We start from the raw sequence: 144,179 nt of genomic DNA, 5'->3' as shown, positions 1-144,179 counted from the left end.
TTTCAATGGGGAATGGATTTTTCTTTAATAAAGTCAATTTTCAAGATTTTTCATCCCAGTTTTCACAGTTTTGGGCTCCAATCACGGCACACAATACCCGGTATACGGGCTGGCTAGATCCTGTTCGTGACGCCAATTGTGACGCCCAGGAGACCGGGATACCCAGCACCGGACCAATGGAGTCTGTCTCTTGAGGGGGATGTCACGGGTGGCTTGACCCGGTGCTGTGGCCTCAGGCAATGCACAGTGTAAGGGGTATCATGAGGGGACAAGCACTTACTTGATCAGCAGCAGGTTCTCCCAGCGGTGACGATCCTGATCCTGGATAGATGGCTATTGTCCAAATGAAAGACTGAGGCACTGAAACTTTTAACCAGTTTACTTTAACATAAAAGGATTTACAACCAGTCCTGTCACCGGAGTCTGTATGGAAACTCTGAGTTACTTTGACCCTGCCGGGGTCTTCGCCTCTTATTGTGCGCAATTTCTGTGTGGCCCTGCTGCTGTATGTGAACTGGCTGCCGGCCCAATCTGTCCCCTCCGGGTCCTGGTTCGACGGGCAACCCGAGTCCTTTTATCGGTTTACCCCCTCTGGGAGTACCGCTGAACTCTGTGTCTGTTGCTGCATCCGACCCTAGTGAAGCTGATATCACCTCACGTTTTTCCGGTTGCTGTATTATATATAATGAATACAGCCACGGATCCGGTATCCGTCTTTGCGCCTGTTCTGGGTAGTGATTAATGCTACCCGGTTCTCACAATGTCCTTTTTCTCTATCCCTCTTCTCCTCAGGCCGGTGATTTAGGCCTGGTAACAGTCACAGGGCTGTTAGAGATTCAACTGTATGACCTCTCACCATCAGCTCCTTGGCCCAACTGCCATTTCTTCTCTCAGACCAGAATGGATCAAGGGGAGTCTCTGGAGCTCCCCCTTCTGGCCAGAGGTGGTAGTGCAGTCTTGCTATTTTAGTATTTGTACTTACTGTCAGTAACTATTTTTGTGGCAAATACCCCTAGGGGTGCCACATATGCGTATATGTAATGTGCTCACTCCGCATGTGGGGCTCTACGGAGAGTCGGGATACCATTCAGTTGTTTGCTATCCACCTCTGTATGTATTTACATTATTGATTAGATGCTTCTGGATACATCTGTGACCCGTTTTACTTGTTATGGTTACTCTTAACATGGCATGTATGGTTGCCCAGTGCCCCTTGTGTCTATTGTCTGGTGGCTATCCACTGCTGCCACTACTTCTGTGCCTTCCACAATAAAGCATTTTTTACTTTAAGACTTAAGGTTATTGATTGGAATTCCCCCTACCCCCTTTCTGGTGATGTGAACCTAGCCTTAATGCTTTGATACATGTTACACCCGCCAACAGTGCGGCCACTGTTTGTGCTGTCCCGATTGGTCAGTTCCCCAGGATGAGGCGGATCTGTTTATCTGAGGAAAGATTTGAGATGCAAACTAGGAAATTGAGGTTTAGGTTTGAGGATAGGGGTTACAGTTAGAGGTGCATTAAGTTTGGTTATAGGAGAGCGAAACATACATCACATAATTCACTTCTGTATTCATCAATTCATCATCTAAGCCTATGAATCAGGATAGGATGGTGTGATTTATTTCAACCTATTACCATGAGTGGCAGAACATTATAGCAATTTTGAGCAAACACTATTCAATTTTCAAAACTGAACCGTCATTACAATCTTGTTTAGCTGTTGCTCTTCTCATGATTTCTAGACAACCTAGAAAGTTAAAAGACATTATAGTTAAAAGACACTATACACCCCGAATGGTAAGCCCCTTCTGAAGTAGGGTTCCCAATCACATGCGGCTGCTGTCTTGCCTGCACTTGTGTCCTTCGCAGCACCATTTTCAATTCTGCAGACAGACTATGACATTTCTCCATGAAACAATACATAACCTACAGAAGTACCAATGTGGTACACTATACAACATATGGTTGTCCAAAAATGTATGTGGGGCTCACGTCAAGAGCATTGAGAATTCAAATGCGTTTCTCTGGGTACTCTGACCAATCTCTGATTTAAAATAAACATTTTTTCATATTTTTTGCAGTTAATAACTGCCACCACCTTCATGTGTTTTTTTTTCAATGTTATTTTTATTCTTTCTTATTTTGTGTATACATATTTTTTGACACTGATACTTTGTTCACCTGCAGTTCTGCACTGGACCTGGTTGATCTGTTATGGATTTTGTTCTGATTAATTACCGTCATTCACAAAAACTTGGGAGAAGCCTGAGACAATTTATGACAGCTGTGGCTCATACTACATATCCAGGGGAATCTATGACCGATTGGCAATGCATATTTACTGTTTACTGGCTATAAACGCTGCATATGCTTAATATGTTGTTTGGCTCCTATCCCCCAGGATTTCATCTGGGTTCCATAGATGGAGGATGATTATTACTTACTCTTGCTTTGCACTTGTTGCCTTCTCCGCTCTGTGCTCCCTTCTATACCCCAGCATCATCAAAAAGTTAATTTATTTCTGTGCTTCAATACAAAAACTGAAACATATATTATATAGTTATTGCAAACAGAGTGATCTACTTCAAGTGTTTATTTCTGTTAATGTTGATGATTATGGCTTACAGCCAATGAAACCCCAAAAGTAATTATCTCAGTAAATTAGAATAGTTAACAAAAAAGCTGCAAAGGCTTCCTAAGCGTTTAAAAAGGTCCCTTAGTCTGTTTCAGTAGGCTCCAAAATCATGAGGAAAACTGCTGACTTGACAATGTCCAGAAGGCAGTCATTGACCCACTCCAAAAGGAGTATAAGCCACAAATGGTCATTGCTAAAGAAGTGGGATGTTCACAGAGTGCTGTATCCAAGCAAATTAATGGAAATTTGAGTGGAAGGAAAAAGTGTGGTAGAAAAAGGTGCACAAGCAACCGGGATAACCATAGGCTTGAAAGTGTAATGCTGATGTCCCGGTCCGCAACTGTGTCCTTGGGGCCACCGCATCAGCGCGGTGCCTGGTGGGGACACCGGACGCCTGAGGCTTTCGTTCCACGTCCCACGCTGCCTGCTCCTGCTTCCTGAACACTACGGGCGTCCTGCAGGTCTCATGGTACGCCACTAAGGGTGCGCATGCACGCAATCTGGGTCTCGGAAAGAGACAGTGTGCCATTTGCAAAATAGGTCTTAGCCAATGGCTGAGTGTCTCGTACTATTTCAGGCACCTCTGCCCTTAGGGAGGTGATTGAGCAACAAGTGTTTCCTGTTGCTAGTTCTCAGGTTCAGGCTCTTGTGTGTAATGCTCAGCTTGCCCCTCGCTAATTTTGATTTGTCTCCTCAGTGTACCCTCCGTGCTTCCCTCGCCTTCAGGGGCTACGCCTGCACCACCTGCTTCTCTTCGTGCCAGCTGTTGCCCACTACCTGTTTGAGCTGCCTGTCTCCTGTCTGGTTCTCCACTACTTGCAGTACCTGCCTGCCCACCAGTACGGCCGAGTCAGCTTCCACGCACCCGGGGTCTAACTGGAGGTAGCACCTTGCATCTCCCAAACTTTCCACCCTGGACCTGTTTGAGGGATCTTACTACAGGAGTCCATGGCTCGTTTAGTCACGCCCCCTCCAGAGCCCCCCGGGTAGTGGTCCCGTGGTTTCACAATATGTTCAATAAATGAATGTGCACTTCACCACCTGTGCATCTGTTTCCATTTGTTACAGCTTGCTCAGGCCATGGAACCTGCTGGCTCCCAATCACCTTTGGCTGCAGAGCTATATCAGGAAGTCATCCGCCTGAGAGACCAGTAGATCACGACATATCTACGGAACTTGTCAGCTCGCATGGACTCTGCAAAATCTTCGGTCTCATCCGCCTCTGCCCAGGCTGTGACCGTCTCAGCTGTTGGCCTCCAGACATCTGGCTTCATCTCTGGTAAAGGACTTTGTCTGGTGGCTCCCACCCAGTTCGATGAAGATCCCACGCAGTGTCAGGTATTCATTAATCAGTGCATGCTGCACTTTGAACTGATGGGCCATCTGTTTGTTTCTGATCGGGCTAAGGTAGCCTTCATGATATTTCACCTTGCAGGCTGAACCCTTTGTGGGAGAGAGGTGATTCGCTAGTTAACGATCTCCAGTCCTTCATCAGGGCCTTTCACAGGCCCTTCGATGAACCAGACCATACTACTTCTACAGCTTCTTCTCCTCTCTGCCTTCGCCAGGAGGATCTCACAGTGGCTCAGTACGCAGTCCGGTTCCGCACCCTCTCCTTCGAGCTGTCCTGGAATGACGAGGCATTGGTGGCCACCTTCTGGGAGGGTCTGTCTGGTAGAATCAAGGATGAACTGGCAGGCTGGGACGTTCCTATCTCCTTGGATGACCTGATATCCTTGGCGACTTGGATTGATCTCCAATCATTTCAAGAATGCTCCAAGAAGACTAAGTGGGAAAAGAGACTTTTTTGCTTGGCTCCTAGTTCCCTGAAGTCGGTGGTTTCTCAGTTCTCTGCTACTTCCTCTGAGCTTATGTAGGTAGAGAGGGTGAGCTTGGGGGAAAAACCCAAAAGAGGACCCTCTGGGTCGTGGCTCCAGAGCCCCCAAGGATGAGTGGACCAGATGGATCCACCCCCTATACAGGGAGTGTTTGGAGCAAGCCCAAGGGGGATGAAACCACAACTGCCGGAGCCAAAAGGGCGACTAAGGTCAGGTCAAGGAAGAGAAGAAACCGCGGTATAGACGGTATGGATAGGAAATGGAGAACAACCGGAAACAGAGGAATATGGGAGGCAGGTGGAACCAGGAGGACCAGAGACTGACAGTGACGCGATGCTGCAAAAAAGGGAAAATGAAAATAGTAATGACTGGCAGGTATGGGCGGAACTGACAAACAAGACTAGACACTGGGCAGGCACAGCTGGGACACAGGGCAAGCACGGCTAAGACACCGGACAAGCAAGGCTGAGACACAGGACAAGCAAGGCTGAGACACAGGACAAGCAAGGTTGAGACACAGGATAGGAATGACTGAGACACAGAAAAGGTACGGCTGAGACTAAGCAGAGAAAAGCGTGACAGGGAGCCTGAGAACGAGGGAGAGCACCAGCAAGGATGCTAACGTAACCGCAATAGATACACAGGCATCTTACCAGAGTAGACGCCAGACAGAAATACCAGATGGGCGCCACCATGTTGGGGCGGAGCCACCGGGTCACGACCTCCCAGAAACCCTAGCGGCAGAAGAAGCGCCGTGAGCCCGAGAATCCAGGTGGAAAACAGCGAGGGACATTGTCGGGAGTGCCGGCTAGACAGGTAAGTATTTGAAGACGTGACATACTGCGGCAGTCCAGAGCATTAGATCTGCTCTTGTCTGGAGAGGCCGGAAAACTCCAGAGCCTAGAATCTGTAGGAGAGGCTTTCCTAGCTGAGGATCGTTCCTCTCTTTCTCTGCTGATGACCGTGTCGTTGTCCTTCGGCACTGTCACTTTTTCCATGTCATGTTACCTTGATTCTGGGTCCGCTGAGAATTTCATTCAACAAGCCATGGTGGATCATTACCGGATTCCTGTCTGATACCTCTAGAACCCTGTATGGGTTACCTCCATGGATGGCAAAGTCCTGACTGAGCTCGTTCGTTTCCAGACTGTACCAGTTAAACTTCGGGTAGGTTTGACACACTCTGGGAGAACCTGTTTTCATGTCTTGCCTGGTTTGTCTCACCCTTGCTCCTAGGTTTATCCTGGCTTCAAGCACACAAACCCATGTTGAAATGGAAGACCGGCGAGATTTTGTGTTGGGGATATTCCTGTTTCAACACATGTCTAGCTCCTGTTTATTCAGTCTGCCGTTCTGTGGCACCATCTGCCCTGCGGGGTTTACCATCTTCCTACTGGTCCTTCTCGACGTCTTTGATAAAAAGCAGAGATGTTGCCAACCCATAGGCAATATGACTGCCCCATTCACCTGCTCCCTGGGACGTCCCCTCCTCAGGGTCGAATCTATCCTTTATCCCAGGCAGGGACCAAAGCCATGTTGGAATACATCAAGGAGAACCTGGCTAGAGGTTTCATCCAGAAGTCTACTTCTCCAGCGGGCGCGGGTTTCTTTTTCGTCAGGAAGAAGGACGGATCTTTTCGGCCCTGTATTGACTATAGAGGTTTAAACCAGATCACGGTAAAAAAAAGATACCCACTGACACTTATTTCGGAGTCGTTGACCATCTCAGGGGGGACAAGATCTTCACCAAATTGGATCTCAGAGGCGACTTACAACCTGATTCGCATACGCCAGAGAGACGAGTGGAAGACGGCTTTCAACACCCGAGATGGGCACTATGAGTAGCGGGTTATGTCATTCGTGCTCAGTAACGCTCCTGATGTTTTTTAAGAGTTTGTGAATGATAATTTTAGGGATCTTCTGTATTCTTGTGTTGCTGCCTACCTGGATGACATCTTGATTTACTCTCAGATTTGGTCACACGGTTGGAGAGATGTCTTGCAGGTTCTGCAGATACTCCAGGAGTACAGGCTGTATGTCAAGATTGAGAAGAGTGTCTTCGAGCAACCCTCTCTACCTTTCTTTGGTTACATTGTCTCGTCCAGTGGTTTGAGGATGGATTCCGAAAAAGTTGGCCTCTATTATCAAATGGCCCTGCCCGATTGGGCTTAAAGCGATACAATGGTTCCTGAGGTTCGCTAACTATTATCGTCAATTAATTCCACATTTCTCATCTCGGGTGGCCTCCATCTCAGCTGACCCAAAAAGGCGCCAATTCCAAGAATTGGTCTCCCGAAGCAGAGGAGGCGTTTACCTGTCTAAAAAAAAAGGCTTCTCTTCTGCGCCCGTGCTCCATCATCCAATTGCAGATAAACAGTTCTACCTTGAGGTGGATGCCTCCTCCGTAGGCGCAGAAGATCCAGAAGTCTTCCTCCAGGCGAATAGTCACTTGTGGCTTTTTCTCAAAGGTTTTTTCCACTTCTGAAAGAAATTATTTAATCAGAGATCGGGAGTTACTGGACATCAAACTGACTCTGCAAGAGTGGCGTCATCTTCTAGAGGGAGCAGTACACCAGGTCATTATTTTCACCGACCATAAGAATCTCGCCTATCTCCAGTTTGCCCAGAGGCTGAACTCTCATCAGGCCAGGTGGTCTTTGTTTTTTGCTCGATTTAATTTTGTTCTTCATTTTCATCCTGCTAGCAAGAACATCAAGGCCGACGCTCTCTGTAGATCCTTTCTGCCTTCCGACGTGGAGGAGGAACCGCAACACATCATTGAGCCGTCCCATATTGTGACAGTGGCCTCTGTCAATCTGTCTCAGATTCCTTCGGGTTAAACTTGGGTAGGTAGTTCGGACAGGAGACGAGTTCTTCAGTGGGGTCACTCTTCTAAATTGTCTGGTCACACAGGACAAAGGAAGACTTTGCAACTCATTTCCCATTATTACTGGTGGGCCACCTTGGAATATGTCTTAGCTTGCTCCTCCTGTGCCCGAAATAAAACTGCGAAGTGTCTTCCATATGGACGTGTTCTGCCACTTCCCATTCCTTCAGTTCCCTGGCAGCACATTGCTGTAGACTTTATTAAGGATCTTCCTGTCTTGTCCGGTTGCTCCGTTATATGGGTTGTGGTGGATGGTTTTTTGAAGATGGCTCACTTTACTCCTCTGTCAGGTCTTCCGTCTGCTTCTGAACTCACCAACCACTTCATTCAGCATATTTTCAGTCTCCATGGGATTCCTTTCCACATTGTGTCTGACAGAAGTGTCCAATTCACTTCGAAGTTCTGGAGGTCTGTAAACTAATGAACGTGGAGCTGGATTTTTCTTCAGCGTATCATCCTCAATCCAACGGTCAGGTGGAGAGGGTCAATCAGATCGTGTCTGGGCACCTGCATCACTTCATCAACATGCACCACAACGACTGGGTCAAGTTACTACCGTGGGCAGAGTTCTCCTACAATAATCACAAGAGTCCTCTGCTAAGTCTCCCATCCAGATTGTGTTTGGAATCCAACCTGGAATCCCTCTTCCTGTCTCTGGGTCTTCGGGCATTCCAACTGCTGACACTCTTGTTGAAGATTTCTACAAAGTGTGGGGAGACACCAAGACCGCTTTAGAGGGAGCGTCACAGCGTATGAAGAAGCATGCCGATAAGAGGCCCCTGGATGCTCCGACCTTTCAGCCTGGGGATAAAGTGTGGCTCTCCACTAAGTACATCCATCTAAAAATGCCTTCCTACAAATTGGGACCTCACTTTATCGGTCTGTTTGAGGTCTTGAAAAAATTAATGCTGTCTCTTATAAGTTAAAATTGCCTGCTTCTTTACATATGCGTAACGCTTTTCATGCTTCCCTCCTCAAACCAGTTATCTTGAGCTCGTTTTTTAAGAACCTGGGTACCACTCTTGATCCCGTCAGTGAGGAGGATGTCTATGAGGTAGTGAATATTTTGGCAACGAGAAGGGTAAGGGGAAAGACCTTTTTTCTAATAAATTGGAAGAGCTTCGGTCTTGAGGAGAGGTCATGGGAGCCCAAGGAGAATACCCACTGAAAATTTTTTTGCAGGCTTGAAAAAGAGGGGACGTAAAGGGGGGTACTGTAGCACTGCTGTCCCGGTCCGCCCCCTCCAGGAGCTTCCGTTCAACGTCCCACGCTGCCTGCTCCTGCTTCTTGGACACTGTGCACGTCCCGCCGGTCTCCTGGCACATGACTAAGGGTGAGCGCGTGCACTCCCGGTCTCTTAAAGAGACAGCACGCTAATTGCAAAATCGGTCTCAGCCGATGGCTGAGTGTCTCGTACTATTTCAGGCACCTCTGCCCTTGGGGATGTGCCTGAGCAACAAGTGTTTCCTGTTGCTAGTTCTCAGGTTCAGGCTCTTGTGTGCAATGCTCAGCTTGTGCCTCACTAATTCTGGATGGTCTCCTCAGTATACCCTCCATGCTTCCCTCGCCTTCTGGGGCTATGCCTGCACCACCTGCTTCTCTCCGTGCCAGCTGTTGCCCGCTACTTGTTTGAGCTGCCTGGTTCTCTGCTACTTGCAGTAGTCATGCCCCCTTCGGAGCCCCCTGGGTAGTGGTCCCGTGGTTCCACAATAAGTTCAATAAACGAATGTGCACTTCACCACCTGTGCCTCTGTTTCCATTCGTTACAGAAAGGATTGTTAAGAAAAGGCCATTCAAAAATTTTGTGGGAGACTCACAAGGAGTGGACTGCTGCTGGAGTCATTGCTTCAAGAGTCACCACACACAGATGTATCCAGGACATGGGCTACAAGTGTTGCATTCCTTGTGTCAAGCGACTCATGACCAATAGACAACACCAGAAGCGTCTTACCTGGGCCAAGGAGAAAAAGAACTGGACTGTTGCTCAGTGGTCCAAAGTGTTGTTTTCAGATTCAAGTAGATTTTGCATTTCATTTGGAAATCATGTCTCAGAGTCTGGAGGAAGAGTGGAGAGGCAAACAATCCAAGCTGCTTGAGGTCTAGTGTGACGTTTCCACAATCAGTGATGGATTGGGAGCCATGTCATCTGCTGGTGTAGGTCCACTGTGTTTTATCAAGACCAAAGTCAGCGCAGCCATCTACCAGCAAGTCGACATGCTTTTTGGAAATGGAAATTTCATTCTCCAGCAAGACTTGGCGCCAAAAGTACCAATACCTGGTTTAAAAACAACAGTATCAGTGTGCTTGATCTATGGAGAGAATCTATGGGGTATTGTCAAGAGGAAGATGAGAGACACCAGATCCAACAATGCAGATGAACTGAAGGCTGCTATCAAAGCAACTTGGAATTCCATAACACCTCAGCAGAGCCACAGGCTGATCGCCTCCATGCCACACAAATATTGAGTGCATTTACTGAACATACATTTTGGATTTTAAAATCATTTTCAAGCTGGTGTTCTAAAGCACTCTATTTTACTGAGATAACAACGTTTGTGTTTTCATTGGCTGTGAGCCATAATCATCAACAATAACAGAAAGTTACACGTGAAATAGATCACTCTGTTTTCAATAACTCTACATAATATATGAGTTTCACTTTTTGTATTGAAGAACTAAATAAATTAACTTTTTGATGATATTCTAATTTTGTGAGATGCACATGTATTTACAATATCTATAAAGTGAGGCGTACTACATTGCATACTTGTCAGATCTACAAGTGATTTATGCTAAGGACGTGGAACTTTATATTGCTTGGGTTGCACTTAACAGTTGCTTTCATTACTTCCTATGAGGCAGTCTGAGAGAGGAATTTAGAGAATTACTAAAAGATGTGACTGTTTCTTTAGGCCATTTAAAGTACAACTGATCTGCAATCCAAAGGAATTCATCAAGTGGTTTGCAATCTTGTGGTCTGCAGCTGTCAAAATATATTAGCAGTGCTACTGAAACTCCCTGTGTAACTGAGGCCTTGTGGCATGTACACGCATTATACTGCATATCTTAAAGGGAACATGTCACCCCAAAAATCAAAGATGAGCTGCGGCCAACGGCATCAGGGGCTTATCTACAGCATTCTGTAATGCTGTAGATAAGCCCCCGATGTATCCTGAAAGATGAGAAAAATAGGTTATATTATACTCACCCAGGGGCGGTTCCGTAGCGGTCTGGGTCTGATGGGCGTCACGGTCCGGTCCCTCCTATCTTCTTATGATGACGTCCTCTTCTTGTCTTCACACCACAGCTTCGGCGCAGACGTACTTTGTCTGCCCTGTTGAGGGCAGAGCAAAGTACTGCAGTGCGCAGGCGCTGGGCCTCACTGACCTTTCCCGGAGCCTGCGCACTGCAGTACTTTGCTCTGCCCTCAATAGGGCAGACAAAGTACGCCTGCGCTGGAGCTGCAGCATGAAGACAAGAAGAGGACGTCATCGTAAGAACATAGGAGGCCCTGGACCGGACCGCAACGCCCATCGGACCTGGACCGCAGCGGGACCGCCCCTGGGTAAGTATAATATAACCTCTTTTTCTCATCTTACAGGATACATCAGGGGCTTATCTACAGCATTACAGAATGCTGTAGATAAGTGTTATAATACGGTGGTCTAGGAGCAACATGGAACGAGCTCTGAAGGAAGTGCCACTTACAACCACCGGAGGGAGCCCAAGAGCGGAATTCACAACAGTACCCCCCCCCTTGAGGAGGGGTCACCGAACCCTCACCAGAGCCCCCAGGCCGATCAGGACGAGCCAAGTGAAAAGCACGAACCAAATCGGCGGCATGGACATCGGAGGCAACAACCCAAGAATTATCCTCCTGGCCATAACCCTTCCACTTGACAAGATACTGAAGCCTCCGCCTCGAAAAACGAGAATCCAAAATCTTCTCAACCTCATATTCCAACTTTCCCTCAACCAACACCGGGGCAGGAGGGTCAACCGAGGGAACAACGGGCACCACATATCTCCGCAACAAAGATCTATGGAAAACATTATGAATGGCAAAAGAGGCAGGAAGAGCCAAACGAAAAGACACCGGATTAATAATTTCAGAAATTTTATAAGGACCAATAAACCGAGGCTTAAACTTAGGAGAAGAAACCTTCATAGGAACATGACGAGAAGACAACCAAACCAAATCCCCCACACGAAGCCGGGGACCAACACACCGACGGCGGTTGACAAAACGTTGAGCCCTTTCCTGAGACAACGTCAAATTGTCCACCACATGAGTCCAAATCTGCTGCAGCCTATCCACCACAGAATCAACACCAGGACAATCAGAAGGCTCAACCTGCCCAGAAGAAAAACGAGGATGAAAACCAAAATTACAAAAGAAAGGTGAAACCAAAGTAGCCGAACTAGCCCAATTATTAAGGGCAAACTCGGCCAACGGCAAGAAAGACACCCAATCATCCTGATCAGCAGACACAAAGCATCTCAAATAGGTCTCCAAGGTCTGATTAGTTCGCTCAGTTTGGCCATTAGTCTGAGGATGAAACGCCGAAGAAAAAGACAAATCAATGCCCATCCTAGCACAAAAGGCCCGCCAAAATCTATAGACAAACTGAGAACCTCTGTCAGACACAATATTCTCCGGAATGCCATGCAAACGAACCACATGCTGAAAAAATAATGGAACCAGATCTGAGGAGGAAGGCAACTTAGGCAAAGGTACCAGATGGACCATTTTAGAGAACCGGTCACAAACAACCCAGATAACAGACATCTTATGGGAAACAGGAAGATCCGAAATAAAATCCATGGAAATATGCGTCCAGGGCCTCTCAGGGACCGGCAAAGGCAAAAGCAACCCACTAGCGCGGGAACAGCAAGGCTTGGCCCGGGCGCAAGTCCCACAGGACTGCACAAAAGCACGCACATCGCGCGACAAGGAAGGCCACCAAAAGGACCTAGCAATCAAATCTCTGGTACCAAAAATCCCAGGATACCCAGCCAACACTGAACAATAAACCTCAGAAATTACCTTACTTGTCCATCTATCAGGAACAAACAACTTCCTCACTGGACAGCGGTCAGGCCTATCAGCCTGAAATTCCTGAAGCACCCGCCACAAATCAGGGGAGATAGCAGAAAGAATCACCCCCTCCTTAAGAATGCCAACCGGCTCAAGGACTCCAGGAGAATCAGGCGAAAAACTCCTAGAGAGGGCATCAGCCTTAACATTCTTAGATCCCGGAAGATACGAGACCACAAAATCAAAACGGGAGAAAAACAGGGACCATCGAGCCTGTCTAGGATTCAGCCGCTTGGCCGACTCGAGGTAAATCAGATTCTTATGATCGGTCAGGACCACAACACAGTGTTTAGCTCCCTCAAGCCAATGTTGCCACTCCTCAAACGCCCACTTCATAGCCAACAACTCCCGATTGCCGACATCATAATTGCGTTCCGCAGGCGAAAACGTTCTGGAAAAAAAAGCACACGGTTTCATCAAAGAACCATCAGACTCCCTCTGAGACAAAACGGCCCCTGCCCCAATCTCAGAAGCGTCGACCTCAACCTGAAAAGGAAGAGAAACATCCGGTTGATGCAACACAGGGGCAGAAGTAAATCGGCGTTTAAGCTCCTGAAAGGCCTCAACAGCCTCAGAGGACCAATTTGTCACATCAGCGCCTTTCTTCGTCAAATCAGTAAGGGGCTTAACCACACTGGAAAAGTTGGCAATGAAACGGCGATAGAAATTAGCAAAACCCAAAAATTTTTGAAGACCCTTCACAGATGTGGGTTGGATCCAGTCATGAATAGCTTGGACCTTAACACGATCCATTTCTATAGACGAGGGAGAAAAAATAAAACCCAAAAAAGAGACCTTCTGAACTCCGAATAGGCACTTAGACCCCTTCACAAATAAAGCATTATCACGAAGGATCTAGAACACCATCCTGACCTGCTTCACATGAGACTCCCAATCATCGGAAAAAATCAAAATATCATCCAAATATACGACCATGAATTTATCAAGGTAATTGCGGAAAATATCATGCATGAAAGACTGGAACACAGATGGAGCATTAGAGAGCCCAAATGGCATCACAAGGTATTCAAAATGGCCTTCGGGCGTATTAAATGCAGTTTTCCATTCGTCACCCTGTTTAATACGAACAAGATTATATGCCCCTCGGAGGTCAATCTTAGTAAACCAACTAGCCCCCTTAATCTGAGCAAACAAATCAGTAAGCAAAGGCAAGGGGTATTGGAATTTGACCGTGATCTTATTAAGAAGACGATAATCAATACAGGGTCTCAAGGAGCCATCCTTCTTAGCAACAAAAAAGAAACCCGCTCCCAATGGTGACGAAGAGGGCCGAATATGCCCTTTCTCCAAAGATTCCTTAACATAGCTCCGCATGGCGGCATGCTCTGGCACAGACAGATTGAAAAGTCGGCCCTTAGGGAACTTACAACCAGGAATCAAGTTAATAGCACAATCACAGTCCCTGTGCGGAGGAAGGGAACTGGACTTGGGCTCATCAAATACATCCTGGAAATCCGACAAAAACTCAGGGACCTCAGAAGAGGGGGAAGAGGAAATTAACATCAAAGGAACGTCACTATGTACTTCTCGACAACCCCAACTAGTCACCGACATAGTTTTCCAATCCAGCACCGGATTATGTTCCTGTAACAATGGAAATCCCAGTACAACAACATCATGCAGGTTATGCAACACCAGAAAACGGCAATTTTCCTGATGTGCAGGAGCCATGTACATAGTCATCTGTGTCCAGTACTGAGGTTTCTCCTTGGCCAAGGGTGTAGCATCAATGCCCCTCAAAGGAATAGGGCTCTGCAAAGGCTGCAAGGAAAAACCACAGCGCCTGGCGAATTCTAAGTTCATTAAGTTCAGGGCAGCGCCTGAATCCACAAATGCCATGACAGAAAAGGACGACAATGAGCAAATCAGGGTCACAGATAAGAGAAATTTAGGCTGTATAGTACTAATGGTAACAGACCTAGCGACTCTCTTAGTACGCTTAGGGCAATCAGAGATGACATGAGCCGAATCACCACAGTAAAAACACAGTCTGAATTCCTGCCGTTCTATTCTAGTCAAAATCCTATCACATTGCATAGGTTCAGGACTTTGCTCAGAGGAAACTGCCATATGGTGCACAGCTTTGCGCTCGCGCAGACGTCGATCAATCTGAATAGCTAGAGACATAGATTCGCTCAAACCGGCAGGCGTAGGAAAGCCCACCATAACATCTTTAAGGGTTTCGGAATGACCTTTTCTGAAAATAGCAGCCAGAGCCTCTTCATTCCATTTAGTGAGCACAGACCATTTTTTAAATTTCTGGCAGTATAACTCTGCCGCTTCCTGACCTTGACACAAGGCCAACAGGGTTTTTTCCGCATGATCCACAGAATTAGGTTCGTCATACAATAATCCGAGCGCTTGAAAAAATGCATCTACATTCAATAATGCCGGATCCCCTGTTTCAAGAGAAAAAGCCCAGTCTTGAGGGTCACCACGCAGCAAGGATATGATGATTTTTACTTGCTGATTGGGATCACCAGAAGAACGGGGTTTTAAAGCAAAAAACAATTTGCAGTTATTTTTAAAGTTCAAAAACTTGGATCTGTCCCCAAAAAACAAATCAGGAGTAGGAATTCTGGGCTCTAAAGCCGGAGTCTGGACAACATAGTCCTGGATACTCTGTACTCTTGCAGCAAGTTGATCCACACGAGAAAACAAACCCTGAACATCCATGCCAAAGCATATATCCTGAACCACCCAGATATCAAGAGGAAAAGAAAAAAAAAATGACAAACTAGAGCACAGAAAAAAAAATGGTTCAGAACTTTCTTTTCCTTCTTTTGAGATGCATTTAATTCATTTTTGGGCACTTGTACTGTTATGATACGGTGGTCTAGGAGCAACATGGAACGAGCTCTGAAGGAAGTGGTAACTGTACTGACCGCAGTCCCTAAGCTCAACACAACACTAGAAGTAGCCGTGGAATGCTTCTAACTCTCCCTAGCCTAAGAGCTAACTACCCCTAAAGATAGAAGCAGGAAAGCTATCTTGCCTCAGAGAAAATCCCCAAAGGATAGATTAGCCCCCCACAAATAATGACTGTGAGTGGAGAGGGAAAAGACATACACAGAATGAAACCAGGATGAGCACAGGAGGCCAGTCTAACTAAATAGATAGGACAGGATGGAATACTGTGCGGTCAGTATAACACACTACAAAAATCCACGCAGAGTTTACAAAAAATCTCCACACCTGACTAAAGGTGTGGAGGGCAAATCTGCCTCCCAGAGCTTCCAGCAAGACAGAATTAATTCACACTGATAAGCTGGACAAACATAGAAAGCACAGAATGGATAAGTCCACAATCTATGGACAGAAAAGGCAAGCAAAAACTTAGCTTAGCTGAACTGGTCAGGATAACAGGGAACTCCAAAGAGATGTGAATCCAACCAGGAGCCATTTACAAGTGGCACTGGCTGAAGATAGAGCCAGACTTAAATAGCCGAGCAGAAGAGACGATAAGTGGAGGCAGCTGATGACAGCTAACTCCAAGGAGCAGCCATACCACTAGAAACCACAAGAGAGAGCCCAAGAGCAGAACTCACAAACGTGCCACTTACAACCACCGGAGGGAGCCCAAGAGCGGAATTCACAACAGATAAGCCCCTTATGCCGGTGGCCGCAGTTCATCTTCGATTTTTGGGGTGACAGGTTCCCTTTAACAACACAGTGATTCTCTGTGGCTCAGTGGCAGCAGCAAATTTATAATGCCTCCCATGCCATGCAATGGTTATTACCATCATATTACCAGTCTATTATCAAGCAAATTCTTACATGTTTAAAAAAACATCTTACAATACCTCCAAAAAATGTAGTGCTGTTACAACCTCTATCCCTAACCCTATAGAATTCCTGTAGAGATTATATTGGTTTTGATACATAGCACTGTCAGCTATAGGCCGAGGGTGTCACGACTCAGCTGTCGGGTGACCCCAGACCAGCGAATCCTTTCCTGTCTCTACCACTAGGGGGCACCCTAGCTTGCCCTATTCCCAGGGATACTTCTGATGTGTGAAGATGCCAGGGCCACCACACTTGCCTTATCTCCTGAATCAGCCCTCCGTTTGTTCTCTTCCCCCACCCAGGGAAGAGGGGTGCTACTGTGCACAGCAGTACACCAACCCAACGAACAAGGCAACACAAACAAGGATAAACTGCAATACCAAGCATACAAATATTCACTCACCTATAACAGAGAAATACACTGGGGACTGGAGGACAGGGTAATAAACAAAATAAGAGGAGGGAAGGGAATTATCACACATACAAACCACTCAATACCGATATATTCAGAAACCGGCAACCAACTCTTTCTAAGGCTATGTGCACACGTAGAATTGGCTACTGCGGATTTTTCCGCAGCAGATTTGCTAAATCCGCATTGGAAAACCTCTGCGGTTTTTAATGCGGATTCCACTTCGGTTTTCCATCTGCAGTTTTCTATTGGAGCAGATGGAAAACTGCTGCGGATTCCGCACAAAGAATTGATATGCTGCAGAAAATAATCCGCTGCGTTTCCGCGCGGCTTTTTCCGCAGCATGGGCACAGCATTTTTGGTTTCCCATAAGTTTACATTGTGCTGTAAACTCATGGGAAACTGCTGCGGAAACGCTGCGGATCTGCAGCAAAATCCGCATCGTGTGCACATAGCCTGAATGGCCAAATGCTGCCATGCAGGTTCTACCATTAGAGGAATTCCCATAGGACAATTTCTCTGGACAAAGAGAATCTGTTCAGATGTGAGCACTTTTGAACAACAAACAGCCGATCTTGCCAGAACAAGATACAGCGGTAGAGCTATCAGACGGGGCTATTCAAGGGCTAAAAAAGTCACCCGGGATCAACTCCTCTATGGTCAGTCCGGCAAAAGAGAACAACAGGATCCCAACCAGGTACGATTCATCTCGACCTTTAACTGTCAGTGGTGAGAACTCACAGATATCATTCGGAAACATTGGGGGAGCCTCATGGTGGACCCTATTCTTAAACAGATACTCCCTCCTTCTCCATCCTTTGTAGCCAAATTGTTTCATTACAGCTGATTGGAAAATTCAAAAAAGTTCATTTTTTTCTCACTAATGTACACTCTGAACTCCATCTTGACTGAAAAAAACAGAAATGTAGAAATTTTTGCACATCGGGGACAGCGGTGCTAATGTGTGCAAACTGTAAAGTGCTGTGGAATATGTTAGTGCTATATAAAAATAAAGATTATTATTGTTATTATTACAGAGGCATGCAACCTATTTTTAGATTTAATAAGTGTCCTTCAGTCCAGCATAACAGATAAGGGGAAGAATAGTGATGAGATCAAGTAGCATTACTTGGTTATTTAATCCATTTGCATAGTTTTTCCCTTTCTGCTTTCAAAGTCAACAAACTGACTCCATAACACAATGCATACAGTCATGGCCAAAAGAATTAACACCCCTGCAATTCTGTCAGATAATACTCAGTTTCTTCCTGAAAATGATTGCAATCACAAATTCTTTGGTATTATTATCTTCATTTAATTTGTCTTAATTGAAAAAGCACAAAAGAGAATGAAGCAAAAAGCAAAACATTGATCATTTCACACAAAACTCCAAAAATGGGCTAGACAAAAGTATTGGCACCCTCAGCCTAATACTTGGTTGCACAACCTTTAGCCAAAATAACTGTGACCAACCGCTTCCGGTAACCATCAATGAGTTTCTTACAATGCTCTGCTGGAATTTTAGACCATTCTTCTTTGGCAAACTGCTCCAGGTCCCTGTTATTTGAAGGCTGCCTTCTCCAAACTGCCATTTTTAGATCTCTCCACAGGTGATCTATGGGATTCAGGTCTGGACTCATTGCTGGCCACCTTAGAAGTCTCCAGTGCTTTCTCTCAAACCATTTTCTAGTGCTTTTTGAAGTGTGTTTTGGGTCATGCTGGAAGACCCATGACCTCTGAGGGAGACCCAGCTTTCTCACACTGGGCCCTACACTATGCTGCAAAATTTGTTGGTAGTCTTCAGACTTCATAATGCCATGCACACGGTCAAGCAGTCCAGTGCCAGAGGCAGCAAAGCAACCCCAAAACATCAGGGAACCTCTGCCATGTTTGACTGTAGGGACCGTGTTCTTTTCTTTGAATGCCTCTTTTTTTTCTCCTGTAAACTCTATGTTCATGCCTTTGCCCAAAAAGCTCTACTTTTGTCTCATCTGACCAGAGAACATTCTTCCAAAATGTTTTAGGCTTTTTCAGGTAAGTTTTGGCAAACTCCAGCCTGGCTTTTTTATGTCTCGGGGTAAGAAGTGGGGTCTTCCTGGGTCTCCTACCATACAGTCCCTTTTCATTCAGATGCCGACGGATAGTACGGGTTGACACTGTTGTACCCTCGGACTGCAGGGCGGCTTGAACTTGCTTGGATGTTAGTCGAGGTTCTTTATCCAACATCCGCACAAACTTGCATTGAAATCTCTTGTCAATTTTTCTTTTCCGTCCACATCTAGGGAGGTTAGCCACAGTGACATGGGCTGTAAACTTCTTGATGACACTGCGCACGGTAGACACAGGAACATTCAGGTCATTGGAGATGGACCTGTAGCCTTGAGGTTGCTCATGCTTCCTCACAATTTGGTTTATCAAGTCCTCAGACAGTTCTTTGGTCTTCTTTCTTTTCTCCATGCTCAATGTGGTACACACAAGGACACAGGACAGAGGTTGAGTCAACTTTAATCCATGTCAACTGGCTGCAAGTGTGATTTAGTTATTGCCAACACCTGTTAGGTGCCACAGGTAAATTACAGGTGCTGTTAATTACACAAATTAGAGAAGCATCACATGATTTTTCAAAGGGTGCCAATACCTTTGTCCACCCCATTTTTTATGTTTGGTGTGAAATTATATCCAATTTGGCCTTAGGACAATTCTTTTTGTGTTTTTTTCATTTAAGACAAATTAAATGAAGATAATAATACCAAATAATTTGCATTTGCAATCATTTTCAGGAAGAAACTGAGTATTATCTGACAGAATTGCAGGGGTGTGAATACTTTTGGCCATGACCGTAATTAGCATATCAGCAAACATCACTAATGATCAAGGATAGGCTCACAATACAATTTAATATTACCGGCTAAAGGTACCGTCACACTAGACGATATCGCTAGCGATCCGTGACGTTGCAGCGTCCTGGCTAGCGATATCGTCCAGTGTGACAGGCAGCAGCGATCAGGCCCCTGCTGTGCGGTCGCTGGTCGGGGAAGAAAGTCCAGAACTTTATTTCGTCGCTGGACTCCCCGCAGACATCGCTGAATCGGCGTGTGTGACACCGATTCAGCGATGTTTTCGCTGGTAACCAGGGTAAACATCGGGTTACTAAGCGCAGGGCCGCGCTTAGTAACCCGATGTTTAACCTGGTTACCATCGTTAAAGTAAAAAAACAAACACTACATACTTACCTACCGCTGTCTGTCCTCGGCGCTCTGCTTCTCTGCTCTGGCTGTGAGCGCCGGGCAGCCGGAAAGCAGAGCGGTGACGTCACCGCTCTGCTTTCCGGCCGCTGTGCTCACAGCCAGACCAGAGAAGCAGAGCGCCGAGGACAGACAGCGGTAGGTAAGTATGTAGTGTTTGTTTTTTTACTTTAACGATGGTAACCAGGGTAAACATCGGGTTACTAAGCGCGGCCCTGCGCTTAGTAACCCGATGTTTACCCTGGTTACCCGGGGACTTCGGCATCGTTGGTCGCTGGAGAGCTGTCTGTGTGACAGCTCTCCAGCGACCAAACAGCAACGCTGCAGCGATCCGGATCGTTGTCGGTATCGCTGCAGCATCGCTTAGTGTGACGGTACCTTTAGGCTGGCTTCACATTTGCATTTCTGACGCATACATCTGCATGCGTCTTGATTTCCTATCTTTAGCATTGTAGACGCAGGTGCATGCGGTTGCTTACGCATGTGTCTTTTCGCGATGGGCGGCGTGGCTCGGCTAATGCACCATGTTGCAATTTTAGAGGCAGCACATTTCTGTCAAATATGTGCAGGCATGCATATGCGGAAGAGTGGGTTAAAAAATGCATTACTGTCTATGGGAACGCATGCGTACGCATGTGTTTGATGCGCTTGTGTACTTCAGACTACGCATGTCCAGGAACTGATTTAGACACGCCCATTGAGATACACCCTCCTGGAAATATTGAACGCATGCGGATGAAATGCAAATGCATGCAAAAACGCATGCAAACGTACCGTTTTTTGCCGTCATGCGTAAGCTGATGCGGATAAAAAATGCTATATTTGCATGCGTTTTTGCATGTGTATGTGGTTGCGGACGATATGCTGCGGACTCAACTGCAAATGTGAACCTAGCCTAACACAACAAAACGTCTGTTTTCTTGACTAACCAGAAATCAACACTTAAATTCGAAAGCCAACATACATCATACAAAACATTTTATTATTCTTGGTTTGCTAAAAACAGTCCTTAGGTTAATTAAGATACAACATCGTGTCTGCACAAATTTTCCTCACTTTTCTGCAGAGAAGATGATATTCAATTTGTCCCACTAAGGGTCTAGCTCTGCTCCATCTAGAACGCAGGCTGCATGGTTGCATGATGTGACTATAAAGCCTAATATACAAAAAGAACCTAGCACTCAACTTGATGCTCAAAGTGAAAGATTTATTGTAGTACCAAATAAACGTTTCGGTCCATCATACGGACCTTCATCAGTAACGTACTGAACTTAAGTAGGGTCAAAGAGACCAAGGTGTCTGGGCAAACGTGTAAAGCAGCGTCTTATACCAGAGCTCCGTAGGGGAATCTATGTAGGACCAACTACTGTTCTGGGTGAATAGAGCTGTGCCAGAAGCTAGACGCGGTATCCACCGCTGGAGACCTCTGGTTGTTATGGCAATGCACTGCTGACCCCCGATCATGTGACGGGCTGGTCAGCAGTGCGAGCACCTCCGGCCGCGCGGCCGGGAGCGCTAGTTAAATGCCGCTGTCAGCGATTGACGGCGGAATTTAACTAGTTAATGGGCGCGGGCGGATCGCGATTCCGCTCGCGCTCATTGCGCGCACATGTCAGCTGTACAAAACAGATGACATGTTGCGGCTTTGAGGTGGGCTCACCGCCGGAGCCCACCTCAAAGCAGGGGATCTGCCAGCTGACGTACTATTCCGTCAGCTGGCAGAAAGGGGTTAAAGTCTGGAGACTGCCTAGGCCACTCTACTCTATGCCCTTAATGTGCTTCTTTTTGAATCACTCCTTTGTTGCCTTGGCAGTATGTTTTGGGTCATTGTCTTGCTGGAAGACCCAGCCAAAACCCATTTTTAATATCCTGGAGGAGGGAAGGAGGTTGCCACTCAGGATTTTACAGTACATGGCTCCATCCATTCTTCCATTTATGAGGTGAAGTAGTCCTTTGCCTTATCAGAAAAACACCCCCAAAACATGTTACCACCTCCATGCTTGACAGTGGGGAAGGTGTTCTTTGGGTCATATGCAGCATTTTTCTTCCTCCAAACACAGAGAGTTGATTTAATGCCAAAGACCTTAATTTTTGTCACATCTGACCACATCTTCTCCCAATCACTCACTGAATCATCCAGGTATTCATTGGCAAACTTCAGACTTGCCTGCACATGTGCCTTCTTGAGCAAGGGGACCTTGCGGGCAATGCAGGATTTTAAACCTTTACAGCGTAATGTGTTAGCAATGGTTTTCTTGGTGACTGTGGTCCCAGATGCCTTGAGATCATTAACAAGTTCCCCCTGTGTAGTTTTAGGCTGATCTCTCACCTTCCTCATGATCAAGGATACTCAACGAGGTGAGATTTTGCATGGTGTCCCAAATCGATGTCGATTGACAGTCATTTTGTATTTCTTCCATTTTTTTTTACTATTGCACCAAAAGTTGTCACATTCTCACCCAGCATCTTACTTATGGTTTTGAAACCTATTCCAGCTTTGTGTACATCTATAATCTTGTCCCTGACATCCTTATAAAGCTCTTTGGTCTTGGCAATGTTGTGGAGGTTAGAGTCTCACTGATTCATTGAGTCTATGGACAGGAGACTTTTACAAAAGTGACTATGTAAGACAGCTGTCTTTACTGCAGGCAACGAGTTGATTAGGAGCATCTAACTGGTCTGTAGGGGCCAGAACTCTTAATAGTTGGTAGGGGATCAAATACTTATTTCTCACTCAAGTGTGCCCCTAAACAGTAATAATGCACCTATTGCAGAGGAGTTCAGAGGTCAGACTTAATATTATTAATTTTATTTCTGTGGCGCCAGCATATTCCGCAGCACTTTAGAAATCAGACTTGCATCCTTCAGGTTTTCTGAGACAAGCTCTTTAAGGGTATGTGCGCACAATGTTTTTTTAGGTATCTTCACTCCGAAACACACCTGAAAAAAACACCCAAACGATCAAAAGAAAGAGCATATGCATTTCTATGTAAAATTGAATTGCTGTTCATATGTTAAGGTTTTTGATCATCAGTGGCAAACACAAACTGAAGAGGGCCCCTATGTAAGACCAGCATATCAGCCTCTTTATGTGTCTATGACAGAAGCCGCTTGCTGCTTTTTAGGTGTATGGGGCATTTCTTTATCTCTTGGGCCCCTATTGTATGTCCAGCCCTGATCTTCAGGTTTCAAAACTTGCCAGTCAGCTAAAAAAAGTGACCTAATCATTCTCCCGCTGAGAAAACATTCTACGTTTGCAATACAAGTCAATGAGAAGGCTAAAAGATGCCCGCATGTCTGTTTGAGAGTTTTGTCAGCATTGTAGCTTCAGAAACCATTAGCAGTTTCTTCACTATTGTATGGAGAAAAATAAATGAAAGGAAAATTCCATCATAAAAGACGCCTCAAAACCATTGTGGAAATCATCAGCAAGTCAAAGACATCAATCAAGCACTTAGGAAACGACCAAAGAGATGTAAAGAAAGACACTTCAGGACAAAAAACGGCGAGGTGCTGAACTGCCTTCCTCTCGGAAAACCTGGAGTATCCGCTTTTGTGCAAAAGATGTTGTGTGAACATACTGTGATGCCAACTTGCTTGTTCATTAAATACCGATGCCCACAGGTTAGACATTACTGTCTCTCGGACAGGTCTATCTGTGTAATATTGTCTGCACACAACAGAGCCCCATTTTGTCATCATAAACTTACATGTTCTTCATTTCCTCTCATGTCTTACTACATCATACCCTACTTCTCCTCCACCACTATTATCTCATGTGAGTACAAAATAGGGGAATACAAATCTCCTCAGTGCTGGGCTGCCATGTACAAGAGTGGCACAGAGAAATGTATAGCTAAAAGGGTACAGCTGCTGTCATGGGAGAAGCTGACAAATGGCAACAAATGGCTCCTTGAAGTATTAATAGACATTCCAAGGAAGTGCCGGCCAAGCAGACTCCGCTCGATTCCTAAATATGGAAGCACAAGATGAAGTTAGGAAGAGAACGAAAACAGAGACCTGAAAACTAGAATGAGTGATCCGCTGCGCCCCTAAAATACACCTCATTAGTGACGTCCGACCCTAAATGTAGATCCATTATGCCCCTCACACATCTAGAGCTGGCCAATAATTTAGTTCTCCTGATCAGTAGTGAACTCCGGAACAAGAATCAATAGTGATTTAGTGATAAGTCCTAGATAAAGGGGTTGTTCAATGTCCAATGGGATTGTTCAATAGTCCCCCTAGAGAATGAATGATGCGGCCATCGAACATGCACACTTCGGCTCCATCCTAACAGTGATACAAGTGCCCCATTCTGGATATCGGTGGCCGTCACAGTGGTTGGAGCCCCTCTAATACGTTGTGGATAGGTGATGACCTGTGAATAGGTAATAACATCTTTTCACTTTAAATTGATATGAATACATTGATTCTGGTTCTGGGAGCACACCATTAATCAGGATGACTAAATTATTGGTCAGGCTCTAGACCTGTGAGGGCTACAATAGATCGAAATATAGTGTGGACGTCACTTATGAGGTGGCTGATGTGTAAATTAGGGGCGCAGCAGATCACTTATTCTAGTTTTTAGGACTCTGCACTGGACATTTATCAGACTTACCTGGGGTTCAGGCGGCCGTATTTTCAGCAGACAGTACACCGATCCATTAATAACTGGTTTGTCTCTGCACACCAGCAATTTCACACACAGACTGATGTAAAAAACAAAACACAGCATGCTCTAGTCTCCTCCATTTTATGGAACAAAATAGTGCATGTAAAAGCAAGAAGCTCCTGCACCCATGTGCTATGTGGACAGGTAAATGGAGGCACAAGGAGACAGCTATGTCCACAATGTGCGATGCTGACGAGCCTGTATATTTCTCCTTGCAGTAGTCTAAACTCGGCCTTAGGCTGGTTTCACACATTCGACTTTCACAGTCTGAGTAGAGACTGCAATGTTCGGACAGGCAGCGGGCCTACAAGCTCAGGAGAACCACCGCCGGTCCAGACACCCAGGTCCTTACTTGCCTGTGAAAGTCGGGAGTGACGGCTTTAGGCCGGGGTCACACTTGTGTGTACAAGCGAGAAACTCGCACTAGTCTCTCGCATCAATACCCGGCACTGCCGCCGGCACTCGGGACTGGAGGGTGAGGGTGCCTTTATTTCTAAGCAGCTGAACGCTCCGGTCCGAACCACTGGTGGCAGTGCCAGGTATTGATGCGTGAGTTTCTCGCACTGCCCTCGCAAGTGTGACCCCGGCCTTAGTTCAATATTTGCAATAAAAGTGGCTGCCTCACCATAGACTGTGCTGGCATGCTACTGTGATCTGCGCTTACCACTTGTGGCACAGGGAATCTCTTACCAGGCTTATTTCTATTTCTGTATCTGGCCCATTCTCTTTTTGTTTGCCTGAGATGCGAACAAGTGACAAATAAGGTGAACACTTTGTACACTTGTCGAGCACCCATAGACCTTGTACCAGTGGCATAACATGAAGCTCGCGGGCTCCCTACCATAACGGGTCTTTATTAGTAATGGTCTTGTCATATAGGGCACAGGGAATGTTGAATCTGGTGAAACTGCAAACCCCGCACCCCCTTTAGTTACTCCCCTGCCTTGCATGCCACACACTACATAGTCTCCATAAGAATCTCTGGGATCTGTCATGTCATCATTACTTCTGGAGCAGAACGAAAATAGACTAGTAGACCTCATTATTTGCCAGTATTGTATGGTGGTATTATTTTGGGTATAGTACGGTGGTATCATTTGGGTATTATATGGTGGTATTATTTTGGTATTGTATAGTGGTACTATTTAGGTATTGAATGGTGGTATTATTTGTGTATTGTATGGTAGTACTATTTAGGTATTGTATGCTGGTATTATTTAGGTATTGTATGGTGGTATTATTTGGGTATTGTATGGTGCTATTATTTAGGTATTGTATGGTGGTACTATTTAGGTATTGTATTGTGGTATTATTTAGGTATTGTATGGTGGTATTATTTAGGTATTGCATGGTGGTACTATTTAGGTATTGTATTGTGGTATTATTTCGGTATTGTATGGTGGTATTATTCAGGTGTTGTATGGTGGTATTATTTGGGTATTGTATGGTGGTACTATTTAGGTACTGTATAGTGGTATTATTTGGGTACTGTATAGTAGTACTATTTAGGTATTGTATGCTGGCATTATTTAGGTATTGTATGGTGGTATTATTTGGGTATTGTATGATGGTATTATTTAGGTATTGCATGGTGGTACTATTTAGGTATTGTATTGTGGTATTATTTGGGTATTGTATGGTGGTATTATTTGGGTATTGTATGGTGGTACCATTTAGGTATTGTATTGTGGTATTATTTCTGTATTGTATGGTGGTATTATTTAGGTGTTGTATGGTGGTATTATTTGGGTATTGTATGGTGGTACTATTTAGGTACTGTATGGTGGTATTATTTGGGTATTGTATAGTAGTACTATTTAGGTATTGTATGCTGGCATTATTTAGGTATTGTATGGTGGTATTATTTGGGTATTGTATGGTGGTATTATTTAGGTATTGTATTGTGGTACTATTTAGGTATTGTATTGTGGTATTATTTGGGTTTTGTATGGTGGTATTATTTAGGTGTTGTATGGTGGTATTATTTGGGTATTGTATGGTGGTACTATTTAGGTACTGTATGGTGGTATTATTTAGGTATTGTATGGTGGTATTATTTAGGTATTGTAGGGTGGTAGTATTTAGGTATTGTATTGTGGTATTATTTGGGTATTATATGGTGGTACTATTTAGGTACTATATGGTGGTATTATTTAGGTATTGTATGGTGGTACTATTTAGGTATTGTATTGTGGTATTACTTGGGAATTGTATGTTTGTATTATTTGGGTATTGTATGGTGGTACTATTTAGGCACTGTATGGTGGTATTATTTAGGTATTGCATGGTGGTACTATTTAGGTATTGTATTGTGGTATTATTTGGGTTTTGTATGGTGGTACTATTTAGGTACTATATGGTGGTATTATTTAGGTATTGTATGGTGGTACTATTTAGGTATTGTATTGTGGTATTACTTGGGAATTGTATGTTTGTATTATTTGGGTATTGTATGGTGGTACTATTTAGGCACTGTATGGTGGTATTATTTAGGTATTGCATGGTGGTACTATTTAGGTATTGTATTGTGGTATTATTTGGGTTTTGTATGGTGGTACTATTTAGGTACTGTATGGTGGTATTATTTGGGTATTGTATAGTAGTACTATTTAGGTATTGTATGCTGGTATTGTTTAAGTATTGTATGGTGGTATTATTTGGGTATTGTATGGTGGTATTATTTAGGTATTGTATTGTGGTACTATTTAGGTATTGTATTGTGGTATTATTTGGGTATTGTATGGTGGTATTATTTAGGTATTGCATGGTGGTACTATTTAGGTATTGTATTGTGGTATTGTTTGGGTATTGTATGGTGGTATTATTTGGGTATTGTATGGTGGTATTATTTAGGTATTGTATGGTGGTACTATTTAGGTATTGTATTGTGGTATTATTTGGGTAGTATATGGTGGCACTATTTAGGTACTATATGGTGGTATTTCAGTATTTAGGTATTGTATGGTGGTACTATTTAGGTACTGTATGGTGGTATTATTTAGGTATTGTATGGTGGTAGTATTTAGGTATTGTATTGTGGTATTATTTGGGTATTATATGGTGGTACTATTTAGGTACTATATGGTGGTATTATTTAGGTATTGTATGGTGGTACTATTTAGGTATTGTATTGTGGTATTACTTGGGAATTGTATGTTTGTATTATTTGGGTATTGTATGGTGGTACTATTTAGGCACTGTATGGTGCTATTATTTAGGCATTGTATGGTGGTACTATTAGGTACTGTATGGGGCTATTATTTAGGTATCGTATGGTGGTACTATTTAGGTATTGTATTATTTGGGTATTGTATGGTGGTACTATTAGGTACTGTATGGTGCTATTATTTAGGTATTGCATGGTGGTACTATTTAGGTATTGTATTGTGGTATTATTTGGGTATTGTATGGTGGTATTATTTAGGTGTTGTATGGTGGTATTATTTGGGTATTGTATGGTGGTACTATTTAGGTATTGTATTGTGGTATTATTTCTGTATTGTATGGTGGTATTATTTAGGTATTGTATGGTGGTATTATTTGGGTATTGTATGGTGGTTCTATTTAGGTATTGTATGGTGGTACTACTTAGGTACTGTATGGTGGTATTATTTGGGTATTGTATAGTAGTACTATTTAGGTATTGTATGCTGGTATTATTTAGGTATTGTATGGTGGTATTATTTGGGTATTGTATGGTGGTATTATTTAGGTATTGTATTGTGGTACTATTTAGGTATTGTATTGTGGTATTATTTGGGTATTGTATGGTGGTATTATTTAGGTATTGCATGGTGGTACTATTTAGGTATTGTATTGTGGTATTATTTGGGTATTGTATGGTGGTATTATTTAGGTGTTGTATGGTGGTATTATTTGGGTATTGTATGGTGGTACCATTTAGGTATTGTATTGTGGTATTATTTCTGTATTGTATGGTGGTATTATTTAGGTGTTGTATGGTGGTATTATTTGGGTATTGTATGGTGGTACTATTTAGGTACTGTATGGTGGTATTATTTGGGTATTGTATAGTAGTACTATTTAGGTATTGTATGCTGGCATTATTTAGGTATTGTATGGTGGTATTATTTGGGTATTGTATAGTGGTATTATTTAGGTATTGTATTGTGGTACTATTTAGGTATTGTATTGTGGTATTATTTGGGTTTTGTATGGTGGTATTATTTAGGTGTTGTATGGTGGTATTATTTGGGTATTGTATGGTGGTACTATTTAGGTACTGTATGGTGGTATTATTTAGGTATTGTATGGTGGTATTATTTAGGTATTGTATGGTGGTAGTATTTAGGTATTGTATTGTGGTATTATTTGGGTATTATATGGTGGTACTATTTAGGTACTATATGGTGGTATTATTTAGGTATTGTATGGTGGTACTATTTAGGTATTGTATTGTGGTATTTCTTGGGAATTGTATGTTATGTATTATTTGGGTATTGTATGGTGGTACTATTTAGGCACTGTATGGTGGTATTATTTAGGTATTGCATGGTGGTACTATTTAGGTATTGTATTGTGGTATTATTTGGGTTTTGTATGGTGGTATTATTTAGGTGTTGTATGGTGGTATTATTTGGGTATTGTATGGTGGTACTATTTAGGTACTGTATGGTGGTATTATTTGGGTATTGTATAGTAATACTATTTAGGTATTGTATGCTGGTATTGTTTAAGTATTGTATGGTGGTATTATTTGGGTATTGTATGGTGGTTGTTATGTTTGCTAATGACAGGTTTATGAAGGCAATCCAGAAACACAGTGTGCTTAGCGATCAGAGCGCACACAGTGATCTGACAAATACCCAAAAATACAAGAACGAGCTCTGAGACGTGGAAACTCTGTAGACTGCACACCTGATCCTATCCTAAACACAACTAAAAGCGGCTGTGGATTGCGCCTAACAACTACCTAGGCAACTCGGCACAGCCTAAGAAACTAGCTAGCCTGAAGATAGAAAAATAGGCCTGACTTGCCCCAGAGAAATTCCCCAAAGGAAAAGGCAGCCCCCCACATATAATGACTGTGAGTAAGATGAAAAGACAAAACGTAGGGATGAAATAGATTCAGCAAAGTGGGGCCCGATATTCTAGGACAGAGCGAGGACAGTAAAGCGAACTTTGCAGTCTACAAAAAACCCTAAAGCAAAACCACGCAAAGGGGGCAAAAAAAAAACCCACCGTGCCGAACTAACGGCACGGCGGTACACCCTTTGCGTCTCAGAGCTTCCAGCAAAACAAAAGACAAGCTGGACAGAAAAAAAGCAACAAAAAAGCAAAAAGCACTTAGCTATACAGAGCAGCAGGTCACAGGAACAATCAGGAGAAGCTCAGATCCAACACTGAAACATTGACAAGGAGCAAGGATAGCAGCATCAGGCGGAGTTAAGTAATGAAGCAGTTAACGAGCTCACCAGAACACCTGAGGGAGGAAGCTCAGAAGCTGCAGTACCACTTGTGACCACAGGAGTGAATTCAGCCACAGAATTCACAACAGGTGGTATTATTTAGGTATTGTATTGTGGTACTATTTAGGTATTGTATTGTGGTATTATTTGGGTATTGTATGGTGGTATTATTTAGGTATTGCATGGTGGTACTATTTAGGTATTGTATTGTGGTATTATTTGGGTATTGTATGGTGGTATTATTTGGGTATTGTATGGTGGTATTATTTAGGTATTGTATGGTGGTACTATTTAGGTATTGTATTGTGGTATTATTTGGGTAGTATATGGTGGCACTATTTAGGTACTGTATGGTGGTATTTCAGTATTTAGGTATTGTATAGTGGTACTATTTAGGTACTGTATGGTGGTATTATTTAGGTATTGTATGGTGGTAGTATTTAGGTATTGTATTGTGGTATTATTTGGGTATTATATGGTGGTACTATTTAGGTACTATATGGTGGTATTATTTAGGTATTGTATGGTGGTACTATTTAGGTATTGTATTGTGGTATTACTTGGGAATTGTATGTTTGTATTATTTGGGTATTGTATGGTGGTACTATTTAGTCACTGTATGGTGCTATTATTTAGGCATTGTATGGTGGTACTATTAGGTACTGTATGGGGCTATTATTTAGGTATCGTATGGTGGTACTATTTAGGTATTGTATTATTTGGGTATTGTATGGTGGTACTATTAGGTACTGTATGGTGCTATTATTTAGGTATTGCATGGTGGTACTATTTAGGTATTGTATTGTGGTATTATTTGGGTATTGTATGGTGGTATTATTTAGGTGTTGTATGGTGGTATTATTTGGGTATTGTATGGTGGTACTATTTAGGTATTGTATTGTGGTATTATTTCTGTATTGTATGGTGGTATTATTTAGGTATTGTATGGTGGTATTATTTGGGTATTGTATGGTGGTACTATTTAGGTATTGTATGGTGGTACTATTTAGGTACTGTATGGTGGTATTATTTGGGTATTGTATAGTAGTACTATTTAGGTATTGTATGCTGGCATTATTTAGGTATTGTATGGTGGTATTATTTGGGTATTGTATGGTGGTATTATTTAGGTATTGTATTGTATTGTGGTACTGTTTAGGTATTGTATTGTGGTATTATTTGGGTATTGTATGGTGGTATTATTTAGGTATTGCATGGTGGTACTATTTAGGTATTGTATTATGGTATTATTTGGGTTTTGTATGGTGGTATTATTTAGGTGTTGTATGGTGGTATTATTTGGGTATTGTATGGTGGTACTATTGAGGTACTGTATGGTGGTATTATTTGGGTATTGTATAGTAGTACTATTTAGGTATTGTATGCTGGTATTATTTAGGTATTGTATGGTGGTATTATTTGGGTATTGTATGGTGGTATTATTTAGGTATTGTATTGTGGTACTATTTAGGTATTGTATTGTGGTATTATTTGGGTATTGTATGGTGGTATTATTTAGGTATTGCATGGTGGTACTATTTAGGTATTGTATTGTGGTATTATTTGGGTATTGTATGGTGGTATTATTTGGATATTGTATGGTGGTATTATTTAGGTATTGTATGGTGGTACTATTTAGGTATTGCATTGTGGTATTATTTGGGTAGTATATGGTGGTACTATTTAGGTACTGTATGGTGGTATTTCAGTATTTAGGTATTGTATGGTGGTACTATTTAGGCACTGTATGGTGGTATTATTTAGGTATTGTATGGTGGTAGTATTTAGGTATTGTATTGTGGTATTATTTGGGTATTATATGGTGGTACTATTTAGGTACTATATGGTGGTATTATTTAGGTATTGTATGGTGGTACTATTTAGGTATTGTATTGTGGTATTACTTGGGAATTGTATGTTTGTATTATTTGGGTATTGTATGGTGCTACTATTTAGGCACTGTATGGTGCTATTATTTAGGCATTGTATGGTGGTACTATTAGGTACTGTATGGTGCTATTATTTAGGTATCGTATGGTGGTACTATTTAGGTATTGTATTATTTGGGTATTGTATGGTGGTATTATTTAGGCATTGTATGGTGGTACTACTTAAATACTGTATGGTGCTATTATTAGGTATTGTATTGTGGTATTATTTGGGTATTGTATAGTGGTACTATTTAGGTACTGTATGGTGCTTTTATTTAGGTATTGTATGGTGGTACTATTTATTTATTGTATTATGGTATTATTTGGGTATTGTATGGTGGTATCATTTGGGCATTGTATGCTGGTATTAGGTACTGTATGGTGCTATTATTTAGGTATTGTATGGTGGTACTATTTAGGTATTGTATTGTGGTATTATTTGGGTATTGTATGGTGGTATTATTTAGGTATTGTATGGTGGTACTATTTAGATATTATATTGTGGTATTATTTGGGTATTGTATGGTGGTATTAGTTAGGTAATGTATGGTGCTATTATTTAGGCATTGTATGGTGGTACTACTTAAATACTGTATGGTGCTATTATTTAGGTATTGTATTGTGGTATTATTTGGGTATTGTATAGTGGTACTCTTTAGGTACTGTATGGTGCTTTTACAGTTATATGAAAAAGTTTGGGCACCCCTATTAATCTTAAGCTTAATGTTTTATAAAAATTGTTTTTTGCAACAGCTATTTCAGTTTCATATATCTAGTAACTGTTGGACACAGTAATGTTTCTGCCTTGAAGTGAGGTTTATTGTACTAACAGAAAACGTGCAATCTGCATTCAAACAAAATTTGACATGTGCATAAGTATGGGCACCCTTATCATTTTCTTGTTTTAAATACTCTTACCTAGTTTTTACTGACTTACTAAAGCACTTTTTTTGGTTTTCTAACCTCATTGAGCTTTGAACTTCATAGCCAGGTGTATGCAATAATGAGAAAAGCTACTTAAAGTGGCCACTTGCAAGTTGTTCTCCTGTTTGAATCTCCTCTGAAGAGTGGCATCATGGCCTCCTCAAAACAACTGTCTAATGATCTGAAAACAAAGATTATTCAACATAGTTGTTCAGGGGAAGGATACAAAAAGCTGTCTCAGAGATTTAACCTGTCAATTTCCACTGTGAGGAACATAGTAAGGAAATGGAAGAACACAGGTATAGTTCTTGTTAAGGCCAGAAGTGGCAGGCCAAGAAAAACATCAGAAAGGCAGAGAAGAAGAATGGTGAGATCAGTCAAGGACAATCCTCAGACCACCTCCAGAGAGCTGCAGCATCAACTTGCTGCAGATGGTGTCACTGTGCATCGGTCAACTATACAACGCACTTTGCACAAGGAGAAGCTGAATGGGAGAGTGATGCGAAAGAAGCTGTTTCTGCAAGCACGCCACAAACAAGAGTCGGCTGAGGTATGCAAAAGCACATTAGAGGAAGCCAATTTTTTTTTGGAAGAAGGTCCTGTGGACTGATGAAACCAAGATTGAGTTGTTTGGTCATACAAAAAGGCGTTATGCATGGCGGCCAAAAAAACACAGCATTCCAAGAAAAACACTTGCTACCCACAGTAAAATTTGGTGGAGGTTCCATCATGCTTTGGGGCTGTGTGGCCAATGCCGGCACTGGGAATCTTGTTAAAGTTGAGGGACGCATGGATTCCTCTCAGCATCAGCAGATTCTTGACAATAATGTTCATGAATCAGTGACAAAGTTGAAGTTACGCAGGGGATGGATATTTTAGCAAGACAATGATCCAAAACACAGCTCCAAATCTACTCAGGCATTCATGCAGAGAAACAATTACACTGTTCTGGAATGGCCATCCCAGTCCCCAGACCTGAATATCATTGAACATCTGTGGGATCATTTGAAGAGGGCTGTCCATGCTCGGCGACCATCAAACTTAACTGAACTGGAATTGTTTTGTAAAGAGGAATGGTCAAAAATACCTTCATCCAGGATCCAGGAGCTCATTAAAAGCTACAGGAAGCGACTAGAGGCTGTTATTTTTGCAAAAGGAGGATCTACTAAATATTAATGGTGGGGTGCCCATACTTATGCACCTGTCAAATTTTGTTTGAATGCAGATTGCACATTTTCTGTTAGTACAATAAACCTCATTTCAAGGCAGAAACATTACTGTGTCCAACAGTTATTAGATATATGAAACTGAAATAGCTGTTGCAAAAAAACAATTTTTATAAAACATTAAGCTTAAGATTAATAGGGGTGCCCAAACTTTTTCATATAACTGTATTTAGGTATTGTATGGTGGTACTATTTAGGTACTGTATTATTTGGGTATTGTATGGTGGTATCATTTGGGCATTGTATGCTGGTACTATTTAGGCATTGTATGGTGGTGGTATTGTATGGTTATATTATTTAGATATTGTATGGTGGCATTATTTAAGCAATATATACTGTATGTTTTTGGTATTCTATGATAGTGATATTCATACATTGTGTGGCGGTATTATTTATGCATTATACGGTGGATTATTTTTGCACTCATAAAAACATTTATGCTTTTTTGGTGGTATTATTTAGGCACTCTATGGTGGATTATTTTGGTACTTAATGATGTCAATACTCGTGCCTTATATGGTGGTCAATATTTTGGTGCTCTGTGATAGTGAAATTCATACATTGTATGGCAGTATTATTTAGGCATTGTATTGTGGATATTTTGGTTTTCTAAGATAGTGATATACATTATATGGCGGTATTATTTAGGCATTTTATGGGGCACAGTTTGGTACTGTATGCTAGTTATACTCACTCATTATTTGGCTATATTTAGGCATGCTGTGGATTATTTTGGTCCTCACAGTAATTGTACATTATATGGTGGTATTCTATAGGTGGCTATTTTGGTACTGTATGACAGTATTATTTACGCATCATATTTAAGCACCATACCACTGAGCTATGGTAATATCCATTGTTGGCCACCATGTCACTTTGCTTCAGGGTAACCCTTTAGCCTGCATTTTTTGGCATGATGGCTGTTACTGCTAACCCTGCATGCAGCATCATGTGAGGACAGGTATGAGCTGCTGACCACACGGAGCAGCAGAACTGGTCCTTCTGGTCAGGCTGAGCTCTGGGGTAAGCACTAATTACTCACTCGGAATTATTGCATAAGTGATACTGCAGTAATTACGGTAATTGTGGATGTCTCCTGACAGCACATTGCACAATGCCTTATGGAGCGTTCCATCACACCGAGGAGGAGGGGTGCACACTGCGCTCAGACACCGCACCCCCGCCTGCCCGACAGTCTCGCCTTCCAGACCTCAATGCAGTCCGAGGTTATATATTTAGGAAACTGCAGAGCGAGTGGTCACCGGAAACGGAAGTGCTGGAGAGACTCCCATTAGTCCCAGGAGAACGGAAGTGTTAGGACGGTGTATACTTTGCTCCCAGTCGGTAAAGGACTAAAAGGAGGGCGGCAGGTAGGTGGCGCTGTGCTGCGGTGATTAGTAGGTTGCTGAGGGCTCAGGGGCAGCATCTTCTTAAAGGGACACGTTCTCTTTTCTGCCTCCAGAGTCTGCGGCTGTGATTGGAATGTAAGTTGGCAGGATGATGGGTGTCGCGTTGTCATGGGTTGTGTTTGTGTGGCCTGGGCATTAGTGCTGTGCAGTGCCAGGAGTGTGGGGCAGAGGCTGCTCTCGGCGACTCCATCCCTCTCTCCTCAGAGTAAGTTCTTCTTCTGTGTGTCCACAGGTGGTGGCCACTGGGGAAAGTCCACTGTGTGAGACCTAAAGAGCCGCCGGTCCGACCCGTGTGCCCGTACGTTTCGGAGTACATGATTTGTGGTTTTCCTTTCCATCGGTGCACTCTTTATTTCACCATTCAAAGGCGCCGTATTGGGGGACTTAATTTTTTATTAACTCCTCCTGAGGGGAAAAGGGAAAACCCTTGCGCGCTCGGCCGTTTCCACCTTGCATCTTTCGCCGTTTCCGCCTTGCATCTTCCGCCGTTTCCGCCTTGCATCTTCCACCTTGCATCTTTCGCCGTTTCCGCCTTGCATCTTCCGCCTTGCATCTTCCGCCTTGCATCTTCCGCCTTGCATCTTCCGCCTTGCATCTTCCGCCTTGCATCTTCCGCCTTGCATCTTCCGCCGTTTCCGCCTTGCGCGCTCCACCGTTTCCGCCTTGCGCGCTCCACCATTTCCGCTTTGCATCTTCCGCCTTGCATCTTTCGTCGTTTCCGCCTTGCATCTTTCGCCGTTTCCGCCTTGCATCTTTCGCCGTTTCCGCCTTGCATCTTTCGCTTTTTCCGCCTTGCATCTTTCGCCGTTTCCGCCTTGCATCTTTCACCGTTTCCACCTTGCATCTTCCGCCTTGCATCTTTCGCCGTTTCCGCCTTGCATCTTTCGCCTTGCATCTTCCGCCGTTTCCGCCTTGCATCTTCCGCCTTGCATCTTCCGCCTTGCATCTTCCGCCTTGCATCTTTCGCCGTTTCCGCCTTGCATCTTCCGCCTTGCATCTTCCGCCTTGCATCTTTCGCCGTTTCCGCCTTGCATCTTTCGCCTTGCATCTTCCGCCGTTTCCGCCTTGCATCTTCCGCCGTTTCCACCTTGCATCTTCCGCCTTGCATCTTTCGCCGTTTCCGCCTTGCATCTTTCGCCTTGCATCTTCTGCCGTTTCCGCCTTGCATCTTCCGCCTTGCATCTTCCGCCTTGCATCTTCCGCCTTGCATCTTCCGCCTTGCATCTTCCGCCTTGCATCTTCCGCCTTGCATCTTTCGCCGTTTCCGCCTTGCATCTTCCGCCTTGCATCTTCCGCCTTGCATCTTTCGCCGTTTCCGCCTTGCATCTTTCGCCTTGCATCTTCCGCCGTTTCCGCCTTGCATCTTCCGCCGTTTCCGCCTTGCATCTTCCGCCGTTTCCGCCTTGCATCTTCCGCCGTTTCCGCCTTGCATCTTCCGCCGTTTCCGCCTTGCATCTTCCGCCGTTTCCGCCTTGCATCTTCCGCCGTTTCCGCCTTGCATCTTCCGCCGTTTCCGCCTTGCATCTTCCGCCGTTTCCGCCTTGCATCTTTCGCCTTGCATCTTTCGCCTTGCATCTTTCGCCTTGCATCTTTCGCCTTGCATCTTTCGCCGTTTCCGCCTTGCGTGCTCCGCCGTTTCCGCCTTCCCTCTCATGTGGCTGTGGGCTGTTGCCATTTCAGGGATACCCTAACGCAGTGTTTTTCAACCTTTTTTGAGCCGCGGCACACTTTTTATACTTAAAAAATCCCGAGGCACACCACCAACCAAAATGGCATAAAATCGTGCGTCCAGGTTTGAGATGAAAGTCTGCAGTCATTCTATGTGACTGCAGGCTTCTGAATTCTCACAGCGCAAGCACTGCACACTTTCAGGATTCTCCCTTGCCGGTGGCCAGAGTGGACGGTCATGACAGCACAAGTATGTGATTTGGATACTTCTGGCCACATTCTAACTAGACATGTCCGGCCTCAGTCAATTCATTTTCATTGAATGAGGCCACACATGTCTAGTCAGCACGTGACCGCATGTATGTAAATCACCAACATCAGAGAATTATGATAGCAGTGTGCACTGTGAGAATTCAGAAGTCTGCAGTCACATAGTATGACTGCAGACTCATCACAACCTTGGACATCCCCTTTAATGTTCCTAACAAATAAAAATGAGAATTAGTATCACAAAAAAAACACATTTACATCCAGGTACCTGATAGATGACGTTGTTTGTGGAGTCGCCTCTTTCTTTTCATCTTCACCTTGTCCAGATGCCATGATGACTCTTCTCATCCACCGGCAGAGCTCGTTTCTGCAGACTTCCATCTTCTCCTGTCTTCTGCAGCACATCCCGACACAACACCCTTAAAGATAGCAGTGTTATTATAATGCTCCGGAATAACAATATCTGCCCTAGGCTGAGCCCCTGAGTAAATAATTGCCCCTCACTTTATTCCCAGCACATAATATGACCCTCACTGTCCCTCTTATGGTACATGCCATCCACACTACCCTCTCTCTCTTTTCCATACTTCACACTGCCTTCTCATACTGTGTCCCTCATAGAGAGCCCAGTCTCTCTACTGTGCCCCTTCATTACACTCCTCCTACTTGGCATACTGTCTCCTCCTGGCTGTTACCCTCACACTACTCAGTATCTATTATGTGTCCACTCACACTTTCATCCCCCCATACTGTCTGCACACATTTCTAATAGCCTCCTCCTGTACATCCCCCCCCCCTGCTAACATACCCCTTTGCTCTCTCCATATTTCCTCCTCACACATTCCCACCTCACACATTCCCCCGACTCCCCATACTGTCCTCACACATCCCATCACCGTTGCTCCCAGTACTGTCAGCACACATTTTTCCCCTCGCTACTGTGTCCACCCCCATCTCCCCACTCACCCCCACAGAATATATCCACTGCCCTTCCGATAGAATAAATCCATCCCCTTCCACAGAATAAATGCACCCTGCCCCACACATGCTAAATAAATTCCAGCCCCCCCCCACGTACACACTGAATAAATCCCCCCCATACACTGAATAAATCCCCCCACTCACTGAATAAATTCCCCCACACACTGAATAAATCCCCCCCACACACTGAATAAATCCCCCCCCACACTGAATAAATCCCCCACACACACTGAATAAATCCCCCCACACACTGAATAAATCCCCCCCACACACTGAATAAATCCCCCCCACACACTGAATAAATCCCCCCCACACACTGAATAAATCCCCCCACACTGAATAAATCCCCCCACACTTAATAAATCCCCCCACACACTTAATAAATCCCCCCACATACTCCCCATAAACCCACCCCACGCTGAATAAATCCCCCCACACTTAATAAATCCCCCCACACACTTAATAAATCCCCCACATACTCTCCATAAACCCACCCCACGCTGAATAAATCCCCCCACACTTAATAAATCCCCCCACACACTTAATAAATCCCCCCACATACTCCCCATAAACCCACCCCACGCTGAATCTTCGGTGTCTTCAGCTCCACAGCACAGGAGCACTTACCACCAAGTGTCTTCTGTCCCCTGCGCGCCGGATAGTGACGCCAGCAGCGTGATCACATGACTTGATCACGCTGCTGGCGTCGCTCTGACCCAGCGGTCAGAGCCTCAATTGTACTCGCAGCTGGTAGATGTCTGCGAGTACAATTGATCTCCGGGAGCCGGCGCGCTGCAGCTTCTCTGTGCCGGCTGTCAGCTTGACAGTCGGCACAGAGAACAGCTGACTCCCGTTCCCCCGCGGCACACCCGACCATGTGTCGCGGCACACTAGTGTGCCGCGGCACACTGGTTGAAAAACACTGCCCTAACGCACATACTTTGTTTTACTAAGTTTTCACAATAAATCTGATGAATCTTTGTTTTGTGTGGTCGGAGATGTGGTTGTTGGAGGCCATGTGGGTATTTGACACCTAGTACCCGTCCTTGCCGTTCTGAGGTTTGGTAAAGCTGGGTGACTGCTCCAATGGCAGCTGTGACACTGGCTACTTAGATCCCTTTTCTGGAAAAGTGAGTAAGTGTGAAACCGTCAGACAAACATGATTCAGGGGGAACTTGGAGGTTTCAGGTGACTTTTTTTCAGAAATCCTATAATGTGTAATCTTTAAATCATTTTGGAAATGGCTTAAACGGCATATCTTCTATGACTGTATCCTACGTGCGCTCATAAGGGTCCCCTGCTGGCACTGCAGACCACCAACAGTCCTGAGAATACTATGCAGCTGGTACATCAGGGGGCAAGGTCAGACTGAGCTGCTGCTGCCCTGAGCCTGTTGTTTTAACCCTTCTAAGACCATATAGGAGCACATGATGATATTTAGATCTGTGGCTTTCCCACCTTGCCACTGTCCTGTGCCAGGGTCATATAGTGCAATGTGAGTAATTTTTTTTTTAGACCATGCACATGTCCCTCTTATTAATCACATTACACAAACTTCAGCCAAATCTTCCGGGTTTTGGTGGGACTGACCGTATAATTTCTGTAGTGACGTCCCGCATTTCTACACCTTTTTTTTTCGTTCTCCCAAGTGATCAGTCACCTCCATAACTGTCTTGCAGTGGCTTATTCGTCCTCTATTGAGAAAAACCGCACTCTTGCCTGAGCCTATCATACATCCGTGGTGGTGCATAAACCGGCAGCTCCTGTGCTGTCTGCTGAGTGGGTGGGCACAGAGCGAGTCGCTTCTGCAATTTGCGGACATCACTGGCCCTAGCTTTACAACGGCTATGTGAACTAAGCGTTTTGGGAATAGAGGGATGTTGGCTAAACAAGCCCTCGGCTGACAGCTTTGTAAGGTATATGGGCACCTTATTGCACTTGGTGGCAGGTATAGAGAATCACAAAACTGGACCCTCCTGGTGCGGATTGACTGGTCTCTACTGTGCGCCCTTCTGCAATCTTCTAACCCATGGAGATCAAAGATTGCAAGTTAAAAGGTATTCTCATCTCAAGCATGAGGACATGTGTTACAGATAAGCTATTTGTTTTCCTGGTCCGGCATCCAGTGTGGTCCTTTGGCCTTCATATCTATGCCCATCCGGGCATATCTAGTGCTTGGTGACATTAGGAGATTGTGGGGTCTAGTGAGTGTATGACAAGCTGGAAGGAAGGTAATATTCACGTTACAGTATTATATTGCACCCATATAAGTGAATGAGCAGCTATGAAATACACTGACTAATTGGAGCCCCTCTATGACCCTCAGTGGACAGGCTCTTCAGTAACAGCCCTACAAGGGTTTAATGGTAGACAGTTGATCTTGGCTGCACAATCGCCCAGAGCCCAGGAGGAGAGCCCCCTGTTTATGCTCCATAACACTCAGTGATACACAGGGAATGATGACTTAGAAGCATTGCTAGACCTCAGTCAAGTCAGGAGGACTGCTAGATGCAAAAACACAGAGAAACCTCTGAGACAACCACCCAAAATTGCACTGAAAAGTAGTCTTCTATGGGGTGGACCGTTCACACTATATTTTTCATTTTTTGACTAGCACTTGCTCATTTACTGTGACTTCTTTACAACAGAGTATTTTTGACCTCGCTGTGCTCCTTTTGTGTCTTCACTTATTATTATTATTATTATTATTATTATTTATTGTTATAGCGCCATTTATTCCATGGCGCTTTACATGTGAGGAGGGGTATACATAATGAAAACAAGTACAATAATCTTAAACAATACAAGTCATAACTGGTACAGGAGGAATGAGGACCCTGCCCGCGAGGGCTCACAATCTACAAGGGATGGGTGAGAATACAGTAGGTGAGGGTAGAGATGGTCATGCAGCGGTTTGGTCGATCGGTGGTAGCTGCAGGTTGTAGGCTTGTCTGAAGAGGTGGGTCTTCAGGTTCTTTTTGAAGGTTTCGATGGTAGGCGAGAGTCTGATGTGTTGTGGTAGAGGGTTCCAGAGTAGGGGTGATACGCGAGAGAAATCTTGTATACGATTGTGGGAAGAGGAGATAAGAGGGGAGTAGAGTAGGAGATCTTGTGAGGATCGGAGGTTGCGGGTAGGTAAGTACCGGGAGACGAGGTCACAGATGTATGGAGGAGACAGGTTGTGGATGGCTTTGTACGTCATGGTTAGGGTTTTGTAGTGGAGTCTCTGGGCAATGGGGAGCCAGTGAAGGGATTGACAGAGGGGAGAGGCCGGGGAATAGCGGGGGGACAGGTGGATTAGTCGGGCAGCAGAGTTTAGAATAGATTGGAGGGGTGCGAGAGTGTTAGCGGGGAGGCCACAGAGCAGGAGGTTGCAGTAGTCAAGGCGAGAGATGATGAGGGCATGGACTAGGGTTTTTGCAGATTCATGGTTGAGGAATGAACGGATTCGTGAAATATTTTTGAGTTGCAGTCTGCAGGAAGTGGAAAGGGCTTGGATATGTGGTTTGAAGGAGAGATCAGCGTCAAGGATTACCCCGAGGCAGCGAGCTTGTGGGACTGGGGAGAGTGGGCAGCCATTTACTGTAATTGATAGGTTCGTTGGGGGGGTCGCGTGAGATGGGGGAAAGATGATGAATTCTGTTTTGTCCATGTTAAGTTTCAAAAATCTAGCGGAGAAGAAGGATGAAATAGTGGACAGACATTGAGGGATTCTGGTTAGAAGGGAGGTGATATCTGGTCCAGAGATGTAGATCTGTGTGTCGTCAGCATAGAGGTGATACTGAAAGCCATGAGATTCTATGAGCTGTCCCAGGCCAAAGGTGTAAATGGAGAAGAGCAAGGGCCCAAGGACTGAACCTTGTGGGACTCCGACAGATAGAGGGCGAGGTGAGGAGGTGGTGTGTGAGTGGGAGACGCTGAATGTCCGGTCTGTTAGGTATGATGAGATCCAGGATAGGGCCAAGTCTGCGATGCCAAGGGATGAGAGGGTTTGTAATAATAGGGAATGGTCCACTGTGTCAAAGGCAGCCGACAGGTCGAGGAGGAGGAGGACAGAGTAGTGTCGCTTGCTCTTGGCGGTTAAGAGGTCATTGGTGACTTTAGTTAGGGCAGTTTCGGTGGAATGGTGTGACCGGAAGCCAGATTGTAGGCGGTCAAAGAGGGAGCAGGAAGAGAGATGGGAGGACAGTTCAAGGTAAACGTGTTGTTCCAGTAGTTTGGAGGCATAGGGGAGAAGTGATATAGGGCGATAGCTAGATACAGAGGATGGGTCAAGAGAGGGCTTTTTGAGGATAGGTGTGATGGAGGCATGTTTAAAGCTTGAGGGGAAAACACCAGTTGTTAGAGATAAGTTGAAGAGATGGGTTACGGTTGGGATGAAGATTGTGGTGAGGTTTGGGATGAGGTGGGATGGGAGTGGGTCAAGTGCACAGGTGGTGAGATGTGATCTTGAGAGTAGAGTGGAGAGTTGATCTTCTGTAATGGTGGAGAAGTTGGTTTTGGAGGTGGAGGGCTGTGAAATCGGGAGGAAGAGCTCTGGGGGTTGTTGACCAAAACTGTCTCTAATGCTATCAATCTTCTGCTTGAAAAATGAGGCAAAGTCTTCAGCAGAGATAAGTGGGGAGGGAGGAGGTGCTGGGGGACGGAGGAGAGAATTGAAGGTGTTGAATAACTGTTTAGGGTTGTGAGAGAGGGAGGATATGAGAGATGAGAAGTAGGTTTGTTTAGCTGTGGCAAGTGTGGTCTTGAAAGTAGTGAGGGACTGTTTGAATGCGATGAAGTGCTCGTTAGAGTGGGATCTTTTCCATCTGCGCTCAGCAGCTCTGGAAGCTCGCCTAAGTTCTTTGGTCAGGCTGGTGTGCCAGGGCTGTCTGTTGATTTTGCGAGCTTTGGTATGTGTAAGTGGGGCAGCAGATTCCAAAGCTACAGCTATTGTGGTATTATATAGAGCAGCAGCGTCATCCGCATTGTGTATGGAACTTATGCCTGTGAGGGGGAGGAGGGATTCAGAGAATGAATGTAGGTCAAGATGTTTAATATTTCTGCGAGGGTGTGAAAGTTTGTGGGGTGGGGATTGTAGACATGGAGTGGAGAGAGATGAGAATGTGAGAAAGTTGTGGTCAGAGAGAGGAAGAGGTGAGTTAGAGAGGTTAGATAGAGAGCAGAGGCGGGTGAAGATGAGGTCCAGTGTGTGACCGTCTTTGTGAGTGGCTGCAGAAGACCATTGAGTGAGGCCGAAGGAGGAAGTGAGAGATAGAAGTTTAGTGGCAGCTGAGAGGGAAGTGTCAATGGGTATGTTGAAGTCGCCCATGATGATAGTGGGGATGTCCGCAGAAAGGAAATGAAGTAGCCAGGTGGTGAAGTGGTCAAAGAAGATGGTGGCTGGCCCTGGGGGGCGGTAAATGACAGCCAGTTGGAGGTTGGTGGGGGAATAGATGCGCATAGAGTGCACCTCAAAGGAAGGGAGGGTAACAGAGGGTGGCAGTGGGATTGGAGTGAAGGAGCAGTTATCTGACAGGAGAAAACCAACTCCTCCGCCATGTTTGCTGCTGGGGCGGGGTGTGTGGGAAAGGTGGAAGCCACCGTAAGAGAGTGCAGCAGGGGAGACTGAGTCAGAGGGGGTGAGCCAGGTTTCGGTGATGGCAAGGAAGGAAAGTTTGGTAGTAACAAAGAGATCATGGATGTAGGAGAGCTTGTTGCAGACAGAGCGAGCGTTCCACAGAGCTCCCGTTAGTGGGACTGGGGAAGCGGGGGCTGGGTGAATGGGTATTAGGTTAGAGAGGTTACGGAAGTTTGTGCTAGAGCGTGGATGGGAGGTAGAAATGATTGTGGGAATATGGTGAGGAGGACCAGGATTTGGAGAGATATCACCAGCAGTAAGAAGGAGCAGAGAAAGTGTTAGCAGGTGGGAGCAGGAGAGGGCTTGAGGGGGCTGTCTGTGCTTGGAGACAGAGGATTGTATGTTAAGGAACAGTTTGGAGGAGGAGGTGAGATGGATGGGGAGGATTGAAGAGGAGATGAACATTTCCTTACTAGGTGTAGGGATCAGGGGAGGTAGCAGAAAGTGAAGGATTATAGGAGTGAAAGTGAAAACAAACAGAAACATTCTTTTCAAAGACTGTGGCCAGTTACCTTCAGTTCCCTTCAGGTTCAATTCAGGTTTTAATTCTACTGTAATCCACACTTTTAAGGGATCACACTGCAGACTGAAGTCCATGCAGACTTATACTATGCAATATATGGCAAACTAAGTGCGTTCAGGTGTGAAGCAGAGAGGAGTGGTCTCTGCTCATCTTGGTCAGAGAATTAAGGGTGGACCAGATGCATACAATCAGGCCTGAGTAAACAAGGTCATAAATAACACAGGGTATGCTGGGGTTAGCTGAAAAGCATACCATGAGAATGCTAGGAGCAGAGGAAAGTCTGTGTGGAAAGCTGGGTGATGTAATTATGTGCACTTCATAGACAGACAGCGCAGGGAAGCTGGCTGGATAGACATACCATGATATTGTACACTTTCCGCATCGTCATTATCTCGGCCATTATAGCAGAGCCGTGTGTGAATGTGGGGGAGCACTCGTTCTCTTATACAAACGTACATATTTTTCAGATCATATGTAGCTGTGCCCTGAAACTAGTATTGTATAACCTGCAGGAAATGGTGCTGCCTTATAAATCAAATTATTTTTATTGATGCAAGTAATGCCAAGTTCTGTTTAACCCAGTGTTAGGTGTCGAGTTCCCGCTTCTGCACAAGGGGAATCTCGAGCCATCTCCGCTGCGGTCTCCCATTCTTATCCAGCCGCAGTGGAGTCTGCTCAGCAGAGACGTCGGTCCCAGCATCTTGCTCAGTCTCACTCTGTACAAAGAGTTACTGCTGCTTTTCCTGCTTCTGCCATTGAAGTCAGTGTTGGGCAGCGGCGAGCAGATGCTTTTGGGGCTAAGTCCTGCTTTTCTCTTTCTGAGCATGCCCAGGGCAAGATCTCCCATTGGAGATCGAGGGTCACATGCTCAGGTACTGCAGCACATCCCATTGGTCCTCCAGGAAGGTCCTGAAAGGGCAAAACTTTGGTAGCAGCTTCCCATTGGTCCTTTATTGGAAGGTCCTGAACGTGCTGCAACTATATAAGCTGCGCATGACCGCACGGCCATGCGCTAGTGTACATTTGTAAATGTGTGTGTGTTGTGAGTGAAAGTCGCTCTTTAAATAACCCTCTTTAAATAATACTCAACCTTTCCAAAACTGAACTTCTTCTGCTCCCACCATCTACTAACCTCCCTAAATCTGACATTTCCCTCTCTGTGGGTGGCACCATAATAACACCCCGGCAGCAGGCGCGCTGTCTGGGTGTTATGTTTGACTCCGATCTCTCCTTCACCTCCCATATACAATCTCTTGCCCGCTCGTGCTGCTTACACCTAAAGAACATCTCTAGAATCCGCCCTTTTCTCACCATGGAGACAGCTAAAACCCTCACTGTCGCCCTGATCCACTCCCGCCTGGACTACTGTAACGCTCTATTAATTGGCCTCCCCCTCACTCGACTTTCCCCTCTCCAGTCCATCCTTAATGCAGCAGCCAGGGTCGTCCATCTGGCTAATCGTTACTCGGACGCGTCTGCTCTTCGCCAGTCGTTACACTGGCTACCCATTCATTACAGGATACAATTCAAAGTACTTGTTCTCACCCACAAAGCTCTCCACAGTGCGGCACCCCCTTACATCTCCTCCCTCATTTCTGTCTATCAGCCTAACAGACCACTGCGCTCTGCAAATGACTTTCGATTAACCTCTGCACTAATCCGTACCTCCCACTCCCGACTCCAAGACTTCTCCCGTGCTGCGCCAATCCTCTGGAATGCTCTACCCCAAGATATTAGGACCATCCATAATTTGCATAGTTTTAGGCGCTCGCTCAAAACACATTTGTTCAGAGCGGCCTATCACGTTCACTAATCGGTTATGTTATGTTTGTGTGTGTGTAGCCCATTCACTATCCCCATCTATTCCCCACCCCCTGAAGATGGCTGGACCATGATTGTAAATACATCATTGTAAATACACACCTGTACTTTGCATCTCCCCCTCCTCATTGTAGATTGTAAGCTCTCACGAGCAGGGTCGTCTTATTTTGCTTTAATTATTGTATTGTTGACGTTGTTACTTATGACTTTTGTGTTTGAAACTGTTAAACTGTAAAGCGCTGCGGAATATGTTGGCGCTATATAAATAAAGATTATTATTATTATTATTAACCCTCCCTATTGGATGACTGTTCGCGGAAGGTGTATGTTTGCTATCTAGCGCCCGACTTAGCCATCAGCACGTAATCACACAATAGAGCGTCTTATTGCTGTGACCGCCAGCGCGGCGCCTTGTGCTTTCACAGCGCTTTCCTGACCCAAGCCTGGGTGGTTAGTGGCGTTCGCCAGTGCGGCACTGCATGCACTCTCGTGCTTCTATTGCTGTCACTCTGACACCTCAGTAGCGGTGTCGAGCGCATGAGGTCTATGTACACAAATCCTGTGTCTTGGGATTGAGTTCTGAGACTCGTTGCTTGCGCTCTTGGTGCATTACCACGGCCCTGTGACGTAACAGGGTTCGCTTCCTTCACACAGGGTGAGGTTAGCCCATGTGTGTATTCACTTTGTACCGCCATATAGTCCGTCATTACTTGGCAGTAGGTTCCATCTCTGCACGGTGGACCCCGGGCTGCGAACGCACCATACTCTATCTGTCTTATTATTTGGTGCGTTCCGCGAGCCCTAACACCCAGGGGTGCAAAAGTTGTGGCCCACGACAGGCATTTTGTGTGGCTCCCCCTGAAAAAATTGTTGTCTGACTATAGGTAAGCAGCACCCTACACACAGAAGAGTAGTGCCAGCAGCTGAGGAGCAGGACTGACAAATGCTCATGGTGCCCTGTGTAGACATCCCTGGATGGCTCATACGTTAGGAGAATGGAGGTATCTTAACCAGTTTTGCACTTTAGAAAATGGTATGACTAAGGCTAGGGTCACATTGCGTTAGCGCAACCCGCTAGCGCTAAACGGGTTGCACTAACGCAATGTTTTTAATGTGGCCGCGTCCCGGGGTCGCGGTAACGTCCCCGATCTGCGAGAGCGGGGAACGGACCGCGGGCGCGCCTCGGACGCTGCTCGCAGCGTCCGCGGCGCGCCAGGAAACACCGGCGCGTCGCTAGCGCGTGCCGAACATGGCACGCGCTAGTGCTGCGCGTTCCCATTGCCGTGAATGGGCGCGCTAACGGACGCGTTGCACGGCGTTAATTTCGCCGTGCAACGCTGTCCGTTAGCGCTTTCCCATTAACGCAATGGGAACCAAGCCTTAGACCGGTGGTCTTCTGTGTCACCGGCTCACTTCACTGTCATTTATGGGCGTTGTGAAACATTAGGCTGTCAGTACAAATCCCATTACCTATTTTAGAGAACCCTGTGCATGCATGACCTCTTCCTCTTTAAGGTTTTACGCTTTCCTCAGACTGTTTTTTTTTTTTTTTTACAGGGATTTAGAAGCGGATTTTACAATTTTATATTAGCTTTATATATCCTGAATACATGTCCTATAGGTTTTACTAGGAAACATTCAAAATATCGTGAAAAACGCAGCACTATATGCTGTAAAGGAGATTTTCTCATTATGATCAGTTGGAAACTTATTTAAATGTGGATTTAGTAGCAGAATCTATTTCTAAATCTTTGTAAAAAAATTTCTTAACATACTAGTGCCAATTGGAGTAGATACTGTACGATTACTATAAGTAGGATTTGTACCTATCAGAAATTTATGGTATATACTTTTGTTGTACCACAAATGTCACAAATCCCCCTTTAATTTTTATGTGCTCTTGCGCCCAAAAAAATGTTGTGCACCCCTGGTTATTCCCTTGTCGTCCTATGATGAAAATGTATATTCTTGTTCAGTGTTAGTTCCCAGCCCCATTAATTCTCATTATGGTGATTTCACAGATGCATGGATCAGGCACCGAACAGCTGGCGCAGAGCTGTACTCCACAACTAATGGTCACCCCAATGCACATGGTTTGTTATGGCTGCTGGGAGCCTAATAAAAGCCCCCTTGGCTGCCATCGTGGGACACCTATTAGGTCATGTTGGGACGAAATTAGGCCGTGTATTTTAAACGGAAAGAATAATACTTAAGTGCAGAAGTATATGATCTATCAACCTCCTAATACCCTCTGAGGGATTGAAAAAGTAACCCGCACCCCATTAAAAAAAAAAAAAGTACGCTTTTAAAACTGTTTTATGAAAAAAATCCACTTGTTTTGCCGTGTTTGTAACAACCCGAGCAATAAAATGATCATGTTGTTATACATAATGAACACTTTAATCAAGAAGATAAAAACCATGGCAGAAATGCTGGGTTTGGTCATTGCGCTTCAGAAAGAAAAGACTATAATAATAATGATTGAAAAATTATATGTGCTAATCAGTATGTCAGCCTATGGCCGGAGTCACACTACAGCGAGATATGGCCGAGTCTTGCAGGTTAAAAACAAGTTCTAGCATCGGCACACCGGAGCGGAGCGTGCAGCTCCATGTATTGCTGTGAGGCCGCACGCTCCGCTCCGGTGTGCTGGTGCCAGAGCTTGGTTTTAACCTGCGAGACTCGGCCGTATCTCACGGTGTGTGATCCCGGCCTAACCCATAGGGAACAATATCACACCTGTCTATAATTAGGAAAATATCCAGTACTAGATGGTGGCCTGATTCTAACGCATCGGGTATTCTAGAATATGCATACCCACGTAGTATATTGCACAGCCCACGTAGTATATTGCACAGCCCACGTAGTATATTGCACAGCCCTTGTAGTGTATTGCACAGCCCACGTAGTATTTTGCCCAGCCACGTAGTATACAGCACAGAGCCACGTAGTATACAGCAGAGCCACATAGTATACAGCACAGAGCCACGTAGTATACAGCAGAGCCACATAGTATACAGCAGAGCCACGTAGTATACAGCACAGCCACGTAGTATATTGCCCAGCCAAGTAGTATACTGCCCAGCCACGTAGTATATTGCCCAGTCACGTAGTATATTGGCCAGCGACGTAGTATACAGCACAGAGCCACGTAGTATATTGTCCAGTCACGTAGTATATAACACTGCCCACACAGTATATAACATTGGCCACGGAGTATATCACACAGCCCCCGCAGTATATCACACTGCCTATGTAGTATATAGCAGCCATGCGGTATCTAACACAGCCCACGTAGTATACAGCAGTGTGGGCACCATATCCCTGTTAAAAAAAAAAAAAATTAAATAAAAAATAGTTATATACTCACTCCCTAGGATCCACCGAAGCTCCGGCGATAGGCGCGCGGCTGCTGCCATCTTCCGTTCCCAGGATGCATTGCGAAATTACCCAGATGACTTAGCGGTCTCGCGAGACCGCTAAGTCTTCTGGGTAATTTTGCAATGCATTGCTGGGAACGGAAAATGGCGGCAAGCGCGAGCGGCTCGGCGGACTCACCCCGCTGGGAACGGAAGATGGCGGCAGGCGTGAGAGGCTCGCGGACAACGGAGGGTGAATATAGCAGGTTTTTTGTTTTATGTTTAACATTACATTTTTTTACTATTGATGCTGCATAGGCAGCATCAATAGTAAAAAGTTGGGGACACACAGGGTTAATAGCGGCGGTAACGGAGTGCGTTACCCGCAGCATAACGTGGTCCGTTACCGCCGGCATTAACCCTGTGTGAGCGGTGACCAAAGGGGAGTATGCGGGCACTGGGCACTGACTGCGGGGAGTAAGGAGCGGCCATTTTCTTCCGGACTGTGCCCGTCGCTGATTGGTCGCGGCAAAACAGCCACGACCAATCAGCGACTTGGATTCCATGACAGACAGGCCGTGACCAATGAATATCTGTGACAGACAGACAGAAAGACGGAAGTGACCCTTAGACAATTATATAGTAGATGGCTCTTAAATTTGTTTTTTTGTTATCTTCATATTCTAACATTGTGCCAAAGTAATAAAATATAGAAACTATATAAACTTGGTATCACTGTAATCATATTCACCTGCAAAATAAAGTTATAGGAGTTTTGTTTTCTTTACGAACCACTCCTACCCCTATACCACCAACCACCCTCCAAAGAAAAACACTAATCAACTTATGATATTTAACTCCTAATGTTGAAATTGAAAAATAACTCATTCCTACCTCCCCCCCCCAAAAAAAAAAAGTAAATGACAACCCCCGTTAAAGCATCACAAGGGTATATGTGCATATTTGTACTGTTTTATACTTTGACTGAGTGTATGCGATGTACAGAAACCTAGCTCTAATATCCTAATATAAGTGCTTCTCACAAAATTAGAATATCATCAAAAAGTTAATTTATTTCAGTTCTTCAGTACAAAAAGTGAAACTCATATTATATAGTCATTACAAACAGTGATCTATTTCAGGTTTTTATTTCTGTTAATGATTTTGGCTTACAGCCAATGAAAACCCCCAAATCATTATCTCAGTAAATTAGAATAATGTATAACACCTGCTTGAAAAATGATTTTAACCCCTAAGCGACCGCCGATACGTCTTTTAACGGCGGCTGCTAAGGGTACTTAAAGCACAGCGCCGTTAATAAACGGCGCTGTGGAAAAAGTAAATAGCGCCCCCCAGAGTCGGATTTTCTCCGGGGTCTCGGCTGCCGGGGGTAGCCGAGACCCCAAAGAGCATGATCGGGGTCGGTTTTACCGACCCCTGTTTTGCGATCGCCGGTAATTAACTGTTTACCAGCGATCGCAAAAAAAAAAAAAAAAAAAGTAAAGTGTAATTCTCTGTCCTCTGATGTGATCGCACATCAGAGGACAGAGAAATAGGGGGATTCGGGGACCCTATCATACTCACCTGTGTCCCTGGATCCTCCTGCTGCTCCTCCTGGCCGCCGGCAAAAGAAAATGGCGGGCGCATGCGCAGTGCGCCCGCCATCTGTCTCCATCTGCTGGCCGGCAGGAGAACAGCAGTTGGGGCTAAAATTAGGGTTAGGGCTAGGGTTAGGGTTGGGGCTAAATTTAGGGTTAGGCTTCTTTCACATTTACGTCGGTACAGGGCCGTCGCAATGCTTCGGCCCGACATACCGACGCACGTTGTGAAAATTGTGCACAACGTGGGCAGCGGCTGTAGTTTTTCAACGCATCCGCTGCCCAATCTATTTCCTGGGGAGGAGGGGGCGGAGTTACGGCCACGCATGCGCGGTCAGAAATGGCGGATGCGACGTACAAAAAAAAGTTTCATTGAACGGTTTTTTGTGCCGACGGTCCGCCAAAACACAACTGATCCAGTGCACGACGGACGCGACGTGTGGCCATCCGTGATCCGTCGGCAATACAAGTCTATGGGCAAAAAACGCATCCTGCGGGCACATTTGCAGGATCCGTTTCTTGTCCAAAACGACGGATTGCGACGGATGCCAAACGATGCAAGTGTGAAAGTAGCCTTAGGGTTAGGGTTGGGGCTAAAGTTAGGGTTAGAGTTGGGATTAGGGTTAGGGTTTGGATTAGGGTTGGTATTAGGGTTAGGGTTGGCATTAGGGTTACGCTTGGGATTAGGGTTAGGTTTGGGATTAGGGTTAGGGTTGGGATTACGGGTGTATTGGGATTAGGGTTAGGTTTGAGGTTAGGGTTGAGATTAGGATTAGGGGTGTGTTGGATTTAGGGTTTTGATTAGGGTTATGGTTAGGGTTGACATTAGGGTTGTTTTGGGGTAAGGGTTGTGATTATGGTTAGGGTTAGTGATTAGGATTATGGATCAGGTTGGGATTAGGGTTAAGGGTGTGTTGGGGTTAGGGTTGGAGCTAGAATTGGGGGGTTCCCACTGTTTAGGTACATCAGGGGGTCTCCAAACACGACAGCCAATTTTGCGCTCAAAAAGTCAAATGGTGCTCCCTCCCTTCTGAGCTCTGCCGTGCGCCCAAACAGTGGGTTACCCCCACATATGGGGCATCAGCGTACTCGGGATAAATTGGACAACAACTTCTGGGGTCCAATTTCTCCTGTTACCCTTGTGAAAATAAAAACTTGGGGGCTACAAAATCTTTTTTGTGGAAAAATATATATATTATTTTTTTTTATGATTCTGCATTATAAACTTCTGTGAAGCACTTGGGCATTCAAAGTTCTCACCACACATCTAGATAAGTTCCTTGGGGGGTCTAGTTTCCAAAATGGGGTCACTTGTGGAGGGTTACTACAGTTTAGGTACATCAGGGGCTCTGCAATCGCAACATAATGCCCACAGACCATTGTATCAAAGTCTGCATTCCAAAACGGCGCTCCTTCCCTTCCGAGCTCTGCCGTGCGCCCAAACAGTGGTTTACCCCCACATATGGCGCATCAGCGTACTCGGGATAAATTGGACAACAACTATTGCAGTCCTATTTCTCCTGTTACCCTTGTGAAAATAAAAAACTTGGGGGCTACAATATCTTTTTTGTGGAAAAAAATATATTTTTTATTTTCACGACTCTGCATTCTAAACTTCTGTGAAGCACTTGGGCATTCAAAGTTCTCACCACACATCTAGATAAGTTCCTTGGGGGGTCTAGTTTCCAAAATGGGGTCACTTGTGGAGGGTTTCTACTGGTTAGGTACATCAGGGGCTCTGCAAACGCAACATAATGCCAGCAGACCATTCTATCAAAGTCTGCATTCCAAAACGGCGCTCCTTCCTTCCGAGCTTTGCCGTGCGCCCAAACAGTGGTTTACCCCCACATATGGCGCATCAGCGTACTCGGGATAAATTGGACAACAACTATTGCAGTCCTATTTCTCCTGTTACCCTTGTGAAAATAAAAACTTGGGGGCTAAAAAATCATTTTTGTGGAAAAAATTTTTTTTTTTTATTTTTACGACTCTGCATTATAAACTTCTGTGAAGCACTTGGGTATTCAAAGTTCTCACCACACATCTAGATAAGTTCCTTAAGGGGTCTAGTTTCCAAAATGGTGTCACTTGTGGGGGTTTCCACTGTTTAGGCACATCAGGGCTCTCCAAACGCGACATGGCGTCCGATCTCAATTCCAGCCAATTCTACATTGAAAAAGTAAAACGGCACTCCTTCTCTTCCAAGCTCTGCGGTGCGCCCTAACAGTGGTTTACCCCCACATATTGGGTATCAGCGTACTCAGGAGAAATTGCACAACAACTTTTGTGGTCTAATTTCTCCTGTTACCCTTGTGAAAAGAAGAATTTGTGGGCGAAAAGATCATTTTTGTGTAAACAAAAGCGATTTTTTATTTTCACGGCTCTACGTTATAAACTTCTGTGAAGCACTTGGGGGTTCAAAGTGCTCACCACACATCTAGATAAGTTCCTTAAGGGGTCTAGTTTCCAAAATGGTGTCACTTGTGGGGAGTTTCCACTGTTTAGGCACATCAGGGGCTCTCTAAACGTGACATGGCGTCCGATCTCCATTCCAGCCAATTCTGCATTGAAAAAGTCAAACGGCGCTCCTTCACTTCTAAGTTCTGCGGTGCGCCCAAAAAGTGGTTTACCCCCACATATGGGGTATTGGCGTATTCAGGAGAAATTGCATAACAAAATTTATGGTTACATTTCTGTTTTTACACTTGTGAAAATAAAAAAAATGGTTCTGAATTAAGATGTTTGCAAAAAAAAGTTAAATGTTCATTTTTTCCTTCCACATTGTTTCAGTTCCTGTGAAGCACGTAAAGGGTTAATAAACTTCTTGAATGTGGTTTTGAGAACCTTGAGGGGTGTAGTTTTTAGAATGGTGTCACACTTCATTATTTTCTATCACATAGACCCCTCAAAATGACTTCAAATGTGATGTGGTCCCTAAAAAAAAAAAATGGTGTTGTAAAAATGAAAAATTGCTGGTCAACTTTTAACCCTTATAACTCCCTAACAAAAAAAAATTTTGTTTCCAAAATTGTGCTGATGTAAAGTAGACATGTGGGAAATGTTATTTATTAACTATTTTTCGTGACATATCTCTCTGATTTAAGGGCATAAAAATACAAAGTTTGAAAATTGCAAAATTTTAAAAATTTTCGCCATATTTCTGTTTTTTTCATAAATAATCGCAAGTAATATCGAAGAAATGTTACCACTAACATGAAGTACAATATGTCACGAAAAAACAATCTCAGAATCAGCGGGATCCGTTGAAGCGTTCCAGAATTATAACCTCATAAAGTGACTGTGGTCAGAATTGCAAAAATTGGCTTGGTCATTAAGTACCAAATTGTCTGTCACTAAGGGGTTAAAATCTGAAATGTTGGTCTACAGAAATGTATGTTGAGTAAATGCACTCAATACTTGGTCTGGGGCTCTTTTTGCATCAATTACTGCATCAACGCGGTGTGGCATGGAGGTGATCAGCCTCTGGCACTGCTGAGGTGTTATGGAAGCCCAGGTTGCTTTGATAGCAGCCTTCAGCTCGTCTGCATTGTTGGATCTGTCATCTTCCTCTTGACAATACCCCATAAATTCTCTACAGGGTTGAGGTCAGGCGAGTTTGCTGGCCAATCAAGCACAGTGATACTGTTGTTTTTAAACCAGGTATTGGTACTTTTGGCAGTGTGGACAGGGGCCAAGTCCTGCTGGAGAATGAAATTTCCATCTCCAAAAACCTTGTCGGCAGAGGGAAGCATGAAGTGCTCTAAAATTTCCTATGCTGACATTGGTCTTGATAAAACACAGTGGACCTACACCAGCAGATGACATGGCTCCCCAAAACCATCACTGGTTGTGGAAACTTCACACTAGACCTCAAGCAGCTTGGATTGTGTGCCTCTCCACTCTTCCTCCAGACTCTGGGACCTTGATTTCCAACTGAAATGCAAAATTTGCTTTAATCTGAAAACAACACCTTGGACCACTGAGCAACAGTCCAGTTCTTTTTCTCCTTGGCCCTGGTAAGACGCTTCTGGTGTTGTCTATTGGTCATGAGCGGCTTGACACAAGGAATGCAGCACTTGCAGCCCATGTCCTGGATACATCTGTGTGTGGTGGCTCTTGAAGCAATGACTCCAGCAGCAGTCCACTCCTTGTGAATCTCTCCCAAATTTTTGAATGGCCTTTCTTAACAATCCTTTCAAGGCTGCGGTTATCCTGGTTGCTTGTGCACCTTTTTCCTTCCACTCCACTTTCCATTAACCCCTTCATGACCCAGCCTATTTTGACCTTAATGACCTGGCCGTTTTTTGCAAATCTGACCAGTGTCCCTTTATGAGGTAATAATTCAGGAACGCTTCAACGGATCCTAGCGGTTCTGAGATTGTTTTTTCGTGACATATTGGGCTTCATGTTAGTGGTAAATTTAGGTCAATAAATTCTGCGTTTATTTGTGATAAAAACGGAAATTTGGCAAAAATTGACAATTTCGCAATTTTCACATTTTGAATTTTTATTCTGTTAAACCAGAGAGCTTTGTGACACAAAATAGTTAATAAATAACATTTCCCACATGTCTACTTTACATCAGCACAATTTTGGAAACAAAATTTTTTTTTGCTAGTAAATTATAAGGGTTAAAATTTGACCAGCGATTTCTCATATTTACAACGAAATTTACAAAACCATTTTTTTTTTAGGGACCACCTCACATTTGAAGTCAGTTTGAGGGGTCTATATGGCTGAAAATACCCCAAAGTGACACCATTCTAAAAACTGCACCCCTCAAGGTGCACAAAACCACATTCAAGAAGTTTATTAACCCTTCAGGTGCTTCACAGCAGCAGAAGCAACATGGAAGGAAAAAATGAACATTTAACTTTTTAGTCACAAAAATGATTTTTTAGCAACAATTTTTTTATTTTCCCAATGGTAAAAGGAGAAACTGAACCACGAAAGTTGTTGTCTAATTTGTCCTGAGTACGCTGATACCTCATATGTGGGGGGGAACCACTGTTTGGGCGCACGGCCAGGCTTGGAAGTGAAGGCGCGCCATTTGACTTTTTGAATGAAAAATTGGCTCCACTCTTTAGCGGACACCATGTCACGTTTGGAGAGCCCCCGTGTGCCTAAAAATTGTAGATCCCCACAAATGACCCCATTTTGGCAACTAGACCCCCAAAGGAACTAATCTAGATGTGTTTTGAGCACTTTGAACCCCCAAGTGCTTCACAGAAGTTTATAACAGACCATGAAAATAAAAAAAAAAATTTCTTTTCTCAAAAATGATTTTTTAAGCCCACAATTTTTTATTTTCCCAAGGGTAGCAGGAGAAATTTGACCCCAAAAGTTGTTGTCCAGTTTCTCGTGAGTACGCTGATACCCCATGTGTGGAGGTAAACCACTGTTTGGGCACACGTCGGGGCTCAGAAGGGAAGTAGTGACTTTTGAAATGCAGACTTTGATGGAATGGTCTGCGGGCATCACGTTGCGTTTGCAGAGCCCCTGGTGTGCCTAAACAGTAGAAACCCCCCACAAGTGACCCCATTTTGGAAACTAGACCCCCCAAGGAACTTATCTAGATATGTGGTGAGCACTTTGAACCCCCAAGTGCTTCAGACGTTAACAACGCAGAGCCGTGAAAATAAAAAATCATTTTTCTTTCCTCAAAAATGATGTTTTAGCAAGCAATTTTTTATTTTCACAAGGGTAACAGGAGAAATTGGACCCCAGTAATTGTTGCGCAGTTTGTCCTGAGTATGCTGGTACCCCATATGTGGGGGTAAACCACTGTTTGGGCACACGTTGGGGCTTGGAAGTGAGGGAGCACCATTTGACTTTTTGAATACAAGATTGGCTGGAATCAATGGTGGCGCCATGTTGCGTTTGGAGACCCCTGATGTGCCTAAACAGTGGAAACCCCTCAATTCTACCTCCAACACTAACCCCAACACACCCCTAACCCTAATCCCAACTGTAGCCATAACCCTAATCACAACCCGAACCACAACCCTAATTCCAACCCTAACCCTAAGGCTATGTGCCCACGTTGCGGATTCGTCTGAGATTTTTCAGCACCATTTTTGAAAAATCCGCGGGTAAAAGGCACTGCGTTTTACCTGCGGATTTACCGCGGATTTCCAGTGTTTTCTGTGTGGATTTCACCTGCGGATTCCTATTGAGGAACAGGTGTAAAACGCTGCGGAATCCGCACAATGAATTGACATGCTGCGGAAAATACAACGCAGCGTTTCCGCGCGGTATTTTTTGCACCATGGGCACAGCGGATTTGGTTTTCCATAGGTTTACGTGGTACTGTAAACCTGATGGAACACTGCTGCGAATCCGCAGCGGCCAATTCGCTGCGGATCCGCAGCCAAATCCGCACCGTGTGCACATAGCCTGATTCTAAAGGTATGTGCACACGCTGCGGAAAACGCTGCGGATCCGCAGCAGTTTCCCATGAGTTTACAGTTCAATGTAAACCTATGGGAAACAAAAATCGCTGTACACATGCTGCAGAAAAACTGCACGGAAACGCAGCGGTTTACATTCCGCAGCATGTCACTTTTTGCGGATTCCGCAGCGGTTTTACAACTGCTCCAATAGAAAATCGCAGTTGTAGAACCGCAGTGAAATGCGCAGAAAAACGGTTTAGCACTGTGGATTTATCAAATCCGCTGTGGAAAAATCCGCAGTGGACCAGAATACGTGTGCACATACCGAAACCCTAACCCTAGTTCTAACCCCAACCTTGGTGGAAAAAGAAAAAAAAAATTCTTTATTTTATTATTGTCCCTACCTATGGGGGTGACAAAGGGGAGGGGGGTCATTTACTATTTTTTTTTTTTATTTTGATCACTGTGAGGTTTTATCACAGTGATCAAAATGTACATGGAACGAATCTGCCGGCCGGCAGATTCGGCGGGCGCACTGCGCATGCGCCCGCCATTTTAGAAGATGGCGGCGCCCATGGAGAAGACGGACGGACCCCGGGAGGATCGGTAAGTATGATGGGGTGGGAGGAAGCACGGGGGGAGTGGACAGGAGCACGGGGGGAGCGGAGCACAGGACGGAGGGGAGCGGTGCATAGGACTGATCGGAGGACTGGGGGGAGGCGATCGGTGGGGGGGGGGGGGGGGGCAGACCAGTGTTTCCAGCCATGGCCGATGATATTGCAGCATCGGCCATGGCTGGATTGTAATATTTCACCACTTTTCATAGGTGAAATATTACAAATCGCTCTGATTGGCAGTTTCACTTTCAACAGCCAATCAGAGCGATCGTAGCCACAGGGGGGTGAAGCCACCCCCCCGGGCTGTACTACCACTCCCCCTGTCCCTGCAGATCGGGTGAAATTGGAGTTAACCCTTTCACCCAATCTGCAGGGACGCGATCATTCTGTGACACAGCATATGCGTCACTGGTCGGATTGGCACCGACTTTCATGACGCATACGCTGTGTCACAGGTCGGGAAGGGGTTAATATGCTTGGATACTGCACTCTGTGAACAGCCAGCTTCTTTAGCAATGACCTTTTGAGGCTTACACTCCTTATGGAGTGTCAGTGACTGCCTCCTGGACATCTATCAAGTCAGCAGTCTTCCCCATGATTGTGTATCCTACTGAAACAGACGAAGGGACCTTTTTAAACTCTTAGGGTATGTGCACACGTCAGGATTTCTTGCAGAAATTTTCCTGACAAAAACCGGACATTTCTGCCAGAAATCCGCATGCGTTTTTTTACGCGTTTTTTCCCAAATGCATAGAATTGTGGGAAAAACGCAGAAAATCCGCAAAAATAATGAACATGCTCATTTTTTTACCGCGATGCGTTTATTTCGCGGAAAAAATGCATCCATGTGCACAAAACATGCAGAATGCATTCTAAATGATAGAATGCATAATGTTTGCGTTTTTAATGAGTTTTTATAGAGTTTTTAGCGCGAAAAAACCTGAACATGTGCACATAGCCTTAGGGTAAGTTCACAGTGTTTTTGCTGCTTTTTTATGCTAATTTTCAGCTGCATTTTACTTACAATACCAGCAAAGCCTATGAGATATCAGAAATCTCATGCACACACATTGGTTTTTTGTGTGATCAGTATTTTGTGCTTTGCTGCGTTTTTTAGCCATAGAGCATGTCACTTCTTTCAACGTTTTTGCTGCGTTTTTTCAGCGTTTTTCACCCATTGACTTGAATAGGTGTTGAAAAAAAACGCAGCAAAAACGCAGGTATCATTATTTGCTGTGTTTTTGCTGCTGAAAAACCAAGGACATTAGCATGGTTAAAGAGGGAAAAAAAGCACCAAAAAATGCAACAAATATGCAACAAACGCACCTAAACCTGTGTTTTTAACTCAGCTTCTTTGCTGTAAAGATCAGGTTTTGCTGCAGAAAAAAATCTGCAAAAACGCCCTGTGTGGACTTACCCTTAGGAAGCCTTTTCAGGTGTTTTTTGTTAATTATTCTAATTTACTGAGATAATGACTTTGGGGTTTTCATTGGCTGTAAGCCATAATCATCAACATTAACAGAAATAAACACTTGAAATAGATCACTGTTTGTAATGAGTATATAATATGAGTTTCACTTTCTGTATTGAAGAACTGAAATGTAACTTTTTGATGATATTTTAGTTTTGTGAGAAGCACCTGTAAGTCTCTGACTATGGGACCCAAGCATATAGGTTCGGAGAGGCTGTATTACTGATGAGCCTTTTAGGAGGGTTATCCCAGCTGTCCGAAGGCTGGCAATGACCACACTGGTGTGGTTACATCCCGCATGTACGGTACGTTATGGCTCTGCCTATAGATGTAGGGGCATACATGGTGCTTAGTTCCTTGATGCGTTTTCAGCTTTTTGCGTGCTTTCTTATGTTTGGCCTCATTCTATACTTGGCGTGCCAGGACAGATGATCACATGCTTGATGCTATTTCTGTGGCTATTCCATCTGTGTTTTCCTCTCTATGTACATGCCTCATGAGACCACAGGCATTCTGTAGCTGAAGTAGCCCCAGATTAGATGACCGATGCACTTGCTATCTCTTGTGTATTTTTCTCCATGACTGCTTATTCTCAAAGCCTGATTTTCTGCTTCCCGTCTCTAATCATGACTGGTTAGTCTGTAAAGGGTTTCATATTTTAATAGTTGCTAACTAGGGGACTGCGCCTCTTCATCCAGGCAGTAAAAGTGGACAATGTCCAAAGAAAAAGGGTTAATGAACGGCACTAGGGGAACATGTACTGTTGGACACAAGATCTGTTGTTTTATTATTATTATTATTATTTATTGTTATAGCGCCATTTATTCCATGGCGCTTTACATGTGAGGAGGGGTATATATAATAAAAACAAGTACAATAATCTTAAACAATACAAGTCATAACTGGTACAGGAGGAATGACGACCCTGCCCGCGAAGGCTCACAATCTACAAGGGATGGGTGAGGATACAGTAGGTGAGGGTAGAGCTGGTCATGCAGCGGTTTGGTCGATCGGTGGTTACTGCAGGTTGTAGGCTTGTCGGAAGAGGTGGGTCTTCAGGTTTTTTGAAGGTTTTGATGGTAGGTGAGTCTGATGTGTTGTGGTAGAGGGTTCCAGAGTAGGGGTAATGCGCGAGAGAAATGTTGTATACGATTGTGGGAAGAGGAGATAAGAGGGGAGTAGAGAAGGAGATCTTGTGAGGATCGGAGGTTGCGTGTAGGTAAGTACCGGGAGACAGGTTGTGGATGGCTTTGTACGTCATGGTTAGGGTTTTGTAGTGGAGTCTCTGGGCAATGGGGAGCCAGTGAAGGGATTGACAGAGGGGAGAGGCCGGGGAATAGCGGGCGGACAGGTGGATTAGTCGGGCAGCATAGTTTAGAATAGAGTGGAGGGGTGCGAGAGTGTTCAAGGGGAGGCCACAGAGCAGGAGGTTGTAGTAGTCAAGGTGAGAGATGATGGGGCATGGAGAGCCAAACTGACAGTCAGCGTTGCAATGCAATGGGTATCTGGTGCTCAGCACAAAAAACATCAAGCAAAATATGTGAAAATATGAAGAGATGCGGCACTCGCAGTAAGAACGAAGTCTTTATTATACCAAGACGAGGTTAAGAACAAAGTCCATAGGAACAGCAGGTGTGCAGAGAAATGCGGTGAAGGAAAGATGGACGACTGCCGTTTCGCGCGGCGTGCGCTTCAACGGGTCCACCTGGAGAGCGCAATCTATCTCAGTAGTGAAGGTTGGATTTGCGCTCTTCGTGTGCTTTCCTGTTTGTTTATAGCCTGTTTTCTCTGCCTTCTCTGAGTCTGTAGATACCATTCCTTTACTACCATGTAGATCTGTGTACAACCTCATTCCTGCTGCTATCTCTAAGGCCGGGGTCACACATACTGCATGGAAAATCGGTCCGAGTCTCCCTGCCGAGAGTTGCAAGTGTGTTCTCCGTATGGTTATCCGCGTGTAATGCGTTTGCAATGCGATGATGCGATTCTCTCGCACCTATGTATCCGTATGACATGCATATGACTTTACATTTCTCACGGCTTTTCCCCATTGAATTTAATGGCTCAATGGGCTGAAATGAGGAAAATGTGTGCGTAATTGTCGCAAGCTAGATGGATGGGTCTGTGTGGTGTCCGAGTTTTTCTGGCACCCACATTGGCGAGTCTGACGATATACGTGTACAATCGCAGCATGCTGCAATTTTACATGCACGTAGAATACGTTGGAGAAAAAAATACGGTGATGTAAGTTGCCCCATAGATTAAAACTGGTCCGAGTCCTATGCGATGTTTTCTCCCATAGCACTTGTCCATATTCTGCAGTAGTGTGACCCCGGCCTAACAGTAAGATAAGGGAGGGAAAGTGTAGTGGGAGCTCGACATATTTTTTAACCCATTTCTGCCATTGAACGGAATAGTACGTCCGATAGCCGTACCCCTGCTTTGATAGTAACATAGTTAGTAAGGCCGAAAAAAGACATTTGTCCATCCAGTTCAGCCTATATTCCATCATAATAAATGCCCAGATCTACGTCCTTCTACAGAACCTAATAATTGTATGATACAATATTGTTCTGCTCCAGGAAGACATCCAGGCCTCTCTTGAACCCCTCGACTGAGTTCGCCATCACCACCTCCTCAGGCAAGCAATTCCAGATTCTCACCGCCCTAACAGTAAAGAATCCTCTAATATGTTGGTGGAAAAACCTTCTATCCTCCAGACGCAAAGAATGCCCTCTTGTGCCCGTCACCTTCCTTGGTATAAACAGATATTTGTATTGTCCCCTTATATGCTTATACATGGTTATTAGATCGCCCCTCAGTCGTCTTTTTTTCTAGACTAAATAATCCTAATTTCGCTAATCTATCTGGGTATTGTAGTTCTCCCATCCCCTTTATTAATTTTGTTGCCCTCCTTTGTACTCTCTCTAGTTCCATTATATCCTTCCTGAGCACCAGTGCCCAAAACTGGACACAGTACTCCATGTGCGGTCTAACTAGGGATTTGTACAGAGGCAGTATAATGCTCTCATCATGTGTATCCAGACCTCTTTTAATGCACCCCATGATCCTGTTTGCCTTGGCAGCTGCTGCCTGGCACTGGCTGCTCCAGGTAAGTTTATCATTAACTAGGATCCCCAAGTCCTTCTCCCTGTCAGATTTACCCAGTGGTTTCCAGTGGTTGATGTGGCCTCCAGCGCTGAGCCCACATCAAAGCTGGGACAACATCTGTTTTGTACAGCTGACATGTGCCCGCAATAGGCATGGCTGGAATCGCGATCCACCCGCACCTATTAACTAGTTAAATGCCACTGTCAAACGCTGACAGAGGCTTTTAACAAGCGCTTCTGGCCGGAAATGCGCATACCGGTGACCCCCGTTACTTGATTGGGGGTCATGGGTGCATCAGCATGACAACCAGAGGTCTCCATGAACTTGTCGCCGCGACATTGCATTAAAATGCAGTAACGGGCGACCAAAAGAACATATCTGGACCAAGATGGTATCATTAAAAACGTCAGCTCGGCAAGCAAAAAATAAGCCCTCAACCAACTCGAGATCACGAAAAATGCAGATGCTACGGGTATTGGAAAATTCCGCAAATTTTTTTTTTTAACCCCTTCCCGACCTGTGACACAGCGTATGCGTCATGAAAGTCGGTGCCAATCCGACCTGTGACGCATATGCTGTGTCACAGAAAGATTGCGTCCCTGCAGGCCGGGTGAAAGGGTTAACTCCAATTTCACCCGGCCTGCAGGGACAGGGGGAGTGGTAGTTTAGCCCAGGGGGGGTGGCTTCACCCCCCCGTGGCTACGATCGCTCTGATTGGCAGTTTCACTTTCAACAGCCAATCAGAGCGATTTGTAATATTTCACCTAAAAAACTGGTGAAATATTACAATCCAGCCATGGCCGATGCTGCAATATCATCGGCCATGGCTGGAAACACTTATGTGAACCCACCCCACCCCACAGATCGCCCCCCCAGCCCCCCGATCTGTGGTCCGCTCCCCTCCGTCCTGTGCTCCGCTCCCCCCGTCGTCCTGTCCGCTCCCCCCGTGCTCCAATCAAACCCCCCGCACTCCGATCACCCCCCTCACAGCGATCCACCCCCCGTGCTCCGATTCCCCCCCCCCCCCCGTGCTCCGATCCACCCCCCTGCACAGCGATCCCCCACCCCGTGCTCCAATCCACCCCCCCGTGTTCCGAACCACCCCCCCCCCCCGTGCTCAGACGCTCCCCCCGTGCCCTGATCTCCCCCCATCCTTATACTTACCTCCCGGGATCCGTCCGTCTTCTTTCCTGGGCGCCGCCATCTTCCAAAATGGCGGGCGCATGTGCAGTGCGCCCGCCGAATCTGCCGGCCGGCAGATTCGTTCCAAAGTGAGTTTTGATCACTGAGATAGGTTATATCTCAGTGATCAAAATAAAAAAAAATAGCAAATGCCCCCCCCCTCCCCTTGTCACCCCCATAGGTAGGGACAATAAAAAAATAAAGAATTTTTTTTTTTTTTTTTACACTAAGGTTAGAATAGGGGTAGGGGTAGGGTTAGGGGTAGGGTTAGGGTTTGGGTTTCGGTATGTGCACACGTATTCTGTTCCTCTGCGGATTTTTCCGCTGCGGATTTGATAAATCCGCAGTGCTAAACCGCTGTGGATTTATCGCGGATTTACCGCGGTTTTTCTGCGCATTTCACTGCGGTTTTACAACTGCGATTTTCTATTGGAGCAGTTGTAAAACCGCTGCGGAATCCGCAGAAAGAAGTGACATGCTGTGGAATGTAAACCGCTGCGTTTCCGTGCAGTTTTTCCGCAGCATGTGCACAGCGATTTTTTGTTTCCCATAGGTTTACATTGAACTGTAAACTCATGGGAAACTGCTGCGGATCTGCAGCGTTTTCCGCAGCGTGTGCACATACCTTTAGAATTAGGCTATGTGCACACGGTGCGGATTTTGCTGCGGATCTGCAGCGGATTGGCCGCTGCGGATTCGCAGCAGAGTTCCATCAGGTTTGCAGTTCCATGTAAACATATGGAAAACCAAATCCGCTGTGCCCATGGTGCGGAAAATACCACGCGGAAATGCTGCGTTGTATTTTCCGCAGCATGTCAATTCTTTGTGCGGATTCCGCGGCGTTTTACACCTGTTCCTCAATAGGAATCCACAGGTGAAATCCGCACAAAAAACACTGGAAATCCACGGTAAATCCGCAGGTAAAACGCAGTGCCCTTTACCCGCTGATTTTTCAAAAATGATGCTGAAAAATCTCACACGAATCTGCAACGTGGGCACATAGCCTTAGGGTTAGGGTTGGAATTAGGGTTGTGGTTAGGGGTGTGATTAGGGTTATGGCTACAGTTGGGATTAGGGTTAGGGGTGTGTTGGGGTTAGTGTTGGAGGTAGAATTGAGGGGTTTCCACTGTTTAGGCACATCAGGGGTCTCCAAATGCAACATGGCGCCACCATTGATTCCAGCCAATCTTGTATTCATAAAGTCAAATGGTGCTCCCTCAATTCCGAGCCCCGACGTGCGCCCAAACAGTGGTTTACCCCCACATATGGGGTACCAGCATACTCAGGACAAACTGCGCAACAATTACTGGGGTCCAATTTCTCCTGTTACCCTTGTGAAAATAAAAAAATGCTTGCTAAAACATCATTTTTGAGGAAAGAAAAATTATTTTTTATTTTCACGGCTCTGCGTTGTAAACGTCTGTGAAACACTTGGGAGTTCAAAGTGCTCACCACATATCTAGATAAGTTCCTTGCGGGGTCTAGTTTCTAAAATGGGGTCACTTGTGGGGGGTTTCTACTGTTTAGGCACACCAGGGGCTCTGCAAACGCAACGTGACGCCCGCAGACCATTCCATCAAAGTCTGCATTTCAAAAGTCACTACTTCCCTTCGGAGCCCCGACGTGTGCCCAAACAGTGATTTACCCCCACACATGGGGTATCAGCGTACTCAGGACAAACTGGACAACAACTTTTGTGGTCCAATTTCTCCTGTAACCCTTGGGAAAATAAAAAATTCTGGGCTAAATAATTATTTTTGAGAAAAGAAAACATATTTATTATTTTCACTGCTCTGTGTTATGAACTTCTGTGAAGCACTTGGGGGTTCAAAGTGCTCACCTCACATCTAGATAAGTTCCTTTCGGGGTCTAGTTTCCAAAATGGGGTCACTTGTGGGGGGTTTCTACTGTTTAGCCACATCAGGGGCTCTGCAAACGCAACGTGATGCCCACAGAGCATTCCATCAAAGTCTGCATTTCAAAACGTCACTACTTCACTTCCGAGCCCCAGCATGTGCCTAAACAGTGGTTTACCCCCACATATGGGGTATCAGCCTACTCAGGAGAAACTGGACAACAACTTTTGGGGTCAAATTTCTCCTGTTACCCTTGGGAAAATAAAAAATAGCGGGCTAAAAAATCATTTTTGAGAAAAGAATTTTTTTTTAAAATTTTCATGGCTCTGCGTTATAAACTTCTGTGAAGCACTTGAGGGTTCAAAGTGCTCACCACACATCTAGATTAGTTCCTTTGGGGGTCTAGTTTCCAAAATGGGGTCATTTGTGGGGGATCTCCAATGTTTAGGCACACAGGGGCTCTCCAAACGCGACATGGTGTCCGCTAATGATTGGAGCTAATTTTCCATTTAAAAAGCCAAATGGCGTGCCTTCAGTTCTGAGCCCTGCCGTGCTCCCAAACAGTGGTTTACCCCCACATATGGGGTATCTGCGTAATCAGGACAAACTGGACAACAACATTTGTGGTCCAATTTCTCCTATTACCATTGGCAAAATAGGAAATTCCAGGCTAAAAAATCATTTTTGAGAAAAGAAAAATTATTTTTTATTTTCATGGCTCTGCATTATAAACTTCTGTGAAGCACCTGGGGGTTTAAAGTGCTCAGTATGCATCTAGATAAGTTCCTTGGGGGGTCTAGTTTCCAAAATGGGGTCACTTGTGGGGGAGCTCCAATGCATAGGCACACAGGGGCTCTCCAAACGCGACATGGTGTCCGCTAACAATTGGAGCTAATTTTCCATTCAAAAAGTCAAAAGGCGCGCCTTCCCTTCCGAGCCCTGCCGTGTGCCCAAACAGTGGTTTACCCCCACATATGAGGTATCGGCGTACTCGGGAGAAATTGCTCAACAAATTTTAGGATCCATTTTATCCTATTGCCCATGTGAAAATGAAAAAATTGAGGCGAAAATAATTTTTTTGTGAAAAAAAAGTACTTTTTCATTTTTACAGATCAATTTGTGAAGCACCTGAGGGTTTAAAGTGCTCACTAGGCATCTAGATAAGTTCCTTGGGGGGTCCAGTTTCCAAAATGGGGTCACTTGTGGGGGAGCTCCAATGTTTAGGCACACATGGTGTCCGCTAACGATGGAGATCATTTTTCATTCAAAAAGTCAAATGGCGCTCCTTCCCTTCCGAGCCTTACCATGTGCCCAAACAGTGGTTTACCTCCACATGTGAGGTATCAATGTACTCAGGAGAAATTGCCCAACAAATTTTAGGATCCATTTTATCCTGTTGTCCATGTGAAAATGAAAAAATTGAGGCTAAAAGAATTTTTTTGTGAAAAAAAAGTACTTTTTCATTTTTACGGATCAATTTGTGAAGCACCTGGGGGTTTAAAGGGCTCACTATGCATGTAGATAAGTTCCTTGGGGCGTCTAGTTTCCAAAATGGGGTCACTTGTGGGGGAGCTCCAATTTTTAGGCACACGGGGGCTCTCCAAACGTGACATGGTGTCCGCTAAAGAGTGCAGCCAATTTTTCATTCAAAAAGTCAAATGGCGCTCCTTCCCTTCCAAGCCCTGCCGTGCGCCCAAACAGTGGTTTACCCCCACATATGAGTTATCAGCGTACTCAGGACAAATTGGACAACCACTTTCGTGGTTCAGTTTCTCCTTTTACCATTGGGAAAATAAAAAAATTGTTGCTGAAAAATCATTTTTGTGATAAAAAGTTAAATGTTCATTTTTTCCTTCCATGTTGCTTCTGCTGCTGTGAAGCACCTGAAGGGTTAATAAACTTCTTGAATGTGGTTTTGAGTACCTTGAGGGGTGCAGTTTTTAGAATGGTGTCACTTTTGGGTATTTTCAGCCATGTAGACCCCTCAAACTGACTTCAAATGTGAGGTGGTCCCTAAAAAAAATGGTTTTGTAAATTTTGTTGTAAAAATGAGAAATCGCTGGTCAAATTTTAACCCTTATAATTTACTAGCAAAAAAAAATTTTGTTTCCAAAATTGTGCTGATGTAAAGTAGACATGTGGGAAATGTTATTTATTAACTATTTTGTGTCACATAACTCTCTGGTTTAACAGAATAAAAATTCAAAATGTGAAAATTGCGAAATTTTCAAAATTTTCGCCAAATTTCCGTTTTTATCACAAATAAACACAGAATTTATTGACCTAAATTTACCACTAACATGAAGCCCAATATGTCATGAAAAAACAATCTCAGAACCGCTAGGATCCATTGAAGCGTTCCTGAGTTATTACCTCATAAAGGGACACTGGTCAGAATTGCAAAAAACGGCAAGGTCTTTAAGGTCAAAATAGGCTGGGTCATGAAGGGGTTAAAGCAAAGTTTGGAATTTTTTTCATCACTTAGATAAAAACGTACCTTAGACATGTTTGGTGTCAATTAACTCGTAATGACCTGGAGAATCATAATGGCAGGTCAGTTTTAGCATTTAGTGAACCTAGCAAAAAAGCCAAACAAAAAACAAGTGTGGGACTGCACTTTTTTTGCAATTTCACGGCACTTGAAATTTTTTCCCCGTTTTTCTATTACACTACATAGTAAAAGCAATGATGTCGTTCAAAAGTACAACTTTTCCCACAAAAAAATAAGTCCTCACATGGTCATATTGACGGAAAAATAAAAAAGCTTTGGTTCTGGGAAGGAGGGGAGCAAAAAACAAAAACGCAAAAACAAAACAAAACCTCAGGTCATGAAAGTGTTAAAGATGTGGGTACTTTTTTTTTTTTTTTTTGAATAGAGACTATTTAAAAAGTTGCTACTTTATGGATGTAGGAAGCCAATGAATAACAAAAAATATTCTGTATCCAGAATCGTGTGTCACAGCCAGGACCTGCCTCTGAACAAATCGCAGGTGGAGCAGTGCTGCGCCCATGATAGTTAATCTTTTAAATGCCGCTGTCAATCTGTGACAGCAGCATTTTACACACGCTCTAGCATGGGGGTGCGTCATTCAACTCCCCCATCAGCGCAGGTGTGATGTGATCACTAGTCACTGATGGGTTGCTATGACAGAAGGGGGTGTGCTGAAGATTCCCCTGCTTGTCATTGCGGAGCTCAATTGAAACCCAGCATGTGGTCGGACTTCAAAAGAAACCGTGGTTTCTGCTATGTACAGTGATGCTGAGGCATCATTTATATAAGCAGTTATTCGATCACAACTTCAAATTCCCTTAGGAGACTATTAAGAACAGTCAAAAGTAAAAAAAAAACAAACTCAAATCCACCTCCTTTTCCCCATTAGAAATAGATATTTTAAAAAATACACATGTAGTATCGCCGCATTCATGAAAATTTGATAATATAAAAATTAAACCGATCAGTAAACACAAACTAAAATAAATTCAAGAACTCCTAAATTGGAGGTTTTTTGGTTGCTGTAATTCCACAAAAAATGCTATAACATGGGATTTTAAAACGTCCCATATATCCTAAAATGGTATCAATAAAAAAAACATCTTCTCTCCCCGCAAAAGTAAGCCATGACACAGCTCTATCAACCGAAAAATGAAGACTTTACGGGCATAAAAAAATGGCAACTCAATCCAATTGCTATCAGTTAAAAGGAAACATTTTTACAGTCAGAGACCAAAAACCTGAGTGAACTGCTGACGATGCAGTTGGCACCTCTTCTTTTTCTGGACTCCAGCCTGATGGCGCTCACTCACTGTTTATATAGCAGAGGACAGGTTTAGCCGCTGAATGTTATGACGTTTCCATTCTCTGACAGCACAGAGAGCCTGACCTAGAAACTGGAGTTATAAGGCCTAACAGCGGACAACCTACATTTCACATGTAGCTTTCTTAGCAGTAGTTATCATTTTATTAATATTTGCAATATCCTTATAGATGGCATCAAAGCTGCTTCAACGCTTCCGTCCCTCTACACGGAAACAGCAGAGAGGTCCTAGACCTCCAGAAGAGCCTCCAGAGATTGCAGAGTTGGTGGATGATGCTGAAGGACTATCTGTGCGTCTGAGCGGCACCCTCAGTTTGAGCGAAGACAGTCTGGGCTCTGAGGAGAGTGACGGAACCGGTACTAAATTAATTCTAACATCTCACCGGGTAACAGTGTAGTGCAGTGTTCCCCAAGTCCGGTCCTCAAGAGCCACCAACAGGTCATGTTTTCAGGATTTCCTTAGTATTGCACAGGTGATTGAATTATTGCCTGTGCAGGTGATGCAATTATCACCTGTGCAATACTAAGGAAATACTGAAAACATGACCTGTTGGTGGCTCTTGAGGACTGGATTGGGGAACACTGGTGTAGTGTGTGGCATGTGAAAAATTTTACATGTGAGTGTGTATATTTGTTTCTAGTTTTATCCCATCTACTGTATTGTACTTTCTTTGCAGACGGTCGATGCATAGAAGAGCTGAATACTCATTCCCTCTTAACACAACAACTTAGAGAGATGTGGGCCCATGCTCAAGACCATAGCATGCCCATCCGGCTCACTTTTGAGGTGACAGAGGCTAATGTGGTGAGGGACAACCATGCCAAGTATGTTGTAAGTTTTCCTCTTTTGCGTATAATCTTAGATTATTTACTTGACTCACTTATGTATACTATTTAACCCCTTTCTGACATTAGACGTACTATCGAGGTGGGGTGGGCCCGTATGACCACTGACGGGATAGTACGTCATAGCAATTGGCCGCACTCACGGGGGGGAGCGTGGCCTATCGCAGCTGACATCCGGCACATTAACCCCCGGCACATAGTGCCAAAACATAAAAAAAAAAAATGATATTAATGAGGTATCGCTGTAATTGTACTGACCCGAAGATTAAAACTGCTTTATCCATTTTACCAAACGCGGAACGGTATAAATGCCCCCCCCCCCCCCACAAAAAAAAAAAAAAAAAAAGCGATCAAAAAGTCACGTGCCCGAAAATGTTACCAATAAAACCGTCAACTCGTCCTGCAAAGAACAAGACCTCACATGACTCTGTGGACCCAAATATGGAAAAATTATAGCTCTCAAAATGTGGTAACACAAAAAATATTTTTTTGCAATAAAAAGCGTCTTTCAGGGTGTGCTGACAATCCTAAAAATCCACTAAGAAAAAAAAAACACTGTAAAAGTAAATCAAACCCCCCTCCTTCCTCACCCCCTTAGTTAGGGAAAAATTAAAAAAATGTATTTATTTCCATTTTCCCATTAGGGTTAGGGCTACAGTTAGGGCAAAAGTTAGGGTTAGGGCTAAAGTTAGGGTTTGCATTACATTTACGGTTGGGAATAGGGTTGGGATTAGGGTTAGGGGTGTGGTTAGAGTTACCATTGGGAATAGGGTTAGGGGTGTGTTTGGATTAGGGTTTCAGTTATAATTGGGGGGTTTCCACTGTTTAGGCACATCAGGGGCTCTCCAAACGCGACATGGCATCCGATCTCAATTCCTGCCAATTCTGCGTTGAAAAAGTAAAACTGTGCTCCTTCCCTTCCGAGCTCTCCCGTGCGCCTAAACAGGGGTTTACACCAACATATGGGCTATCGGCGTACTCAGGACACATTGGACAACAACTTTTGGGGTCCAATTTCTCCTGTTACCCTTGGGAAAATGCAAAACTGGGGGCTAAAAAATAATTTTTGTGGAAAAAAACAAGATTTTTTATTTTCACGGCTCTGCGTTATAAACTGTAGTGAAACACTTAGGGGTTCAAAGTTCTCACAACACATCTAGATAAGTTCTTTGGGGAATCTAGTTTCCAATATGGGGTCACTTTTGGGGGGTTTCTACTGTTTAGGTACATTAGGGGCACTGCAAACGCAATGTGATGCCTGCAGACCAATCCATCTAAGTCTGAATTCCAAATGGTGCTCCTTCGCTTCCGAGCCCTCCCATGCGCCCAAACGGTGGTTCCCCCCCACATATGGGGTACCAGCGTACTCAGGACAAATTGGACAATAACTTTTGGGTCCAATTTCCCCTATTAACCTTGGGAAAATACAAAACTGGGGGCTAAAAAATTTTTGTGGGGAAAATTTTTATTTTTATTTTCACGGCTCTGCGTTATAAACTGTAGTGAAACACTTTGGGGGTTCAAAGCTCTCACAACAAATCTAGATGAGTTCCTTAGGGGGTCTACTTTCCAAAATGGTGTCACTTGTGGGGGGTTTCAATGTTTAGGCACATCAGGGCCTCTCCAAACGCAACATGGCTTCCCATCTCTATTCCAGTCAATTTTGCATTGAAAAGTCAAATGGCACTTCTTCGCTTCCGAGCTCTGCCATGCGCCCAAACAGTGGTTTACCCCCACAACTTTTGGGGTCCATTTTCTCCTGTTACCCTTGGTAAAATAAAACAAATTGGAGCTGAAGTAAATTTTTTGTGAAAAAAAGTTAAATGTTCATTTTTATTTAAACATTCCAAAAATTCCTGTGAAACACCTGAAGGGTTAATAAACTTCTTGAATGTGGTTTTGAACACCTTGAGGGGTGCAGCTTTTAGAATGGTGTCACACTTGGTTATTTTCTATCATATAGACCCCTCAAAATGACTTCAAATGAGATGTGGTCCCTAAAAAAAAAATGGTGTTGTAAAAATGAGAAATTGCTGGTCAAATATAACTCCCTAACAAAAAAAAAATTTTGGATCCAAAATTGTGCTGATGTAAAGTAGACATGTGGGAAATGTTACTTATTAAGTATTTAGTGTGACATATCTTTGTGATTTAATTGCAGGAAAATTGCGAAATTTTCGCCAAATTTTAATTTTTTTCCACAAATGCAGGTAATATCAAAGAAATTTTACCACTATCATGAAGTACAATATGTCACGAGAAAACAATGTCCGAATCACCGGGATCCATTGAAGGGTTCCAGAGTTATAACCTCATAAAGGGACAGTGGTCAGAATTGTAAAAATTGGCCTGGTCATTAACGTGCAAACCACCCTTGGGGGTAAAGGGGTTAAACACGCACTCCTCCCATCAATGTTTTTATCCTTTTAATATAGTGCAGTCATATTATATGGCACTGTGTACTTACAATTGCTCATTTTGCCTTTCTAACTAGTAAATTATCCTCTTTTCTCTGCTCTATGTAGAAACAGGAAGTCTCTTATCTCTGCATTTATTACTTCCCTTTTTAACTTTGACTTCTGCAGTGATTCATATAGTGAAAATAGACCACCTGTGTTTAGAAAGATTCTTAGGTTACAGCTAGTCCAGTGGTCCCCAACTCCAGGCCTCGAGGGCCGCCAACAGTGCAGGTTTTCAGGATTTCCTTAGTATTGCACAGGGGTTGGAAAATCCTGAAAACCTGCACTGTTGGCGGCCCTCGAGGCCTGGAGTTGGGGACCACTGAGCTAGTCAGTCTTTAATCAAGTGATGTCATAGACCTAATGGAAAAAAGAAGAATTAGCTGGGTAGAAAGGCAAAATGAGCAATTGTAAGTGCACAGTGCTATATAGTATGATGAGTGCAATATATTTAGAAGATAAAAATTTTGATGGGCAAAATTCATTAATTTTGTGATTCAGACTGCCCAATCTGGTCAATGATATTCTACAAAGGGGTTTGTCCTGAGAAATCCTTTTAATAATAAGGGTCTATTGAAAATGGGCTAGTCACAGGATGCCACTGACTCGGACTCACAGCACCTAGCTGTAATGCATGGGTAAGTTATAAAATGAAGATGCTGTCTACTTGATGCATGGACATGCAGAATCTTCGAGAGGTTCACCTCCATTAGAGCACACTTACGACTATTTTTTGGCCACAGTTAAAAATGCATCAAAACACTATATGGCTTTAATACTGGAATATGGTTTTTACCTGGAAATTTGTCAGATTTCACCTGTAAAAACCAAAGCCAAAATACCATTTAAGTCTGGAGGAAATGGAAAATATTCAGCTCAGCTGTACCCGGTTAGTTGACAGCTGCTTGCTAGGCAGTGGATACGTAAGAAGTGAAAACCAAAATTGGTTGAAACTTTATATTTTTATTTCTACCTATATCCCATGCGATTCAACAAACGGGAAGTGTAGACCTCGCTTACACGTTTCAGGTAAGAATTAATCATAGCCTATACACAGATACAAGCAGTGGTCCCCTTAACCCCATTCATGACCTTGGGATTTTCCGTTTTTCCATGTTCGTTTTTCGCTCCCCTCCTTCCCAGAGCCATAACTTTTTTTATTTTTCCGTCAATATGGCCATGTGAGGGCTTATTTTTTGCGGGACGAGTTGTACTTTTGAACGACATCATTGGTTTTACCATGTCGTTTACTAGAAAACGGGAAAAAAAATTCCAAGTGCAGTGAAATTGCAAAAAAAAAGTGCAATCCCACACTTGTTTTTTGGTTGGCTTTTTTGCTAGGTTCACTAAATGCTAAAACTGACCTGCCATTATGATTCTACAGGTCAGTACAAGTTCATAGACACCAAACATTGCTAGGTTCTCTTTTATCTAAGTGTTGAAAAAAATTCCAAACTTTGCTAAAAAAAAAAATTGCGCCATTTTCCGATACCCGTAGCGTCTCCATTTTTCGTGATTGATCTAGGGTCGGGGCGCTCACAGCAAACCGGCATCAGTAACCATAGAGGTCTCAAGGACCTCTATGGTCACAATGCAGAAGCATCGCTGACCCCCGATCATTTGACTAGTTAATAGCGGCGGGTGAATCGCGATTTCGCCCACCACTATTGCGGGCACATGTCAGCTGTTTAAAACAGCTGACATGTCCCGGCCTGACCACTGTCACTTTGAGGTTATAACATATCTTACTGATTGAGATTGTTTTTTTTTGGTCGATATGAATAGAAATTTCACAATTGTACTTTGTATTTTTATGCCCTTAAACCAGAGAGTTAACCACACAAAATAGTTAATAAATAATATTTCCCCACCTGTCTACTTTATATTAGCACAATTTGTGAAGCCTATTTCTTTATCGCCTCTCATTGGGGGACACAGGAACCATGGGTGTATGCTGCTGCCACTAGGAGGCTGACACTATGCAAATAAAAAAGTTAGCTCCTCCTCTGCAGTGTACACCCCACCGACTGGCATTAAACTCTTCAGTTTAGCTTAGTGTCAGTAGGAGGTGGACACGGGTCTTTCATTAGACCCTTATCTACCTCAATGTGCGTCGTTTCTTTTTCAGGTTTTCGGAAGGGATACAGGGTGAGCAGTCACACCTGTAGTCCCACAAAGCGGACTATGAGTACGGCGTGTACTGCCACCCCGTATCCTCATAGATCCCTCTCCAGGACCAAGATCCTAGCACACAAGCGTGCTCAGAAGTCCGGTCCTGGCTCCGTCCCCCACCCACTCGCCTTCCAGAGCCTGTCGGTCGGAGGAGACGAGGACGTCCATCAGCTCCAAGGACGTCTAATATCTTCCACGTTTTTAAGGTTAGTAGACGGCGTGGGATATTTTTATATTAGGTGAGTATTTGGGGGGCCTCGGGATTCCCTTCTTCCTGCATTTCTGCGGCCGCAGTGCTATTCCAGCGGCAGCACCCTTCCTGTACCAGCAATTAGGGACAATTTCCGGGGCGCATCCTTTACGCGGCGGCTCTTAATTCCGGCCGCGCTACTTTCCCACGGTGGCTCTGCACCTCTAATCGGTGCCCCAGTCCCTTTCCTCTGCGGCGCGGCCCCCACTACAGACAGCCGCTCTGTTTTTATCTCCACGGCAGTCCCTCCTTTTCAGCGGCCACGGTCGTCTCCTGCGGCGGCCGGCTTTTAATGTAGGCCCCGGCTCTTCCCGGGGCCTACTTCCGGCGCCGACACCGGCGCTCCGCTGTTTCTGCGGCGGCTGCCGCGCCTGTCAGACGGGACGCCCGCACCTTTTCCTCGCACCTTTTCCTCGGCGCCGGCACCCATTTCAGCGGTCACCGGCCGCTAATTTAGGCCCCGGCTTCCCCCGGGGCCTACTTCCGGTGACGCGCTCCGTCACTTCCGGTATCATCGGGCGGGCTTTCTCCCGCCCGACAAACTCTGCCCGGCATTCCCCACCCACCGGCGCCATCTCGGCTGGCTCCGCCCCTTCCTCCACGCCGCTGCTGGACGCTCAGGGCACGAGTTCTCTTCATCGTGCCACGCTCCTGCGCCGGGGGAACTTCGCAGAGCGCTCTTGCTGGGAACACAGCACGCCATCTGCGCTGGGGATCCACAGCATCTTCCTCCAGGCCTGCAGCTCCTGGTATCCGGGGTTTTTGGTCTGCCGTGAGTAGCTCTGCACTGCAGACTGACACCCTCCTCTGCCCCACTGTCCCCTAACCTGCTGGCATTTTCTTCAGGGACCTCTTCAAAATGTCTAACTCTAAAGGGGGCCGCTCTCGTCCTCCGACTTCATCTTCTGCCTTAGTCACGTACTTTGCATGTTCGTCCTGTAACAGCAAACTTCCCTCAGGTCAGTCCTCCCCGCTGTGTCAGTCCTGCAGCAACCCGATTGTTCCCACCGCCCAGGATCCCCCGGCTGTTCCGCCCGAGAGTGATCCCCCCATCCCAGGCTGGGCCGCCTCTCTGTCACAATCGGTGGCCGATTTAACACGGGTATCTCAAACCCTAGTGTCCGCGCTGGATCGGTTACCCCTGCAGACCCCTGCAGTGGCCAGCGGGTCGCAGGAACCGCCGCCCGAGCCCTCCTTGACTAGCCACAAAAGGTCCAGACAGGAACGTCGGTCTGAGTCCTCTTCGCGCTCCATCTCGCCGCTTGGCCCTCCCCCGCGGTTGGTGTCCCACCGATCCTCCTCCCCTGAGTCGGGCGAGGCATTATCTGATGCGCCTTCGGAGGATATTTCAGAGCTGGATCCTAGCCAAATCGCCACCATGAGTGAGACAGTACAGAACCTCATTGGGGCAATAAACCAAACCTGTGGCATCAAGGATCCCTCTACGGAACCCGCAGATCAGGCGGTTTCGTTTAGACGGGCCAAACCACCTTCTAAATTTTTCGCTCCTCATCCTGAATTCGAGGAAATCTTGTCCAGAGAGAGAGAGAACCCCACTAGGCGTTTTCAGAGGGGAAAACGCCTGGGTGTGCTATATCCTTTTTCTCCAGAACTTACCGCCAATTGGACGGTCTCTCCCTCAGTGGATCCACCTGTGTCCAGGCTGTCCACCAACACGGTGCTTCCACTGTCCGGCGGAGCATCTCTGAAGGATTCAAACGATAGAGTTATAGAATCCTTCGCGAAATCTGCTTTTGAAGCGGCTTCAGCGGCTCTATGTCCAGCTTTTGCGTCCACTTGGACTTCAAAATCCATTTCAAAATGCGCCAAGGATCTTCGGCGAGGTATCCTGGACGGGGCGCCTCCCGCACAATTAGCGGAACTTGCCAACCAGATTTCCCACGCTGGTGAATACCTGGTTTCCGCCTCCCTGGATGTCGCGTCTTGTGCGGCTCAAGCTTCCAGCAATGCCGTTGCCATCCGCCGGACCGTTTGGCTCAAGGCCTGGCAGGCGGACTTGTCCTCCAAAAAGTCCCTTACTAGTCTGCCCTTCCAGGGCTCTCGCCTCTTTGGTTCCCAGCTGGACCAAATAATTAAGGACGCCACCGGGGGTACAAGTTCTCTTCTCCCTCAGGCTAAGCCTCGTCGCCCTCCTCCTAGACGACAGTTTCGTTCTTTTCAGCCTTTTCGTCGCTTCGCTGCGTCAAACTCCTTTTCCCAGCAGCAACAGAGGCCACAGGCACGTCAAGAGAAGAAGGCGGTGTCCTTTAGGCCCACTCCGTCCTGGCGTCCTCGTTTCTCCCAGGGTAGATCCTCCAGGCCCAGGACTGGAAGATCCACCTCGGCATGACTCTCGACAAGACTCCAGCCCAACTCCCAGATTGAGCGGCCGTCTTCTCCTTTTCAGGGACGTCTGGATTTCTGCAGTAGAGGATGCATGGGTCAGGGAAGTCGTATCCTCGGGATACAAACTAGAGTTCGCTTCCCGACCTCGGGAACGTTTCTTCCAATCCCGTCCTCCAAGAGACCCCGCTCTAGTTCCGGGCTTCTTCTCAGCCATCGCTTCTCTGCTCAAATCCGGGGTAATCGTTCCCGTCCCAGAAAAAGAACGCTTCACGGGTTTCTACTCGAATCTTTTTGTGGTACCGAAAAAAGACGGCAAAGTTCGCCCCATTCTGGACCTCAAATTGCTGAACAGGAGGGTTCGCCTGAGACACTTCAGGATGGAATCCCTTCGTTCAGTAATTGCTTCCATGGAGGCTCAGGAGTTTCTATGCTCAATAGATATCCAGGACGCCTACCTCCATGTCCCGATATTTCCCGGACATCACCGTTTCCTGCGCTTCGCAGTGCAACGAGATCATTTTCAGTTCGTTGCCCTGCCGTTCGGTCTCGCAACCGCGCCAAGAGTGTTCACGAAGATCATGGCGGCGCTGATGGCCATCTTGAGAGTCAGAGGCTTGGTCCTATTTCCATATCTCGACGACATCCTCATCAAGGCTCCGTCCTTCGCTCAGGCCCACGAAAGCCTGTCCATTGTTCTCGACACCTTAGCCCGTTTCGGGTGGCTGGTAAACCGGAAGAAGTCCTGCCTTATTCCTTCTCAGCGCATCATCTTTCTGGGCATGCTTTTCGACACTCGTCAGAGCAAAGTCTTCCTTCCCAAAGACAAGAGATCCACTCTTTGTCGGGACATACGCTTGCTCCAGGGTCCTCGACCTCCATCCCTCCGTTCGGCCATGAAGGTTCTGGGGAGGATGGTAGCTACATTGGAAGCGATTCCCTTCGCCCAATTCCATTCGCGACCCCTTCAGCAAGCCATTCTGTCTCAGTGGGACAGGTCGGTCTTCTCTCTGGATCGACCGATCAAACTCTCCTTTCGGGTCAGGCGGTCTCTCAACTGGTGGCTGACGTCACCTCTCATCTCCCAGGGCAGGTCCTTCCTTCCGGTTCACTGGCAGGTGGTGACAACGGACGCCAGCCTGATCGGCTGGGGTGCGGTTTTTCGCCACCTGACGGTTCAGGGCCGTTGGTCGCCGCAGGAGTCATCTCTGCCGATCAACGTCCTCGAAATTCGGGCCATCTTTCTGTCCCTCCGCCACTGGGAAAGGATCCTCAGGGGCCTTCCAGTCCGGATCCAGACGGACAACGCCACGGCTGTGGCATATGTCAATCATCAGGGGGGGGACTCTGAGCTCCTTGGCCCTTGCCGAGGTATCCAAGATCCTCCTTTGGGCAGAGGCAACTGTTCTGGTGATATCCGCAGTGCATATCCCCGGCGTGGAAAACTGGGCCGCCGACTTCCTCAGCTGCGAGGGCCTCGCGGCAGGGGAATGGTCCTTGCATCCGGAGGTCTTCCATCAGATTTGTCTTCGATGGGGAGCTCCGGATGTGGATCTCACGGCGTCCCGAGTCAACAGGAAGGTTCCGCAGTTCGTCTCCAGGTCCCGCGATCCTCTCACAGTGGGCGTCGATGCTCTGGCCATTCCTTGGTCACAGTTCGAGCTGCCCTACCTGTTCCCACCCCTTCCATTACTTCCCAAACTGTTGAAGAAGATCAAAGCGGAAGGGGTGCCGGTCATCCTGATCGCCCCGGATTGGCCCAGGAGAGCTTGGTTCGCGGAGCTCGTCAACCTTCTCGCGGACGCTCCCTGGCGCCTTCCGGACAGGCCCGATCTGCTGTCCCAGGGTCCGATCTGCCACCCGAATTCTCGGTCGCTCAGTTTAACGGCGTGGCTGTTGAGACCGCGGTTCTAAGAGCGTCCGGCCTTTCGGACCGGGTGATTCACACCATGATTCAGGCTCGGAAGCCTTCGTCTTCCAGGATCTACTACCGCACCTGGAAGGCCTACTTCCGTTGGTGCGAGTCCAACCGCGTTCCGCCTATGGTTTTTTCCCTGCCTTCTCTTTTGGCCTTCCTTCAGGCAGGACTGGATTCGGGCCTGGCTCTTAGTTCCCTGAAGGGTCAGGTCTCTGCGCTTTCCATCCTTTCAGAAGACCTTGGCCTCTCGGCCACAGGTTAAGACCTTCTTTCAGGGGGTAGCCCACGCCGTCCCGCCGTACAGGGCCCCTGTGGAGGCATGGGACCTAAACCTGGTACTGGACGTTCTGAAGGTTTCTCCCTTTGAACCTCTTAGGGAGATTCCTCTATCAGTTTTATCATGGAAGGTAGCCTTTCTTGTGGCCATCACGTCCATTCGCCGCGTTTCCGAGCTGGCGGCCCTGTCTTGCCGTCCTCCGTTTTTGGTCATTCACCAGGACAAGGTGGTTTTCCGGCCCCCACCTTCTTTTCTTCCTAAGGTGGTTTCCACCTTCCACCTCAACGAGGACATCGTTCTACCTTCCTTTTGTCCAGCTCCGACTCATCCTCTGGAGCGATCGTTGAACAAGCTGGACCTTGTCAGGGCTGTGAGGATCTATCTGGACAGAACGTCCACTTTCCGGAAGACGGATTCCTTTTTCGTCATTCCTGATGGCACGCGCAGAGGCCAGCCGGCTTCTAAAGCGACTATTGCTCGATGGATCAGAATGGCAATTTTGGAGGCTTACCGGGTCAAGAACAGAGTGCCCCCTCCTGGGATTAAGGCTCACTCTACCCCGGCAGTCGGCGCCTCCTGGGCGGTGCACCACGGGGCTTCCGCCCTACAGCTGTGCAAAGCGGCAACTTGGTCTTCCATCCACACGTTCGCCAAATTTTACAAGGTCCATACCTACGCATCGGCGGACGCCAGCCTAGGCAGAAGGATCCTGCAGGCGGCAGTGGTGATTCCTCTGACCTGATGGAAGTCTGTTTTTCCCGCCCTTGGGACTGCTTTGGGACGTCCCATGGTTCCTGTGTCCCCCAATGAGAGGCGATAAAGAAAACAGGATTTTTGGTTGCTTACCGTAAAATCTGTTTCTTGAAGCCTCCATTGGGGGACACAGCTCCCTCCCAATGTTTTTGTTATATGTTCTCTGACTGTTCTCACGTTTACAGTTCTCAAGTTTGTGGTTAGGGTTTTTCAACCTTGTTTTTTCTCCTACTGCTTTCTCACTAACTGAAGAGTTTAATGCCAGTCGGTGGGGTGTACACTGCAGAGGAGGAGCTAACTTTTTTATTTGCATAGTGTCAGCCTCCTAGTGGCAGCAGCATACACCTATGGTTCCTGTGTCCCCCAATGGAGGCTTCAAGAAACAGATTTTACGGTAAGCAACCAAAAATCCTGTTTTTTTTGGTTGGGAAATTAAAAGGGTTAAAAGTTGACCAGCAATTTCTCATTTTTTTCTCATCATCACCTGTTGTAGCAGAGCAGATCAAAGTACTGCAGCTTCTAGTCTCCCATGGAGACTATTGAAGCATTCAAAAAGTAAAAAAAAAAATCTAAGTTGAAATCGCCCCCTTTCACCCCATTCAAAATAAAAAATGTAAAAAAAAAATCAAATTATACATTTGGTATTGCCACGTTCAGAATCTCCTGATCTATCAATATTAAAAAAAAAAAAATGAACCCGATTGCTAAACGGGGTAACAAGAAAAAATGTAAATTTAAATTACGTTGTTTTTTTTTTGTCCCCACTGTATTGCAATAAAATGTCATAACGGGTGATCAAAAGATCGTATCTACACCAAAATGATATCAATAAAAACGTCAGCTCGGCACGCAAAAAATAAGCTCTCACCCAACCCCAGATCATGAAAATGGCGCTATTTTTAAACCAAATTTTGGATTTTTTTTTTTCTTCACCACTTAGATAAAGAACCTAGACACTTTTGGTGTCTGAACTCGTAATGACCTAGAGAAAGATAATGGCTGGTCAGTTTTAGCATTTAGTGAACATGGTTAAAAAAAAAAAAAAAAAAAAAAAACTACTGTGGAATTGCACTTTTTTGCATTTTCACCGCACTTGAAATTTTTTTCCCCCCATTTTCCAGTACACAATATGTTAAAACCAATGGTGTCTTTCAAAAGTACAACTTGTCCCGCAAAAAAAAAACAAGCCCTCACATGACCATATTGACCAAAAAGTTATAGCTCTGGGAAGAAGGGGAGCAAAAAAAACGGAAATACCTCTGGCTGTGAAGGTGTTAGACCATGCTCAGAGCATGGTCTAAGAGGCTTCCCATAGCTTGGTGACCTGGGGGTCAATATGGCAATGCTCGGGCTCTTCTGAAGAGAGAGGGAGCCCCCCTCTCCCAGTCTCCTAAATGTAGTGATTGCTGCTCTCAATCGCAGAATTTAGGGGGTTAAATAGCCAGGGTGGGTGGTGCAGTCTCTTACTGCAGAAGCCTGGCAGTTAGCAGCATCTTGCTCTTGCGGTGACCGTGCTGGAGGTCCTGATATTTCAGCACCTCCTGCATAATCCTGTTGTGATCAGTCCATCAGATTGACTGACCGATCACCGCACTGACACCTACTCATGACTTGCTATGTCGTTGGTTGTAAAGTAGTATTTATTATTTATTTATATAGCACCATTGATTCCATGGTGCTGTACATGAGATATACAGATAACAAATATCACTGTAATCACTGTGGTCAGCGCTCATAAGCAAACTAACAATGACAGTCTGATACAGAGGGGAGAGGACCCTGCCCTTGCCGGCTTACATTCTACAGGATGGTAGATATATTTATTCATTAATTGCACCTGATAGGTGCTCAATTAGCCACCATCAATCAGGTGCAATTTATGAATAAATGTTGTATACCATATGACTGACTTTTGGAAGGTTTTTAAACTACTGCTTGTATGCTATGATTAAGGGTAAACTGCACCGAAAACTCTTAGGCCGGTTTCACACGTCAGTGGCTCTGGTACGTGAGGTGACAGTTTCCTCACGTACCGGAGCCACTGACACATGTAGAAACATTAAAATCAATGCATCTGTGCAGATGTCATTGATTTTTTGCGGACCGTGTCTCCGTGTGCCAAACACGGAGACATGTCAGTGTTCGTGGGAGCGCACGGATTACACGGACCCATTAAAGTCAATGGGTCCGTGTAACACACGTACCGCACACGTGTGCCGTGCAGGAGACCGTGCTGTCCCCCCCACTGGTGCTGAAGCCGCGGTTCATATCTTCTCTGCAGCAGCGTTTGCTGTAGAGATGATATGAATAATTGTGTGTAAAATCAAGATCCAGGTCCCCCCCCTCTCCCCCCCCCTGTGATTAAAATACTCACCCGGCTCCCTCGCAGCGTCCTGTCCTGGCCGCACCTTCTACTGTATGGGGCCGCTCATTTACAGTAATGAATATGCGGCTCCATCCCTATGGGAGGTGGAGCCGCATATTCATGACTGTAATCGGCGGCCCCACGTGATCGCTCATACAGTACAAGGAGCGGCCAGGACAGGAAGCAGCGCCAGCCAGCGAGGGAGCTGGGTATTTTAATCACAGGGGGGGCGCACAGGGGGTGGGCACATAGATCTTTATTTTAAACACGATTATTCATATCTTCTCTACAGCAAACGCTGCTGCAGGGAAGATATGAATGGGGCTTCAGCAACAGATGCTGGTGCGTGTGGTACCCAGCACGGTGCTTGTGGTACCCAGTGGGCACACGAGCGCCACACTGATGTGCCACAAACGCACTGGCACACGGACACGGATAATTCCGGTACCGATTTTTTTTTCCGGTACCTGAATTATCTGGACGTGTGAGACTGCCCTTAGGGTGTGTTTCCATGTGGCGTATTACATCAGGATTTGCTGCGGATTGGATGTTGCGTACAGCTGCAGCGTCCAGATGTTACAGCAAAGTGGAGAGGATTTTATGAAATTCCGTCTCCACTATGGGTGCAGGGCTGCATCTGGCGGCCCTGCGTATCCGGACATGCCGCGTGTCTTTACCAACCGCAGCATGTCTATTTATCTTGTGGAGACGCTCAGTCTCTACAGGATAAATAACCTGGTCTGTGAATATGATACGGTGATTTTGCATGTGTTCAATGAACACATCCGGAATCACCGCGGGGTGGCGCTATGGGCAGAGCAGGGTATCGGCTGCGTCCAAAGTGCAACATTTCCTGACCGTAGAAACATAGCCTTAAAGGGGTTTTCCCACGAACAAAAGTTCATTTTAATCAATAGATCGTGGAATAAAAATTTCCACAACTGGATGTGTTAATAAAATGTTCCTGTGCTGAGATAATCTTATAAATGTGACGCTGCTGTGTACTGTGTAATGGCCGTGTCTGACCGTGCAGGAACATGGTCTGATCATACCACAGCTCCTGGGCAGGGGAGGAAACAAAAGAGGATATGGACATTACACCAGGGAATCACAGCTTTCTTTGAGGTAAAACATTGCTTAAGGCTATGTTTCCATGGCGCGTAATCTCTGCACTTTGGACGCAGCTGATACCATGCTCCACCCAAAGTGCCGCCCCCTGTTGTATGCACAGTGACTCCAGATGTGTACGCAGAGTCACAGGATGCGGCCCTGCACCCATAGTGGAGATGGGATTTCATAAAATCCCCTCCACAATGCTGTAACATCTGGATGCTGCGGATTGGACGCTGCGGCTTTACGCAACATCCAATATGCAGCAAATCCTGAAAGAATCCTTAATGTGGAAACATACCCCAAAATAGACAGGTAAATGTTTTACCTCACAGAAAGAATCAGCTATGATCCCATGCTGTAATGTCTGTATACTCTCTTTTGCTTCCTCCCTTGCCCAGGAACTGTGGTATGATCAGACCATGTCTCTGTACAGTCAGACACAGACATTACACAGTACACAGCAGGGGCACATTTATAAGATTATCTCAGGGCAGGAACATTTTATTTAATCCCTTCCTGGTGTGGAACTTATTTTCATTCCAAGATCTAGTGGATAAAATTAACTTTTGTTCGGGGGAAACCCCTTTGTGCGAGGTCTATATATTTCCAGTTTGTGGAGCCACATTGGTTTTGGGTTTCCCATAATTTTGTAGTAATATCAAAGGTTTTAGGGTATGTGCACACGTTGCAGTTTTGGCTGTGGATCCGCAGCCGATTTGACGCTCTGAATTCGCAGCAGTTTTCCATGCGTTGTACAGTACCATGCAAACCTATGTCAAACCAAATCCGCAGTGCACATGCTGCGGAAACACTGCGGTTTATTTTCCGCAGCATGTCAATTCTTTGTGCAGATTCCGCAGCGTTTTACACTTGTTCCATAATTGGAATACCCAGGTGTAAAAACGCATGTGAAATCCGCACAAAATCCATGGTAAATCCACAGGTAAAACGCAGGGCATTTTACCTGCAGATTTTTCAGAATCCGCAACGTGTGCACATACCCTTAGACACTCCAAAAACTATCAAGTCGATGATTCTTAGCACCCATCCACAAAATAGGTAATAAATGTGGGATCGCTGGGACTTTCACCGATCACAAAAATTGGGGTCCTGAGAACTCTGAATGGGGTAGTACTTGATCTTTGCCAAAGTCCAAGTGAGCAAACTGAGACTTACTGTCTCCATTAACCGGAGCAACACCTTGCCTGCCCCAGACACTACATTCAAACTCCCCCAGGCTGCAGTCATGTTGGTGGAGGTCTCAGTGGTTAGAACCCCAACGATCACACATCACATTTTCTGTCTTAGGTGACGAATTAAATTAGTGGGAAAACGTCTATCATAGAATTAGTCAACTTTAGGCCTCATTCAGCCATCTGTTTCATTTACGTGTTCTATCTGTACACAGATTATAATCTATGGAGCTGTTCACGTTTGTTTTTGCAGACTTTTTAGACATGTCTGGTTTTTGAACCATGTCATGGATCAAAACTGCCCATATAAAAGTCTGCTGTGAAAAAGCTGACAGCTCAGATACCAGCCTTGTGCTGTCTGTTTTTAACACTGCAATGGATATTTCCAATGTTTTTCTTAATTTTTTTGTATTTGAAAATCTAATTTTTTTGCGTATAAGAAAAATCAGACTTTTGAACGAGGCCTCAATCATACAGGACTCCAGTAAAGACGCTTCCATCAGCGCTGAGTACAACATACAGTAAATCACAATAGCTAGAAGCAGCATTCAAATCAGAAAATCTGTTTAGAAAAAGCCTTGAGCCACGTTCACATCTAGTATTTGACATCAGTATTTAAGCCAAAATTTTAGCCAAACAATCAGAGGAAAAGTTTAATAAATACATAAGTGGTGACGTGTTTCTATCACCCACTCCTGATTCTGGCTTACAAATGCCGATGTGTAATACTAAAAGTGTGAATGTGGCCTTAGAGCTGCTTTCTAGTACCAGAGGCACTATTTTTCATTATGATACAGCTCTGCAGCTTGTTGGAAATGTACAAAAGACTATTATTATTATAATACATTTTATAGCGCCATTTATTCCATGGCGCTTTACATGTGAAAAGGGGGCAAATATAGACAAATACAATAAACATGAGCAAAAAAACAAGGCACTAAGGGGTACAGAAGGAGGGAGGACCCTGCCCGCGGGGGCTCAGTCTGCAGGGGATGGGTGAGGATACACTAGGAGAGGGTAGAGCTGGTCGTGCGGCGGTTCAGTAGGTTGAGGATCACTGCAGGCTGAAGGTTTGTCTGAAGAGGTGAGTCTTCAGGTTCTTTTTGAAGGTTTCTATGGTAGGCGAGAATCTGATGTGTTGGGGTAGAGAGTTCCAGAGTAGGGGGGAAGCACGGGAGAAGTCTTGGATGCGGTTGTGGGAAGAAGAGATAAGAGGGGAGTAGAGAAGGAGATCTTGTGAGGATCGAAGGTTGCGTGTAGGTAAGTACTGGGAGACCATGTCACAGATGTATGGAGAAGACTGGTTGTGGATTGCTTTGTATGTCATAGTAAGGGTTTTGAACTGTAGCCTGTGGACGATAGGAAGCCAGTGAAGGGCTTGGCATAGGGGAGAAGCTGGGGAATAGCGGGGAGATGGGTAGATTAGTTGGGCAGCAGAGTGTAGGATGGATTGGAGTGGTGCTAGAGGGGAGGCCAGAGAGTAGGAGGTATACTGCAAACCGTGGGGTTCTATGAGCTGTCCCAGGCCGAGAAGAGTAGGGGTTCCAGAACTGAGCCTTGAGGGACACCGATAGACAAGGGGCGAGGTAAGGAGGTGGTGTTGGAAAGGGAGACACTGAAAGTTTGGTCTGTTAGATATTATGAGATCCAGGATAGGGCCCAGACTGTGATGCCAAGAGATGATAATCTGTAGCAGGAGGGAATGGTCCACAGTGTCAAAGGCAGAAGACAGGTCCAGGAAAAGGAGGACAGTAGTGTCGCTTGCTCTTGGCGGTTATTAGGTCATTGGTCACTTTAGTTAGGGCAGTTTCAGTTGAGTGATGGGGTCGGAAGCCAGATTGTAACCGGTCAAAGAGGGAGCAGGAGGAGAGGTGGGAGGACAGTTCAAGATGGACCTACTGTTCCAGTAGTTTTGAGGCATAAGGGAGAAGAGATATTGGGTGATAGGGAAGAGGGAGGAGGGGGACGGAGTAGAGAATTGAAAGTGTTAAGGCTGTTTAGGGTTGTGAGACAGGGAGGACAAGAGAGATGAGAAGTTTGTTTTGCGGCAGTGAGCGTGGACTTGAAGCTGGCGAGGGACTGCTTGTCTGCGATGAAGTGCTCGGCAGAGTGGGATCACTTCCATCTCCGCTCAGCGACCCTGGAAGCCCGTCTCAGTTCTTTAGTCAGGCTGGGCAGCCAGGGCTGTCTGTAGATTGTATGATTTTTGCTATGCAGGAGGGGGGTGGCAGAATCGAGTGTAGCTGTTATTGTAGTGTTTTAAAAAGTGGTAGCAGCATCTGTGTCATGTAAGGAAGCTATGTCTAAGAGGGAGAAGGGACTCTGAGTGATTGTAAATTGAGGTGTTTGGAATTTCTGCAAGGGTGAGCGAGTTTGTGGAGTGGGGGTTACGCACTAAGAGAGGAGAGGGAAGAGAACGTCAGTAGGTTGTGGTCAGACAGGGGGAGGGGTGAATTAGTAAAATTAGTAAGGGAAGAGAATCTGGTAAAGATAAGGTCTAGTGTGTGACCATCTTTGTGAGTGGCCCCAGAAGACCATTGAGTGAGGCCGAAGGAGAGGCAGTAAGCAATAAAAGTTTAGAGGCAGCTGAGGTGGAAGTGTCAATGGGGATATTGAAGTCACCCATGATGATAGTGGGGATGTTAGCAGAGAGGAAATGAAGTAGCCAGGTGGTGAAGTGGTCGAGAAAGGTGGAGATGGCTAGTTCTGGAGGGCGGTAGATGACAGCCAGCTGGAGGTTGGAGGGGGAATAGATGCGGACGGAGTGCACCTCAAACGAGGGAAGAGTAGCGGAGGGTGGTAGTGGAGTGAAGGAGCAGGTGGTGGACAAGAGCAAGCCAATTCGTCCACCAAATTTGTTGCTGGGGCCAGGGGTGTGAGAGAGGTGGAATCTGCCATAGGAAAGTGCAGCTGGAGAGGCTGAGTCAGAGGGGGTGAGCCAGGTTTCAGTGATGCCGAGGAAGAAGAGTTTGTTAGTGATGAAGAGGTCATGGATAAATGGCAGTTTGTTGAAGACAGAGCGTGCGTTCCATAGTGCTCCAGGTAGGGGGACCGGGGGAGTGGGGGCTGGATGAATGGATATGAGGTTATCATGGTTAGAAAAACGTGTAGAGGATCGTGGCAGGGGGTTAGAAATGTGTGGGGATGTGTTGAGGAGGGCAAGGATTTGGGGATACGTCACCAGCGATGAGGAGTAGCAGACAGAGCGTTAGAAGGTGGGAGCAGGATAGGACATGATCAAAATGAGAATGCTTGGTCTGGGGGAAAATGTGTGTAAATGGGTTAGTAACTGGCTTAGTGATAGAAAGCAGAGGGTGGTTATAAATGGTATAGTCTCTAACTGGGTCGCTGTGACCAGTGGGGTACCGCAGGGGTCAGTATTGGGACCTGTTCTCTTCAACATATTCATTAATGATCTGGTAGAAGGTTTACACAGTAAAATATCGATATTTGCAGATGATACAAAACTATGTAAAGCAGTTAATACAAGAGAAGATAGTATTCTGCTACAGATGGATCTGGATAAGTTGGAAACTTGGGCTGAAAGGTGGCAGATGAGGTTTAACAATGATAAATGTAAGGTTATACACATGGGAAGAAGGAATCAATGTCACCATTACACACTGAATGGGAAACCACTGGGTAAATCTGACAGGGAGAAGGACTTGGGGATCCTAGTTAATGATAAACTTACCTGGAGCAGCCAGTGCCAGGCAGCAGCTGCCAAGGCAAACAGGATCATGGGGTGCATTAAAAGAGGTCTGGATACACATGATGAGAGCATTATAATGCCTCTGTACAAATCCCTAGTTAGACCGCACATGGAGTACTGTGTCCAGTTTTGGGCACCGGTGCTCAGGAAGGATATAATGGAACTAGAGAGAGTACAAAGGAGGGCAACAAAATTAATAAAGGGGATGGGAGAACTACAATACCCAGATAGATTAGCGAAATTAGGATTATTTAGTCTAGAAAAAAGACGACTGAGGGGCAATCTAATAACCATGTATAAGTATATAAGGGGACAATACAAATATCTCGCTGAGGATCTGTTTATACCAAGGAAGGTGACGGGCACAAGGGGGCATTCTTTGCGTCTGGAGGAGAGAAGGTTTTTCCACCAACATAGAAGAGGATTCTTTACTGTTAGGGCAGTGAGAATCTGGAATTGCTTGCCTGAGGAGGTGGTGATGGCGAACTCAGTCGAGGGATTCAAGAGAGGCCTGGATGTCTTCCTGGAGCAGAACAATATTGTATCATACAATTAGGTTCTGTAGAAGGACGTAGATCTGGGGATTTATTATGATGGAATATAGGCTGAACTGGATGGACAAATGTCTTTTTTCGGCCTTACTAACTATGTTACTATGTTACTATGTATGATGAGGCCTTGTGTGTCTGGAGAAAGAGGATTGTATGTGGAGGATCAGCTGTGAGGAGGAGGTGAGATGGCTGGGGAGGATGGATGGTGAAATTACTAATTCCTTACTAGGTTTGGGATTACAGGGGGTAGGAAAAATAGAGTAGTATAGGTGTGAAAGAGAAAAGAAACCAAAACATGGTAGTGGCTTGATATTCCGTCACCTTACAGTCAAATTCCAGTCCAGTTCAAGTCTAATTCAAAGTATAGTAAAGAACAGTAATTAGAAATCTGTAATTTGAAAGACACATGGATCAGACTAAAATCTTGCTCAGACTCCTGGGTCTGAATATATCCCCAGCTATGGGCAATCAGGTGTGAATGAGGAGGTGGGTGGGTATGGCCAGACCAGATGTAGAGAGTTAAGCAAAGGTCATAAAGAGGGAGGGGTTGGAGTGACCACTCAAAGATATGCCAGAATAACAAAATGAGGGACATGAAACAGGTCATGGAAACAAGATGATAGGTAAGAAAGCATACCACAAAAAGAATATATGTGCTGCACATAGACACTCAGATGCCAGGGAAACCATAGAAAATCAATGCAAGTGAAGCGAATTATAACTTGGCTTCTTAGCTTTAGTACCAAGTTCTGAGTTTAACGTTTCTTTTTTTTCTTCTTCTAGTTGTACACAATTTACCTTCTGCATTCAGGGCAATATGACCCTTCCCCAGCATTTATCACTTGCCGATACTCCGATCTTGAACGTTTGAGAAAAAGCCTGCGCTCTCACTATCCTGATGAGATGACTTCGGTCTCCTTCCCTCACAAGCGCTTGCACAAGAACTTCACAGCTGAGACCATAGCAAAACGTAGTCGTGCCTTTGAACAGTTCCTGTGTTATCTGTCCTCGGTGCCCACTCTGAGACAGTCTCCAGAATTCCTGGGATTCTTCTATTTACATGACATGCAGAAAGCGCAGCATCTTACATGCACAGGCTTATATCAACTGGCATTACCCCTATGGATGAACTGTTGGAGGCTACAGGAAAAGCTTTGTCCAATAGGTCCCTCCACTCACAGACTACTTGTACTTGCCGGACTGGTGGTTTGCCACCAAGAGATGGATTCACTAGCAGATGCCCAAGCATTCAGCGAGCGAGCGGTTGTGCTTTTCCGAGATGCACAAGAGCAGAATGTACCTTTTTTCATTTCTTTCCTACAAGCTCACATACAGTTATCATGGAGAGTAGGGGTGGACAAGAGAAGTTCTGAAGCTGCACTACTGAGGCTGCATGAGGCTGGACACACCACCCACAACGCTCCCACGCTGAAAGAGATGCTCATCAGAGAGACAAATGATATAACTACGTAGAGGTGGCCATATTGGTTCAGGCTGCTCATCACCAGGAAGCACAAAGGCGGAACAACTGAAAACAACATCACTAATCTTGCCTGAAAATGAACAACTTTAGTCAAAAGCAACAAATAATTTGCACTAAATGCCTTTTCAGGCTTCATAGAACTCTATTTTGGATATTCAAGGTGAACTTGTACAAATTGTCACATTTAAGGGAAGTCTACAAGGACAGAAGTTGGGTTATGCCCTCCTATGTATTCCATGGTGCCTTAGCCTGAAAATGTTGAGTGTGCAATGACCAAATCATCTTTGGGCCAGTGCAGACCAGAAACTGGTCAGTGGGGGGAAAGGGAAGCAGGCAGCTCCTGCACTTGTTTTTATAACGTTTTGTGGACATTACTTTTTATTTTTATATGGATGACAACCCTAGCCCTATGGATCAAGGGCATTTTACATGGGGAAAATGACAGACTCCACAAGCTCTTCAATAATTAGAATAAATTTATTAAAATATTTGTCTGCTATTTACAATTAAGAGGACAAGATCCATGCTGCCGGAGCAGCATCTGAAGATCTAGACATGTCAGAAATGCATTATTCATCATTACAAGAATTAGACTGCTGTATTCTGCAGATATACCATGGGTTCAGAGTTTACTAGTGGGAGGATTCTGCCTTACACGAAAGACACCCTCCTGTGCACATGACACAGCCAGCACTCCATCTCTTCTCCAGAGGCGTCCATGCACCAGTCCCCGGCAGTTGCCTGTTACAAGAGACATGTAAATTAGAACAGTACTGTATACTTATACTATAGCCTGTGTTATGGCATTAGAAAATAATCCATAGAATATGTATTTCTGGGAACAGGGTCAGCCATTGCATATTCCCACAGTAAGGAGCTTTAGTAAATTGGAAGTAAAGGAAAATTTGAGCATCTGCCTAACAATTTTTTAGAGAATCCTTTGAAAAGGGGATATTTTTAGTTTTTTTTTTTTTTTAATAAAGGCACAAACCTTGCCATAGCAGTGCCAATGCAGCATCTAACAATTATGTCCCTTCTTGTATTCCTTGTGATTTTAATACTTCCAATATTTTGGGCAATTAGAGGCAATTTATTGTATGGCGGCGTTAACACTTGGCATGTTTTTTAAAGCAGAAAAATCCTGCAGATATGCCATGTATTCACAGGAAATATATAATAAGGGTGTTCTATACATTGTGAATTTCAGATGCATAATTTTATTGCACATGTCAAATGTGATAATTCCACAGTGCAAATCTAGGACTTTCTCTTTTACTGCAAAATTACTGTTGCAAATTTTATGGTGTATTTTTACATAGATTAATCTACCTTTAAAGCAGGTATCACTTAAGCTAAGTGCATATTGGGCCTGAGCTTTCAACCTGAAGTATGTCTGTTTTTACTAACATACCCTTTCCATAGTCCTCAATTGGCAGGGGAGTTGTCCATTTCTTGTACCCAATAAAATAAAGCTTACACTCCCCTCCCGAGCTGGGCTCTCATGTGGTTGTTGTGTCGTAATCCCAGCGCCCAATTAGTGCTGGTGCTGTTCCCACCTATGCACAAACTAAACAAGATGAAGTCCGGGCTGCAGCTAATCAGACTTCCGCTTCATGGTCAGTTTGTCAGAAGGCGGGGACAGTGACGCCACCACTGACTGTGCGCCGGCACCATGTGTCATGGAACTGCACAAGTGCCGACACTGTGGGAACAGAACCGGCATGGGAGGAGAGTATAAGCTTTATTTTATTGGGACCAAGTGTGGGGTATGAGAAGGGGGTGTCCAACTAATGAGCAACCCCTTTTAGGATTCCATTGGGCCGGCAGACATCTGTGTATTATTATTGAACTTTGTAGGGAAGCACAGCTGCTTGCACTTTTCTAGATGGCAGGCTATTGCAAAATAATGAACACCGTGCGATATCTACAGTGGGGCAAAAAAGTATTTAGTCAGTCAGCAATAGTGCAAGTTCCACCACTTAAAAAGATGAGAGGCGTCTGTAATTTACATCATAGGTAGACCTCAACTATGGGAGACAAACTGAGGAAAAAAAATCCAGAAAATCACATTGTCTGTTTTTTTAACATTTTATTTGCATATTATGGTGGAAAATAAGTATTTGGTCAGAAACAAAATTTCATCTCAATACTTTGTAATATATACTTTGTTGGCAATGACAGAGGTCAAACGTTTTCTGTAAGTCTTCACAAGGTTGCCACACACTGTTGTTGGTATGTTGGCCCATTCCTCCATGCAGATCTCCTCTAGAGCAGTGATGTTTTTGGCTTTTCGCTTGGCAACACGGACTTTCAACTCCCTCCAAAGGTTTTCTATAGGGTTGAGATCTGGAGACTGGCTAGGCCACTCCAGGACCTTGAAATGCTTCTTACGAAGCCACTCCTTCGTTGCCCTGGCGGTGTGCTTTGGATCATTGTCATGTTGAAAGACCCAGCCACGTTTCATCTTCAATGCCCTTGCTGATGGAAGGAGGTTTGCACTCAAAATCTCACGATACATGGCCCCATTCATTCTTTCATGTACCCGGATCAGTCGTCCTGGCCCCTTTGCAGAGAAACAGCCCCAAAGCATGATGTTTCCACCACCATGCTTTACAGTAGGTATGGTGTTTGATGGATGCAACTCAGTATTCTTTTTCCTCCAAACACGACAAGTTGTGTTTCTACCAAACAGTTCCAGTTTGGTTTCATCAGACCATAGGACATTCTCCCAAAACTCCTTTGGATCATCCAAATGCTCTCTAGCAAACTTCAGACGGGCCCGGACATGTACTGGCTTAAGCAGTGGGACACGTCTGGCACTGCAGGATCTGAGTCCATGGTGGAGTAGTGTGTTACTTATGGTAGGCCTTGTTACATTGGTCCCAGCTCTCTGCAGTTCATTCACTAAGTCCTGGGATTTTTGCTCACCGTTCTTGTGATCATTCTGACCCCACAGGGTGGGATTTTGCGTGGAGCCCCAGATCGAGGGAGATTATCAGTGGTCTTGTATGTCTTCCATTTTCTAATTATTGCTCCCACTGTTGATTTCTTCACTCCAAGCTGGTTGGCTATTGCAGATTCAGTCTTCCCAGCCTGGTGCAGGGCTACAATTTTGTTTCTGGTGTCCTTTGACAGCTCTTTGGTCTTCACCATAGTAGAGTTTGGAGTCAGACTGTTTGAGGGTGTGCACAGGTGTCTTTTTATACTGATAACAAGTTTAAACAGGTGCCATTACTACAGGTAATGAGTGGAGGAAAGAGGAGACTCTTAAAGAAGAAGTTACAGGTCTGTGAGAGCCAGAAATCTTGATTGTTTGTTTCTGACCAAATACTTATTTTCCACCATAATATGCAAATAAAATGTAAAAAAGACAGACAATGTGATTTTCTGGATTTTTTTTTCTCAGTTTGTCTCCCATAGTTGAGGTCTACCTATGATGTAAATTACAGACGCCTCTCATCTTTTTAAGTGGTGGAACTTGCACTATTGCTGACTGACTAAATACTTTTTTGCCCCACTGTATGTGGAGGAGGGGGGTTTGGGGTAGCAATAGCTCCCTGCTGGACAGATAGCTAGGCATCCAGCCAGTGAGCGTGGCCACTGCATACGCTCAGGAGCTTTATCCTGACTGTGGCCAGTAATGCAGTGTGCAAATAATCCTAATTAGTCCAATTTGGTCCAAAGGTGAAATGTGACCACGATTCTGTTGGCCACAATACTGAAGGATTCCTATGGGGGAAGTTACAAGAGAAGTAGTAGGCCTAGTATAATATATATACTGTGGCCCAGATTCAGACTGGTGTTTTGAACAGTGGTCTTATTAAAGGAAGTGTTAGAGCAAGACGTTCCAAATTTAAAGGGACTCTGTCACCTGAATTTGGCGGGACTGGTTTTGGGTCATATGGGCGGAGTTTTCGGGTGTTTGATTCACCCTTTCCTTACCCGCTGGCTGCAATATTGGATTGAAGTTCATTCTCTGTCCTCCGTAGTACACGCCTGCACAAGGCAAGATTGCTTTGCGCAGGCGTGTACTATGGAGGACAGAGAATGAACTTCAATCCAATATTGCAGCCAGCGGGTAAGGAAAGGGTGAATCAAACACCCGAAAACTCCGCCCATATGACCCAAAACCAGTCCCGCCAAATTCAGGTGACAGAGTCCCTTTAATTAAAAGGCAATGCATTTGGCACATCGTTCAACCCCCATGCACCACGGTTAGAAATGTTTACGTTTTACTCCACTTTAAGTTCTGAACATTTCTTGGGAGTACTTGTCCAGGCCTGGACAGGGGCTGCTTGGGACTTTTGTTTTGTATTTTCTATTGCCACACTCACCTGCCCAGTGGCTTTCGCATTCATAAAGCATCCATTCATCTGCCCTGAATGGAGCATGGAACCACATGGAGTGATCAAGTGAGGCCATAAATTTCATTTGAAGCTGAAGATAAGGAAGTATTGCGGTTCCCAGGAAAGAATAGTCTGAAATATAGGCAGCTACGCAGCAGTGCAATCTCATGTCATCCGGACCTAAGACGCAGGGTAAGAGATTCAAGGGAGAGGGAAAAAAGCCAATGTTTTTAGGATTTAATCATGTAGTTTTATGTCAGCAATTAAGTACATTGCTTTTTACTGTATTTATATAAAATGATAGACCATGGATAAAGCATTTATAAGCAGATTCTAAAACCAACATTTTATAAATAAAAGATGGATAATTCTGGTTTTAACCTATTAATTCCACACCTTTCCCAGACATGCTAGAGAATGAAGGCAAGGTTCATTAACGGAGCACTCTGGCAAAATTGGGCAGGTTACAATCGCTTCTCACCCCATCCAAAAACAGCTGCATGCGATCACTACTGCAGTCCGTCTTAGCTGCGCCTGCTAGCAAAGCTGGGGTCTACTGTCATAAATGGTAGCCAGTGGGCTAAGGGCAGCTGGCCCGACTTATTATACTGGGGCAGGAAGTTAGTGACTCTCCGACACCTGTACAGAACACAATCGTAGTCTGTGCCCAATAGAGGTAGAATGCATGTGGGGATTTCCGACCGCACACCTGACGTAACTGGCACACAGTGAAAAGAGGGGTGGAGAAATGTAATAGTGAGGCTGTCGTCACACTAGCAGTATTTGTAAGCCAAAACCAGGAGTGGAACAAATAGAGGAAAAGTATAATAGAAACATATGCACCACTTCTGCATTTATCACCCACTCCTGGTTTTGGCTTACAAATACTGATGTAAAATACTGACCAAATACTGATAGTGTGACGGCAGCCTGAAGAGGAGGCATTATCTTCTGGGCAGCGGGTGCCCCATAACCTGGAATATCTAATTAAAGCAATAAATTGATTTTTACAGTCCAAGGCATCTACCATGAGGCATACAGGTATGAGTAGTATCATATACAGCTCAATAATGGATATCCCAGTACATGCAGTAAAACAATGCTTACAGGCAGTCAATAAATTTGTAAATGCTCTTCATTAATATAGGTGTACAATTAGAGCCTATGGGTGTCATAGATCCAATTAATAAAACATAGGGAGGGGGGTACCAAATAATTAATTACTTGCAAATTTGCATCCCTAGAATGTATCATAAGTTAAATAAGTATAGGGATAAGCCGTAACTGATTTTTAATATATTGGTTCATACGCAGAATAATCAATTGATAATTACGGTAGTTGCTATATAATTCGTAAAGATAACCACTATTGATGGGTTCCTGTGTGTCTAATCAGTCCATGCAGCCCAATCCCCAATGTCCTAACAAAAGCCCCCTACCGATTCTAAAAATTCTCTCACTAAAACCAGTGCAAATACACCATTATACGTCACAGCCAATGCTACCATGTATTGTATAAGGATCCACCCAGACAGCAAAATGAATTTGGTGTGAACACTACCTGTTCATGCAAAATGCTGGCCAAATAAAGGAGCGACTCCAAGCAGGAGATTTAGTTGCATGAACTAAATAGACCAGCTCTATTGATGGTTTAATGTGTATCTTTATGAATTATATAGCAACTAATTATCAATTGATTCTTCTCCGTATGAACTACCGGATATGTTAATCAGTTACAGCTTATCCCGATCCCTATACTTATTTTACTTATGATAAACTTTAGGGATGCAAGTTATTTGGTACCCCCTCAGTGTTTCATTAATTGGATCTAGGGCACCTATAGGCTCTAATTGTACACTTATATTAATGAAGAGTATTTACAGGTTTGATTGCCTATAAGTATTGTTTTACTGTATGTAATGGGATATCCATTAGGTAACGTTCACACTAGCGTTATGCTAGTGTGCGTCGGGTTAGTGTCGGGCGACGCAGCGGCGACACACGCGTCATGCGCCCCTATATTTAACATGGGGGACGCATGCGTTTTTGTTTGTTGCGTTGTGCGACGCATGCGTCTTTTTTGCCGCAAGCGTCGGACCAAGAAAACGCAACAAGTTGCATTTTTCTTGCGTCCGATTTTCGGCAAACTACGCATGCGTCGCAAAACGCAGCGTTTTTGCGTGCGTTGCGTCGCTGACGCAGCGGCGCACAACGCTAGTGTGAACGTAGCCTTAGTGAGCTTTGTACCCCTTCTATTTTGGTTTGAGGCACCTTTTTAGAATATTCATGAATGCTTTTAATATTTAGTCAATGAAATGGTTTAATTAATAATGTTGGAAAAACACAGATCCGTATAGGACTAAACTGCCAAAGGATCACCATGGTTTTCACCAATACATACTAAGTTAGTAAGTGGTTAAAATGTGTCCTGGAACTCGCTATTGATGACCTATTCATAATTCAGGATTTAGAAATACATTGTTAGGGCCTTCATCCAAACACAGTGCCACACTGGTCTGTGGGTTGTGCGTTACACGGTAATGTACCGACCCCAGAAAGTGACATACACTTTGTCTGCAGTGTTTTGTAGACTTTTCATACATTTTTGGTCCCCAACATTAACTACTTCACAGTGAAGCTGGTTTTCAAAATGGAAGATATTTTAGTGATATGTTATAAAAGTACAGTTAGGTTATAGAGCTGGCACACCACATGTACTGAAAGCGGAGACCAATACACATATCCACCTACTGTAAAAACCAAACGTCACTGGCACTAGAGAATGATTGAATATGACGAGCATTGCTCTAACGTCAAAGTTCACTTGTGACAGGTTGCCATTGTCCTGTGTGTGCAGAAGAGCTTATAATACAACCCCTGGCAAAAGTTATGGAATCACCGGCCTTGGAGGATGGTTAAAAAAAAGTAACCATTACTGACTACCACATTTTTGGGTTCTTGATTTCTTTTAGTGTTTATTAAAGCCAGTACTGGCTTTTGGTACTCTACCAGAGACTGTGGACACAGACGGTCATCTCCAGCGTGGGTTACCTAGCCACTGCAGGCCCCACAATTTTGACGGACTTACATCTCTGTGCCCGTTGGCACTTTTTTTCCATATGACTCCCCTGATGATTCTTCATGACCGGAGTTGAAACGCGTAGGGAGGAAGATTCTACGTTTCAAGAGGTTTTGGGACTCTGCCTTTACACATATTGGGTGGGCTGGTCCCTTAGAGCAAGGTCCATTTGGGGCCTGTCCTTGTCAGGACAGGAGTTACAGAGGGGTTACAGGGTAGACATACTACTTCAGCCCTGCCCCTCCTCATCTAATTGGATCTCTACTGTGTCGTACGGAAGTATACAGTGTCCGGCAGCTTGGGTGAGATCCAACCATTCTTTTTTATTGAGCACTGGTTCACCTGAGCACTTTGTATGTTTTTTTCGTTTGTGTCCTGTTGGATGTGCAGTTTTTAGCATTTAATATTAAAAGTTATGTTTTATTAGTGGATATCCTCCACAGCTGATTCTGTCTTGAGCCAGGGGGTATATATATGGTGTGTTTTTTGCACACTATTGCTTTTTCTTAAAGCCAGAAAGTTGCCATTTGAAATGATTTTAGTTTTGTGCCATGTGTGTGATCTGCTTTTTTTTCTACAAAATCAAACAACTGAATGAACATCCTCCAAGGCCGGTGATTCCATAATTTTTGCCAGGGGTTGTATGTTAGAACAAAGTACATAAAGGGATATACAATAAGAAACTATATTCACATCAAATACACATTCTTGTGTTTCATGTGTACACACGAGAGTCTTACTGACATTACCGATTAATCCTTTTGCTCGCACCCAAAACAGCTGCCGTGGTTCCTGCGGCATACGATGGTACATGTCCGGTGGGTTAACGGGTTTGATCTCAATAGGAACATCTTGTGCCAATATTTTATTGAGTCCTAGCCTGTGCTTTTCCACCAGAGAGGGATCCCTAAGGAAAAAGGACATTAGACCACTTACACTATTTATGTCCTGGGGTCATTTAACCCCTTAGTGACAGAGCCAATTTTTACAATTCTGACCATTGTCACTGAGGTTAGAACTCTGGAACGCTTCAACGGATCCCGCTGATTCTGAGAATGTTTTTTCGTGACATATTGTACTTCATGTTAGTGGTAACATTTCTTCGATATTACTTGCGATTATTTATGAAAATAACATATGGCGCAAATTTTTAAAATTTTGCAATTTTCAAACTTTGTATTTTTATGCCCTTAAATCAGAGAGATATGTCACGAAAAATAGTTAATAAATAACATTTCCCACATGTCTACTTTACATCAGCACAATTTTGGAAACAAATTTTTTTTTTGTTAGGGAGTTATAAGGGTTAAAAGTTGAGCAGCAATTTCTCATTTTTACAACACCATTTTTTTTTAGGGACCACATCACATTTGAAGTCATTTTGAGGGGTCTATATAGAAAATAACGAAGTGTGACACCATTCTAAAGACTACACCCCTCAAGGTTCTCAAAACCACATTCAAGAAGTTTATTAACCCTTTACGTGCTTCACAGGAACTGAAACAATGTGGAAGGAAAAAAATGAACATTTAACTTTTTTTGCAAACATCTTAATTCAGAAGCATTTTTTTTATTTTCACATGTGTAAAAACAGAAATGTATCCATAAGGGGGCGTGGCCAAGGCAAAGATGGAGTAGGATGTGCAGCCACTGAGCTCTGGGGAAGCTCCCTATCAAATCGACATACATCCATGTTTTAACCCCTTAGTGACCGAGCCAAATTTTTGAAATCTGACCAGTGTCACTTTATGTGGTAATAACTCTGCAACGCTTCAACAAATCCCAGTGATTTTGAGATTGTTTTTTTGTGACACATTATACTTTATGATAATGGTAAATTTAGTTCAACATTTTTTGTGTTTATTTATAAAAAATATAAAAAATTTGAGAAAAATGTTAAAAAATTAGCAATTTTCTAAATTTGAATGATTATCCCTTTAATCCAGATAGTCATACAACAGCAAACCATTAATAAATAACATTTCCCACATGTCTGCTTTACATCAGCATCATTTGTAAAATATTATTTTATTTTGTTAGCATTTTAGGAGGTTTAAAAATGTAGCAGCAATTTTTCATTTTTTCAAAGAAATTTACCACATTTATTTTTTAGGGACTTATCCATGTTTGAAGTGACTTTAGGGGTCCCATATATTGGGAAACCCCCAAACGTGATACCATTTTAAAAACAGCCCCCCCTGACATATCAAAAACTGCTGTCAGGTAGTTTATTAACCCTTCAGGTGCTTTACAGGAATTAATGCAAAGTGGCATGACAGAAATGAAAATGTGTATTTTTATCACCTAAATGTTGCTAACTTCTAAACAGATTACTACAGCTGTCAGACTCTAAGGCCGCTATTTGGTCATGAATTGCCATGGCAAACATCAGGACAACAAAATCATGATCTGAGGGCACCAATCGGGATAAAGAAGAAGCCCCCACACTCTGTTAACCGTTTATAATGATGTAGTCACTATTGACAGCAGCATCTAAGGGGTTAAACAGATTTAGAAGGTGCAAATACTGATCGTAGCTGATACAGCAAGTTGTCAGCTATAGTGTACAGCCGACAGCTACTGGATTGTCACCTGTATGGGGAGGCTATTCTCTTATATCTCAGGTCAGTTAAAAGACGTATTGGCGGTCATTAAGGGGTTAAAGTGCCCCTTTTTACTTCTACTCCCTGGATGTGGGATGCCCTAACCCCGGGGATCATTTTGAGACATTTATTAAGTGTTTTGGGGTGCTTCTGGACGTTTTGCAGCCCTGCCGCGTGGTAGAGGCCTCATCTCCAGCCTGACCGCTGGGCCTCCCTCTGGGCCCCTATAGACGGTCAACTGTCAGGCCTGAATAGACTCCCTGTACAGTGACGATCCTCGGGGTGACCGGGACTGCGGGTTGAGCAGACTCTCCTGCCCTGCTGAGAGGGTGAGTCACAGAACGCTGCCTGGCTAGTATCGATCCCTGCCTGCTGACGGAGGAGTGAGGGACGGCCGCTGCGGCTCAGGAATTAGACCGGAGCATCGTTCCCCCAGACACCGACAAGCGGACTGGCTCTAGAGTTGCCTGCGGGTAGTCGGAGGTCCTGTCTCGGCGGAAGATCCGAGCCCCGAGAGGAGTGAGGGAGTGAATCGGAGGCGTCGCCGCCATCTTTAACAGCTCCACAGGCGGAGCCGGGCTGCAGAGATCGAAGGGAAGTACGCGACCCCCTCCTCCACGCGTCCCCCCTGCTGCCTCGGCTGGCCGCCTGTGCGGCTCACCGCTTACCTCTAGCAGTGCTCCCTCCGGCCGGGCGCTCCTGCTGGTGCTCTCCGGCGGGCTGTCTGACGCCGCGGCGGGCCGTGACCTGGCTTGTACAGTGGTACCCATGGAGAGAGGAGAGCGATCTGATCTGTGACGGCGCGGGGGGGGATCTCCATGTGTGGCGGCACTCCGCTCCTTCGGCGAGAGATTTCCCGCCAACTCTGCCGCCATTGTTGGTTGCCGTCTGGTGCGGAGAGAGCCCCTGATTGCTGAGGGGTGGGCTGTGCCTTGCTGGGACCAGCTTTAGTTTAACCCAAACCCTATCTCCGGCTGCCCCATACCCATATGAATGACATTTGTGGAGCAGGTTTACAAATTTGTGGAGGGTGCCTGTAGCATCACCAGGGTGCACAGTCACAGAGGGCTGCTCCTCATGCTGGGATCACATTAAGCCTGCAGCCCAGGTGCACGCTTCATCTCCTGCTGCCCCATACCCAGTGGTGTTTAACCCTTGCCGGACTGGATTAGTTTAAAGTGGCACTGTATGTAAAACACCTGCTTATATGAAGGCAGGAAAATAGCCTAAACTGACTCAATCTGTACAGATTACGTTTTGCCAGCTACCTATCACGGAGATATCAGGAGATCATTATATCTATGCTGAAAACTCTTACAAGATACGATTATTTTCACTAAGTTTAATATACCAGTAGAGGCGTTCACCAGAACTGTGTGGCCATTTCCTGATCTTATAGTGACACCTAGTGTCCATCCTGAATTTTACGCTTTAAACTCAATGCAATGAGCGCCTGAAATTTTTCCTCTTTGTCCAAGTTGTGATTACAGCATTTCACGTTTTCTGACGCTCTCAAGATGGTTAAATCACAAAAAGAACGTGAAAAACTTTCAAACAAAGCCATGGCAGACGACCAGAAAAAAGGAACTCATGGCGCTCTTGACTCATACCTTAAAAAAAAAAGTGAGATCTCTCAAACTCCTGCTAGGCGGTCCCTCAAAAAAGCGATCTCATCAGAAAATATAGATGAATCGGAACTCAGTGACGTTGATTCTGACAGTGACTCCGCTACAGGAGACATAGCCCCTATCTCCAGAGCCTTTATGAAAAAGCTGATGGCCCAAAACATGAAGCCACTCTTAGAGGAAGTCTCGGGTATGCGAGCTGACCTTCAACACCTCGGCCACAGGGTCGAGTCACTAGAAACTGCAAACGTTGATATAGTGGAAGCTGTTACCTGCCTAAATGATCAAGCTCTCAAACAGCAACAACATCTAAACGTAGCGCTATTAGCCGTTGAAGATCAAGAAAACAGGAGTAGGAGGAAAAATATCCGGATAAGAGGGGTTCCAGAATCCTTTGCTCGAGAAGCACCAGACAAGGTGGCGAGTGAAATCTTCGCTAACCTTCTGGACACAGAGAGGGCCTCAGAAATTATTATTGAAAGAGTTCACCGCGCCCTAAGGCCTAAACCAAAAGCCGAAGAACCTCCCAGAGACATTATCTGTGGCCTCCTTAGCTACGTTGATACAGCCGCCATCCTGGCAAGCGCTAGGGAACAAGACAAAATTACATATGACAATTCACAAATTCAACTTTTTCAGGACTTGGCCCCATCTACATTAGCAAAAAGACGGATACTCAGACCCCTTCTTGCCGCTCTGAAAGCCAAAAATCTGACACATAAATGGCTATTTCCATTCGGCCTAGCAGTGAACACCGCCAGCCGTCAAATTACAATTCGTACCCCAGAGGATCTTCACAAGGCTTGGGAGACGCTAAATATCGCGCCAATTGATATACCATCTTGGATGCCAGTCAACGCCAATTGGAGCCTACCCTCAATAAAAAAAACCCTCAGAGTGGTCACAAAAGAAGAAACCTGCATCTCCCAAAGTCAAGAAACAAGACACCAAGAAACATCCACCATGAGTTCCCTTTTCTCCCCCCCCCCCGCTTTTTATAAATAAGAACAGAACAACTACTCTACTTGTTTTGCTTTTTAGGCTAACATGTCTGCCTCTCTAAGTTTTCTTTTCTAAAAATGTTATGTTTGGCTCTTCTCATAGCATTAAGAGTTATCACAACTTGGACTACCCTCGCCTATGTCTGGGTGTTACTACTCCCCCCCTGCGATGGGCGAGTGCTTAACTGTACAAAGTTTGTTACTCATGTTTTGTTTTTCCCTTTCTTTCCTTAGGTACCGGGGTGGGACAATTTCTGCTGTAACACATGACGAATATGAACGATAAGGTGAGCTCTGGGTCCATCACAGTTGCCTCTTTTAATGTTAAGGGCCTTAATGCACCTGCAAAAAGAAACCAAATTTTTACCCTTCTAAAGAAACAAAAAACTCAGGTAGCCTTCCTCCAAGAAACACACTTCAAAAATGGTAGAAACCCCAATACCTCCTTCTCCCCATACCCAACTTGGTTCAATAGTTGTAACTCTTCAGCATCCAAAGGTGTTAGTATTGTGCTAAAAAAAGGCCTCCCATTCTCGCCCAGGGATACATTGGGTGACCATGAAGGGAGATATATTTTTGTAAAAGGCTACCTAGCCAATACTTTAGTTACTTTTGCCAACTTGTGTGCACCTAATAAACAACAGACCCAATGGATCACCAAAACGTTAGAGGTACTGCAACTCTTCACAGAAGGGTTACTGATTGTGGGTGGTGACTTTAATATTACTTTGGACCCTGAGATTGACTCCTCAAGCGGTCTATCCTTCATCGCACAGAAAGCGAGACACAACCTTCTGAACAAGTTATCTACCCTCCTTCTTATCGACCCATGGCGTATTACTCACCCCACCACTAAAGATTTTACTTTCTTTTCCCATCCCCATTCATCATACCACCGTATTGATCTCATTTTGATCCAGTCGCGATCTCTCAGTTTAGTCAAATCCGCCAATATAGGCCAAATTACAATATCTGACCATGCCCCGATCTTTATAGATATCGCCATTGACACCTTGCCCCGCCCTGCAACGTCCTGGAGACTAAATGAATCCCTATTGGATAACCCACAAAATTTGGAAAAAATAAAATACACGATGTCGCGTTATTTCATAGAAAATGTCGCAGATGGTCCACTTACACCCAATATATGGGAAGCACACAAAGCTGTTCTTCGAGGGGAGCTCATATCAATCGGTGCCCATGCAAAAAAACAGAGGGAGAAAGAAATGATGTCTCTTTTACATCAAATAGCAACCACAGAACGCCTCCACAAAAAAACTAACACCCAGAATCTACAACGGGATCTGGTGGCCCTTCGTAATAAATTAAAAGACTTGCTTAACATTAAATCTGCAAAGATCTTCATGCATTGTAAACACCGATTCTATGTACATGGAAATAAGAATAGTAGACTGACCTAATCTACTTAAAAAGCAGAGAGAAAATAAATTCATAAAATATATCCATAAAGACCCAAACACGAGAGTCGACAGATCCGAAGATATTGCAGAGGCGTTCAGATGCTATTACCAATCCCTCTATAATTTAGAAGCCCCTGACCCCATGAAAGACTGTATAACTGCTGCAGATAGGATTCAGGATTTCCTAGCCCCTCTTTCCCTTCTAAAAGTCCAAATTAAAGACCACTCGGCTCTCTTAGCCCAAGTCACCTGCCAAGAAATTAGCGAAACTTTACAAAACATGGCACTCAATAAGACTCCAGGCCCGGATGGCTTCCCAATGTCCTATTATAGAAAATTCTCAGATATACTTCTTCCACGCCTGGCATCTCTTTTTAACTCCTTCCTGGCAGGAAATCCCCCAACTAAACAAACTTTAGAAGCACACATACAGGTCCTTCTCAAAAAATTAGCATATAGTGTTAAATTTCATTATTTACCATAATGTAATGATTACAATTAAACTTTCATATATTATAGATTCATTATCCACCAACTGAAATTTGTCAAGTCTTTTATTGTTTTAATACTGATGATTTTGGCATACAACTCCTGATAACCCAAAAAACCTGTCTCAATAAATTAGCATATCAAGAAAAGGTTCTCTAAACGACCTATTACCCTAATCTTCTGAATCAACTAATTAACTCTAAACACATGCAAAAGATACCTGAGGCTTTTATAAACTCCCTGCCTGGTTCATTACTCAAAACCCCCATCATGGGTAAGACTAGCGACCTGACAGATGTCAAGAAGGCCATCATTGACACCCTCAAGCAAGAGGGTAAGACCCAGAAAGAAATTTCTCAACAAATAGGCTGTTCCCAGAGTGCTGTATCAAGGCACCTCAATGGTAAGTCTGTTGGAAGGAAACAATGTGGCAGAAAACGCTGTACAACGAGAAGAGGAGACCGGACCCTGAGGAAGATTGTGGAGAAGTGGAAACATCCAGAGCCACCGTGCACAGGCGTGTGCAGGAAATGGGCTACAGGTGCCGCATTCCCCAGGTAAAGCCACTTTTGAACCATAAACAGCGGCAGAGGCGCCTGACCTGGGCTACAGAGAAGCAGCACTGGACTGTTGCTAAGTGGTCCCAAGTACTTTTTTCTGATGAAAGCAAATTTTGCATGTCATTCGGAAATCAAGGTGCCAGAGTCTGGAGGAAGACTGGGGAGAAGGAAATGCCAAAATGCCTGAAGTCCAGTGTCAAGTACCCACAGTCAGTGATGGTGTGGGGTGCCATGTCAGCTGCTGGTGTTGGTCCACTGTGTTTTATCAAGGGCAGGGTCAATGCAGCTAGCTATCAGGAGATTTTGGAGCACTTCATGCTTCCATCGGCTGAAATGCTTTATGGAGATGAAGATTTCATTTTTCAGCACGACCTGGCACCTGCTCAGTGCCAAAACCACTGGTAAATGGTTTATTGACCATGGTATTACTGTGCTCAATTGGCCTGCCAACTCTCCTGACCTGAACCCCATAGAGAATCTGTGGGATATTGTGAAGAGAAAGTTGAGAGACGCAAGACCCAACACTCTGGATGAGCTTAAGGCCGCTATTGAAGCATCCTGGGCCTCCATAACATCTCAGCAGTGTCACAGGCTGATTGCCTCCATGCCACGCCGCATTGAAGCAGTCATTTCTGCCAAAGGATTCCCGACCAAGTATTGAGTGCATAACTGAACATTATTATTTGATGGTTTTTTTGTTTGTTATTAAAAAACACTTTTATTTGATTGGATGGGTGAAATATGCTAATTTATTGAGACAGGTTTTTTGGGTTATCAGGAGTTGTATGCCAAAATCATCAGTATTAAAACAATAAAAGACCTGACAAATTTCAGTTGGTGGATAATGAATCTATAATATATGAAAGTTTAATTGTAATCATTACATTATGGTAATGAAATTTAACACTATATGCTAATTTTTTGAGAAGGACCTGTATCTGTTATCCCAAAGGAGGGGAGAGACGGTGGCCAATGTGGTAACTATCGCCCAATATCATTATTGAACTCCGATTTGAAACTCTGGGCAAAAATTCTTGCATCAAGGATCAACATCATCCTTGAGTCCCTGATTCATCCTGATCAAGTGGGCTTTGTAAAGGGACGAGAGGGTAAAGACAATGCTCTAAAAATCCTCTTAGCCATTTCACATGCCAGACGCGCTGGAACCCCGTTGGCTCTGTTATCTACTGATGCTGAGAAAGCCTTTGACAGAGTCAGTTGGCACTACATGGTATGCACTTTACGGAAGTTTGACTTCCCCCAACCTTTTATTGATGCCATCATGACTCTATACTCTGTTCCAACCGCTAGGGTCAGGGTCAACGGGTTACTTTCAGATTCCTTTGGGATTAGGAATGGAACTAGGCAAGGCTGCCCTCTCTCCCCCTCCCTCTTTGTGCTAGTTATGGAGACTTTAATACAAAGAATAAGACAGGAGGAGTTGATCAGGGGTCTAGTCGTGGAACACACAGAATTTAAAACTGCTGCATTCGCGGACGACCTTATGATCGTGATCTCAAATCCTATGACTGCTTTTCCCTCTATCCTGAAACTTCTTGATGAGTTTGGGGTCATCTCCAACTTCAAAGTTAATATGCACAAATCGGAAGTCATGAATGTTTCGATACCGGTCAGAACAGTCTTGGATCTTAAAAAGTCTACCCCCTTCAAATGGCTCGCAGACAAACTGAAGTATCTAGGAGTCTTTCTCACTGCAAATCCCTCATCTCTGTATAAATACAATTTTGTGCCCCTTCTGGATAATCTCCAAGCACTTCTTAAATCCTATGACTTACCATTCCTCTCATGGATCGGGAGGATTAATGTAATTAAATCATACATCCTACCAAAAATATTCTACCATATGACCATGATTCCCATACCTCTCCCCAAATCTTTTTTCACTTTAGCCAATAAAATAGTCAACGGATATGTGTGGAGGGGCAGGAGGGCTAGACTACCCTTCAAAATACTATCACTCCCGAAAAAGAAAGGTGGTCTTGGACTCCCTAACTTTAAGACTTATTATCAGGCGGTCCATCTGGCTAGGTGGATGTGCCTGGTTAATACAAAACATGATTCAAAAACCCCTAATCTTGAACGCTTGTTAATGGGAGGTGAGGCGGAGAAGTATCTCTGGACCGCTGCTGCCCCTCCACAAAATTCTCTAGAGGAAATAACCCACAACACCCTGAATATAAGAAAGAAGCTAGTCCAGAATAACTGGCCACGATGCCTTTTTTTGGACAGTATGCCTTTGGGAGTTATACCTTGGCTCATTGAGCCAAGGTATATAGACTCATTTGACCTCTGGAAATCCCTGCCGTCCCTCCCAATTTCACATCTACTCGCCAACCAAATTAGTTGCATTGACAGTTGGCCTCGAGATGCCAAGAAACAACCCAAAGATTTCATTCAAATCCACCATGTACAATATATTTTTTCCAAGCTTAAGTCGGACATCCAAACTAATTCCGATTGGCTCTGGTTGGAACTTCTTCTTAAACTCAACCCTACACCCCCTAAATTAATTTCCAAACTATACCATAACTTAATCTCCCCTAAAGCTCACTTAAACCCCTATATATTTCTTCTTGGGAGTTAGAGTTGAACATATCTCTCTCCAACAGAGAAATAGCGCAGGTCTTAGAGCACTCACATGGGTTCTCAAGATGTGTCTTGCTCCAGGAGAATGCCTTTAAAGTCCTCTCCAGATGGTACAGAACCCCTGAGTCGCTCTACCACTTTGGCCTCTTGGAATCTCCTCTTTGCTGGAGATGTATGAAGACTAAAGGCTCTCTGGCGCACATTTTTTGGTCATGCCCAATTATCGCTAAATTTTGGGAGGAGATATTCAACCAACTCCGCAAGATGAAACTAATAACGCATAACTTGACTCCCCAAGAGGTTTTACTGTCCCTCCCTACGAAGTCCTACAAACCTAAGAAGCATGATCTACTCCCCCTTTTAATAGCCGCTGCCAAGCACTTGATCGCTTTACACTGGAGACAAACGACCCCCCCTCATATCAATGAATGGCTTAAAAAAGTCCAGGACATCTTCAGGATGGAAGAATTGACTAGTTGGGATTCACATACACACGATAAATTCTTTCGTATATGGCTGCCATGGCAGCTAGCTTCTCAAGCTACCCCCTAGTCTCCCACTCACTATTCTCCTTACACAACATATGGATGTACTGAACTCTTTTCTCCTAAGGCCCGTTCCTGCACTGTGATGGTCCCAGATATAGCTCAATTACCTAATTGTTTGTGTAATGTTCGATACTCGTCTTATTCTCTGCTTCCTAATTGGTCAAAAGTATCTGTTATGCTCCCCGTATATTTATGGTTCCATGTTGATTGTTTTTTATCCCTGATGGGATACTTTTACACAAGGAGTCCTGCTTTGACCACCTCTTCCCCCCCCCCCCCCGTACACCCCCCACCCCCTCTCCCCTCCCTTCCTATTTTTTATTTTTTCTCTGATTGTTTTTATTGTTACTGTTTGTTTTAATTTCTGAACGAGATCTACTTGAGATTCAGGTTACGGACTGTGTGGCCTACTATGTGGATCGCATACCAGGAATGCTAAAATCAGACCCATAGACACTTATAGTTATTAATCCGCAATGAGAATCCGGCCCAAATGCTACAGTATAATCCATCTTTGCTATGTATCCACCCTAATCTGATTCATATAACCTATATGACTGTTTAAATGTTTATATGTGTTGAAAAGTTTGAAAATTAAAAATTAAAAAAAAAAAAAAAGAAATGTATCCATAAATGTTGTTATGCAATTTCTCCTGAATACGCTGATACCCCATATGTGGGGGTAAACCACTTTTTGGGCGCACCGCAGAACTTGGAAGTGAAGGAGCGCCGTTTGACTTTTTCAATGTAGAATTGGCTGGAATTGAGATCGGATGCCATGTCACGTTTGGAGAGCCCCTGATGTGCCTAAACAGTGGAAACCCCCACAAGTGACACCATTTTGGAAACTAGACCCCTTAAGGAACTTATCTAGATGTGTGGTGAGCACTTTGAACCCCCAAGTGCTTCACAGAAGTATATAACGTAGAGCCGTGAAAATAAAAAAAATCGCATTTGTTTACACAAAAATGATTTTTTCGCCCACAAATTCTTATTTTCACAAGGGTAACAGGAGAAATTAGACCACAAAAGTTGTGCGATTTCTCCTGAGTACGTCGATACCCAATATGTGGGGGAAAACCACTGTTTGGGCACACCGCAGAACTTGGAAGAGAAGGAGTGCAGTTTTACTTTTTCAATGTAGAATTGTCTGGAATTGAGATTGGACGCCATGTCGTGTTTGGAGAGCCCCTGATGTGCCTAAACAGTAGAAATCCCACACAAGTGACCCCATTTTGGAAACTAGACCCCCCATGGAACTTATCTAGATGTGTGGCGAGAACTTTGAATGCCCAAAGTGCTTCACAGAAGTTTAGAATGCAGAGTCGTGAAAATAAAAAAAATTTCCACAAAAAAGATTTTTTAGCCCCCAAGATATTTACACAAGGGTAACAAGAGAAATTGGACCCCAAAAGTTGTTGTCCAATTTGTCCTGAGTATGCTGGTACCCCATATGTGGGGGTAAACCACTGTTTGGGCGCACGGCAGAGCTCGGAAGGAAGGAGCGCCGTTTTGGAATGCAGACTTTGATAGAATGGTCTGCGGGCGTTATGTTGCGTTTGCAGAGCCCCTGATGTACCTAAACAGAAACCCTCCACAAGTGACCCCATTTTGGAAACTAGACCCCCCAAGGAACTTATCTAGATGTGTGGTGAGAACTTTGAATGCCCAAGTGCTTCACAGAAGTTTAGAATGCAGAGTCGTGAAAATATGAAAAAAATTTTTTCCACAAAAAAGATATTGTAGCCCCCAAGTTTTTATTTTCACAAGGGTAACAAGAGAAATTGGACCCCAGAAGTTGTTGTCCAATTTATCCTGAGTACGCTGATGCCCCATATGTGGGGGTAACCCACTGTTTGGGCGCACGGCAGAGCTCAGAAGGGAGGGAGCACCATTTGACTTTTTGAGCGCAAAATTGGCTGTCGTGTTTGGAGACCCCCTGATGTACCTAAACAGTGGAAACCCCCCAATTCTAGCTCCAACCCTAACCCCAAAACACCCCTAACCCTAATCCCAACCCGATCCATAATCCTAATCACTAACGATAATCACAACCCTTACCCCAAAACAACCCTAATGTCAACCCTAACCATAACCCTAATCAAAACCCTAAATCCAACACACCCCTAATCCTAATCTCAACCCTAACCTCAAACCTAACCCTAATCCCAATACACCCCTAATCACAACCCTAACCTTAACCCTAATCCCAAACCTAACCCTAATACCAACCCTAATCCAAACCCTAATCCCAACTCTAACCCTAACTTTAGCCCCAACCCTAGGGCTACTTTCACACTTGCGTCGTTTGGCATCCGTCGGACAAGAAACGGATCCTGCAAATGTGCCCGCAGGATGTGTTTTTTGCCCATAGACTTGTATTGCCGACGGATCGTGACGGATGGCCACATGTCGCGTCCGTCGTGCACTGGATCAGTTGTGTTTTGGCGGACCATCGGCACAAAAAAAGTTCTATAACTTTTTTTGTACGTCGCGTTCGCCATTTCTGACCGCGCATGTGTGGCCGTAACTCCGCCCCCTCCTTTCCAGAACATAGCTTGGGCAGTGGATGCGTTTAAAAACTACATCCGCTGCCCACGTTGTGCAGAATTTTCACAACGTGCGTCGGTATGTTGGGCCGACGCATTGCGACGGCCCCGTAACGACGTAAGTGTGAAAGAAGCCTAACCCTAAATTTAGCCCCAACCCTAACCCTAAATTTAGCCCCAACTGCTTTCTCCTGCCGGCCGGCAGATGGAGACAGATGGCGGGCGCACTGCGCATGCGCCCGACATTTTCTGTTCCCATGAAGACGCCGGCGGCCAGGAAAAGCAGCAGGAGGACCCAGGGACACCGGTAAGTATGGCAGGTTCCCCGAATCCCCCTATTTCTCTGTGCTCTGATGTGCGATCACATCGGAGGACAGAGAATTAATTACTTTTTTTTTTTTTTGCGGTCGCCGGTAAACAGTTAATTACCGGCGATTGCAAAACAGGGGTCGGTAAAACCGAACCCGATCATGTTCTTTGGGGTCTCGGCTACCCCCGGCAGCCGAGACCCCAAAGATTCTCCCGGTGCCGGCCGGCGGGCGCACTGCGCATGCGCCCGCCATTTTGAAGATGGTGGCGCCCATCGGGAGTCACGAGGAGCAGCGGGGGAGACAGGTGAGTATCGGGGGGCGATTGGGGACCCCTGTTCTCTGTCCTCTGATGTGCGATCACATCGGAGGACAGAGAAATTAAAAAGAAATCGCGGTTTTTTTGTTTTGTTTTTTTTGCGATTGCTGGTAAACGGTTAATTACCGGCGATCGCAAATGCGGGGTCGGTAAAAAAAAACCCAGAATCATGTTCTCTGGGGTCTCGGAGAAAATCTGACTCTGGGGGGCGCTATTTACTTAATGGCGCTGTGTTTTAAGTACCCTTAGCGGCCGCCGTTAAAAGGCGTATCGGCGGGGTTAACTTTGCTTACAAAAATTAAAGAGTAACTCTGAAGAATATGCTACCCTGTGTGTACATGATGAACACCATTTCTGGCCATTATGTGACTTGTTTACTGTGTTAAATTTGCAATAACTGGGAGCTGGTGGGTGGAGACCAGCTGATCTGATCCCTCCCAGGCAGAGCGCAGCAGCTCTATTCCTTAACACACAGAGACCAGTAGCTGGCCGGAAGTTAAACTACAAGACGGAACTGTTTAGATGTGACTTGACGCTCTGGGATGAGGCAACAGACTTGATAAGCCCCCAGGATGATTGTGCTGAGCTATGTTTCCTCACTCCTCCTGCGTTTTTAGTGACAGTGTAAAAGAGTTCTCACCCTCATTTAGATGCTGCTGTCGCAATTGACAGTGGTATTTAAGGGGGGTAATCAGCCACCATCGGTTCCAAAACCAGATTTTCTCCCGCTGGGGTGCCTTACACACTTATTCCTTAGTGCTGTGGAATAAGCCCTTTAACAGCCACCGTGAAAAGGCATATCGGTGGTTGTTAAGGGGTTAAAATGGCTATTCCCAAAATATTAATGACCGCTTTGTGGTTTAAAAATCCTATAATACACAAACTTTGCAAATGCAGTCAACTTCAAAGAGTTCTCCCAGCTCTGGATATCAGCCCAAGAAAATCTGCACACACCACAAGTTTTCCTTATCTGGTTACCCACAGACACGTCATGGTTTTTTCAGTACAGGTTGCGTAGCCTCAGATACCTACCATTCTTCTTGCACATTTACATCAGGTAATTTTTATTGAAAAACAAAAAACACTACATTTTCTTAATATATTATGTATTAATTCTGTATGAGTAAGGAGACTGGAATCTACTCAATTATTTGGCGACAGCAAATTATCCTCCTGCTCCAGCGCCATCACTGTCGCCCCATTGGTCTTGTGAAGGTGTTCTGCAGTGACGACGTGCTGTACCGTACCTGTGTGTATGATTGCTACAGCCAAAAACTCCATGGGCAAACGGCATAGTTACCTCTCCCTCCTTTTGCCAATCCCAAGAGCCACCCATGGCAGGAGCCCAACACTATATGCTACAAAGATGTGAGCACTACAGGACTATTCGAGTTACACCCAGTTCACATTTGCGGTGCGTTGGGCGCAACCGCGGCGATGCATGCGCCCCTATATTTAACATGGGGGCGCATGGACATGCGTTTTGTGACGCGTGCGTTCTTTGGGCGCAAGCGTCAGGGCGCAGAGGATGCTGCTTGTTGCATTTTTTTTTGCGCTATAAAAATGAATGCATGCGTCACAAAACGCAGCGTTTTGCATGCGTTTTTGCGTGCGTTGCGTCACCGACGCAGCACACAACAACGCAAATGTGAACGTAGCCTTAGTGCTGCGCCGACTCCAGTCTCAGGATCGGTGATGGTCCTGGTAATCATACGCCCACTGATCAGTAGGTGATGGCATAGTGCCTTAGAAGATTGATTAAATGTTTAAAAGCACTTTTAATGACTTAAAAACAAACCCATAACTTACTTTAAGTATTTGTATATAAGCTCCTCCCGGGTGAGCAGCTCTTCGGGGAAAGGGACGGTTGGCATAGTGAACTGATGCTGTAGGGGACTCTCTTGGGAGCGGTGGAAGGACGCCTGACAGGTGAGGATCGGTACTCCATGCTGGACTGCCTTAACTGACCGTACACTGAAACTTCGCCCATCTCGTGTCCGCTCCACTTGGTACAACACTGGAACCTTGGGGTCCCCTAGTGGTGGACATAAGTAACAGTTATTGTAGGGGAGAAGACTGAGCTCTGGCAGCTATATAATATCAGTAAATTAAACAGGAAAAGATGGCTCTGTGCTGGGACGATTTAGGACAGCGAGTTCTTATGGAAATCAAATGAACGCTACTGTACAGCATACGTGGAAAGAGGACAGCTGAACGTGGCTGAAGCTTGTACTGCACGGCGAGAGCATTGTGAACGGAGCCGAGCTGCAGGACCTGGCACACTCTCACAAGGATGTTCCTGTGCTACTTCAGCCTGCTGTTGGGTTTCCACAATCATACAGTGCAATCCCCTTTAACCATTTCACAGGAGGTACAATTTCCTGACTTCTGTCAAAGTGCACAACACCCATCCTAAAACTACAATGATACGTAGCGTGACTTATGCCTTTGTCTACAGGTACTGTACATGTTCCTTTCCATGGATTACATGGCAGCTGACAAACTTTCCTTTTTTGGCCAACTTCAAACGACCATATTTTCGGTCTAAGTGCTGGTAGTGGAAAAAAAAACAGATGGCTTATGGACAGCACTTAGACCATAATTCACTGAATGAATCTGCATGTGAGAAAAGACCCAACATGGACTAGTTTCTCCCGTATGTTGGATGTGGCACCTATTCAAATTTATGGGTGCACAAAAAAAAAAAAATAATAAAAATTGCCATACAAAGCCACATTTTTTCTATGGGCACAATGCAATTAAAACAAAGAAAACTGTATATGGTCTTGTAAATTAGTCATTAAAAAACAGACTTCACACGCTGGCTCTATAATCTACAGCACTTTCTGGAATCAATTCTAGTACATTTGCCAGGCAATGCGGGGTCCTGTCCCACTAAGCTCCCTCACCCCCAAAATGTAAAGACCGTGATGGAAAAACTGAAAAAGTAGTAAAATATGGCGTACACAGAGTTCTCTAACGTGTAGTTTTTGGGTGCGGTGGGAGGAGGAATAATACACCCCCTTAATGTGTCAGAGAATATTGCCTCGGTCACTGTTGAAATGGTTTCATGTTCGGTCCCCGGCTACAGTTTGCTAAAGAATACAAACAAAAAAAAAACCCACACTGTACTGAACTTCCCCGATGTCACCGGTGGGTCTCTACTGCTCTGAAGGGGGTGATCAGTCGATGCCGGGAGAGCTGCTGAGCTCACAAGTTGGCTGCCGCGACGTTAGCACCACAGCCAATGCCAGAGACTCATGGTGGCACTGGGGAATGAGAGTACGGTGTATGGTAGTTTGTTATCCTACAACAAACCACAGCAGGTGCAGAACATTGAAAGGAAACAACTAAAGATGGGCGGACTCCTGGATGTTCGGGTCCAGCCGAACAGTTACAAAACGTTTGGGTCTTGGTACCAAAAGTTGTGTTCCCGTGCGGTTGGTGGGCATGTCAAAACACTGCATGCGGACGAATCCACATACAACGCATGTCCCTGCGTACCCAATGTTAAAGATATAGACGCATGCGGAAGTAGGTAGACCTTAATGGAGGATGTACGCAGCCATACGCAAGTGTGAACTTAGCCTAAAGCAGACAGCTGTGAGCTAGTATTCTCAGTCTGGTAAGGGGCCATGGATATTGACCACTCCCAGCCTAAAAATAGCAGCTCGCAGCCGCCCTGAAAAGGCACATTATTAGATGCCCCAATTCTGGCGCTTTGCCCAGCTCTTCCCACTTGCCCTGTAGCGGTGGCAAGTGGGGTTCATATTTGTGGGGTTGATGCCACCTTTGTATTGTCAGGTGACATCAAGCCCGGAGGTTAGTATTGGAGAGGCACCAATAAGACACCTATCCATTAGTAGTCCAATAGTTACATGGTAAATAAAGACCCAGCCACAATAAAGTCTTTTATTAGAAACTAGATGGTGGCCCGATTCTAATGCATCAGGTATTCTAGATGCGGGGTTTAAATTGCACACCAATATCGCTGATTGGTCGCGACCAATCAGCGAAGCGGTGATCAAATCCCGCGCCAATTCCCGGACAGACTGCACCTGTCGCTGATTGGTGCTCTGGAGGAGAAAGCGCTGCCAGTGCTTCCTTATCTGTATACACTGTATTTTTTCAGCACTGTATATGTAAGGAGGAAGACCGGGCTGCAGGTACCTGTGCAAGGCCGGGTCCGGAATGGTCGAGGCTGCATCCAGTGTTGCCAGGGGGGAAAGAATTGGGAACCAGACAGGACCCATGTCCTGGGGAGGGGGCATGGCGAGACCGGTCGGAGAGCAGGAAGCGCAGGAAAAGGGAGACGTTTGCCACCGGCAGAGAAAAGGAGATGTGTTTCGGGTGCAGAGAGCGCGCAGAGGGTCGGGTGCTTAGCGAAACAGTGTGAAGTGCCTGCATTGAGAAGCGAGTGCAAGGTGCAGGATTCTGAGGTGTGTTCCTCCTCACGGATAGGCGTGCAATGGAGCACGCACCGGATAGAGACTTCTATGACTCCTTTTTACAGCTTAATGAACTAGGGGCTCAACGGGTAAAACTGGTGACCGTCCGTGGCTGCCAGAAGCTGGATGGAGTGTAGGGTTACGCCTGAAGGCACAGTGCCGGCTGCTGCCGGTATTTCATCTTTCATCAGACTACATGCGAATGAGGAGCAGAGAAGTCCCGATAAGTGAAGTTTAATAATAAGACTTGTGTTCTTCCGTAATTCTACTGTTAATTACCCGCTACCTCCCTGCGAGGAGTTCATTATTGTTATAAATTACACCGCACTGTTAATCCTTGCTCTTCATTCCCTGCGTTACTGCATCCCTGATCCTGCTTACATATATATACAGCAATCGCAAACCAGAAATGGCAGTATGTCTGCCTTCTCTATGGGGAGTACGGCTGTGTCTGATAGCTGCATAATCTCATGCTAGCTGATACTGTGAATTAATGATTTACACTATCAGTGAAGAGCAATGTGCACGGGATTTTAAAGTCCATGGCAGTCTGGAGCTGGTTACGCACAATAAAAGATTAAAACAAAATGGCCTTATCTGCTATATAAAGCTCTCGGATGAAAAAAAAAATATCATATTAATGTCAATAAAATGGGATCCACATTACCTGCTCGTACGAAGTAGCAGTGAAGAGAATGGACAAACTCTTCGTCACTCACAGAAGTAGCAGCTGCCACCAGTGCTTGCCCAACAATCTGACCACCAAACAGTCTCTGCGTGGTAGGGACCCAGTGATGAGAGCCTCTGCAAAACAAAAGAAGTGGTCACACATTACAGGCCGTTTTGGCACCGCGGATGAACGACGTTTGCCAGATCTATCACAGTGGTTCTTGCTGGACGGTGGATCTGGCACGTTTATACTGTCAACTTCACATCTTGGTTTACATTAACTAAAAGTTTCCACCAAGTTTACATTAACTGGTTTATGTTGGTTCAACTGTTGTGTCAAATTGTGGAGGACTTCAGATCACTTCCCTTTCCGACAGTCCCAAACAGAGTGCTTTGAAAAAAAACGTGGACAGAACACGTAGTAAATGTGGAGCAAGGCATAGAAGGCCGCTTTTCCTGCAAATTATTACAGATCCACAAGGACCCCACCAATACTGAGGACAGGGCTCTATATACAGTGAAGGTGCACACTGTGCTCCAGTCATTGTCTATGGGACTGTTACAGAAAACAAAGTACAGTGCTCCAGATCAGAGCCCCATTTTGGAGTAAATTGGTGGATGTTCAGTTGGACCCCAGACATCAGTAGGTTATCCTAGTCCAGGACTTACTTGGGACTAATCCTGAAACTAGAATTCTGGCACATAAAGCTTAGTAAATCAGTCTCACTGTATGAAACCATGTCCAAGGAATAAGTCATAAAAGGGGTTTTCTCATCATAAATGGGTAAAATTAAAGCGTGCTAGTAAAAATAGACAACTTTGAAAGTTCCTGCTTATTAAAAAGGGTATTCTGATCTCCAAAAACCCCAACCAATAAGTAATAGGTATGAAAATAATAATCGCTAATACCTCCAGTTAGAAATGTAGTACAGTTCTTCAGATTCACTATGTTGCTTACCCCATGTACAGGCCATTGCTGTAGCATACGGGGTACGACCACTCATAGTGACAGTCAGTGGTCGTAACCTAAGCTACTGCAGTGCCTTCCACATGGAGTAAACGACATAACGAATTAGAAGAACTATACTACACTTCTAACTGGAGGAATTTGCTAATATTATACTTACGACTTACTGGGATAGGATCTTGCAGATGGGAATACCTCTTTAAAACCACAGAGCGATTTCTAATGTTATTGTTGCCTCAGTTGAAGACGCTGCTGCAGTCAGGGGGGCGGCAGAATCCGAGGCAAAGAACCTTCTGGTGCAATCTGTTATAGAATGACAAACGATGGCTTGTGCGGGGCAGAACCTTGCACTACCCCGACGCTGCAGGAGCTAATCTGCCTCCGTGGGCATCGGGTGAGAGCGCACAACTTGGGGCGGCAGCGGTGCCATGTCTGAGAAACGCGGGGTCCCACACACTGCACCGCTATCTCTAGGGACTTTCCACAGTAAGGGCTTGTCCATCACTAATAAGATGGAAGCGGCCAGGGCAGTGCAAGGGATAAACAGTCGCTGCCACCTCCTGCTGATCTGCTCTAGATGGGACTGAATGCGAGGACTGATTGGCTGCAGCGGTCACACACTGCTCCCTTACAGAGGCAGCTCACAGTAATGAAGAATGGCCGCCCCCCATCAGTTGTCTTCCAGGCTGGCACTATGGCTAGGTCCTCTACTCACAGACCATGCACTAATGCTGGGCAGCCCGGCCAGGCCCCTTCCATGAGGGCAGAAGCCAGCACAGACAGGACCTCCATCCTACGTGCTGCCATGGAACTACAAGTCCCAGCATGCCGCGCGGTATCACCTCAGCTACACACACAGGTTACCCAGCGCCGCCACAATATCAAGCACCTGAATAAATCTTTGTCTAGCGGCTCCAGATTCAGGACGCTGGTGACCAGCACGCTCCTCAAATCATTTGGCCTCTTCTCTTCAGGGTCCAGCAAATCCTCCGGCTGTAGGGAGCCGGCCATCTTTTCTGCTCACGTGACTGACCACAGGATCACATGATGGACTTCGGTCGACATTCGACAAGTCACAAGTACAAACTCCCATCTGCTCGTTAGCAACCGGAAATGACGAATAAGTAAATAACACAATCTGCGCATGGCTGTTGGGTAAGACCCGCCCATAGTGTTACAGATTATTCTTATTGGTTAAGCGGTTGGGCTGCCGATTGTTGCACTTCCGCATTAATCATTTGCGCTATTGGATTGGGTGATTCCTTGATCACGTGCAATGCATTCTGGTTCTTGATTGGTTTAACGCCTGGCGGCCTGCGTAACCGTATCTATGATTGGCCAGATTTTATGGGCGGTGTCTGCGTTCTGCTATAAAGCGTTGTTAAAGGGGCGTGGCATAAAATCGGTTTGGAAACCGGAAGCGGTTGTATAGTGTGGTCTTTTAGCTGTGCCCACCTAAGGGGGAGAGAAGTAGCAGTAAATAAGGCAGGAGCCTGTGAGGGCTGCTTCATTCACCATAATGGTGCAGAGACAGGGTGCATGTGAAGCCCCACAGTCAGTGTGCCCATGAGCCCCACAGGCCATTATTGAGTGGATGAAGCCTGGGCAGAAAGCTTTACTTCTCCCTCTCCATGTATACGGTGAACGCCACATCCATGGACGACGTGGACAGCAGCGATTGCCTGATGACCATGCTGCTGGGCACCTGCTTCCTCAACTACGCCGACTTCCAGGGGTTCTTCACCGCCTTCCAGAAGGACAACGACTGCAGCTACAGCATCCAGAGCAGCGTGTCTGTGCACCACCACAATAGCAAGTTCAGCATCCGCATACGGCCGGACATAATGTAAGGACCCCGGTGGGAGAGGGCTATCCGATCACTTCTCCATAAGAGGAGCCGCACTTGGTCACCATGTTTGATAACAACGTTAATACTTATCTTGCAGCATCTTCTTGTTGGACCCGGTAGGTCTTTCTTTACTTCCTACAGCAATCACGTCAGGCACAAGGTTTGTGATTGGCTGCAGCGGTCATACCCTTGTACGTGAGATTATTGCTGTAGAGAAGTAAATATAAACAGATGGGGACTTCAGTAGCGATGAGAGTATTGGTAATTTATCACATCTAGTTATCCCCCCCCCCCTCCCAAGCCATAGACAATCCCTTTAACCACTTGTAGACCTCCAAATGACTTGCAGGGTTATTCCCAAGTTCTTTATTGGGTACATTTGCAAAGTCTATATCAGCAAGGACAATATTCTAATATAACCCGTATGCTCTACAAATATTTACAGCTGGTTAGAAAGTACTATTTAAAACTTAGCTTTTATTGCTATACGCTAAAACAACTATATTACCACATAAATACAAGGTGCCGGTGCCAACAACACAGTGCAAAAATAAAAACCAAAGGACAATATTGGCAAATCACACATATGCTTCCTCTAGGGGGCAGTCAAATTTTAACCCCTTACTGGGTATAGCAGCTAGTAGAGACTTTGTATCAATCCCCTTTATTTCTGCTTATCATCTCTGTGGGACGTTTGTCAGCACTTTCCCTGTACGCGGAAAGTATCCTATATATTTCACCCCACAATCCACTTGGTAATGTGACCGAAGTCCGTCTGATTTAGACCAACAAAAATGATTCAAGTGTTGGGATATGCCAAAAAACAGCGGATCTCCCTTCTGTCACTCAGTTCTGCATATGGTGTTTACACATAGAACGCAAGCTCCACAATAAAACAGAGGGATAGAAAGATCTCCTCTCTTATGCTCTAAACCATAGATACTCCCAGAATACATATATACCCCCCTCACAGGGTTGCATTTATAGGTATATGTTCAGTTAGTGTATCAAATGGATAAATTATCAAACATTCTGAAATATATACTCATCCATAGGACCGGATCTCCCAGCGGTGCCTTTTCAGAGTACCAGGGATCTTTGTATGCTCACCTATTTCTGCTGAAAACATGTCAGTTCCCCCCTGAAGAATATAAATATGAAACGCGTCGGGAGACATCAGCTTTAAAAAGGATTAAGGGACGGAGTGCTATACTGCACTTACCAAATACAAAGACTGTACGGCTGTATCTTTATTTTTTTTTTAAACCCTTTCACTACTCTAGGATTAATAATGGATAGGCGTCTTATTGACGCCTCTCCATTATTAACCAGGCTTAATGTCCCCTTGCAATAGCAAGGTGACATTAACCCCTTATTAGCCCATATCCCACCACTACACGGGAGTGGGAAGAGAGGGGTTAAGTGCCGGAATTGGCACATCTTACAGATGCGCCATTTCTGGGGCGGCTGGGGGCTGGTATTTGTAGCGGCGGGGGGCTAATAACCATGGCCCCTCTCTAGGCTATGAATATGAGCCCTCAGCTGTCTGCGTAGCCTTTCTGGCTATAAAATATAGGGGGACCCCACGTCATTTTTTGGGGGGGTCCCCTTAATAGCCAGTAAAGGCTGCGCAGACAGCTGCGGGCTGATATTCATAGCCTAGAGAGGGGCCATGGGTATTACCCCCTACCCAGGCTACAAATATTGGCCCCCAGCCGTCGGCTTTCCCCCTCTGGTGCAGAAAATTGCGCGGGAGCCCACACCATTTTTTTTTTCAAATTTAACATATTGCTTTTAAGGCCGTCGTCAATACCCGGCACTGCCGCTGGCACTCGGGACTGGAGCGTTCAGCTGCATAGAAATGCATGCAGCTGCACGCTCCACACCTAAGTGCTGGCAGCAATGCCGGGTATTAAGATGCGAGACTCGTCCGAGTTTCTCGCTTGTGTGATCCATCTAACTATCGTATCTATCTATCAATCATCTGTTTATCTATTATCTGTTGTATCTATCTATTATCTGTTGTATCTATTATCGATTTATTATCTATCAATATAGCTATCGATAAATCTATATAGTGTTATATTTATAGATAGATATATCGGTAGATAAAAAAAATAGATATATTGATAGATACCATAGATAAATACGATAGATAGATCCATAGATGGATACGATAGACAGATACGATAGATATGTATCGTATCTATCTATTGTATCCATCTAACGTATCTATCTATCTAGCTGTGTGTGTATATTCTTCAATGGAGTATGTAAATGAAGAGGTTGGACAAGAAATGACCTCACAATTTTATTTTTTTTGTATATCTTTATTGAGCTTACAAAAACACACACAATCCGCATCAAAAAATGCATCAAAAACGCATGAAAAACGCTGGTGACCTGCCAGTGACCTCAGGTGCAGATTTGGTGCAGATTTTACCTGCGTAAAATCCTGACCAAATCCTGATGCAATCCTGAACGTGGACACATACCCTTAGGGGATGTGTCCACGTTCAGGATTTGGTCAGGATTTTACGCAGGTAAAATCCTGACCAAATCTGCACCTGAGGTCACTGGCAGGTCACCTGCGCTGTCCTTGCGTTTTTTCTGCAATGTAAGGACATACTGCGTTCTTAAGACGCGCCACATGTGCGTTTTTGCGGGTCTGCTGCCTGTGTGTTTTACCGTATACGTTCATGAAATCCCCTCCACTATGCTGTAACATCTGGACGCTGCGTTTTTGATGCTGCGGCTCAATGCAGCGTCAAAAACGCAGTGTTTCCTGAATGTGGAAACATACCCTAACACATTTGAGGTTGACAAACAAGACATGTACTCTATATGTTAGCTGTACATGACGGAGCGTTATGGGGTTTTAACTGCACTCTATCACGCAAAAAAAACTGGTATGTACTTGCATAGCTGGAAACAGCAACACAATTAATCCCCCCCCCCTTCCAAGTTGGAACAGTTAACCCTCGATCACACTACCTTCTTTTTCATTTAACCGTGTCCATTTATTTCTGCTTTTCAGATACACAGAGGTGACGTTTTGTTGCTCCAAACTTCAGGGACACAATGGTAAAAGAAAGCTCCATGATATTGTCTGTCCAGCCTTTTTTGTTCTGCATTACGATGTGGACCTAGATCGTTTAGTGGTTAAAGAAGAATGTTCAACTCACAACCATTCCAATAATACAACATCACCTCAAGCATCTATTGTTCATCCACCTAAGTTGGGAGACCTGTCACCTAACTCGGAGGTCCCGTTTAAAAAGATTTGCAACGAAAGTCTATGTCTGTCTCCGAAGAAGGAAAATGACCACAAGGAAGTTATACAAGACAGCCAATCCTCATGCAAGCCGAAGAGTAATTTGCCATCAGAAATTAAAGACATTGATGATGAGTTCAATAGCAAACTTACGTCTGCCACCGTCAAAGACTCAAGTCCTGAGGCACTATCCATAGATGCTTTTTCACGTGTTGATGGTTTCGTTAAAGACTTCCAAAAAGTGGATGCTGGCTCAAAATCCTTGCTCACGATCGGAGTTGAAAACCAAGTGGAGCAACTTTGTTTCCAAACAAGTACTATGAGTAACTGGTTCCTAAAGTTTCCGGAGAGCATTTTGCTTCATAAGGTTTCTAGCAAAATTGGATACAGTCTGTATGCATTTCTAGTGGAAACCAAAGAACGCATGGCTAAAATAGTTTACTTTTCGTTTGTAAAAGAAGAAGATGCAAAAAACATCTCCAAAGTGCTGGAAACGTTTAAACTTTTCAATTCTGAATGGTCAAAGGTAAAATTTATCCATACAGATATAGCTTTTAAGCAAGTGGATGTTCTAAAGGAAGCATTTCCATCAGGGCAGGTCTTGCTTTCAGTCTATCACACAGCACGTCTCATTGAAAAGAAGACCAAAGGATCCTCTCAATTCATGTACTGTTTCAGTAAGATGATTGAAGAGGCAATCTATCAGACTACTCCTCTGAAGTTAAGCTTCTTGGCCGAGAAACTTGAGCACAAATTAAATAAAGACCTCTATGCTAAACTCTGCAAAGAGTGGTTTTCAAATGAGCTTCTATGGTACATGCATGTAAAGAAAGGCAAACTTTCTTGTAGGACATACATGGACAGTGTAGGAATGATCGATATGACTATCTCTACATGCCTTACGAATCAGAGTTCAATGGAAAATGCTATCCAAAAGTTTCTTAAGTCTGCAGACTGTTTCAACAAAGAAGGGAAAAGCTATGTTTCTTCAGACTTTTCAAACAAACTGTTTGAATCACAACCCAAAATTACTAAAAAAAATGTACTCCCCATCCTGCCTGCACAGACATCTCCCCCGTGTGCTTCAAAGACCACCTCTAAACCTATGAAGAAGAAAGCCCCACGGCAGGTAAACACATTTACCTTTCTGAACAATGGGCTCAATGTAAACCCAGAGACAGGTGTCTGGAGACCAATTATAGTATCAACTTCAATGCTTCTGTCCCTAAAAGAGTTATGCACTGATATTGCCTTTCAGTTGTGTTCAAAAGAGTGGGAAGTAGTTCAGAGATCTACTCATCTAATCACTAAGCAAACTAGATTTACTACTGTCCAGATCCTTGAAGACACCCACATTGTGTCTTTAAGTGACCATTCTTGTACGTGCTATTTTAACAAGGGTTACAAATTGCCATGTCGTCATATTTTGAGCATGCTTTATTTATACCAAAAGCCAGTGGAAGAGAACATGGTGAGTCTCAGGTGGCGTAAAAACTATTTGCAACCCATCTCGGACTCTAGTGTGTATAGTAAGGTCTTGCCCTACACTAAAACCGAGGCAGAAACCATGGCAAGGATCAGCATAATCAAGAGTTTGACTAAGGAACTGTATAATCTGCTCATGCAGTGTGATTTAGAGGAAATGCAAGACAGGATTTCTACGTTACAGATGATGTCTGATATTTGGCACAATGACTCAAACGACATGTCAATATTTCCGAAACAAGAACAGGCGCCTGAGCTCCCTAACCACTGGGTGAAGATAGAGCCGAATGAAGAGCACAACTGTTCTGGCTGAGCTGTGTAGGCTGGATCATTAAAGCCTTTTTGAGTTAAAAAAATAAACCTGATCTAAATGAGATTTGTCAGGCTCAAACTTTTGATTGGACAATTCATCTGTTTTAATTTGACTTTCAGCAACACTGGAATATAGAAAAAAAACTTTAGGAAATGGTATCTTTAATATTCCTATATAATAGGCACTTAGATGAAGAGTTCTTACCAAGCCTGATAGGTTAAGGAGGATCTATTCATACTAGCCACATCATTAATTAGTGGCTGCAGAGCTCAAGAAAATGTAAGTTTTTATTTTGTAATTTCCCCTCTCTGTTGTGGAGATAATAATAGCTTAAGTTATAATTTCTGAAAAAGTTCAGCTTGGTGTCGCCATAGATTTGTCTCTGGGTGCATGTACTACTTCCCTTTCATGAGGTTGACCGATCATAAATAGGCAGCAACACACAGAGGGAAAAAAAGAACATACTTTCCTCTCCTCACTGATCTCTGCAGCTACTGTGTAGAGATACAGCAGAGCTCAGTTTTTTATCATTAAAAAATAGTTCCAGATCTGGCAGTCAATGTGGGGGAAGGTGAGAGTTGAAAGCAACGTGAGATGAGATTTGGAAGGGTTTATAATGATGCGTAACTCAGCTCTGCTGTATTTCTATTCAGTAGCTAAAGAGATCGGTGAACAGAGGAGGGAGTTTTTCTCCTCTGTATGTTATTGCATGCTTGTGATTGGTCACCCTGATGCAGGGAAAAAAGTACACGCCCCCAGAAACCTCTTGTAAAGCCTAATTGAACTTTACATTAAAAAAATAAACTTTCCAAGCAAATATCTCTACAATGAAGGGGGGAAATGTAAAAAAATAAAAGCTGTGTTTATTCTTAGCACTGCAGCCACTATTCCATAATTTAGACACTGACATGCTCACGCTGGTCAAAGGTCTTCTTTAAAGGGGTTGTCTGGGTCTTGCTCGAGGAGCTGGATGCAATTCCAGATACTACTGTTAGAATAGAGCACTGTCAAAGAAATAAAGGCAGACCCAGTTCTATAATCCTGGATAAAATGTTCAAAATAGTTTTCTGTGATTTGGGATGTTATGTCAGTGGGGGGAGAATGACTCCTGGCACACCTGTTCAGTGTTTAGCAGGCACAGCTTGGTACATTTTGTAGTGATTGGGGCTGCAATGTAATACCAGACATTCGGTTGTAGGACATTGAAAGCAGGGGGCTTCAGTGCCAAACGCCATACAGTTTACGGTGCCGTGCCTGATAAATAATGAAGGAGACATAATCGGTGGGAATGTTTGAAATTTGCTTCATTTCCATTGTTCTGAAATTGTTGGTCTGTTCTAAGACTGCTACTGATGACTTAAAGTCCCAGAAGAACTTTTAATACAGGTGATTGATAACGTTCTCATGACATAGCTGCTCTCAAATGTCCTTTCTAGCTGGCTACCAGGGACAGTTTACAGCCCCCCTACTCTGTTCGTGAGAGTAGTACAGAGTTTTAACAACTATTAGATGACCAAGTTTAAAGTCAGAGAAGCTATGATTTGAACTTCCTTTTCCAACATTTCTTTGTTTTAGAGAAGACCTGTCACCAGGTCAAGAGTCTAGTTTTAGTTTTGGTTGGTGCTACTGTGAATATGCCATTTTTTTTTTCTCTTTAAAAAAAAAAAACTCCCCAAACTCTTCCACAGACATAGGGCTTTTTAAGGCTAACGTTTTGAGGAGCTGCGGACTTCCTCTGTGAAGCCCCGCCCTCAGCCGCACCTCCGCTGCTAGCTCCGCCTACTTCTGCATGCGGCCTGCGTACCTATCTTTAACATTAGGTACGCCGGTCGTGCAGCTGTATGCGGATGTTTCCGCATGCGTCGTTTTGACGATGCGGAGAATAAAAAAATTGCTACCAGCTGCGTCCTACACTGGTCGCCGCATCGTCAAAACGACGCATGCGGAAGCATACGCATACAGCCGCACAACCTGCGTACCTAATGTTAAAGATAGGTACGCAGGCCGCATGCAGAAGTAGGCGGAGCTAGCGGTGGAGGTGCGGCTGAGGGCGGGGCTTCACGGAGGAAGTCCGCAGCTCCTCAAAATGCTAGTGTGAAACTAGCCTTATTGGTGCTAATATTTTTAGTCTTTACCAAGGGGCCGTGCATACATGATGATGATGCTGAACTGTCTAAAAACATGCTCCCAGAGAATCCCATGAGCCCCGCTTCCTTATGAGGAATATAAAAATTGACAGTAAATAAAGCCCATATCTCTGGGACCAGATGGGCAATTAAAAAAAAAAAAAAGCCTTTGGAGTAGTGGGAATAAACTATGAGCAAAAACTGCCCACTTTGACCTAGTGATAAATCCAAATAGAATGTTTGAATCGTTTTCTAGATTTCTTCGAAAAATTAGAGGTGGAGTGTGGTTTCTGTAGACAGCGGCTACGTCTCACTGTAGGTCTTTGGACGCAACTAAAGTTACAAATGCGCTTATTTATGTAGATGAAAATGTTTGAGTTTTCAATGTGAAATTAATTTCTATTGTAGTGAAATACTTGAAATAAAGTTGTGTACAGTTTATATGAAACATTTGTTATGACATCATGACTTTGTACAGTTCTTTAGTTTTGTTTTATTTTATTCTGTACCTAAAAGGCTATTAGTTCATTTGAGGGCATTATTTGTTGGCATCAATGTGATCTAATTTGCTAAAAAAAGGGCATTTCCAATAATATTTACACATGGACCTTGCCATTAAAATTTCATATATTTATTAGTCTTGTGTATTATTGTACTTCATGGGAAACCGGAAACAATATATATCGTTGGAAAGGTGGATGTCAGACCAAGGCCATTCAAAGAGGATTAGTATCGGATGGGTCATCAGTCCTATCGTATCACTTGCAGAAATGATCCAACCATCAGGCGACGAGGTACCTAAACTGATAACTTGGAATATAGTGTATATCCACTAGACTGGATAAGTGGTGAAAAGTTATTTATTATACTCACAAAAGTATTTAAAACCATACTTTTGTGAGTATAATACCTCGACGTGGGCTGCTCTTTGCATTTGTTTTTTAGATCTGTTTTAATTTAGTAAGGAAAAATGCGGTAGAATGACACATGATGCAATGTGCCCAATCAGCACTGGCGTCAGTGTCTCAGCCCTCCGACAAACTGCATGTGAAGAGGAAGTCTGGGTTGAGCGGCAGGCCTGGCTTCCTCTTCATCTTCAGTTCGTACAAAGGCGCAGACAGTGACTCCAGCACTGATTGGGCACCAGGCATCACGTGTCACAACACCGCATGCCAGCCTCGGAGAGAGCGAGTGCCAACACTGCGGGAATGGCGCCGGCACGGGAGGCGAGTATAGGCTTTTATTATTTTATCGAGGCCGAACATTTCGTTTGACGGGGTTGTCCTAGCAGTCGACAACCTCTCTAATTGAAAAAAATATACATACATCTGTCTTCTCCGTCCTTACCAGCAGCACAACAATGTGGTAATGCTGCCCTCGAGAAGTAATAGGACAGATGGAATCTCTAATTCTTTGACCCCTGTAGCTTTTTTTCAGTTTTGTGCTTTCATTTTTCGCTCCCCTTCTTCCCAGAGCCATAACTTTTTTTATTTTTCCCATCAATATGGCTTCTTTTTTGCAAGACGAGTTGTACTTTTGAATGACGCCATTGGTTTTACCATGTCGTGTACTAGAAAACTGGAAAAGAAATTCCAAGTGCGGTGAAATTGCAAAAAAAAGTGCAAAACCACACTTCGTTTTGTTTGGCTTTTTTGCCAAGTTCACTAAATGCTAAAACTGACCTGCCATTATGATTCTCCAGGTCATTACGAGTTCATAGATACCAAACATGTCTGTTCTTTTTTATCTAAGTGGTGAAAAAAAATTCCAAACTTTGTAAAGAAAAAAGAAAAAATTGTGCCATTTTCCGATACCCGTCTCCATTTTTCGTGATCTGGGGTTGGGTGAGGGCTTGTTTTTTGTGTGCCAAGCTGACATTTTTATTGACACCATTTTGGTGCAGATACGTTCTTTTGATCGCCCGTTATTGCATTTTAATGCAATGTCGCGGTGACCAAGAAAGCGTAATTCTGGCGGTTTGATTTTTTTTCTCACTACGCCGTTTAGCAATCAGGTTAATGCTTTTTTTTTTAATTGATTGGGCGATTCTGAACACAGCAATACCTAATATGTGTATTTTTGATTTTATTTTTATTGTTTTAGTTTTAGTGGGGCAAAAGGAGGGTGATTTGAACTTTTTTATTTTTGTAACAAATTTTTTTTTTTTTACTTTTGGCATGCTTCAATAGTCTCCATAGGAGAATAGAAGCTGCCACAACCCGATCAGCTCTGCTACATGGAGGCAATGATCAGATCGCCTCTATATAGCAGAATTGCTCACATGCTATAAGCGCCGACCACTTGGTGGCGCTCACAGCAAGCCAGCACTTGCAACCATAGAGGTCTCCAGATGACCTCAGGTTGTCATGCCAACACACCGGTGACGGGGGTCACTGGTGTGCGTATTTCCAGCACGATTGACAGCGGGCATTTAACTGGTTAATAGCCACAGATGGATCACAATTCCACCAGTGGCTATTGCGGGCACGTATTCAGCTGTTCAAAACAAGCTGACATGTCTCCGGAAAGATGTGGGCTCATCGCCAGAGCCCAAATCAAAGGGAGGGAGACCAACATCGGCGTAAATGTACGCCCGATGTCGGTAAGGGGTTAACGAACAGGTAATTTTTCACTTTGTCACTTTCATTTTTTCCTCCCATTCTTCCAATAGCGAGAAGTTTATTTTATATATTTCCATCTACAGTACATGACGTATCAGGGCTAGACATGAGCAAACACATGGACATCCGTGTTCGGGCAGACTTTTTTTTTTTTTTTAAAGTCTGGTTCAGGTCATGAACTTGACGCCAAACCCGATATAAGTCAATGTGAATCCGAACTTCTGTAGTGTAAAATTGCTATAAAACTGTCATAGTGAGGGCTAAGGGGGCTGCAAAAGGAAGCCAGATTGGGGTAAGGGCATGACAAATATGGATAGGAAAATGACTTAAAGGGGTTATTTTACCATAGCAATCATGGTAAAATAGGAAGTAAATGAATAACATACAAATTTTAGCAGTGTCCACACAGAGACTGAGGTTTGCTATTGCCAGTCCCTTTAAAAATTTCAGCCACAGAGCGTGTAACACAGGTACTTGGATGCAGTGATACAGACGCGCAGAGCAGGGGTTAACTATGGTTTAATGGTGCAACAGGGATGTACTGGCAGGGAGATAACAAGGAAAAGGGGATGCAGGGTGAACAGTATAACTGCTATTCAATTATACAGTCTTTGGTTAACAGTTCAGTTATCGTGGTGCCGCAGCCTGTCAATCGCTGAAGGTTCCGTGGGTAGCAGAGCAGGATGCTGGCGTCGGTCGGTGTGGTGTCTGTTGGCATCCTCGCCCAGCCCACGGTCCTTCTGGCGGTAGCCGGTGGTCTCCTAGTCCATATAGTTGCAAAAGGATAAAGCTCTCCACAAGATCTCAAGTGGCACGTATCTTTCTCGGCAGCCGCCATCACCTGAATGGCTGCGCTGCAATGCTCTGCGCGGCGTGCGCCTCTCTGGGTGTCAGCTGACACTGGGATGTCTGTACTGCGATGCTCTGTCTCGTGCGCATTTCCCTGCTCACCCGCCGGTATGGACGAGTTTCTTGTGCGGCCGCCCTGTCTCTGTGCGTCGCTTCCCTCACAGCGGCTGTGGTCTTAACCTGTCTTGTGATCTGGCGGGAAGGCGGTCTCTGTTCCTGTGCCAGCACCTTTTTGCTTACTGTACCTGGCCACGCCCCCTTCACCTAGGTTACCGGCTCGCTACGGCTGCAATTGCATTCCCTCCGGCAACAGGAGGTGCGGCCCAAGCAGTTCCAGACCCGGCGTTTCAGCAGCCTGGTCCTCCCTTCTACAGATGCGGTGCAGTACCTCCACAGAATAAGTGTTTAAATTTCACCCACAGAGTATGTTGAACAAAATCCTCATAGAGGATTAAAAAAGACAGCCTCATAGCATGTTTCCACATTTCCCACACACAGGGCCGTATTTGCCACTAGGCACTTGAGGGCACGTGCCTAGGGTGGGGACAATGCAGGGTGGCGGCACCTGAGCAAGCTTAAAAAAAAAAAATTTTTTTTTTTTTTTTTTTTTTTTTAGTCCGGGGGGTCCCCCCGCCCACCCACCTCAGTCCCAGCTGCTGCGGGTGGAGGGGGTCTCGGGCGCAAGGCCGCCATCAGGGCATTGCTGCCCTGACTACTGTATGGGGCAGAAATGGGTGCTGTACCTTTAAGCAGCAGCCAAAGTGCATCATGTTCCTCCTGACGCCGGTCATGTGACAGGCTGCGCGCTCTTCTTACTGTAGAGCACTGGAGCAGACTGCAGAGAAGCAGCGACATAACCTTTTAACAAATTTCAGCCATAGAGCACATTTCCACACTTATCCCCCAGAAGCTGATAATAAAAATGTAACTCACGGAGCATGATGCACAATTCACTCCAAAGAATCTTATTAAAAATTTCAGCCCCACAGAAGATTGCAATACATTGCCGCATCAGAGCATGTCCACAGTTAAATGTATGCTCAAGCAGCCTGTCCAGCCAAAGCATCTGAGGAAAACCTCGTAGGTGACAGTTTACCTTGAAAAAATGACTGTAAAGCAGGCAACCAAGCCTGAAGTAGAGCTTATTAGCATCCGTCTCCTTTAGACCATTATGCACCTCTTTTGTTCAGCCCCTTACAATTTAACCCACGGGCAATGAGGGCCTGGAATTTTGTGCTGTAAAATGGTGGTAGTAAGAGGTAGGGTGTTGCAACAGGAAGCAAATGGTGGTAAGAGCAGCACAATTGCTCTGTAGAGAAATGTGTATGGGGAAATTTCCTAAAGGGGTTCTGTTCTGTTGTCTAGTCAGCCAAAGGTACAGACAAGGCCTTTGTCATCCATGCCTGATTCATTTTTATAAATGTGAGCTTGCCCACGATGGCTATGGACAGATGGATGCACCTGTCTGTGATGACACCCCCTGCTGTGCTAAACACATGTTCCAACAGTGCAATTGCAGCAGTTCAGGCCAGCACCTCCAAGGCCATGTGTCCATGGACCCGTAGAAGTGCTGATTGCACGAAACGGCCGTCGTCCACTTGCACTCCCCACTCCCTCACAATAACCTGGCATGTGTCTAATATAATCTGTGTTATGGACTGAAGGCACATTAAAGACGTTCATTTCAGCATACTGGTGAGTGCCACTGTCTTTTATCTCTTCATATGGAAAATGGTATTCCTTTCATCATAGGCCTTGTTGACCTCTCTCCAAATGTAACGTTTATGGTTGTGGCCAAAAAGTTAAATTTTGGTCTCATCATTCCAAATTACCTTGTTTCAGAAGTTTTGAGGCTTGTCTGTGTGCTGTTTTGCATATTGTAGGCGAAACACTTTGTGGCATTTGCGCAGTAATGGCTTTCTTCTGGCAGCCCATTTTTCTTCAAGCACCTCCTTATTGTGCATCTTGAAACAGCCACACCACTAGTTTTCAGATAGTCCTGTTTTTCAGCTGATGTTATATGTGGGTTTTTCTTTGCATCCCGAACAATTTTCCTAGCAGTTGTGGACGACATTTTTGTTGGTCTACCTAACCGTGGTTTGTTTTTACAGAGCCCCTGATTTTCCATTTTTTAATCACAGTTTGAACGCTGCTGACTGTCATTATCAATTCCTTGGATATCATTTTGTATCCGTCTCCTGTTTTATACAATTCAACTACCTTTTCCCGTAGATCCATTGACAATTCTTTTGCTTTCCCCGTGACTCACAATCCAGAAACGTCAGTGGTTGAAAGATGCAAGAGTCTGTCTGGATCCCAGAAACTCACTCAGCTTCTATGCACACACACTGATTACAAGCAAACAGGTCACAGGTGACGATGTTGTCTTTAGTAGCCATTCAAACCCATTTTTGTCAACTTCTGTGCATGTTAAGAGGCCAAAATCACCAGGATATGTGTACTTTTGATCAGGGTCATTTGGGTGTTTTGGGTTGTCATTATTTTAAAAAAGAAATCACAGTAGTTTGACAATAAATGGCTTCACCCAACCACTAGCCATGAGCGGAGAAAAAGTTTTGGTGTTATCATTCATATAAAAAAGGCCAAGAAAGCAAAAATTCTGTCGGGTATGTAAACTTTTGAGCACAACTGTATATGGTCAGAAACGTATGTGTGCAGGGCATGGATGGCCCGCCTGGCAAAATAGTGGTGGCTGAGAACAATGTACTGCGGGAGAGCCAATATCATTAGTTCTTTTAAACTGGTGTTCTCCACCAGCCAGAATGGCAGCATTTCAAACGCCAATAATTTAGAAATGCTTACATTCAGGCACCTGGATTGTGGGTGGGTAGAATTTCCTCTTTCTCTGAAGAGTTTGGGAGATGGAGAGCTGAAAACTTCCGTGGGACGGTGAGGACATGATCGGTGCTGGTGGTGTTTGTCATATCCTCTCTTTGCAGGGAGGCAGGTGGCCCTGTTGAACTTGACAGAGAGAAAGGGGCTGACAGCGCAGCAAAAGAAGGAGCTGGAGGAATCTCAGATTTGTCATGCTTTTTAAGCATGCTTGAATTTGAGATGCCTGATCATGCAGGTGGTGCTCAGGTTTAGAACATTTACTCCTCTTTGAGGCTGTGTTGGTACAGCCAGCAAACCACCAGTTTGCTTCTCGTCAGTACATTGCATGAAGAAATCCCATGCCAGGTAGCTCCTTTGAGCTGGCTTTTGGGGGCTCATCTCCTTGGTTCGGGGGGCCAGTAGTAGACAACTTACTGGCTATGGGCCAGCCGCTGTGATTTTCTACCGTGCTCCCTCTTTTGATGTGCTGTTGGGCCAACGTGACCACCTCCTCTTTCTCCGAACTGACCACGTCACTCAGATGGCCTTGATTCCATGTGGGTTCTAGGACCTCATCGATTCTCTCATCATCTTCCACCCAGTCCTGACCCCTTCTCTTTGATGTTCAGGACCCTGCAGAAAGCCGCAGCAGTTGGCACCTGGGTTTCCTCAGCCCCAGAAATGTGCTGCAGTGGTACGCTTACCGGGTGCACTGGCCCTCCCATGTACTCATCCTCCCAACTACAGTGCTGCTCTGTGTACTGACCTCTACTATATACTGACTACAATTCCCGCTTATCCTCAAGATCCAACTGCTGTTCCGTGTAACGCCCTCTGGTTATTTTCTGATTCCTGCTTATCCTTCCAGCTTCACTGCTGCTCCATGTACTGACCTCTGGCTATATCCTGATGTTGCTACCTGATGGTGCTGTCCCTATTGGTTGCAATATCACTACTCCAACTAAGGTCAGTCCTTAACAGAATAATCTCGCACACAAAATGGAATCTGTTACAGCTCAACTGAGGCAACAAGTCACTGAACTTTAGTGCGACATATCAAGAAAAAATGTCTAAGTTGCAAATACAGGTGTTGGGTCAGCAAAAAAAAATTGAGTTGCAGAGGCAACTTCCGAATTTGCACAACTCAGGCTCAGAATTAAACACATGCATGCTGCTGCTCACAAAATTCATTGGGAATCATTATCATTATCTTTATCGTGGATTCCTTAACCCCTTAGTGACAGAGCCAATTTGGTACTTAATGACCGAGCCAATTTTTGCAATTCTGACCACTGTCACTTTATGAGGTTATAACTCTGGAACGCTTCAACGGATCCTGCTGATTCTGAGACTGTTTTTTCGTGACATATTGTACTTCATGTTAGTGGTAAGATTTCTTTGATATTACTTGCGATTATTTAGGAAAAAAACGGAAATATGGCGAAATTTTTTTAAATTTTGCAATTTTCAAACTAAATCAGAGAGATATGTCATGAAAAATAGTTAATAAATAACATTTCCCACATGTCTACTTTACATCAGCACAATTTTGGAAACAAATTTTTTTTTTTGTTAGGGAGTTATAAGGGTTAAAAGTTGACCAGCAATTTCTCATTTTTACAACACCATTTTTTTTTTTAGGGACCACATCACATTTGAAGTCATTTTGAGGGGTCTATATGATAGAACATAACGAAGTGTGACACCATTCTAAAAACTACACCCCTCAAGGTTCTCAAAACCACATTCAAGAAGTTTATTAACCCTTTATGTGCTTCACAGGAACTGAAACAATGCGGAAGGAAAAAATGAACATTTAACTTTTTGCAAACATTTTAATTCAGAACCATTTTTTTTTATTTTCACAAGTGTAAAAACAGAAATGTAACCATAAATTTTGTTACGCAATTTCTCCTGAATGCGCCAATACCCCATATGTGGGGGTAAACCACTGTTTAGGTGCACCGCAGAGCTTGGAAGTGAAGGAGCGCCGTTTGACTTTTTCAATGCAGAATTGGCTGGAATTGAGATCGGACGCCATGTCACGTTTAGAGAGCCCCTAATGTGCCTAAACAGTGGAAACCCCCCACAAGTGACACCATTTTGTAAACTAGATAAGTTCCTTAAGGCGTCTAGATGTGTGGTGAGCACTTTGAACCCCCAAGAGCTTCACAGAAGTTTATAACAAATTCTTATTTTCACAAGGGTAACAGGAGAAATTAGACCACAAAAGTTGTTGTGCGATTTCTCCTGAATACGTCGATACCCCATATGTGAGGGTAAACCACTGTTTGGGCGCACCGCAGAGCTTGGAAGAGAAGGAGTGCCGTTTTACTTTTTCAATGTAGAATTGTCTGGAATTGAGATTGGACGCCATGTCGCGTTTGGAGAGCCCCTGATGTTCCTAAACAGTGGAAACCCCCCACAAGTGACCCCATTTTGGAAACTAGACCCCCCCATGGAACTTATCTAGAGGTGTGTGGTGAGAACTTTGAATGTCCAAGTGCTTCACAGAAGTTTAGAATGTAGAGTCGTGAAAATAAAAAATATTTTTTTTCCACAAAAAAGATATTGTAGCCCCCAAGTTTTTATTTTCACAAGGGTAACAGGAGAAATTGGAGCGCAATAGTTGTTGTCCAATTTATCCTGAGTACACTGATGTGTCATATGTGGGAGTAAACCACTGTTTGGACGCACGGCAGAGCTCGGAAGGGAAGGAGCACCGTTTTGGAATGCAGACTTTGATAGAATGGTCTGTGGGCGTTATGTTGCGATTGCAAACCCCTGATGTACCTAAACAGTAGTGACCCCATTTTGGAAACTAGACCCCCAAGGAACTTATCTAGATGTGTGGTGAGAACTTTGAATGCCCAAGTGCTTCACAGAAGTTTAGAATGCAGAGTTGTGAAAATAAAAAAATAATTTTTTTTCCACAAAAAAAGATTTTATAGCCCCCAAGTTTTTATTTTCACAAGGGTAACAGGAGAAATTGGACCCCAAAAGTTGTTGTCCAATTTATCCTGAGTACACTGATGTGTCATATGTGGGGGTAACCCACTGTTTGGGCGCACAGCAGAGCTCAGAAGGGAGGGAGCAACATTTTACTTTATGAGCGCAAAATTGGCTGTCGTGTTTGGAGACCCCCTGATATACCTAAACAGTGGAAACCCCCCAATTCTAGCTCCAACCCTAACCCCAACACACCCCTAACCCTAATCCCAACCCGATCCATAATCCTAATCACTAACCCTAGCGATAATCACAACCCTTACCCCAAAACAACCCTAATGTCAACCCTAACCATAACCCTAATCAAAACCCTAAATCCAACACACCCCTAATACTAATCTCAACCCTAACCTCAAACCTAACCCTAATCCCAATACACCCCTAATCCCAACCCTAACCTTAACCTTAATCCCAAACCTATCCCTAATCCCAAGCGTAACCCTAATGCCAACCCTAACCCTAATACCAACCCTAATCCAAACCCTAACCCTAATCCCAACTCTAACCCTAACTTTAGCCCCAACCCTAGCCCTAACTTTAGCCCCAACCCTAACCATAGCCCTAAGGCTACTTTCACACTTGCGTCGTTTGGCATCCGTCGCAATCCATCGTTTTGGACAAAAAACGGATCCTGCAAATGTGCCCGCAGGATGCGTTTTTTGCCCATAGACGTCGCGTCCGTCGTGCACTGGATCAGTTGTGTTTTGGCGGACCATCGGCACAAAAAATGTTCAATGTAACGTTTTTTTGTATGTCGCGTCCGCCATTTCTGACCGCGCATGCGTGGCCTAACTCTGCCCCCTCCTCCCCAGGACATAGATTGGGCAGCGGATGTGTTGAAAAACTACATCCGCTGCCCACGTTGTGCACAATTTTCACAACATGCGTCGGTAAGTCGGGCCGACGCATTGCGACGGCCCCGTACCGACGTAAGTGTGAAAGAACCCTAACGCTAAATTTAGCCCTAACCATAGCCCTAACCCTAGCCCTAACCCTAGCTCTATCCCTATCCCTAACCCTATCCCTAACCCTATCCCTAACCCTAGCTCTAACCCTAACCCTAGCCCTAACCCTAATTTTAGCTCCAACTGGTCTTCTCCTGCCGGCCGGCAGATAGCGATAGATGGCGGGCGCACTGCATTTTCATTTTCCCCGGCAGCCAGGAGGAGCAGCAGGAGGACCAAGGGACACCGGTGAGTATGATAGGGTCCCCGAATTCCCCTATTTCTCTGTCCTCTGATGTGCGATCACATCAGAGGACAGAGAATTACACTTTGCTTTTTTTTTCGGTAAAACCGACCCCGATCACGTTCTTTGGGGTCTCGGCTACCCCCGGCAGCCGAGACCCCAAAGATTCTCCTAATGCCGGCCGGCGGGCGCACTGCGCATGCGCCCGCCATTTTGAAGATGGTGGCGCCCAACGGGAGCCACGAGGAGCACCGAGGGGAGACAGGTAAGTATTGGGGGGCTACCTGGGACCCCATTTCTCTGTCCTCTGATGTGCGATCACATCGGAGGACAGAGAAATTAAAAAGAAATTGCGTTTTTTTTTTTTTTTGCGATCGCCGGTAAACGGTTAATTACCGGCGATCGCAAATGCGGGGTCTGTAAAAAAAAAAAAACCATGAATCATGTTCTCTGGAGTCTCGGCTACCCCCGGCAGCCGAGACTCCGGAGAAAATCCGACTCTGGGGGGCGCTATTTACTTTTTCCACAGCACCGTTAATTAACGGCGCTGTGGTTTAAGTACCCTTAGCGGCCACCGTTAAAAGGCGTATCGGCGGTCGGTAAGGGGTTAATCAATGTTGTATCTATTGTGAGATAGCACTCCCTGAGTGCATTGCGGACACTCACTTGGCAACGGGATTAAAGCACTCAGGCACGATTTCTCACAAAAACAGTCTATACCGGTTTATTTAGACTCATAAACCACGTCACAAACAGTTCATTATATACATCAATGGAATACATTAACCACCAACAGTCTGTACCAATGGCAGATGCTTCTCTGCATGTAACCCCCTTTATCTGGAGTTACCTTACAGGAGCTCCTGCTCCACACACTGACTCCTGTCAGTCCTGGTTCCCAGGGAAGCTGCCTAACTGGAATCACCGTCCTTGTGACCAGGGCACTTCAGATAGTCCAGACCCACAGAAAGAACGGCAGCTTCTCCAACACAGTAGCCATCACAGGCTCTGCAGATACAGCCTCTCCGTGCCCTATTCAGGAAGTCCAGTCCCAGGCACTTCCAACACACAGGCCTTTAGTCCATGGCCTCACCATGTGCTTCCAGGAATCCAGTCCACTCCTGGACATTTCAACACACAGGCATTCAGTCCATGGACTCACCATGTGCTTCCAGGAATCCAGTCCACTCCAGGACATTCCAACACACAGGCCATCAGTCCATGGCCTCACCATGTGCTTCCGGGAATCAAGTCCACTCCAGAACATTCCAACACACAGGCCATCCAGGACTTTACACACTGACCATTCTGGTCCATACATTCTGAACATGTGACCCAAACCCTGGTCACATTATGTACCTGTAACCACCCCCATAGGTGGGAGGTGTGTGTGGTTAGTCATTCCCCCCCAGCTCTCCAACTAACCCTGTTAGTCTCCCTTTAAAGCTACACATATACTTGTGGGACTACAGGTTCCAGAAATACTGGCTTACAGCGCAGACTCCCTCTGCGACACATACCGGCCATTTACAATAATGCCGGACCCTGTTTCACACACCCAGTTACGCCTCCAGGCGTATTCTGAAGAGCCCACACAGTGTCCCCTGGCTACATCATGGGTCACTGCACAACACTATTTCTAGATGCAACCTTCTCCGTTTACTAGTGAGAGGAAAAAAGTTCAGCATTAATTTCCTGACTGACTCTTGCATGGCCTCACCTTATGTGGAAAAGAACTCTGACCTCCTAAATGACTTAGTTTCCTTCATCACTGCTATGGATCAAGAGTTTGATGACTCAAATCGTTGTGCTACAGCTGAAACCAAATTGCATAACGTACGTCAAGTGCAGCACTGTGTAGCTAAATATACCTCTCACCCGCTGGGTGACAGACACCACATGGAATTTAGCTGCCCAGAGGAGTCAATTTCGCCAAGGATTATCTGAGCTAATTAAGGATGAACTTGCAAGGGTTGAGACCCCTGATAATTTAAAGGACTTTATTCAACTATGCATCCAAATTGATCAAGGCTCACTGAACAAAGGAAAAGCGAGTATTTGGAAACACTCCTAACTACTCCTTTACTCAATCTGCATTAAAAAACCAACAGGAAATGGAAAGTGTTCCTGAACCTATACAAACTGATGTAATCCGTAAACCTCTCTCTGCAGTAAACTAGGGAGAGGCCACGTACAGAAAATGTATGCCTCTATTGTGGGGGCACTGGATATTTTGCCATCAACTGTCCTAATCAAAAAAGACCATAGCTTTCACAAATGCAAAACTGAAAGCAATTTAAACTTTTTTGAACGGCCAAATCCGGTTATGCAGACAATCTCATCTGTAATGCAAGATGACGGCAAAGAGCAATCACCATCATCTCATTTTGTCGTTCCCATACAGGTCATAATTGGGAGACAAAAATGCAATGCTCTGCCATGTTAGATTTTGGAGTAGGAGGAAATGTTATGAACTTACAATTTACACTTGATAATAACATAGCAAGTAGAACTAAATCCATTCCCATCGATATGATCACCTTTATCGTCTGGACCTGTTACTCGTGAGACAGTAGAACTTGAAATCTGTATTGAACCGAATCATCATGGAGCTGTTAGTTTCCATCTTATTTCCTCTCCAAAATTTTGTTACTCTGGGAATTCTCTGGTTTTCAACCCTTAACCCCTTAAGCCCCGAGGGTGGTTTGCACGTTAATGACCGGGCCAATTTTTACAATTCTGACCACTGTCCCTTTATGAGGTTATAACTCTGGAACACTTCAACGGATCTTGGCGATTGACAGTGTTTTCTCGTGACGTATTGTACTTCATGTTAGTGGTAAAATTTATTCGATATAACTTGCGTTTATTTGAAAAAAAATGGAAATTTGGCGAAAATTTTGAAAATTTTGCAATTTTCCAACTTTGAATTTTTATACCCTTAAATCACAGAGATATGTCATTCAAAATACTTTATAAGTAACATTTCCCACATGTCTACTTTACATCAGCACAATTTTGGAACCAAAATTTTTTTGTTGTTAGGGAGTTATAAGGGCTAAAAGTTGACCAGCAATTTCTCATTTTTACAACACCATTTTTTTTTAGGGACCACATCTCATTTGAAGTCATTTTGAGGGGTCTATATGATGGAAAATACCCAAGTGTGACACCATTCTAAAAACTGCACCCCTCAAGGTGCTCAAAACCACATTCAAAAAGTTTATTAACCCTTCAGGTGTTTTACAGGAATTTTTGGAATGTTTAAATAAAAATGAACATTTAACTTTTTTCACACAAAATTTATTTCAGCTCCAATTTGTTTTATTTTCCCAAGGGTAAGAGAAGAAATTAGACCACAAAAGTTGTTGTGCAATTTGTTCTGAGTACGCTGATACCCCATATGTTGGTGTAAACCATTGTTTGGGCGCATGGCAGAGCTCGGAAGGGAAGGAGCGCCATTTGACTTTTCAATGCAAAATTGACTGGTATTGAGATGGGACGCCATGTTGCGTTTGGAGAGCCCCTGATGTGCCTAAACATTGAAACACCCCACAAGTGACACCATTTTGGAAAGTAGACCCCTTGGGGAACTTATCTAGATGTGTTTTGAGAGCTTTGAGCCCCCAAGTGCTTCACTACAGTTTATAACGCAGAGCCGTGAAAATAAAAATTATTTTTTTTTTTCACAAAAATTATTTTTTAGTCCCCAGTTTTGTATTTTCACAAGGGTAACAGGATAAATTGGACCCCAAAAGTTGTTGTCCAATTTGTCCTGAGTACGCTGATACCCCATATGTGGGGGGGAGCACTGTTTGGGCGCATGGCAGAGCTCGGAAGGGAAGGAGTGCCATTTGGAATACAGACTTAGATGGATTGGTCTGCAGGCATCACGTTGCATTTGCACAGCCCCTGATGTACCCAAACAGTAGAAACTCCCCACAAGTGACCCCATATTGGAAACTAGACCCCCCAAGGAACTTATCTAGATGTGTTGTGAGAACTTTCAACCCCTAAGTGTTTCACTATAGTTTATAACGCAGAGCCCCAAAAATAAAAAAATCTTATTTTTCCTACAAAAATGATTTTTAGCCCCCCACATTTTTATTTTCCCAAGGATAACAAGAGAACTTGGACCCCAAAAGTTGTTGTCCAATTTGTCCTGAGTACGCTGATACCCCATATGTTGGGGTAAACCCCTGTTTGGGCGCACCGGAGAGCTCGGAAGGGAAGGAGCACTGTTTTACTTTTTCAACGCAGAATTGGCTGGAATTGAGATCGGACGCCATGTCGCGTTTGGAGAGCCACTGATGTGCCTGAACAGTGGAAACTCCCCAATTTTACCTGAAACCCTAATCCAACAACACCCCTAACCCTAATCCCAACGGTAACCCTAACCACACCCTTAACCCTGACACACCCCTAATTCTAATCCCAACCCTAATCCCAACCGTATATATAATCCAAACCCTAACCCTAGCCCCAACCCTAACCCTAACTTTAGCCCCAACCATAACTTTAGCCCCAACCCTAACCCTAACTTTAGCTCCAACCCTAACCCCAGCCCCAACCCCAACCCCAACCCTAGCCCCAACCCTAACCCTAGCCCTGATGGGAAAATGGAAATAAATACATTTTTTAAATTTTATTATTTTTCCCTAACTAAGGGGGTGATGAAGGGGGGTTTGATTTACTTTTATAGCGTTTTTTATATCGGATTTTTATGATTGGCAGCTGTCAGACACTAAAAGACGCTTTTTTTATAGCAAAAAAGTTTTTGCGTCTCCACATTTTGAGACCTATAATTTTTCCATATTCTGGTCCACAGTCATCTGAGGTCTTGTTTTTTGTGGGACGAGTTGACGTTTTTATTGGTAACATTTTTGGACACGTGACAGTTTATGATCACTTTTTATTCCGATTTTTGTGAGGCAGAATGACCAAAAACCAGCTATTCATGAATTTCTTTTGGGGGAGGCGTTTATACCGTTCTGCGTTTGGTAAAATTGATAAAGCAGTTTTATTCGTCGGGTCAGTACAATTACAGCGATACCTCATTTGTATCTTTTTTTTATGTTTTGGTGCTTTTATACGATAAAAGCTATTTTATAGAAAAAATAATTATTTTGGCATCGCTTTATTCTCAGGACTATAACTTTTTTATTTTTTTGCTTATTATGCTTTGTGGCGGCTCATTTTTTGCGGGACAAGATGACGTTTTCAGCGGTACCATGGTTATTTACATCCGTCTTTTTGATCGCGTGTTATTCCACTTTTTGTTCGGCAGTATGATAATAAAGCGTTTTTTGGCTCGTTTTTTTTTTTTTTCTTACGGTGTTCACTGAAGGGGTTAACTAGTGGGACAGTTTTATAGGTAGGGTCGTTACGGACGCGGCGATACTAAATATGTGTACTTTTATTGTTTTTTTGTTTTTTTTTAGATAAAGAAATGTATTTATGGGAATAATATATATATTTTTTTTATTTATTTAGTAATTTAAAAAAAAAATTTTTTACACATGTGGAATTTTTTTAAAAACTTTTTTACTTTGTCCCGGGGGGAACATCACAGATCGCCGATCTTACAGTTTGCACAGCACTCTGTAAGATCGTCGATCTCACTCATCGCTGCAGGCTTACAGAGCTGCAGCCTGCTCCTGACCCGAAAGTACTCCCTGCAGGACGCGGATGCAGCCCCGCGGCCATTTTGGATCCGGGGTCTGCAGGGAGAAGACGCTCGGTACAAGGTGAGCACATCACCTTGTACCGATAGTCTCAGGGAAGCCCGCAGGGAGCCCCCTCCCTGCGCGATGCTTCCCTGTACCGCCGGCACACCGCGATCATGTTTGA

At 44.7% G+C, this 144,179-nt stretch overlaps 3 protein-coding genes across 5 annotated transcripts; 2 read left to right on the top strand and 1 right to left on the bottom strand.

Annotated features, from left to right (window-relative positions):
- The first annotated feature begins 34,894 nt into the window (after positions 1-34,894).
- Positions 34,895-92,216, top strand: SNX21 (sorting nexin family member 21). 3 transcript variants are annotated; one of them, XM_069752211.1, is made up of 4 exons: positions 34,895-35,483; positions 69,977-70,163; positions 70,484-70,638; positions 90,542-92,216. In XM_069752211.1, the coding sequence occupies exons 2-4, from the start codon at positions 69,977-69,979 to the stop codon at positions 91,229-91,231; spliced, it is 1,032 nt and encodes a 343-aa protein (XP_069608312.1). In that variant the 5' UTR covers positions 34,895-35,483; the 3' UTR covers positions 91,232-92,216. The 3 variants fall into 3 exon arrangements, with proteins under 3 accessions (XP_069608312.1, XP_069608314.1, XP_069608313.1); XM_069752213.1 differs by lacking the exon at positions 34,895-35,483 and adding an exon at positions 35,501-35,597; XM_069752212.1 differs by lacking the exon at positions 34,895-35,483 and adding an exon at positions 35,638-35,727.
- On the bottom strand, positions 91,700-119,845 carry ACOT8 (acyl-CoA thioesterase 8). Its single transcript, XM_069752214.1, has 6 exons — positions 119,670-119,845; positions 117,812-117,948; positions 114,506-114,731; positions 99,416-99,573; positions 95,576-95,767; positions 91,700-91,982 (listed from the first exon to the last, which is right to left on the bottom strand). Exons 1-6 carry the CDS (start codon positions 119,789-119,791, stop codon positions 91,864-91,866), a joined length of 954 nt encoding a protein of 317 aa, XP_069608315.1. The 5' UTR covers positions 119,792-119,845; the 3' UTR covers positions 91,700-91,863.
- Positions 119,846-120,178: 333 nt separating this feature from the next.
- On the top strand, positions 120,179-127,357 carry ZSWIM3 (zinc finger SWIM-type containing 3). The gene is made up of 2 exons (XM_069752210.1): positions 120,179-120,626; positions 123,667-127,357. Exons 1-2 carry the CDS (start codon positions 120,412-120,414, stop codon positions 125,699-125,701), a joined length of 2,250 nt encoding a protein of 749 aa, XP_069608311.1. The 5' UTR covers positions 120,179-120,411; the 3' UTR covers positions 125,702-127,357.
- The last annotated feature ends 16,822 nt before the right edge of the window (positions 127,358-144,179 follow it).

The sequence above is a fragment of the Ranitomeya imitator genome, chromosome 2 (genome assembly GCF_032444005.1).
Source record: "Ranitomeya imitator isolate aRanImi1 chromosome 2, aRanImi1.pri, whole genome shotgun sequence".
In the NCBI taxonomy this organism is placed as follows: Eukaryota; Metazoa; Chordata; class Amphibia; order Anura; family Dendrobatidae; genus Ranitomeya; species Ranitomeya imitator.
Note: the sequence above shows the minus strand (reverse complement) of the source record. Positions and strands in the feature narration are given on the sequence as shown.

What these genes read in the sequence shown, in the direction of transcription:
- SNX21 (XM_069752211.1), top strand. Translation starts at nt 69,977, where the DNA reads ATGGCATCAAAGCTGCTTCAACGCTTCCGTCCCTCTACACGGAAACAG. An exon ending in TGAGGAGAGTGACGGAACCG is followed by an intron (nt 70,164 to 70,483) that starts GTACTAAATTAA and finishes CTTTCTTTGCAG; the next exon opens with ACGGTCGATGCATAGAAGAG. An exon ending in ACAACCATGCCAAGTATGTT is followed by an intron (nt 70,639 to 90,541) that starts GTAAGTTTTCCT and finishes TTCTTCTTCTAG; the next exon opens with TTGTACACAATTTACCTTCT.
- ACOT8 (XM_069752214.1), bottom strand. Translation starts at nt 119,791, where the DNA reads ATGGCCGGCTCCCTACAGCCGGAGGATTTGCTGGACCCTGAAGAGAAG. An exon ending in CTGCTACTTCGTACGAGCAG is followed by an intron (nt 114,732 to 117,811) that starts GTAATGTGGATC and finishes GTCCACCACTAG; the next exon opens with GGGACCCCAAGGTTCCAGTG. An exon ending in GCGAGCAAAAGGATTAATCG is followed by an intron (nt 95,768 to 99,415) that starts GTAATGTCAGTA and finishes CCTGCGTCTTAG; the next exon opens with GTCCGGATGACATGAGATTG.
- ZSWIM3 (XM_069752210.1), top strand. Translation starts at nt 120,412, where the DNA reads ATGTATACGGTGAACGCCACATCCATGGACGACGTGGACAGCAGCGAT. An exon ending in CGCATACGGCCGGACATAAT is followed by an intron (nt 120,627 to 123,666) that starts GTAAGGACCCCG and finishes TCTGCTTTTCAG; the next exon opens with ATACACAGAGGTGACGTTTT.